Here is a 144179-nt window from a genome sequence, read left to right on the forward strand (position 1 = left end):
CACTGGAAACAGAGTAAATAATGAGAAACTGTCAAAACCACCCATGATTTTGAACACCTCTATTAAAAGACCCCTTAACTGTCTCTGTTCTAAGGCAAACAATTCCAGCTTCTCTAAACTCGCCAGATCACCAGAGTCCTTAAGTACGATTCTATCAAATAATTGGCACAAGAACAATGTTATGCAGATCTAAAATTCAAGTAATTTATTGTACAAAGAGCACATATTCCATAATACTAACTACAAGCAGAATACACAATCAAAAGAAAGGTTGGAATAGGTTCATGGTGCTAGTTATACTTACAAGGTGTTTAATAGTTTCCAATGTGGTTTTGCTAGAGTATATTGCAAGTGGTGTAGTGCCTCAAAGACCTTGACCCAAATGTAAAGCATTTATCACAAACACTGCCAGAAATAAATAGTATTTATATTTAGGTATTTCAAAAAGAATTGACTAATGATATTATCACAGTTCAATAAATGAACAGAATCAATTTCCTTCTTTAGTAAGGGCTGATTTTGTAACTGACTAAATCAAGTTTCTGAAGCTAGTTTGTTTGGAGCAATGGTTGGTTTAATCCACATTACTGAACTCCAGGCTCTTCTGCCATTGCTGTCTGTGTGTTGATCTCCCCAGTTTTCTCAATCTATTAAATAGACGAAGGCCGAACAGATTGTCTCTCTGTCCCCTGCCTCTCTTTTCTCGTCCCATCCTCATGCTGTTTGCGATTGATTGCCCTGGAGAGTTCTGCAGGCTCTGGAATACACTCTGCTGCCTCATGGGCCTCTCATTACAGTTGAAGGTCAATGCCACACCTTGGTTAGACTTCATGACTCTGGATACACTGTCTGAACTTCCATCAAAACATCTCCCCAGTGCTATTTCCTTGGCTGTCCTTGGATCCTGATCAGTTACTGTGTAGATTCCATAGTTGTGTCCAAGAGGATCGAGTGGAGCCAACATAGTAAACTCACTAGTGTCATTGTTGACAGCAAGAGGAAGATGGTTAACCAGATATTCCCGTAACATATTGTTTACACTTTCTCTGTAGCAGCCATCTTGGGGGATGACCTTCACTAATGTGCGGTCAATGCGTTCTTGATCAAAGAGCATTCCGCTGCACTTGAATTCCAAGCAAACAGCAGAGACACCCAGCTGGTCCTTATCACGGGTACTCCGCACATCACGAATGCCGTAAATCTCTCCAACTGTCCGAGGATGAGTCCCTCCCATGTTTCGAGATCGCACAGTGATCTCTTGAGGTCCACTGATTTTCACCTTTATATAACAAGCTCTGAATTCCAATGGTCTTGGCCACCAAGCAAGATAATCTTCTGTCCAACTCAGTGGGTCATCCTCATTGAAAGCTACAGTGTTATAATCATATCTGTCTCCTTCTACTCTGTAAAATCGGAAGTGGCCTGCATTAAATGAAGCCTCTTCACATTCTTTTAAGTTTTCATAAGAGTAAATAGGACCATTCATTTCATCTGGAGCATTGGGAATAGGTTTAACTACATTTATTTTAAAAGCTGTCTTCTTAGCTTTGGCATCTTCATGATCTGACCTTCTGTACTGCAGCTTATTTAAGTAAGACTGCTCAACACCTATTGCATAAGAATTCATTTTGGGGGAGGATGCCACTGCCTCAAGTTCTTCTCCTCCGAGAGTTGCCATTACATAGGCGGAGTAAGCATTCGGTTGCTGGTCGTCACAGAAAGCTGGCAAGCAAGCGCCGTTTGAACCAGTAATAGTGCTATCAAAACGACCCCAAGCCCTGGGATTAGAGGAAAAGCCTGGCATGGGCTCCAAGTTAATAAGAGATACAACAACTCCTTCTGTCTGATCACTTGGCATAAATCGGTCACCTCGAAAAGTTCTGACTTTCACATAGCATCTTCTGCTTTCAGGGACATCTAGGTTAAAAAGTCTTCTCTCTCGAATCTCCATGTTGCCCACCAGGAAGGTTCTCTCCTCCCGTTTACCTCGTTGGTTTCTAATAAAAGTAAAATCCCCTTCTTCTTCCCAGAAGCCCGTTTCAGGATTGAGTGACCACAGCTTCATTTTCTCCAAGTGTTCTGGCATTTTAACCTGGACTGAGTCCAGAAAAACCTTCACCTGTCCTGCATTGAGGCTTTCTTTTGCTGCTTCATCCATAAAATCAAGAGAAAACATGCCATATGTCCTCAAAGAAAGAACATCGCCTTCTTCATTAATGAAATTCAGATCACTCTGGGCTGCTGAAGCTGAAGAGATGTCCCTTGGATCCAAGAAAGTTACACTGGCTTTGACTAAACCCCTATAGATATCTCCATTCTGTCTGTAGAAAGAGTTGGGAGGAATCTCCAATTCCGCTATTGGATTTTGGTTTTCTGTTGCTCCCAGGGAGATGGTGTTGCTGACAGAACAGTCTAAAATGACTGCTGGTCTCTTCCTTACAAGTTTAATTTCATGAAACACAGAGCCTCCTTTTTTGTTGAAGGGCAGAATCTTTGTTGTATTTACAAACTTTTGATAACGATCCACAAAAGTGAGCACGAACCGATCTATGTCTGCAGGGACTTGAATGGAGAATGTTCCCCTGTACCCTGTCATACTGATCTTCTTTCCACTCATGAAAATCTGTCCAAACCGCATGGGTTCACCATTATCAGCAGCTACTGCACGGCCACGGACAATTGTCCTGGTTTCAACGCACTTCTGACAACCACAACTGCTGACCACCTTGATGGGAAGCACGTATTTGATGCAGGAGATCTTCCTTTCTTCTAGTTTCACTGCCCCACAGCAGTAAGCTATGGTATCTTTGCATCGTAACTCTGGTTTGTGCTCTCCAGCGCACGGTGCTACAGGACATTTGCCCACATTGTAATAAAAGGACTGAGTCAGATTCTGGTAACAGTCGTAAGGAAGTTGTATTAAGTGACTCTCAGGTTTGGGGTTGCAAGAGGGAGCACCCAGAGCTGTGAAAACAAGAACATTGCGAATAAACCATCACAAATTCTGCTTTTATTTTTTTCACACCTCTAAGAAGCACCTCAAAGCATTTCATATATGGTTACTTTTGTTATGGAGGAAAAAGTGAGGCAGGAATATTCTATAAAAGGCAAAAAGATAACTGCTTGGTTTTTGGTGGTATAATTTGAGGAAGGAATGCTGGTCACCTTTCTGCGAGAATTTACCACCTTCCTTCAAAAAGTGCTACAACATCTTCAAAATCCACCTGATAACGGGAGCAGTTATCTTTTATATCCAAACCCTGTCAGTACTGCAGTGGCGTGTCAGCCCAGGTTAGTGTGCACATCCTGGAACCCAACCTTATTACTCAGAGGTGACAGTGCTACCAACAGACCTAAGCTGACACAAATATAAATCAGAAAGGCCTTTAAATTTGGCAAAACAGAGCTCATTCTTTGGGTTGAATTGGCCTACTAAGCCTCAATATGGCAGTCAGGAAGTACAGGCACATTTCCATTGGAAGTGCACTCGCCATATGGAGAAAGAAAAAATACATTGAGGGCTGAAGCCTAAAGCAGACATCAAGTGCTTTGCACATGTAAGTAAGGAGCTTAATGCTTGTTTGAGGCTGCGCATTAGGATTGGTTTGTGCTTAGGCAGCTGACACCACCCATTGAAAACCCAAACCGGGGAAACACTTGGGGCAGTACTGATGGAGTGTGGTACCGTCAGTATGATAATATATTGAATATGGTCCTGGACCCCTAATCCAGAGATCTGGACTAATGATCTGGAGACAAGTTCAAATCCCAGCATTGGCAGCTGGGGTGTTTAAATTCAATTAATTAGATAAATTTGAATGAAAAAGCTGGTATCAGTAATGGTGATTATAAAACTACTAGATGGTTGTAAAAAAAATCTGGTTCACTAATGTCATTTAGAGAAGGAAATCTGTTGTCTTTACCCAGTCTGGCCTATGTGACTCCAGACCCACTGCCCTTTGAAATGGCCTAGCCAGACCACTATGAACTTCACCACACAGACTGCAGTAATTCAAGAATGCAGCTGACAGCCACATTCTTAAAGGCTAGTAGGGATGGGCAACAAAGGTTGGCATTGCAGCTGACTCCCATGTCTCGTGAATCAATAAAATAAAGTTGGAGGGATGGTACTGAGAGAGTCTTGCACCGTAGGTGGGGCAATACTAATAACATGCGAAATAGGAGCAGGAGTAGACCATTCGGCCCCTTGAGCCTGCTCCACCATTCAATACGATCATGGCTGATATGCCTCAACTCCACTTTGTGGCCCAATTCTCATATCCCTGGATTCCTTGAGACACCAACAATCTGTATCTCAGCCTTAAATATACTCAATGCTGGAGCATCCACAACCCTCTGGGGTAGAGAATTCCAGAGATTCACAGTTCTCTCAATGAAGAAATTTCTCCCCATCTCAGTCCGAAATGATCAAACCTTTATCTTGAAAATGTGCAACTGTGTTCTAGATTCCCAGCCAGGGGAAATAACCTCTCAGTGTCTACCATGTCAAACCCCTTCAGAACCTTGTACGTTTCAATGATATCACCTTTCATTCTTCTAAACTCTAGAGAATATAGGCCCAATTTACTCATTCTCTCATCAGAGGACAACCCTCTCATCCCAGCCACCAATCTAGTGACCCTTTGCTGTACTCCCTGCAATGCAAGTATATCCTTTCTTACAGATGGAGACCAAAATTGCACACAGTACTCCAGGTGTTGTCTCACCAAAGCCCTATACAATTGTAGGAAGACTTCCTTATTCTTCAACTCAACCCCCTTGCATTAAAGGTCAGCATGCCATTTGCTTACCCAATTGCTAGCTGTACCTGCTCACTAACTTTCTGTGTGCCTTGTACTAGTATACACAAGTCTCTGAACAACATTAAGAAGTTTCACACCTTTAAAAAATATTCTTTTACTTAAGAACATACGAATTTGGAACAGAAGTAGGCCATTCGGCCCCTCCAGCCTGCTCCGCAATTCCATAAGATCATGGATGATCTGTTTGTGTTTCGAATTCCAGACTCCCATCTACCCCCGATATCTCTTGATTCCTTTGCCTAACAAGAATCTATCTACCTCCACCTTAAAAATATTCAATGTTCCTGCCTCCACCAGCTTCTGAGGCAGAGTTCCAAAGCTGCACAACCCTCAGAAAAAAAATTCTCCTCATCTCTGTCCTAAAAGGGCATCCCCTAATTTTAAAACAGTGCCCCCTAGTTCTGGACTCAGCCACAAGAGGAAACATCCTCTCCACATCCACCCTGTCAAGACCGTTCAGGATCTTATAGACATCAATCAAGTCTCCCCTCACTCTTCTAAACTCCAGTGAAAACAAGCGCAGTCTGTCCAACCTTTCCTCATAAGACCACCTGCTCATTCCAGGTATCAATCTAGTAAACCTCCTCTGAACTGCTTCCAACGCAGTTACATTCTTCCCTAAATAAGGAGACCAAAACTGCACACAGTATTCGAGATGTGGTCTCACCAATGCCCTATATAACTGAAGGGTAACATCCTTACTTTAATTTTCAATTACTCTCGTAATAAAAGATAGCATTCCATTAGCCTTCTTTATTACTTGCATACTAAGGTCCCAATATAGACAATAGGAGAACTAAGTTCCAGAAGTTTCTCACAAAACAATCTCTAGCTGTGAATGAAATGTGTTTAGTTATTTAATTACCTATCACAGTAAGTGTCGCTGGCTGAGATTTAATAGAACCTGCAGTGTTGCTAGCTTGACACAAGTACTGCCCAGCATGTTGCGGCTGCAGCTGCCTTAACATAAGTGTACTGTCATATCCATATGTCTTCACATCTAGCAAAGAGCCATTATGATACCTGCAAAGATAGGAGTGCGAGACAATTTAAAGGAGAGAAACATACAGAATTTAGATGGAACAGAAAAGCACAATGGGCTTCCCCCTCTAATCTGGAGCAGGCAGGGCAGACATGAGCTTGGAGATCTGTTTCATCACACAACATACTTTTAAAACATTTGTTTGCAGTGTTTATTCAGTGTAGTTAGCAAACCGTTCCCACTGGTTTCCCTTTGCCAATCAGCCACCTTTTTTCCACATGTTTTAACCAATTCCCATGAGCAGTCACCATGACACCAGCCAGCTGTTTTAAATATATACAAATAAGGGACATTGGCACTGGCAGTATGGTGTTTCGTGGTTTTAATCAGGAGTAGGAAGAGGAGGAGGAAGAGGAGAGGCCAACAGTAGCCCTCACAGTCAGAGTTGACAGCGACATTGGGCAGAATTTTATCTAAACAGACCAGCATACAGTGCGGGGCAGTAGCGTCATAGAGTCAGTCGTATAGCATAGAAACAGGCCCTTCGGCCCACCGCGTCCATGCCGACCATAATGTCTATCTATACTAATCCCACCTGCCTGTATTAATTCCATATCCGTCTATGCCTTGCTCATTCAAGTACCTGTCCAGATGCCTCTTAAATGTCGCTACTGTTCCTGCCTCCACCATCTCCTCAGGCAGCTCATTCCAGATATCCACTATTCTTTGTGTGAAAAATTTACCCCTTTGATCCCCTTTAAACCTCCTCCTGCTCACCTTAAATCTTTGCCCTCTAGTTTTAGTCACCCCTACCATGGGAAACAGACTCTGGCTATCTACCCTATCTATGCCTCTCAATTTTATATACCTCTATCATGTCCCCTCTCAGCCTCCTTCGCTCCAGGGAAAACAGACCCAGCCTATCCAATCTCTCTTTATAACTCAAGCCCTCCAAACCAGGCAACATCCTTGTGAATCTTTTCTGCACCCTCTCCAGCTTAATCACATCTTTCCTGTAGTGCGGCGACCAGAACTGCACACAGTACTCCAAGTGCGGCCTAACCAACGTTATGTACAACTGTAACATGAACGTCCCAACTCTGTTACTCAATGCCTCGACCGATGAAGGCAAGCATGCCATACGCCTTCTTCACTACCCTGTCCACCTGTATTGCTACTTTCCGGGAACTATGTACTTGCACCCCAAGGTGTCTCTGCTCAACAACACTCCCTAGGGCCCTGCCATTCACTGTATATGTCCTGCCCTGGTTTAACTTCCCAAAATGCATCACTTTGCACTTGTCTGCGTTAAATTCCATTTGCAACTCCCTTGTCCACTTTCCCAGTTGATCTATATCCTGTTGTAACCTTAGACAAGTAGGTTGCGAACCTGTTTGTAATTGAAGTGGGCTTTGCCTTGGCTGTTTAACTGAACCACAGACTTAGCACCCCCTTCTGGGTTTCCCGACCAATGACAGTGTGGAGAGGATGACGCGCCAATCTGTCAAAGTAACGGACCCTGGCAGGAGTCAGGGACTGAACTGGACATTGATTCCTTAGGCTTCAGCAACCACAAAATGGAGTGGTGACCTGGGAAAGCTGCCTCCTGGCTCTTGGACTCTTACCTGGAGATCCTGCTGTAGGATCCAAGAGACCAAAGTGAGGTAATATTTCCTGCAGATTGGGAGGAAGAGGCCAGCCTCTCAAACTAAGCAGGTGTGGATGGAAGTGGCCAAGGAAGTCAGCAACAGTAGTGTGGTCCTTCCAACCTGGAGAAAGTGCCCCAAGAGGATCTAGGACCTCAGGAGGTCAGTAAGGGTGAGTGACATAACACTTTCAGGTGCCAAGCCCCACACTCTGACTTACCTAGCATTCTCTTGCATAGCAGTCCTCAGAACGACACACTTTGCAGCTTCACTTATTCTTCTCTCTCCAGGCACCTCACATTTCCATCTGATAAGCCAACACTCAACCACAGCCTATTGCCCTCTAGCACCATGCCTCACAGTCCCCCTCCACAAATGTTGTCTTTCCCTCCTCTCCACACAATCCATTTGTTGCACTCTGCTTTCTCTCCTTACAGAAGCAAACTCATAACTTCAGGGAGAGGCAGAGAATCAGGAGGTGGGGGGAGAGGGGGGAGCCGGCCAGCCATGGAAAGAAACCTTGATAGCCATTGGCAATGTGTGTTCACCTGGCCCACTGGGAATTAGGGGGCTGATGTCAGCCGGGACTTGCCTTGCAAGCCTGCGCCTCCTGAGGCATTGGTGTTCACACATGACAGCTGATCCTCTGCCAATACAGCCTATGTTGGGGCTCTCGCTTCCTTCAGCCTCCACTGGAGTACAGTCTTCAATTCTGGGCACCGCACATTTGGAATGATGTGAAGGTTTTAGAGAGGGTGCAGAAAAGATTTATGAGTGGTTCCAGAATGAGGGACTTCAGTTACATGGATAGATTAGAGAAACTGGGGTTCTTCTCTTTAGAGAAGTTTGAGAGGAGATTTAATAGAGGTTTTCAAAATCATGAGGGGCCTGAACAGAGTAGATAGAGAGAAACTGTTCCCATTGGCAGAAGTGTCAAGAACCAGAGGGTACTGATTTAAGGTGAATGGCAAAAGAACCAAAAGTGACATGAGGAAAAACTTTTTCTACATAGTGAGTGGTTAGGATCTGAAATGAGCTGCCTGAGTGTGGAGGAGACAGATTCAATCATGGCTCTCAAAAGGAGATTGGATTATTTGAAACAAAAAAAAAAATACAGGGCTACAGGGAAAGGGCATGGAGTGGGACTAACTGAATTGCTGCTGCAGAGAGCCAGGATGGGCACAGTGGGCCTCATAGCCACCTTTTATGCTGTAATCATTCTATGATTCTATTCTACGGACCTCTGTGTCCAGCCCATCTGGCATGTGGCTGAGGAGAAGGCAGCTGGTGTTGTTGTTGCTGCTCCTCTTGTTCCTTATCAGAGGTCCAAGGCAGAGCTGCCTCCAAGCTGCAATGAAGGCTGACCGCTGGGAAGTGCAGATCAAGGTGAGTGAAGACTAACGCAGGTGAAATGACTTCCAAGAAATAGGAAATCACACGTCCAGCAGTAAAAGCACACTCTCAGAAGAAGTGCTGTGAGCAGCAGCACCCAGGTATGCCTGCAGCTATTCAATTTCACTCTTTGAAGATATCCCAGTTGGTCAGTTTCACAGAACAATCACTTCCCATTGTGCTGTAGCCTGGTTGTCTTAAGTTCCACACAGCTCAGGCAACCCAATGCTAAAATGCTGGGTTAAATCCTGAGTTAATTGGGGATTTAAATATTTTAATTACTTACCCAAAAGCTCCATGGGAGGGTTAAACCTGTAACTGGGCAGGATCATGTCTGGCTACAGCCCTGATGCCACCTTTTGGGGCTTTAACTCCCCCCACCCCCCTGCCCACCCACGCCGACCCCCTGCCCCCTCCCCTTGGCAATTAAAATTCTGCCCAATGGAACAAGAGGAGTCTGTTCTGCCATTCAGTTAGATCATGGCTGATCTGAAACTTAACTTCATTTGCCTGCCTTGGTTCTGTAACCTGTCATACCTCTACCCAACAAAAACTTATCAATTTCAATTTTGGAATCTTCAATTAACGCCCAGCCTCAACAGCTTTTTGGAGGTAGAGAGTTCCAGATTTCCACTACCCTTTGTGTGAACAATTTCTTCCTGACATAACTCATCAACATCATTTATTTAATGCCTTTAACATAAAATGGCCCAAGACACTTCACAGAAGCAGTATAAAATAAAATATATGACACCGAACCACGTAAGGCGATATTAGGTTAAGATGACTAAAAGCTTGGTCAAAGAGGTAAGTTTATAAGGAGGGTCTTAAAAGAGGAGAGTGAGGTACAGAAGTGGAGAGGTTTAGGGAGGGAATTCGAGAGCTTAGGGTCCAGGCAGCGGACGGCACAGCCACCAATAGTGGAGCGATTAAAATCGGGGAATGCTAAAGAGGCCAGAATTAGATTAGAGATACAGCACTGAAACAGGCCCTTCGGCCCACCGAGTCTGTGCCGACCATCAACCACCCATTTATACTAATCCTACACTAATCCCATATTCCTACCAAACATCCCCACCTCTCCCTATATTTCCCTACCACCTACCTATACTAGTGACAATTTATAATGGCCAATTTACCTACCAACCTGCAAGTCTTTTGGCTTGTGGGAGGAAACCGGAGCACCCGGAGAAAACCCACGCAGACACAGGGAGAACTTGCAGAGGAGCGTAGATATCTTGGAGGGTTATGGGGCTGGAGGAGATTAAAAGATAGGGAGGGGTAAGGCCATGCAGGGATTTTGAAATCAAGGATGAAATGGGAGTCAATGTAGATCAACAAGCACCAGGGTGATAGGTGAATGGGATTTGGTGTGAGTTAGGAAACAGGCAGCCAAGTTTTGGTTGAGCTCAAGCTTGCGAAGAGTAGAATTTGGGAGGCTAGCCAGGAGTGCATCAGAATAGTTAAGTCTAGAGGTAACAAAGGCTTGGATGAGTGTTTCAGCAAAAGATGAACTGAGGCAGGGACGGAGTTGGGTGATGTTACAGAGGTGGAAATAAGCCTGAATCACCTACTCTAATTTCAATGTTATTCCCCCATGTTCTGGACTACCCCCACCAGAGGAAATAGTTTCTCTCTGTCTACTCTATAATAATCCTGTAACCATCTTAAACCCCTCAATTAGATCATCCTTTAATCTTCTATTTTCAAGGGATTATAAGCCTAGTCTATGCAACCCATTCATAACTTAACCCTTTAAACCCCCATTTTTGTGATTCTACATTGCACCCCCTCCAAGGCCAAATATAGAAACATAGAAAATAGGAGCAGGAGTAGGCCATTCTGCCCTTCGAGCCTGCACCGCCATTCAATACGATCATGGCTGATCGTCCAAACTCAGTACCCAGTTCCCGCTTTCTCCCCATATCCCTTGATTCCTTTAACCCTAAGAACTATATCGGACTCTTTCTTGAATATTTTTAATGATTTGGCCTCAACTGCTTTCTTTTTGTAGAGCATTCCACAGGTTCACCACTCTCTGGGTGAAGAAATCCCTCCTTATCTCAGCCCTAAATGGCTATCCCTTATCCTTAGATTGTGACCCCTGGTCCTGAACTGCCCCACCATCGAGAACATCCTTCCTGCATCTAGTCTGTCCAGTCATGTTAAAATTTTGTAGGTTTCTATGAGATCCCCTCTCATTCTTCTAAACTCTAGTGAAGACAAGCCTAATCGACCTAATCTCTCTTCAGTCCTGCCATCCCAGGAATCAGTCTGGTGAACCTTCGCTGCACTCCCTCCATAGTAAGAACATCCTTCCTCAGATAAGAAGATCAAAACTGCACACAATACTCAAGGTGTGAAGGCCTTGTATAATTGCAGCAAGACATCCTTGCTCCTGTACTCGAATCCTCTCTCTATGAAAGCCAACATACCATTTGCCTTCTTAACTGCCTGCTGCACCTGCATGCTTACTTTCAGCGACTGGTGCACAAGGACACCCAGGTCTCGCTGCACCTCCCCCTTTCCCAATCTATCACTGTTCAGATAATAATCTGCCTTGCTGTTTTTGCCACCAAAGTGGATAAGCTCACATTTATCTACATTATACTGCATCTGCCATGTATTTGCCCTCTCACTCAACCTGTCCAAATCACACTGGAGCTTCTTAGTTTTTAGTTTTAGAGATACAGCACTGAAACAGGCCCTTCGGTCCACCGAGTCTGTGCTGACCATCAACCTCCCATTTTATACTAATCCTACACTAATCCCATATTCCTACCACATCCCCACCTGTCCCTATATTTCCCTACCACCTACCTATACTAGGGGCAATTTATAATGGCCAATTTACCTATCAACCTGCAAGTCTTTTGGCATGTGGGAGGAAACCGGAGCACCCGGAGGAAACCCACGCAGACACAGGGAGAACATGCAAACTCCACACAGGCAGTACCCAGAATTGAACCCAGGTCGCTGGAGCTGTGAGGCTGCGGTGCTAACCACTGCACCACTGTGCCGCCCTCTGCATCCTCCTCACAGCTCACACTCCCACCCAGCTTTGTGTCATCTGCAAACTTGGATATGTTACATGTATTTCCCTCATCTATATTATTATATAGATCCCTGCAGTACCCCACAAGTCACTGCCTGCCACTTGGAAAAAGACCCGTTTATTCCTACTCTTTGTTTCCTCTCTGCCAACCAGTTCTCTATCCAGTTCAGTACCTTCTCCCCAATCCCATGTGCTTTAATTCTGCACGCTAATCTCTTATGTGGGACCTTATCAAAAGTCTTCTGAAAGTCCAAATACACCACATCCACTGGTTCTCCCTTATCTATTCTACTAGTTATATCCTCAAAAAAGTCCAGTAGATTTGTCAAGCATGATTTCACTTTTGTAAATCCATGTAGACTTTGTCCGAAACAAAAACAAGAAATGCTGGAATCACTCAGCAGGTCTGGCAGCATCTGTGGAAAGAGAAGCAGAGTTAACGTTTCGGGTCAGTGACCCTTCTTCGGAACTGACAAATATTAGAAAAGTCACAGATTATAAGCAAGTGAGGTGGGGGTGGGGCAAGAGATAACAAAGGAGAAGGTGCAGATTGGAGCCTGGTCCAATCTGCACCTTCTCCTTTGTTATCTCTTGCCCCACCCCCACCTCACTTGCTTATAATCTGTGACTTTTCTAATATTTGTCAGTTCCGAAGAAGGGTCACTGACCCGAAACGTTAACTCTACTTCTCTTTCCACAGATGCTGCCAGACCTGCTGAGTGATTCCAGCATTTCTTGTTTTTGTTTCAGATTTCCAGCATCCGCAGTATTTTGCTTTTATTTTAGACTTTGTCCGATCCTGTTATCGTTTTCCAAGTGCTCTGCTATTACATCTTTTATAATGGACTCTAGCATTTTCCCCACTACTGATGTCAGGCTTCTTCTTCTTTGGCCTCCTTGTCTCGGGAGACAATGGCTAAGCGCCTTGAGGTGGTCAGTAGTGTGTGGAGCAGCGCCTGGAGTGGTTGTAAAGGTCAATTCTAGAGTGACAGGCTCTTCCACAGGTGCTGCAGAAAAATTTGTTTGTCGGGGCTGTTACACAGTTGGCTCTCTCCTTGCACTTCTGTCTTTTTTCCTGCCAACTGCGAAGTCTCTTCGACTTGCCACACTTTAGCCCCGCCTTTTTGGCTGCCTGCCAGCTGTGGCGAACGCTGGCAACTGACTCCCACGACTTGTGATCAATGTCACAGGACTTCATGTCGCGTTTGCAGACGTCTTTAAAGCGGAGACATGGACGGCCGGTGGGTCTGATACCAGTGACGAGCTCGCTGTACAATGTGTCTTTGGGGATCCTGCCATCTTCCATGCGGCTCACATGGCCAAGCCATCTCAAGCGCCGCTGACTCAGTAGTGTGTATAAGCTGGGGACGTTGGCCGCCTCGAGGACTTCTGTGTTGGAGATACGGTCCTGCCACCTGATGCCAAGTATTCTCCGGAGGCAGCGAAGATGGAATGAATTGAGACGTCGCTCTTGGCTGACATACGTTGTCCAGGCCTCGCTGCCATAGAGCAAGGTACTGAGGACACAGGCTTGATACACTCGGACTTTTGTGTTCCGTGTCAGTGTGCCATTTTCCCACACTCTCTTGGCATTTTCTCCACTCTAGCATTTTCCCCACTACTGATGTCAGGCTAACCGATCTATAATTCCCTGTTTCCTCTCTACCTCCTTTTTAAAATAGTGGGGATACATTAGCTACCCTCCAATCTGTTGGAACTGTTTCAGAGTCCATAGAATTTTGAAAAATGACCAGCAATGCATCTACTATTTCAAAGGCCACTTCCTTAAGTGCTCTGGGATGTAGATTATGAGGCCCTGGGGATTTATCGGTCTTCAATCCCATCAATTTCCCCAACACCATTTCCCTACTAATACTGATTTCATACAGTTCCTCCTTCTCACTAGACCCTAGGTTCCCCAACATTTCTAGAAGGTAATTTCTGTCTTCCTTTGTGAAGACAGAACCAAAGTATGTATTTAATTGGTCTGCCATTTCTTTGTTCCCCATTATAAATTCCTCCATTTCTGACTGTAAGGGATCCACATTTGTCTTCACTAATCTTTTTTCTCTTCACATATCTATAGAAGCTTTTACTGTCAGTTTTTATGTTCTCTGCAAGCTTACTTTCATACTCTATTTTCCCCTTCTTAATCAATCCCTTTGTCCTCCTTTGCTGAATTCTAAACTGCTCCCAATCCTCAGGTTTGCTGCTTGTTCTGGCCATTTTATATTTCTCCTCCTTGGATCCAATGCTATCCCTAATTTCTTTTGTAAGTCGCGGTTGAGCCACCCTTCCTGTTTTATTTTTGCGCCAGACTGGAATGAACAATTGTTGTAATTCATCCATGCGCTCTTTAAATGCTAGCCATTGCCTGTCCACTGTCAACCCTTTTCGTAACGTTCCCCAATCTGTCATAGCCAACTCACGCCTCATACCTTCATAGTTTCCTTTATTTAGATTCAGGACCCTAGTCTCAGAATCAACTCTCTCACTCGCCATCTTAGTGAAAAATTCTATCATGTTATGGTCGCTCTTCCCCAAGGGACCCCACACAACAAGATTGTGAACTAATCTTTTCTCATTACACAATACCCAGTCTAGGATGCCCTGTTCTCTAGTTGGTTCCTCAACGTATTGATTCAAAAAACCATCATGTACGCACACTCCAGGAATTCCTCCTCTAGAGTATTATTGCTAATTTGGTTTGCCCATATGTAGATTAAAGTCACCCATAATTACAGTTGCACCCTTATTGCATGCGTCTCTAATTTCCTGTTTAATGCCATCCTTTACATCACCCCTGCTGTTTGGGGGTCTATATACAACATTTAAATTTATATATATTTATATATATAAAATATATCCTTCCTGAGGTGTAGTACCCAAAACTAAATACCGTACTAACCACAGCTTTATATAACTGTAACATAACTTCCATCCCTTTGTATTCCAAGACTCTTGAGATAAAGAACAACATTCCACTAGCTTTTTGATTTTTTTTTTTACCTGTCCTCTGGCTTTAGTGATTTCTGTACTTGGCCCCCCCCTAAATCTCTCAGTTCCTAGCTTCTCACCATTAATGATCTATCTTTTTTAGGTTCAAAGTGGATGACCTCACATTTCCCCACATTGAACTCCACCTGTCATAATTTTGCAAACTCACTTAATCTGTTAATGTCCCTTTGCAATTTTCAGTTCCCATCTACACTATTTACTCCAACATTTAGATTAATTTCGTCAGCAAACTTGGATATACAACTCTGTATTCATCTGTTCACATCACATTTGTTTACATGACTTCTACAAATGTTATCACATTTATTGTATAAAAATTGGGTCCCCTGTAGTTGATTATCTTTGCTCATGGTTTCACGCCAGCAGCTGTTGTACAACAAGTTAGCAGGAATCAGGAGACTGCCCAGGAGCGAGGGAGAAGGGTAAAGCAAGGAACTCCCCCATTTCAGAGACTCCCCCTCCCACCCACATGCTGAAACCTGTGATTCCTGACTCCTCCAATTCTCAGTTGTCTCGCCTCCTCCACGTGGTGCTGGCTCTCTATGCTGTTACAGAAGCCTCTGGCTTGGTGACATCAATCAGCCAGTGATGTTACGAAGTGGGGGTGGACAGACCTTGTGGTGGGAAATTTAAAATTGCTGAATCTCCCAGGCTATTGGAAACAGTGATTAGGGGAGGAACACCCCTAGTTCCAGGAAACTCCCAGCTATTCCAGGTGGGTCAGCATACCCTAGGGACACTACTAGTCACCAAGCTGCCAGTTGCAGTATATACCCATTATCCCAACTCTCTATATCCTACCACTTAATCAACTCAACTACTCACCTCAAATGTTGCCTCCCCTTACAAGCACACTCATATTTCATGACAGTCTTTTATCTGGAACCTTGTCGACCATGTTTGTTACCTCTTCAAAAAAATTCAATTTATTTCATTAGACATTACTTGACCTTTATAAATTAATGTTGGTTCTCTCTGATCAGCTCATGCTTGTTCACATGCTTAGTTACCCTGTTCCTAATAGCAGAAACCAATAACTGTCCCACAGCTAATGTTAGGCTGATAATTTCCTCTGGTACCTAAATAACGGAGTGACATTGGCAATTTTCCAAACCGGGGACATTTCCTGAATCAACAACGTTTTGGAAGATCATGACTAGGACATGTACAATCTCCTCATCTACTTATTTTAATATGCTGGAGATTTTTTGGTTTTCAGTGTCATTATTTTCTCATTTTTTAAAAAACTTTTATTCAATTTAATAAGACTTGTTCATTGAAGAATGCTTCACGTGAACACCTGCAATAAATACACCAACAGTCCCACATTCCTCACCAACACTTTCCATACAACCACCCTCTGATTGCCTTCCATCACTGCAGCCTAAGGGGTCTTCCCTCATTTCACTACACCAAATCCAGAACAAAAGACTAATTTATCAAATAAGTTCTGTCACAGTGTGTCAGCATTAACAAAATGATTCTGAATCACCATTGCACTGTTCCCTAATGCCTGTCCTGAGAGTTTCATTCCCTATCCTTGTACTTCGAACACTGTGTTTCCCCACTGGTTGCAGCTCAGAAGGTGGAAGGCTGTGATCTTTTATTGAGGACCCTTCAGATGGCCATGGTTGGCCACCTCAAACAGCTCTGGGCCTCAAGTCCCTGGCTCAAGATGGCAATCTCTTGGTCTGGGCTGTGGCAGCCTGGCCCAGTGCCGGACACTGGAAGAATGGGTGATGAGGGAGCAGGTATGCTGTGGTCCTGAGAAAGGAAAACAGGTACCTCTCCAATGAGGTCAAGGTCACTCTCCTGGGATCAGGCCTGGGCACTCCTGGGGCTCTGCTCATGAACAGAATACAGGAGCGAGGTGACACTCTGGAAACCCCCATCAACACAGGCCACCAAAGCCAAGATAGTAGCCGTTTGAGCTTCCATGGCAGCTATGTGATGTGTCAGGAGGCTCCATGACAGGGATGGTGGGAGGGAGGGTGGGCACTGGTATTGATGGAGCTTACCACTCACTATATGTTGGATAGAATGGTTTCCACGCACTGTGTGAAGCCCTGACAAGTTGGAACTGGACTCCTCTATGCTCTGTGATATTGTGGTTGACTCTTAAAATGCCCTCTGAAATGGCCTAGCAAGTCACTCTGTTTAAGGGCCATTAGGGATGGGCAACAAATGCTGGCCTAGCCAGCAATACCTACATCCCCCAAAAAGAAATTAATTTAAAAAAAAATTGTGCACAACTGACTGGTAGGCTGCCCAGTGGCCCAGCATTTTCCAGTATTTGCCCATCAACCTCTTTGGTAGACTGGGCCTTTCAGTCTGGGTCCTGCAGCGAGCTGACACCTATTCCCTGCCCTAGCACCTGCACACTTGTGCCCAGCAAGTAACCACATGTAGGCACCTCCTGTAACCTAGTCTCTAAAGTCTGCATGGTGCCAGTATCTCAGTACTTGCTGCAGCCATTTCTCTGTTCAGAAAAGCTCCCTTTGTTATGCTGCCATGGTGTGGTTCCCTTTAAGAGGTGTCAAAGGCATAACAGTTTTGCCCCCGGTTGCTGTGCAGCCAGTGGGTATTCCAGGCTTCACATCTGTGATTATAATCAGATGACATGTTGCTTAAGTCAACACCAACAGGTGCATACAGGGCACATCCCATCTGTGGCACCCTGACCCTAAATCCCATACCCTGCTCCCAGACTTCTGTGCTGCAGCCCCTGCACTTTGAAGACCACATACCTCTACCCCTTTAACATTGTTACGACCGGGAGGAGTGCACTGTTAATTCAGTCCCACTTCTCCACAGGTCACAGCATATAAATACATTTTCCCACTTACTGAAACAGCCAATTAAAAATTCTATTTGTCCCCAGAATAAAGCATGCAGAATCAGAGAATCATTACAGTGCAGAAGGAGACCATTCGGCCCACCCTGTCCGCACCAGCTCTCTGAAAGAGCAATTCCCTCAGTTCCATTCCCCTGCCTTCTCTCCTGCATATTCTTCCTTTTCATATAACTGTCTAAGTCCCTTTTGAATGCTCCAATTGAACCTGCCTCCACCATGTTCTCAGGCAGTGCATTCGAGACCTTAACCACTCGCTGTGTGAAAAAGTTTTTTCCTCATATCACTTTTGCTTCTCTCACCAAATACTTTAAATCTGTGCCCTTTCATTCTCGATCCTTTCACGAGTGGGAACAGTTTCTCTCTATCTACTCTGTCCAGACCACTCATGATTTTGAATACCTCTACCAAATCACCTCTCAGACTTCTCTTCTCCAAGGAAAACAGTCCCAACTTCTCCAATCTATCTTCATAACTGAAATTCCTCATCCTTGGAACCATTCTCATGAATCTTTTCTGTACTCTCTCCAATGCCCTCATATTTTTCCTCAAGTGCGGCACCCAGAGTTGGACGCAATACTCCAGCTGAGGCCCAACCAGTGTTTTATACAAGTTCAACGTAACTTCCTTGCTCTTGTACTCTATGCCCCTATTAATAAAGCCAAGGATACTGTGTGCTTTATTAACTGCTCTCTCAACCTGTCCTGCCACTTCAATGACTTATGCACATATACACCCAGGTCCCTCTGCTCCTGCACCACCTTTAGAATTGTACCCTTTATTCTATATTGTTTCTCCATGTTCTTCCTACAAAAATGAATCACTTCACATTCCTCTGCATTAAACTTCATCTGCCACCTGTCTGCCCATTCTACCAACTTGTCTATATCCTTTTGAAGTTCTACACTATCCTCCTCACAGTTCACAATGCTTCCAAGTTTTGTATCATCTGCAAACTTTGAAATTGTGCCCTGTACACCAAGGTCTAGGTCATTAGTATATATCAGGAAGAGCAAGGGTCCCAACACTGATCCCTGGGAAACTCCACTACAAACCTTCCTCTAGCCCGAAAAACATCCATTAACCACTACTCTTCGTTTCCTGTCACTCAGCCAATTTTGTATCCCTGTTGCTACTGTCCCTTTTATTCCATGAGCTGCAAGTTTGCTCACAAGTCTGTTGTGTAGCACTGTATCAAATGCCTTCTGGAAGTCCATGTACACCACATCAACAGCATTGCCCTCATCAACTCTCTCAATTACCTCTTCAAAGAAAACTCCAGCAAGTTAGTTAAAAATGATTCTCCCTTAAGAAATCCATGTTGGGGGTGAACAGCCAGAGGTCGTGGTCCGCATCGGTACCAATGACATAGGTAAGAAGGGGGATGAGGTCCTGAAAGCCAATTTTAGGGAGCTAGGAAGGAGATTAAAAAGCAGGACCTCAAAAGCAGTAATCTCAGGATTACTCCCAGTCCCAAGTGCAAGTGAGCAAAGGAAAAGGAGAATTGAGGGATTGAACACGTGGCTGGAGAACTGGTGTAGGAGGGAGGACATCAGATTTCTGAGACATTGGGACCGGTTCTGGGGCAGGTGGGACCTGTACAAGATGGACGGGTTGCATCTTAGCAGGACTGGGACTAATATCCTGGCAGGGAGATTTGCTAGTGCTGTTGGGAGGGTTTAAACTAAATTGTCAGGGGGATGGGAACCTGAGAGGGAGCTCAGATTGGAGGGAAGCAAAACTGGTAACTTGTCTGGGGTGTGGGAACCAGGAGCAAGTATCAGAGAGGAATACCAAGGTGCACAGAATACTGGGGGAGATAGATAGCATGAGAGTAGGGAATAGTACGTTATTAGGTGGGGTCAGAGTAAGGGAGAAAGTAATAAAGTCTGAATCAGGGTTAATGTGCATGTATGTGAATGCACGGAGTGTGGTTAATAAGATGATGAGGTACAGGCGCAGATTGCATGTGGAAATATGATGTTGTGGCTATAACAGAGACCTGGCTCAAAGGAGGGCAGGACTGGGTGTTAAATATTCCTGGATACAAGGTGTTCAGGAAAGATAGGAAGACTTTCTGGGCGAGGTCGATGAACAGTCTGTGATGTGTAGGCACTCAAAGAACTTCTACAGTAGAAGGCTTCACATAGATCTTCCATCAGGGGCATACCAACAGGTGTCAGTTCTCACATTCGATGCAAAAGTCTTTTTTTAATTAAAGATGCAAGATTTCTGCAAACTCAGGGTTTCTTCAAAGATGCAGGAGACAACAGTACCACTTCATACAAGCTTTTGCTTTTCAAGAGTAAGGATTCTTTACAGAGAGGTCATACTTTTCTGGTTCTTCTTCTGATCTCCAGGAAGGTCAAAATCAAATTCCAATTGCCTTCTTTTGTCCAAACCCACTGGCTTTTAAAGTTCAAAATGAAACCAAAGCCTTCCAGAAACAAGTCACATGCCAAGTCATAAGTTCTCTCTTGTCACAACAGAGGGTAGCTCTGAGGTCAAATCCCCTGCTGGTTTCCTTGAAATTACCTGCTTAGCAGTCCTTGTTTACCAGTTCAACTTTTGTTGAACTTCCTTTCAAAAAACATCCATAAAATTCAGTTATCTCCAGTTGTTTCAATGTCCATGAAATCCTTTTAAATTTTTACAAGTGTAGAATCCCGGGTTTTAATACAAAAAAAAAGGAAATCCTCCTAACAAAAACAGTAATGAAGAAAACAATGGCACTAAAAAGTGACAGTTTTTTTTATTATTTCATGGGATATGGGCATCATGACAGGTTTGCGGCTGCCTGCAACAAATTTGGCCTAACCATCAGCCTCAAGAAAACGAACATCATGGACCAGGACGTCAGAAATGCTCCATCCATCAATATCGGCGACCACGCTCTGGAAGTGGTTCAAGAGTTCACCTACCTAGGCTCAACTATCACCAGTAACCTGTCTCTCGATGCAGAAATCAACAAGCGCATGGGAAAGGCTTCCACTGCTATGTCCAGACTGGCCAAGAGAGTGTGGGAAAATGGCGCACTGACACGGAACACAAAAGTCCGAGTGTATCAAGCCTGTGTCCTCAGTACCTTGCTCCACAGCAGCGAGGCCTGGACAACGTACGTCAGCCAAGAGCAACGTCTCAATTCATTCCATCTTCGCTGCCTCCAGAGAATCCTTGGCATCAGGTGGCAGGACCGTATCTCCAACACAGAAGTCCTTGAGGCGGCCAACATCCCCAGCTTATACACACTACTGAGTCAGCGGCGCTTGAGATGGCTTGGCTATGTGACCCGCATGGCAGATAGCAGGATCCCCAAGGACACATTGTACAGTGAGCTCGCCACTGGAATCAGACCCACCGGCCGCCCATGTCTCCATTTTAAAGACGTCTGCAAACGTGACATGAAGTCCTGTGACATTGATCACAAGTCGTGGGAGTCAGTTGCCAGTGATCGCCAGAGCTGGTGGGCAGCCATAAAGGCGGGGCTAAAGTGTGGCGAGTCAAAGAGACTTAGCAGTTGGCAGGAAAAAAGACAGAAGCGCAAGGGGAGAGCCAACTGTGTAACAGCCCCTACAACCAATTTTTTCTGCAGCACCTGTGGAAGAGTCTCACTCTAGTATTGGCCTTTATAGCCACTCCAGGCGCTGCTCCACAAACCACTGACCACCTCCAGGCGCTTACCCATTGTCCCCCGAGACAAGGAGGCCAAAGAAGAAGAAGACAAGGCCAGCATTCGTTGCCCATCCCTTGAAGGTTATGGTGAGCCACCTGCTAGGCTATTTCAGAGGGATGTTAGGAGTCAACCACATTGCTGTGGATCTGGAGTCATATGGGTGCAGCTCCAACAACACTCAAGAAGCTCAACACCATCCAGGACAAAGCAGCCCGCTTGATTGGCACCCCATCTACAAACATTCACTCCCTCCACCACTGACGCACAGTGGCAGCAGTGTTTACCATCTACAAGTTGCACTGCAGCAACGCACCAAGGCTCCTTAGACAGCACCTTCCAAACCCGTGACCTCTACCAACTAGAAGGACAAGGGCAGCAAATACATGGGAACACCACCACCTGCAAGTTCCCCTTCAAATTACACACCATCCTGACTTGAAACGATATCGCCATTCCTTCACTGTCACTGGGTCAAAATCCTGGAACTCCCTTCCTAACAGCACTGTGGGTGTACCTACCTCACATGGACTGCAGCGGTTCCAGAAGGCACCACCACCACCTTCTCAAGGGCAATTAGGGATGGGCAATAAATGCTGGCATAGCCAGCGTCACCCACATCCCATGAATGAATAAAAAAAATGTAGGGCAGACCAGGTAAAGACGGCAGATTTCCTTCCCTAAAAGGACATTACTGAACCAGATGGGCTTTTACAACAATCAATAATCCCCAGGACCAAAGAACAAAGAACAGTACAGCACAGGAACAGGCCACTCGGCCCTCCAAGCCTGCGCCGATCCTGATGCCTGCCTAAACTAAAACCTTCTGCAACTCCAGGAGACCGTGTCCCTCTATTCCCATCTTATTCATGTATTTGTCAAGATGCCTCTTAAACGTCGCTTTTGTACCTGCTTCCACCACCTCCCCCAGCAGCAAGTTCCAGGCACTCACCACCCTCTGTGTAAAAAATGTGCCGTGCACATCCCCTCTAAACTTTGCCCCTCGAACCTTACACCTATGTCCCCTAATTACTGACTCTTCCACCCTGGGAAAAAGCTTCTGACTATCCACTCTGTCCATGCCGCTCATAACTTTGTAAACCTCTATCATGTCACCCCTCCACCTCCGTCGTTCCAGTGAAAACAATCCGAGTTTATCCAACCTCTCCTCATAGCTAATGCCCTCCAGACCAGGCAACATCCTGGTAAACCTCTTCTGTACCCTCTCCAAAGCCTCCACGCCCTTCTGGTGGTGTGGCAACCAGAATTGCACGCAATATTCAAGTGTGGTCGAACTAAAGTTCTGTACAGCTGCAGCATGACTTGCCAATTTTTATACTCTATGCCCCGACCTATGAAGGCAAGCATGCTGTATGCCTTCTTGACTACCTTATCCACCTGCGTTGCCACTTTCAGTGACCTGTGGATCTGTACGCCCAGATCTCTCTGCCTGTCAATACTCCCAAGGGTTCTGCCATTTACTGTATACTTCCCACCTGCATTAGACCTTCCAAAATGCATTACCTCACATTTGTCCGGATTAAACTCCATCTGCCATTTCTCCGCCCAAGTCTCCAACCGATCTATATCCTGCTGTATCCTCTGACAATCCTCATCACTATCCGCAACTCCACTAACCTTTGTGTCGTCCACAAACTTACTAATCAGACCAGCTACATTTTCCTCCAAATCATTTATATATATTACAAAGAGCAAAGGTCCCAGCACTGATCCCTGCGGAACACCACCAGTCACATCCCTCCATTCAGAAAAGCACCCTTCCACTGTTACCCTCTGTCTTCGATGACTGAGCCAGTTCTGTATCCATCTTGCCAGCTCACCTCTGATCCTGTGTGACTTCACCTTTTGTACCAGTCTGCCATGAGGGACCTTGTCAAAGGCTTTACTGAAGTCCATATAGATAACATCCACTGCCCTTCCTTCATCAATCATCTTTGTCACTTCCTCAAAAAACTCAATCAAATTAGTGAGACACGACCTCCCCTTCACAAAACCATGCTGCCTCTCGCTAATAAGTTTGTTTGTTTCCAAATGGGAGCAAATCCTGTCCCGAAGAATCCTCTCTAATAATTTCCCTACCACTGACATAAGGCTCACCAGCCAATAATTTCCTGGCTTATCCTTGCTACCCTTCTTAAATAAAGGATCAACATTAGCTATTCTCCAGTCCTCTGGAACCTCACCTGTAGCCAATGAGGATGCAAAGATTTCTGTCAAGGCCCCAGCAATTTCTTCCCTTACCTTCCTTAGTATTCTGAGGTAGATCCCATCAGGCCCTGAGGACTTATCTACCTTAATGCTTTGCAAGACACCCAACTCCTCCTCCTTTTTGATAATGAGATGACTGAGACTATCTGCACTCCCTTCCCTAGGCTCATCATCCACCAAGTCCTTCTCTTTGGTGAATACTGATGCAAAGTACTCATTTAGTACCTCGCCCATTTCCTCTGGCTCCACACATAGATTCCCTTCTCTGTCCTTGAGTGGGCCAACCCTTTCCCTAGTTACCCTCTTGTTCTTTATATACATATAAAAAGCCTTGGGATTCTCCTTAATCCTGTTTGCCAATGACTTTTCATGACCTCTTTTAGCCCTCCTGACTCCATGCTTAAGTTCCTTCCTACTGTCTTTATATTCCTCAAGGGATTCATCTGTTCCTAGCCTTCCAGCCCTTACGAATGCTTCGTTTTTCTTTTTGACTAGGCTCACAATATCCCGCGTTATCCAAGGTTCCCGAAACTTGCCAAACTTATCCTTCTTCCTCACAGGAACATGCTGGTCCTGGATTCTAATCAACTGACATTTGAAAGTCTCCCACATGTCAGATGTTGATTTACCCTCAAACAGCCGCCCCCAATCTAAATTCTTCAGTTCCTGCCTAATATTGTTATAATTAGCCTTTCCCCAATTTAGCACTTTCACCCGAGGACTACTCTTATCCTTATCCACAAGTACCTTAAAATTGATGGAATTATGGTCACTGTTCCCAAAATGCTCCCCTACTGAAACTTCGACCACCTGGCCGGGCTCATTCCCCAATACCAGGTCCAGTACGGCCCCATCCCTTGTTGGACTATCAACATATTGTTTCAAGAAGCCCTCCTGGATGCTCCTTACAAATTCTGCCCCATCCAAGCCCCTAGCACGAAGTGAGTCCCAGTCAATATAGGGGAAGTTAAAATCACCCACCACTACAACCCTCGCAGCCAGGATATTTGTGCCCCTCCAGTTTGAATGCAACCCGTCCTTCTTGTGCAGGTCCCATCTGTCCCTAAAGAGATCCCAATGATCCAGATATCTGAAACCCTCCCTCCTACACCAGCTGTTCAGACATATGTTTAGCTGCACTATCTTCCTATTTCTAGCCTCACTGGCACGTGGCACAGGGAGTAATCCCGAGATTACAACCCTAGAGGTCCTGTCTTTTAACTTTCTGTCTAACTCCCTAAACTCCCCCTGCATGACCTCGTCACTCTTCCTGCCTATGTCGTTGGTACTGATGTGTACCACAACCTCTGGCTGTTCACCCTCCCCCTTCAGAATGTCCTCTGTCCGTTCAGCGATATCCTTGACCCTGGCACCAGGGAGGCAATATACCATCCTGGAGTCTCTTTCACGTCCACAGAAGCGCCTATCTGTGCCCCTGACTATGGAGTCCCCTATAACTATTGCTGTTCTGTGCTTTGTCCCTCCCTGCTGAACAACAGTGCCAGCCGTGATGCCACTGCTCTGGCTGCTGCTGTTTTCCCCTGATAGGCCATCCCCCCCCAACAGTATCCAAAACGGTATACTTGTTAGAGAGGGGGATAGCCACAGGGGATTCCTGCACTGACTGCCTGCCCCTTCTAGCGGTCACCCATCTATCTGCCTGCACCTTGGGTGTAACCACTTCTCTAAAACTCCTGTCTATGACGCTTTCTGCCACCTGCATGCTCCTAAGTGCATCCAGTTGCCGCTCCAACCGATCCATGCGGTCTGTGAGGAGCTGCAACTGGGTACACTTCCTGCAAATGTAGTCGTCCGGAACGCTGGAAGTGTCACAGACCTCCTATATCGCACAGGTGAAGCACTTCACCCCTCCAACTGACATTTCTAGCACTAATTAATAAATTAATTTAAGATAAATAAATACTTATTAAATCCTTACTAAATTGTTATAACTATATGGTCCCTAGTGCTAGATTCCTACTATAAATATTAAATGCTAACTAAATACAGTAATCTCCTCCCTCTGGTTTAGTTACTCTACTTATTAATTAGTTAATTAGGGTTTTAATCAATTTTTATCAATGTTTTATATTCAAATTCAGTTTAAAAAAAATTCCCTACCAGCCAATCAGGTCACAACTTTCTGTGACGTCACTTTCAGTTTTTTTTTACCAGTGTTAAGTTTTTTATACTTACCGGTCCAGAACTCTGCCCTCCGAGTCTTCTCCCAGTCAGCTGTGCTCTTTGGAAGCTCTCGGCTCCCCTCACTCTGAGGACAGGGAGGAAATGAAAGGAGCTCCTCGCTCCCTCCTTACCGAACTTCCTCAGTTACCAAACTTCCACTGTAGCACTCTAATGTAACCCAAGTCAGCACCCCAATGCAAAGAAAGTCAGCACTGTAAGATGGCTCACTTTTATACTGACTGACTCTAGCCCCCTGAAAACTGGTTTAAGCCACTTCTCTAATTAACAAGGTGCAGCTGCAAGCAGAGCCTGAGTGAACCCTGTTTAAAGCTGGTCTAAAACTCACCTTCTCTAACCCTAACAGCAACTGTTAAGTTAATCTGCTAAATAAAAGACAGATTAGATTTAAGATAAAATTAACCCTTAATTATCCTCAGTTACCAAACTTCCACTGTGGCACTCTATTGCAACCCAAGTCAGCACTCCAGTGCAAACAAGATAGCTTCCATCCAGGGTTTTACAGGAAATAGGTGAGAACATTGTCGATGCCCTAACTATAATCTTCTAAAGTTTTCTTGATTCAGGAACTGTTCCTTTAGATTGGAAAATTGCTATTTAAGAAAGACGAGAATAAAACCAGGGACTTATTGACCAGTTAGCCTAACATCTGCTGTTGGGAAATTATTAGAATCTATAATAAAGGATAGGGTGGCTGTACACCTTGAAATTTTTCAGCTGATGAGGAAGAGCCAGCATGGACTTGTAAAGGCTAGGTCATGCTTGAAAAATCTGATTGAATCTTTTTGGAGAGGTGACTAAAGTAGTGGACTGTCTATGGATGTTATTTATACAGACTTCCAGAAGGTATATGATAAAGTCCCCAATAAAAGACTGTTAGCTAAAGTTGAAGCCCATGTAATTTGAACCCAAATTATCGACCTGGTTAGGAAATTGGCTGAGTAGCAGGAGACAGAGAGTAGGGATAATGGGCAGGTACTCTTAACTGGCAGGGTGTGACTAGTGGTATCCCACAAGGATCTGTGCGGGGGTCTCACCTATTCGCCGTATTTATTAGCAACTTAGGTAACAGGATAGAAAGCTCCATATCCAAGTTTGCTGATGACACAAAGATAGTTGGCATTGTAAGCAGTGTAGATGGAAGCATAAAATTACAAAGAGACATTGATAGATTTAGTGAATGGGCACAACTGTGGCAAATGGGTTTCAATGTAGGTAAATGCGAAATCATCCACTTTGGACCTCAAAAGGATAGAACAAATGGTGAAAAGCTAGAAACAGTGGTGATACAAAGTGAATTTGGGGTCCAGGTACACAGATCATTAAAATGTCAGGAACAGGTACAGAAAATAATCAAAAAAACTAATGGAATGCTGGTCTCTATATCTAGTGGACTAGAACACAAGGAGTTGGGAAGTTATGCTTCAGCTATACAAAGCCTGGATCACTGTGAGCAGTTCTGGACACCACACCTTAGGAAGGATATATTGGCGTTGGACAGAGTGCAGTGTAGATTTACCAGAATGATACCTGGACTCCAAGGGTTAAGGGAGATTGCACAAACAAGGTTTGTATTCCCTGGAATTTAGAAGTTTAAGGGGTGATTTGATTGAAGTTTTCAAGATATTAAGAGGAAAAGATAGGGTAGATGGAGAGAAACTATTTCTGCTGGTTGGGGAGTCTCAGACCAGGGGACATAGTCTAAAAATTGGAGCAAACCTTTCAGCAGTGAAATTAGGACCAGCGGACTGCCGGGTAAGGGAAAACTATTTATTTGGGCAGTTTTAAAATCATTTTCTTTTTGCGAGGAGCAGCTTTGACAGAACGAGGTGCGGAGCGAACTTACAGCTGAGCGGTCAATTTCAGTAAGTTACAAGTTAATCCCTTTTTTGTTTCGGAGGACCGGGGACTGCTGGGTAAGGGAAAACTATTTATTTGGGCAGTGGCAGTACCTGAGACACTACACGTGTAGTGTCTCCCACCCACCCTCCTCCTCGAACCAAAAAAAAAGGACTCTGGTGTGTTGATAAGGTAAGCTTTTTATTTAAAAAGTTCAGTCCGTCGGATTGCCAAGCGAACAAGTTTTGACTTTTTTTTTTCGTTTGGTTTTTCAGTAGATTTGTTGGGAATCTAGAATAGTGGGAATGGAGGTAAAGGCAGTTGTATGTTCCTCCTGCAGAATGTGGGAGGTAGGGGTCGCCAAGAGTGTCCCTGCTGACTGCATCTGCGGGAAGTGCACCCAACTCCAGCTCCTCGCAGACCGCGTTAGGGAACTGGAGCTGGAGCTGGATGAACTTCGGATCATTCGGGAGGCGGAGGGGATTATTGACAGGAGTTATAGGGAGGCAGTCACACCTCAGGTAAAAGAAGTAGGTAGATGGGTTACCGTCAGGGGAAGGAAAGGGAACCAGCAGGCAGTGCAGGGATCCCCTGTGGCCGTTTCCCTCAACAACAGGTATACCGTTTGGATACTGTTGAGGGGGAACGACTTACCAGGGATAAGCAATGGGGTGCAGGTCTCTGGCACAGAGTCTGTCCCTGTTGCTCAGAAGGGAAAAGGGAAGAGGAGCAGAGCATTAGTCATTGGGGACTCCATAGTTAGGGGAACAGATAGGAGGTTCTGTGGGAACGAGAGAGACTCACGGTTGGTGTGTTGCCTCCCAGGTGCCAGGGTATGTGATGTCTCCGATCGTGTTTTTGGGATCCTTAAGGGGGAGGGGGAGCACCCCCAAGTCGTGGTCCACATAGGCACCAACGACATAGGTAGGAAGAGAAATGGGGATTTAAGGCAGAAATTCAGGGAGCTAGGGTGGAAGCTTAGAGCGAGAACAACCAGAGTTGTTATCTCTGGGTTGTTGCCCGTGCCAGGTGCTAGCGAAGAGAGGAATAGGGAGAGAGAGGAGTTGAACACGTGGCTGCAGGGATGGTGTAGGAGGGAGGGTTTTGGTTTCCTGGATAATTGGGGCTCTTTCTGGGGTAGGTGGGACCTCTACAAACAGGATGGTCTTCACCTGAACCAGAGGGGTACCAATATCCTGGGGGGGGGGAGATTTGCTAGTGCTCTTCGGGGGGGTTTAAACTAAATCAGCAGGGGAATGGGAACCTAAATTGTAGTTCCAGTGTACAGGCTGTTGAGAGTAGTGAGGTAGGGGATAAGGTTACAGGGACGCAAGAGGGCACTGGCAAGCAAGAACTTGGTTTAAAGTGTGTCTACTTCAACGCCAGGAGCATCCGGAATAAGGTGGATGAGCTTGCAGCATGGGTTGGTACCTGGGATCCTGATGTTGTGGCCATTTCAGAGACATGGGTAGAGCAGGGGCAGGAATGGATGTTGCAGGTTCCGGGATTTAGATGTTTCAGTAAGAACAGAGAAGAGGGTAAAAGAGGGGGGGGTGTGGCATTGTTAATCAAGGAAAGTATTACAGCGGCAGAAAGGACGTTTGAGGACTCGTCTATTGAGGTAGTATGGGCCGAGGTTAGAAACAGGAGAGGAGAGGTCACCCTGTTGGGAGTTTTCTATAGACCTCCGAATAGTTCCAGAGATGTAGAGGAAAGGATAGCGAAGATGATTCTCGACAGGAGCGAGAGTAACAGGGTAGTGGTTATGGGGGACTTTAACTTTCAAAATATTGACTGGAAATACTATAGTTCGAGTACTTTAGATGGGTCTGTTTTTGTCCAGTGTGTGCAGGAGGGTTTTCTGACACAGTATGTGGACAGGCCAACCAGGGGTGATGCCACATTGGATTTGGTACTGGGTAATGAACCCGGCCAGGTGTTCGATTTAGATGCAGGTGAGCACTTTGGCGATAGTGATCACAATTCGGTTAGGTTTACCTTAGCGATGGCAGGGACAGGTATATACCGCAGGGCAAGAATTATAGCTGGGGGAAAGGAAATTATGACGCGATTAGGCAAGATTTAGGATGTGTAGGATGGGGAAGGAAACTGCAGGGGATGGGCACAAACGAAATGTGGAGCTTATTCAAGGAGCAGCTAATGCGTGTCCTTGATAAGTATGTACCTGTCAGGCAGGGAGGAAGTTGTCGAGCGAGGGAGCCGTGGTTTACTCAAGAAGTTGAAGCGCTTGTCAAGAGGAAGACGGCGGCTTATGTTAGGATGAGACGTGAAGGCTCAGTTAGGGCGCTTGAGAGTTACAAGCTAGCCAGGAAGGATCTAAAGGGAGGACTAAGAAGAGCAAGGAGAGGACACGAGAAGTCATTGGCGGATAGGATCAAAGAAAACCCTAAGGCTTTCTATAGGTATATCAGGAATAAAAGAATGATAAGAGTTAGAACAGGGCCAATCAAGGATAGTAGTGGGAAGTTGTGTGCGGAATCAGAGGAGATAGGGGAAGCGTTAAATGAATATTTTTCGTCAGTATTTACAGTAGAGAAAGAAAATGTTGTCGAGGAGATTACTGAGATACAGCCTACTAGGCTAGATGGGATTGAGATTCACAAGGAGGAGGTGTTAGCAATTTTGGAAAGAGTGAAAATAGATAAGTCCCCTGGGCCAGATGGGATTTATCCTAGGATTCTCTGGGAAGCTAGGGAGGAGATTGCAGAGCCGTTGTTGTTGATCTTTATGTCGTCATTGTCGACAGGAGTAGTGCCGGAAGACTGGAGGATAGCAAATGTTGTCCCCTTGTTCAAGAAGGGGAGTAGAGACAGCCCTGGTAATTATAGACCTGTGAGCCTTACTTCGGTTGTGGGTAAAATGTTGGAAAAGGTTATAAGAGATAGGATTTATAATCATCTTGAAAAGAATAAGTTCATTTGCGATCGTCAGCATGGTTTTGTGAAAGGTAGGTCGTGCCTCACAAACCTTATTGAGTTTTTCGAGAAGGTGACCAAACAGGTGGATGAGGGTAAAGCCGTGGATGTGGTGTATATGGATTTCAGTAAGGCGTTTGATAAGGTTCCCCACGGTAGGCTATTGCAGAAAATACGGAAGTGTGGGGTTGAAGGTGATTTAGAGCTTTGGATCAGAAATTGGCTAGCTGAAAGAAGACAGAGGGTGGTGGTTGATGGCAAATGTTCATCCTGGAGTTTAGTTACTAGTGGTGTACCGCAAGGTTCTGTTTTGGGGCCACTGCTGTTTGTCATTTTTATAAATGACTTGGATGAGGGTGTAAAAGGGTGGGTTAGTAAATTTGCGGATGACACGAAGGTCGGTGGAGTTGTGGATAGTGTCGAAGGGTGTTGTAGGGTACAGAGGGACATAGATAGGCTGCAGAGCTGGGCTGAGAGATGGCAAATGGAGTTTAATGCGGAGAAGTGTGAGGTGATTCACTTTGGAAGGAGTAACAGCAATGCAGAGTACTGGGCTAATGGGAAGATTCTTGGTAGTGTAATTGAGCAGAGAGATCTTGGTGTCCAGGTACATAAATCCCTGAAAGTTGCTACCCAGGTTAATAGGGCTGTTAAGAAGGCATATGGTGTGTTAGCTTTTATTAGTAGGGGGATCGAGTTTCGGAGCCACGAGGTCATGCTGCAGCTGTACAAAACTCTGATGAGGCCGCACCTTGAGTATTGCGTGCAGTTCTGGTCACCGCATTATAGGAAGGATGTGGAAGCTTTGGAAAGGGTGCAGAGGAGATTTACTAGGATGTTGCCTGGTATGGAGGGAAGGTCTTACGAGGAAAGGCTGAGGGACTTGGGGTTGTTTTCGTTAGAGAGAAGGAGGAGGAGAGGTGACTTAATAGAGACATACAAGATGATCAGAGGGTTAGATAGGGTGGATAGTGAGAGTCTTTTTCCTCGGATGATGATGGGAAACACGAGGGGACATAGCTTTAAGTTGAGGGGTGAAAGATATAGGACAGATGTCAGAGGTAGTTTCTTTGCGCAGAGAGTAGTAGGGGCGTGGAACGCCCTGCCTGCAACAGTAGTAGACTCGCCAACTTTAAGGGCATTTAAGTGGTCATTGGATAGACATATGGATGAAAATGGAATAGTGTAGGTCAGATGGTCGGCGCAACATCGAGGGCCGAAGGGCCTGTACTGCGCTGTAATGTTCTAAATTCTAAAGGATGGTTGAAGTTTGGAACTCTCTTCTGCAATGACAATCAATGCTCCATTAATTGTAAATTTTACAGTTGAGATTGATAGATTTTTGTTATCCAGAAGTATTAAAAGATATGGGGCAAAGACAGGTTTAGGGAGTGTTACGATTACCTGGTTCATGGTTTATATTAATATTTTTGAAGTCACTTTTAGTTTCGGGAAATTAAATGTGTAGCTGTAAGAATTTCAAAAGGTTGCAGACCACCCGAGATTTAAAGTTCAAAAATCTCTCCATTTGTGCTTACAGAGACAAAGGTATCGAGGTGAGAGCCATAAAACGGCAGATGGGCTTGTTTAGTTGGCAGTTAGAACCAGAAAGTTTGGAAGAAATTGCTCTGTCATTGTTAGCAATATCAATTATTCATGTGGATATCAGAAATCAAAGAAGTGCTTTGGGAGTTGGAGGTAATTTGCTTAAATTGCTATCTGGGACATCCTACGTGTACCACTGATGCATTCCACTGGTGTCCATCAGCTCCCACATGCTACAGCTGCAACACATGCCCTGCCATCTCTTATCTTTGGCCTCCTTATCTCGAGAGACAATGGGTAAGCGCCTGGAGGTGGTCAGTGGTGTGTGGAGCAGCGCCTGGAGTGGCTATAAAGGCCAATTCTAGAGTGACAGACTTCCACAGGTGCTGCAGAAAAATTTGTTTGTCGGGGCTGTTGCGCAGTTGGCTCTCCCCTTGTGCCTCTGTCTTTTTTCCTGCCAACTTTTGTGCAGGGAAGGTCATGTCTTACCAACTTAATAGAATTCTTTGAGGAAGTGACAAAGTTGATTGATGAGGGAAGGGCTGTCGATGTCATATACATGGACTTCAGTAAGGCGTTTGATAAGGTTCCCCATGGCAGGCTGATGGAAAAAGTGAAGGCGCTTGGGGTCCAAGGTGTACTAGCTAGATGGATAAAGAACTGGCTGGGCAACAGGAGACAGAGAGTAGCAGTAGAAGGGAGTTTCTCAAAATGGAGACGTGTGACCAGTGGTGTTCCACAGGGATCCGTGCTGGGACCACTGTTGTTTGTGATATACATTAATGATTTGGAGGAAAGTATAGGTGGACTGATTAGCAAGTTTGCAGACGACACTAAGATTGGTGGAGTAGCAGATAGTGAAGGGGACTGTCAGAGAATACAGCAGAATATAGATAGATTGGAGAGTTGGGCAGAGAAATGGCAGATGGAGTTCAATCAGGGCAAATGCGAGGTGATGCATTTTGGAAGATCCAATTCAAGAGTGAACTATACAGTAAATGGAAAAGTCCTGGGGAAAATTGATATCCAGAGAGATTTGGGTGTTCAGGTCCACTGTTCCCTGAAGGTGGCAACGCAGGTAAATAGAGTGGTCAAGAAGGCATACGGCATGCTTTCCTTCATCGGACGGGGCATTGAGTACAAGAGTTGGCAGGTCATGTTACAGTTGTATAGGACTTTGGTTCGGCCACATTTGGAATACTGCGTACAGTTCTGGTCGCCACATTATCAAAAGGATGTGGATGCTTTGGAGAGGGTGCAGAGGAGGTTCACCAGGATGTTGCCTGGTATGGAGGGCGCTAGCTATGAAGAGAGGTTGAGCAGATTAGGATTATTTTCATTAGAAAGACGGAGGTTGAGGGGGGACCTGATTGAGGTGTACAAAATCATGAGAGGTATAGACAGGGTGGATAGCAAGAGGCTTTTTCCCAGAGTGGGGGTTTCAATTACGAGAGGACACGAGTTCAAAGTGAAAGGGGAAAAGTTTAGGGGGGATATGCGTGGAAAGTTCTTTACGCAGAGGGTGGTGGGCACCTGGAACGCATTGCCAGCGGAGGTGGTAGATGCGGGCACGATGGAGTCTTTTAAGATGTATCTAGACAGATACATGAATGGGCAAGAAGAAAAGAGATACAGAACCTTAGAAAATAGGCGACATGTTTAGAGAGAGGATCTGGATCGGCGCAGGCTTGGAGGGCCGAAGGGCCTGTTCCTGTGCTGTAATTATCTTTGTTCTTTGTTCTTTGTTCTTACTAAGTCTCTTCGACTCGCCACACTTTAGCCCCACCTTTATGGCTGCCCGCCAGCTCTGGCGAATGCTGGCAATTGACTCCCACGACTTGTGATCAATGTCACAGGATTTCATGTCGCGTTTGCAGACGTCTTTAAAGCGGAGACATGGACGGCCGGTGGGTCTGATACCAGTGGCGAGCTCGCTGTACAATGTGTCTTTGGGAATCCTGCCATCTTCCATGCGGCTCACATGGCCAAGCCATCTCAAGCGCCGCTGACTCAGTAGTGTGTATAAGCTGGGGATGTTGGCCGCCTCGAGGACTTCTGTGTTGGAGATACGGTCCTGCCACCTGATGCCAAGGATTCTCCAGAGGCAGCGAAGATGGGATGAATTGAGACGCCGCTCTTGGCTGACATACGTTGTCCAGGCCTCGCTGCCATAGAGCAAGGTACTGAGGACACAGGCTTGATACACTCGGACTTTTGTGTACTATTGTACTTTATTTAATTAGTTAGGGTTTAATGTTTTGAAATGTTACTCAACAATTACTTGTAGCTATATTAAGTAGTTTAACTAGTTAAGCTATAAATTTAATATATTAATGATATCTCTTCGGTCCTAGTTTAAACTACTACCCTAGTTTAGAGGGAAAAAACCTGTAAAACTCACCAACCAATCACCAACCTGCTTACATAAATAATGCATCTAGACCTCAGCTTTCATCCCCTGTCTTGACTGCTCCATCTTCCCTCCACTGTGCCGAATTCCCCCTCTCACCAAATTCCCGAGTTAAGTACTCTGGAGATGCTTACTCCATTGAAGTAGACAGAATTCCGCGTGACTTCCAAATTTGATTACTTCAATCTCTCCTGGGCTTTCAATTCCCATCGCTACAAAGTTCAGTGCATCAAAACTCTGCTGCCTGTATCCTATTCCACAAAAGTTCATCTCTATCTTCTTCCCTTACATCGGCTCTTGGTGCCCTGATGTCTCATTTAAAATTCTTATCCTTGTTATAGTGTCATTACAGCACAGAAGGAGGGTATTCAGCCCATCGCGTTCATGCTGACTCTCTGTAGAGCTATCCCATCAGTCCCATTACCCCACTCTATCCCCATAATCCTTGACGTTTATTTCCCTCAAGCGCCCATCTTTTTAAATCATTCATTGTCTCCGCCTCCAAGACCCTCATAGGCAGCGAGTTCCAGGTCATTACCACTCGCTGTGTAAAAAGGTTCTTCCTCACATCCCCCTTGCATCTCCTGCACAAAATCTTAAATCTCTGTCCCCCTAGTCCTTATACCATCAGCTAATGAGAACAGCTTTTCTTGGTCTACCTTACCTAAATCTATCATAATTTTGTACACCTCTACCAAATCTTCCCCAATTCCATTTGCTCCAAGGAGAACAACCCCAGCTTCTCCAACCTAACTTTGTAGCTAAACTCCCTCATCCCTGGAATCATTCTGGTAAATCTCCTCTGCACCCTGTTTTCAAATCTCTCCAGGACCTAATCCCTCCCAATCTCTGAAACCTTCTCCATCTTAAAAAAATGACCCCCACCCACCCCCCCACCCCCTGGCTCCCCCATCCATCCCGAACTCTCCAATCTTCTAACTATCCTGTAGTGCATCCCCCTGTTCACTGCACCATTAGTGACTGCGCCCTCAGCTACTCAGACCCCGTGTCCTGAAGGGTATTAGCTATAAAGATTACATAGATAGGGAGGGAAGAGGCCCTGAAGGGATAAAAGAACAAATAAGACAATGTTAAGTTTAAATAAATAGGGGTTCTTACCAGAAGTACTTGTCAGGTGGTGGATTACATAGAACCTTGCAGCAGAAAGTTACACTTTGCCCTTCATGCCTGACTTTGCTTACCGGCTGTTTCCTGATATATGGCTTTTCTGCATTGGACAAAGATCAAGATTTAGCAAAATCAAACCATCCCAACAGGTTGCATATGCTCTTGGAGTGATTGTATCCTATGCTGCTGATTATATTAATTGTGTCCTGGTTATGTAGGTTACCCCAAGTGATCTTGCACTCATCGGAAACATTATGTTTCTTCCAGCCCCTCCCCTGGCCTCATTGCTGGAACCCTTGCAACATCTCACCTCAAAGGAGCAGCCCTCCTGTATGGGGCTAGATTGTGAGTGTTAAAAGGTTCTCAACAATATCTATTGGAAACCAATCAAGACAGCGAGGGGACAGGGAGGGAGGAGGCATGGGAGGAGAACTGAGGGGTAGATATGGAGAGAGTACTTGGGAGGGATGGGTGATGTGAGGAGTGGGGCCAGAGTGGGGAGGGGAGAGGGTGAAGTAGAGGCCTGTTACCTGACCCGAACCCGACAGGACCCAATGACATGTGTTGGGTTTGGCTCGGGTCGGGCCGAGTCCAGATCGAGTCAGGTCGGGTCAGGCCGGACACACACGGTAAGTGCTCTGTTGGTAAGTATTAAAAATAAAAAAAAACTTAGCTGAGCTGGGAGTCCGGGACGAAACGGAGTCGGTGCAGTGAACAAGTGACGGCACTATGACATCACCACTCATGCGCTGCAGTTTCCTGCAAGTTCAGTGTCAGGAAGGTAAGTAAAGGGATGGTTGGGTCAGGTTCGGGTCAGGTCAAGTAGTGGTGGGTTTGGGTTGGGCGGGTTCTGGGCAAAATTGGAGGGACTCGGGCCGGGTCGGGCTCAGGCCCGATGTGGTTCAGGGTGGGTTCGGGTTGGGTTCTTTGTCCTGACCTAAAGCAGGCCTCTAGGGTGAAAGTGTGTGGAAAGTGCAGGGAGGGGTCAGGGGGAGAGAGAATCCAGCAAATGAACAATGAAAGGACCTCACTGACATGTATTGTGTTGTCCCCTGGCAGCTGAACAGATGGACAGCTCACCAGTAGTCGGGAGGAAAGGCCAGCAGCAAGAGCCCCCCAACCAGGCCAGTGGACCCTCAAGAACAATCCTGGCCATTGGCCATTGGACAGGCTGTGATCAGGAGGGGGTCAAAAGGCTGCAAATGGGTCTGAGGGAGGTTGAATACTTCCTGGGGGCTGTGAGGGAGGGTCTGGTCGGGGTCAGGGGGGTCGGGGGGGGTGTGAGGGACAGTCTGGAGGGGTGTGAGGGAGGGCATGAGGGGGTGTATGGGAGGGTCTGGGGGGTGAGGGGGTGAGGGAGGGTCTGGGGAGGTATGAAGGAGGATGTTGGTGGGTGCGAGGGAGGGTCTGGGGGAGTGCGAGGGAGGGTGTGAGGGAGGGTGTGGTGGGGTGTGAGGGAGAGTGTGGTGGGGTGTGAGATCAGGAGGGCTGGGCGGTGGGTGACCAGCTACTAGCTCCCGCCTCCCTATCTCTGTCGGGTTTCCTGAGCTCTGCTTCCATTTTAGGAGCCTGATTTAAATTTGTTAATGAAACCTCCCACTCTCCACCTGAGATACTCAAATGCCCCGATATCCAATTTTGTAAAGAGGGCGAAGGGTATGGTGTGGTGTGTTGGGGTTGTGCGCCTCATATTTATCTCTTTAAATTTGTTTAATATCAGGGGCAATGTTTTAGGAAACTCTAGAAATTCATTGCTTTTACACCTTGAGCTGTCTTGCCTCTTTCAGTTTATGAGGAAAAACCCCTCTCCCTCTTTATTGGTTTAAAATCCTTTCTACGGCTGAATTTATCCTTTCCACTAGGAGTTTGGTTGCAGCTCAGTTCACATGCAGCCACTTCCAGCGGTACAGCTCCTTCCTGTCCCAGTACTGGTACCAGTTTCCTTTGAAGTGGAATGGCTCCTTCCCATCACCAATCTTTCAGCCACACGTTCACTTTACTGAATGTTTGTCCCTCTACCAATTACCATGTAGCTCTGGGAACACTATCACCTACAAGTTCCCTCCAAGTCACACACCATCCTGACTTGGAACTATATCGCTGTTCCTTCACTGTCACTGGGTCAAAATCCTGGAACTCCCTTCCTAACAGCACTGTGGGTGTACCTACGCCACATGGACTGCAGCGGTTCAAGAAGGCAGCTCACCACCACCTTCTCGAGGGCAATTAGGGATGGACAATAAATGCTCTCCTAGCCAGCGATACGCACATCCCATGAATGAATAAAAAAAGTCCTGGCACTAGGTCGGCAACACGCCCAACAGGACTCTTAATCATTGCTGCAGAGGATGCTGTCGATCCCCCTGATTATTGGCTCCCTGTAACAACCTTTCTACTCTTCTCCTCCTCTGCCAACCCCTTAAATTGCCTCCTGCTCCACATTGCCTTGATTTGCATTTTGGTTATCCAACCTACAGTCTTTTTCTTTATCCCCATAGATAGCAAATACATCCTACCCATTGGACTGGACCAGATTCTATAGTTCCTCCTTCCCTGCTGACTGTCAGTTACCATCCTCTTTCTGTACCTGCTTTTCTCTCTACATAGAGTGACTACAAAATTGAGGGCTATGTAATAATGTGGAGTTACAGTATTATTGGGTATGTATTGAAAGTGCATGTAATGTGACATGTGAAATGAGGAAGAGTATTAAAAAGGAGTATGTTACAATGAAGGGTTGTAATATGTGGAATGTATATTATTTTTGGGTATCTAATAATGAAGTTCAGTGTAATTTGTGAAACTTTTAATTTGAGTGATAATCATTACCAGATCTCTTAAGTTTCACTTCAATCGTAGACATTTTGCTGTTGTTTACACTCAGTGTGACAACTGCAGTTCCATAATAAGCCTTCTTAATTTTTAAAGCTGTTTTGCCATCAGGGCAAAGGCCAGGAATCCTGAACTTTCCCTTCGTATCACAGACTGTCAGGACTTTGTCTGAGTTTCCCCAAAGGTGGACAGTTGCCTTGGAGGCAGGAGCGCCATCTTGAAGATGTACAGAACCATAGAGTAGATGCTCTTCGCACATGCATCGACTACACTCCGCATTTACACGACCCATAGTGCATCTGAGTTCACAACCTGCAACACAGCATTCAAAGCTGGATATATTCAATTCACACACAGTTTAAATACAAAAGGATCAACATGTTCAAGAACAAAGAAAATACTATATTTTCTTCTGCCGACAGAAAAATATTGGGATGAATTTTGTTCTGTCCTAGGAGGCAGACATGGAGGCAGAGGGGCCCACCACCATGGGGGGACATCACCAGGTAAAACCTGGCAGCCTGCTAGTGGGGTCGGGGATTCTTCCTTTGGGGGCAATCCAGGGCCCCTGGAAAGCCTCCCCCAGTGGCAATTGTCGTCCCCCAGGATGACATCCCCATCCTTACTGACAATTCCCCCACCCCATCGCCAGGGCCTGTCTCAATGACCCCAGCAACCCGACCTGCTCACCTGTCCCGGGGTTTTCTCTCCTGTATACTGGCAGTGGCCACTGCTCCTGGTGGCTTTGCCAGCCTCCCAATTGGCCGACAGCTCTGGAGGTGGGAGCTCATCCCTAAAAGGACGGTGTCCCCAACACTGGGTAGTTAATGGGCGGCCTGCCGTTATATACCTATGGGGGTCCGGTAGAGGGGCAAGGCGGCTTCTAACCCGCCTCTAGCCCATTGCCGGGACCCCCATTGCCAAAATAAAATCTGGCACAATGATTTCAGCAAATTAAGATATCTGCTCATTTAGAATATTCAGCTCCTTTGAAGAGTTTATTTGTATGGAGATATTCATTGCACATTCATCCCTTCAAGAGGGAGTAGGTGAAACAGGTCAATGGCCTGCTGCAATAGAGAGGGATGAGTGTTTAATCTTTCCAGCTGAGTGTTAAGCTTTGCCAAAGCAGTGGGGAAATTGACACAAGGGCTCCTGTCAGATAATCTCAATGGAATGAAATCAGTGGCTGTAGGTGGGAAAGAGGGAAATCTGCCCCAGGTCAATGTTCCCTCTAAAGTGCGCAGATGCACGGCCACAAAGCAATCTGCAACATACTGCACAGTCAAACAAACAAGCCCCACACAACCAAAGTTCCGTTTAATATGTATGCAAGCGTGCATTGCAATCTTATAAGGGCCACACAGTACAACAAACAGGCTGTGCACTCTGGAGTCTGCACTCTCCAATACAGCAACATCTCACAGGCTTTCTCTTGCATGCGGGAACCTGTGCAGTGGGCCGACTGCTTCACTGGGATCTGCAGAAGATCCAGGGCCCAGTGCAATGGGGGAAATCTATCTGCCTGGCATGAACCCCATCCCCATCTCTCAGCCTCCTGACCTTCCCCCATCAGAGCACTGTGGAACATGGAAGTCACAAGGCTGCCAGGAACAAACTTATGAGGTGCAGAAAGCTGATGTTCTCTGCCAGTATTACCCTGCTGTCTCAGGCCCAGGAACCTTCTGCAGACTATGAACAGCCTCCATGGTACAGAGCCTCCAGTGCACTGAGCCTTCAATGTATAGACCCCCAGTGTGATGACCCCTGAGAGCCAATCAGAATTAAATGCAGGTCTTGGCAGAAAGAGAAATGCAAAATTAGAAGAACTCAAAGCATTTCCAAGCTCCAGAAATCACTAAAAACAATTCACATTTTTCTAGCTGCCAAACCCCTCACTTCACTTCGATCAGCTGTTCCTGCAGTTGGTGCAACTCATTGAACTTACCCAGCGTGTATTAGTTGTGCAAATCTAGGAAACTTGCACCTACTGTGTAATTCACCTCAATCTGAAATTCACACATGAACCAGAAAGGAATCGGTGGGCAGAATGTAGGAAGGTTGAAAAAAAAGGAGGAAACTTGGGTGAAGTTACTTAAAAGCTTCACAAGTGGCAGAAATGACTTCCATCCAAATTTCCATCCTAAAATAATTTCCTGCAGCTTTCTTGCAGGTTAATACATCTATAAGACAAGGAAATTCACCCCAACATGTTTTAAAACTGACAAATAAATACATGGGCAATGACAAATTTGATATGTTTTGACAATTTCCATGTGTTCTTAAGAGAATTAAGAGATGGGAGGGTAAGTTGAAAATTCAAACTGTTTTTCAGTGGAATTCTGGAATATAATGGAAAGAATTAATCTACCGTTTGACTTTGCAAACAAAATAATCTGATTGGAATTTCATCTCAAAATGATATTACAAGTTACTACTTTGGGAATGAGATTTATTTTTCATGCCTGCATTAGAGTAAAGATGAGTGAATCAGATATTACCAGCTTGCTGCTCCTCCTCGCTACTTTTCATTGGAATGTTGAGTGACCTGGTGGCAGTTGAAGGAGTAACTGTGATCAGAATACAAATAGGAAAATTATCAATCATCACAAAGTAATTAGTGGCCAATAAAGAAGCAAACTTGTGCAGTGTTAGGGATAGGTAATGCCCAGAGTGACAAGTATAGGCTCTGTGGGCCATCAGCAGCAGAAGAATTGTATTCAACCACAAGCTGTAACCTCAGGGCCCAGCATATCTCTCACTCTACCACTAATATCAAGCCAGGGGACCAACCTTGGTTCAATGAAGAGTGTAGGAGAGCATTCCAGGAGCAGCACCAGGCATACCTTAAAATGAGAGGCCAGCCTGGTGAAGTTACAACACAGACTACATGCATGCTATAGACAAAGCTAAGCAATCCCACAACCAACAGATCAGACTGAAACTCTGCAGTCCAGTCATATCCAGTCGTGAATGGTGGTGGACAATTAAACAACTAACTGGAGGAGGAGGATCCACAAACATCCCCATCCTCAATGACAGGGGAAGCCCAGCAGGTCAGTGCAAAAGACAAGGCTGAAGCATTTACATCCATCTTAGGCCGGAAGTGCTGAGTGGATGAACTATTTTGGCCTCCTCCTGAGGTCCGCAGCGTCAAAGAAACCAGTCTTCAGCCAATTTGATTCACTCCATGCGATATCAAGAAATAGCTGAATGCACTGCATACGGCAAAGCCTATGGGCCCTGACAACATCCTGACTGTAGTACTGAAGACTTGTGCTCCTGAACTACTTGGGCCGCTAATGAAGTTGTTCCAGTAGAGCTAGAACACAGGCATCCACCCGACAATGTGGAAAATTGCTCAGGTATGTTCTGTCCACAAAAAGCAGGACAAATCCAATCCGGCCAATTACCACCCCATCAGTCTACTCAATCATCAGCAAAGTAATGGAAGGCATCGTCAACAGTGCTATCAAGTGGCACTTGCCCAGTAATAACCTGCTCAGTGATGTTCAGTTTGGGTTCTGCCAGGGCCACTGAGCTCCAGACCTCATTACAGTCTTGGTCCAGAGTGGAGGTGAGAGTGGCTGACCTTGGCATCAAGGCAGCATTTAACCGAGCGTGGCATCAAGAAGCCCTAGTTAAATTGGAGTCAATGAGTATCGGGGGAAACGCTCCACTAATAAAAACAGCTGGTATTGCAGCATCTGTGGAGAGAAATACAGTGTTTAACATTTCAGGTCTGTGACCTTTCATCAGAACCGCTTGTGTACTGAGTTCTGATTAAAAGTCACAGACCTGAAATGTTAAACTCTTTTTCTCTCCACAGGGGCTGGATTTGAAGCAGCCCTCAACGTCGAAATCTGTGGCGGTGGGAGGAGGGGGGGGGCCTGAAGATGGCTCCAGATGAGGCCCACCAAAGACCTCAATGGCGGCAGGGCCTGGCCTGCTCCTCCAGACGGTGGCGAGGCTCCGTGGTGGCATCACCCCGGCCACTGGGCGACAGGACCACAATCAACACATGCAAATTAATTGAATTAATACATTTACATGTACTCTCCCGTTGTGGAGGGCCCGCCGTGTTGCTCGGCACAGTGGCCGGAACTCGCCTGCCTTCAGATCCTCGTCTGGGGAAACGAGGCATGATGCTGGTGGGAGGGGGCAGGAGGGAAGAGTATCACTGTGGGCGGGTGGGGGGGGAAATGGGGTCAAATAAACATCATGGGTGTAGGGGATGGTGGGAAGGGTTGTACATTAAACTTTGTGCAGTTTGGGGGGAAAGGTTAGATGTTAAAGGAGGTGAAGGGCAAATAGTTAATGTCATTGTTATTGTGGGGGTGGGGGAAGGGCATAATAAATGTTTTTATATAAGTGTATTTGTATAATACACTTGTATTATTTGTATTTGAAAGAAAAAGCTGAAGCATTTGCAACAATCTTCAGCCAGAAGTGCCGAGTTGATGATCCATCTCGGCCTCCTCCTGAAGTCCCCAGCATCACAGATGCCAGACTTCAGCCAATTCGATTCACTCCATGTGATATCAAGAAACGACTGAAGGCACTGGATACTGCAAATGCTATGGGCTCTGACAATATTCCGGCAATAGTACTGAAGGCCTGTGCTCCAGAACTTGCCGCACCCCTAGCCAAGCTGTTCCAGTACAGCTACAACACTGGCATCTACCGTGCAATGTGGAAAATTGCCCAGGTATGTCCTGTACACAAAAAGCAGGACAAGTCCAACCCGGCCAATTACCGCCCCATCAGTCTACTCTCAATCATCAGTAAAGTGATGGAAGGTGTCATCAACAGTGCCATCAAGCAGCACTTGCTTAGCAATAACCTGCTCAGTGATGCTCAGTTTGGGTTCCGCCAGGGCCACTCAGCTCCTGACCTAATTACAGCCTTGGTTCAAACACGGACAAAAGAGCTGAACTCAAGAGGTGAGGTGAGAGTGACTGCCCTTGACATCAAGGCAGCATTTGACCAAGTATGGCATCAAGGAGCCCTAGCAAAACTGAGGTCAATGGGAATCAGGGGGGAAAACCTCTGCTGGCTGGAGTCATACCTAGCGCAAAGAAAGATGGTTGTGGTTGTTGGAGGTCAATCATCTGAGCTCCAGGACATCACTGCAGGAGTTCCTCAGGGTAGTGTCCTAGGCCCAACCATCTTCAACTGCTTCATCAATGACCTTCCTTCAATCATAAGGTCAGAAGTGGGGATGTTCGCGGATGATTGCACAATGTTCAGCACCATTCGTGATTCCTCAGATACTGAAGCAGTCCGTGTAGAAATGCAGCAAGACCTGGACAATATCCAGGCTTGGGCTGATAAGTGGCAAGTAACATTCGCGCCACACAAGTGCCAGGCAATTACCATCTCCAACAAGAGAGAATCTAACCATCTCCCCTTGACATTAAATGGCATTACCATTGCTGAATCCCCCACTATCAACATCCTTGGGGCTACCATTGACCAGAAACTGAACTGGAGTAGCCATATAAATACCGTGGCTACAAGAGCAGGTCAGAGGCTAGGAATCCGGAGGCGGGTAACTCACCTCCTGACTCCCCAAAGCCTGTCCACCATCTACAAGGCACATGTCAGGAGTGTGATGGAATACTCTCCACTTGCCTGGATGGGTGTAGCTCCAACAACACTCAAGAAGCTCGACACCATCCAGGACAAAGCAGCCCACTTGATTGGCACCCCATCTACAAACATTCACTCCCTCCACCACCGACGCACAGTGGTAGCAGTGTGTACCATCTACAAGATGCACTGCAGCAATGCACCAAGGCTCCTTAGACAGCACCTTCCAAACCCGCGATCTCTACCAACTAGAAGGACAAGGGCAGAAAATACATGGGAACACCACCACCTGCAAGTTCCCCTCCAAGTCACACACCATCCTGACTTGGAACTATATCGCCATTCCTTCACTGTCACTGGGTCAAAATCCTGGAACTCCCTTCCTAACAGCACTGTGGATGTACCCACCCCAAATGGACTGCAGCAGTTCAAGAAGGCAGCTCACCACCACCTTCTCAAGGGCAATTAGGGATGGGCAATAAATGCTGGCCTGGCCAGTGATGCCCACATCCCATGAATGAATTAAAAAAAAAATGCCTTTAAAGCACACAGGCAGCTGACGCCATTGCCGAGAAAGGACAGCCCACCCCCTCCATGTGATTGGGGGGTGTGGGGGCGGGCGACGGCCCACTCCGACTATTTAAATGAGCCACCACACTTGAGATTGTGGTGGCTCTTTGGCGTGCAGCCCACACGGGTGGGCCGCCATTTTTGGAGCTCGCTGCTGACATCGGCGGCAAGCTCATAAAATCCAGCCCCAGATGCTGCCAGACTTGCTGATTATTTGCAGCATTTTCTGTTTTTATTTTGGATTTCCAGCATCCGCAGTATTTTGCTTTTGGAAAACTCCACTGATTGGAGTCATACCTTGACAAAAGGAAGACAGTTGTGGTTGTTGCAGACCAATCATCTCGGCTCCAGGATATTGCTGCAGGAGTTCCTTAGGGCAGTGTCTTATGCCCAACCATCTTTAACTTCTTCATCAATGGTCTTCCCTTCATTATAAAAATCAGAAGTAGGGATGTTTGTTGAGGATTGCACAATGTTCAGTACCACATACAGCTCCTCAGATAATGAAGCAGTCCATATCAGCAGGCAGCAAAACCTGAGCAACATTCAGGCTTGAGCTGATAAGTGGCAAGTAATATTCATGCCACACAAGTGCCAGCCAATTACCATCTCCAAGAGAGAAGCTAAGCATCTCTCCTTGAAATTCAATAACATTACCACTCCTGAATTCCCCACCAATAGCATACTGGGAGTTACTATTGACCAGGAACATAACAGGATCAGCCATATAACTACCGTGGCTACAAGAAAAGGTCAAAGACTGGGAATTATGCGGCGAGTAACTCACCTAACTCCCCAAATCCTGTCCACCATCAACAAGACACAAGTCAGGAGTACAATGGAATACTCTCCACTTCCCTGGATGAGGGCAGCTCCAACAACACTCAAGAAGCTCGGCTCCATCCAGGACAAAGCAGTCCGTTTGATCGGCACCCCATCCACCAGCTTAAACACTCACTCCCTCCACCAACAGCACACAGTGGCAGCAGTGTGTACCATCTACAAGATGCACTGCAGCAACCTGCCAAATCTCCTTTGACAGCACCTTCCAAACCCGCAACCTCTACCATCTAGAAGAAGAAAGTAAGCAGATGCATGGGAACACCATCACCTGCAATTTCCCCTCCAAGTCACACACCATCCTGACGTGGAACTATATTGCCATTCCTTCACTGTTGCTGTGTAAAATCATGGAACTCCCTTCCTAACAGCACTGTGGGTGTACCTGCACCAGATGAACTGCAGTGGTTCAAGATGGCAGTTCACCACCACTTTCTTAAGGGAATAAGGGATGGGGAATAAATGCTGGCCTCGCTAGCGATGCCCACATCCCGTGAACAAATAATAAAAAAGAGGGTAAAGACAGGAATGACCAGTGCAGAAAGTAGTCATTGGCATGACCTGTACCAACAATTAATGGTTAGAATGACCAGCTGGTTGAGTGCAGAGCCCAAGATGTTGGTAACTGTTTAGAGTGAAGGGCAGAGATTTAACTGCAGTGCTGATAGGCAGTGGCTACAATAGTTTTAGCTAATGAGTAGTCACTGAAGTGAGAAATGGTGGACATTGACTGACTGGAAGAAGTAGTGTCAGACAGCAGCTGGACCAATGGGGCATCAGTGTTCTTTGACTCCTATTCTAAACTATGTTTGCTATCAGGCTTGTTGTTCTATTTCACCTTCAGACTGTAATGTTCCTTAGAGTGGAAAGTGTCCAGTCATTGCCTGATACACAGACTGGTGAAACTTTTGCCACCAAACACTGAGTTGGATTATTTTGTTTGTTTGTTTCTAAAGACACTTCCTACTTTTCACTTAAATGATTCAATGTCAGGGTGAAGAATCCCTGACTTGTGTGTGTTTCCAGGCAGACACAATGCTGGACTATTCCATATCACACTGGGCTCTATGAAACACTCCTTGAATGAGACAGACACTATGCTGCGCCATTTTATACCTTGCAGCATTGAATTTCATTCCAACCAGAAACATGCACTAATATGCAATTTCCATTCACTTAGGTAGACTCAATAAAAATTTCCCAAAGCCAGATAATTCTGTGTGTGAATTCCTATTTGCTGTTATTGGAAACTTAGAACTCACTATCTACCTTACTCCAGTTAATGCCAGAAAGATGAACCTTCCATCTCCAAGGAATAGAACGCAGTGTTACAGAGCTGAAACAACAATGGTTAATAACAGCTTTTCTTAATTATTCTGTGTCTGCCTTTCCCTTCAACATGATTTCAATGCCTGGACTCCAAAATTGTTTTATTTTCAACTGAGTCATTAAGAACACAAAGGCAACAGTGACATTGTTTTGTCTTTGATTGGAGCTGTCAAATGACACTACTCCGTTTTAGATGCTACCAGCAAAATTCAAATGGAATTACTGTCTTGCTGGAGCATGTGCACGTTGTTGAATAAAATATATAGCAACAAGTCACATCGCATGTTCGAATGGTAAGGAAAGGGAGAGGTGCCATGAAAATTAATGTAAACCCGATTAGTGTCTTAGTTGGCTCCAGCATTGTAAAGGGAAGAGGTGACAAGCAAAATAATTAGAATCTACTGATTGAACATAAGAGCATAAGAAATAGGAGCAGGAGTAGGCCAAACAGCCCCTAGAACCTGCTTAATTGGCTTATTTGTCTTATTTAGGATAATTACTGTAATCTTCTATACCATTTCTGAAACAGATAAATATTTCTATTGTAGCTACTGTAACTGACGATCATTTCTCGGTCCTCACTGGATACAGGTGTGGTGCCACAGGATTGGAGAACTGCTAACGTTATACCTCTGTTTAAAAAGAGAGCGAGGGGATAGACGGAATAATTACAGGCCAGTCAGTCTAACTTCAGTAGTGGGCAAATCATTGGAATCTATTCTGAGAGACAGGATAAACCGTCACTTGGAAAGGCACAGATTAATCAAGGATAGTCAGCATGAATTTGTTAAGGGAAGATCTTGTTTGACCAACTTGATCAAAATCTTCGAAGAAGTAACATGGAAGATAGATGAGGGTAGTGCAGTGCTCAGTACTGAGTCCCCTGCTTTTTGTGGTATATATTAATGATTTGGACGTAAATGTAGGGGGCATGATCAAGAAGTTTGCAGATGACACTAAGATTGGCCGTGTGGTAGATAGCGAGGAGGATAGCTGTAGGCTGCAGGAAGATATTGATGGTCTGGTCAGATGGGCAGAAAAGTGGCAAATGGAATTAAACCTGGAGAAGTGTGAGGTGATGCATTTGGGGAGTTCAAACAAGGCAAAGGAATACACGATAAATGGGAAAATACTGAGAAGTGGAGTGAATGTCCACAGATCCCTGAAGATAGCAGGACAGGTCGATAAGGTGGTTAAGGAGGCATACGGAATCCTTTCCTTTATTAGCCGAGGTATAGAATATAAGAGCAGGGAGGTTGTGCTGGAACTGTATAACTCATTGGTTAGGCCACAACTTGAGTACTGTGTGCAGTTCTGGTCACCTCATTACAGAAAGGGTGTAATTGTACTAGAGAGGGTACAGAAGAGATTTATGAGGATGTTGCCAGGACTGGAAAAATGCAGCTTTGAGGAAAGATTGGATAGGCTGGGGTTATTCTCCTTGGAACAGAGAAGGTTGAGGGGAGATCTGATTGAAATGTACGAAACTTTGAAGGGCCTGTATATAGTGGAGGTGAAGGGTCCATTCAACTTAGCAGACAGGTCAGTGACGAGGGGGTATAGATTTAAAATGATTGATAGAAAAATTAGAGGTGAGATGAGGAAAACCTTTTTCACCCAGAGGGTGCCGATGGTCTGGAACTCACTGCCTGAAAGGGTAGTTGAGGCAGAAACCCTCAACTCATTCAAAAGGAGTCTGGATATGCACCGCAAGTGCTGTAATCTGCAGGGCTACGGACCAAATGCTGGAAGGTGGGATTAGAATAGGTGGATCATTTCTTGGCCGGCATAGACACGATGGGCCAAGTGGCCTCCTTCTGTGCCTTAAACTTTCTATGATTCTAATCAGACATTACTGCAACCCTCCATTGGGTGTCACATCTGGAAAATTAAAGATATTACTTGCACATACTTTCACAAGCTGGGCCTTTGCACATCCTCCCTTCCTCCAAAGGACCTGGACATTGCTGCTCTTGGTTCTGGTTGTGTATGGAGCAGGTCCGCCTGCGTATCTGCACTCCTGTCTGCTCACAGGCTGCTGTGCAGGGGCCCCAGACTGACCACTGGGACCAGGAACTCCAAGCTACAGCAGATATGGATCCTGAGGAAAAGATCAAGAATTTGTATCGTTTCTGAATTGTTGTCCTGGAATATTAAACGATATTGCTTCCCATTTTTAATTTATTTTCTTCAATTTTCTCCCTACTTCTGCTCACATCCTGAATCATTCTCCTGCCAATAGGTTGGGAAGTCAACCCGTCATTGTCAAATAAAGCAGATAAGCAGAAAGTCACGGATGAATAGGAACATAGGAAATAGGAGCAGGAGTAGGCCATTCGGCCCCTCAAGCCTGCTCCGTCATTCAACTAGGTCATGGTTGATCTACTACCTCAAAACCATTTTACTATCCCAATATCCCTTGATATCTTTAATATCTAGAAATCTATCAATCTCTGTCTTAACCATACTCAATGACTGAGTCTCAACAGCCCTCTGGGGTAGAGAATTCCAAAGATTCACCACCCTCTGAGTGAAGAAATTCCTCCTCATCTCAGTCCTAAATGACCTACCTCTTATTCTGAGACTGTGTCCCTGGTTTTAGACCCACCCACCATGGGAAATATCCTTCCTGCATCCACCCTGTCGAGTCCGGTAAGAATTTTGCATGCTTCAATGAGATCACCTCCTATTCTAAATTCTAGAGAATATAGGCCCAGTCTCCTCCATCTCTCCTCATAGGACAATCCTTCCATCCCAGGGATTAGTCTGGTGAACCTCTGTTGCACTCCCTCTATGGCAAGTATATCCTTCCTTAGAGAAGGAGACCAAAACTGTACACAATACTCCAGGTGCGGTCCTACTAAGGCTCTATACAATTGCAGCAAGACTTCTTTACTCCTGTACTCAAATCCTATTGCAATAAAGGCCAACATAGCATTTGCCTTCCTAATTGCTTGCTGCACCCGCATGTTAATTTTTCGTGACTCATGAACAAGAACACCCAGCTGTCCGTTTAAACTTATTGCAATAATCAGGATGGTGTGTTGCCTCCTTGATGCCAGGGTCAAGGCTGTCACTGAATGGTGCAGAGCAACATGAGGGGAGAGGGTGAACAGCCAGCAGTCGTACTCCACATTGGTACCAACAACAGAGGTAGGAAGAGAGTTGTTGTCCTGCAGAAAGAGTTTAGGGAGCTAGGTAAGAAATTAGCAATCAGGACCTCAAAAGTAGTAATCTCTGGATTACTCCCAGTGCCACGCGCAAGTGAGTGTAGAAAGATGGTGCAGGAGGGAGGGCTTTAGATTCCAGGGACACTGGGACCAGTTCTGGAGAAGATGGGACCTGTACAGGCTGCACCTGAACAGAGCTGGGACAAGATTCCTTGTGGGGTGATTTGCTAGTGCTTCTGGGGAGGGTTTAAACTAACTTGGCAGGGGTGTGATAACCAGGAGATAGTTCAAGACAGGAACACCAAGGTGCATAGAGAATTGGGAGAGACACACAGCACTAGAGTAGGAAATTGTAAAGTATCAGGTGCGGTCAGAGTGAGAATGTTAGACAGTACTAGAAAAGAGAGCAGTTCTGTATTAGATGGGAGTGGACTGATGAGGATTACAAGGAATGCAAAGACAGGATTACAACGCATGTGTCTAAACGCACAAACTGGTGAATAAGGTTGGTGAGCTACAAGCATAGATAGTAGTAAAAACAAGAAATGCTGGAGCCACTCAGCAGGTCTGGCAGCATCTGTGGAAAGAGAAGCAGAGTTAACGTTTCGGGTCAGTGACCCTTCTTCGGAGCTGACAAATATTAAAAATGTCACAGGTTATAAGCAAGTGAGGCGGGGGTGGGGCAAGAGATAACAAAGGAGAAGGTGCAGATTGGACAAGGCCACATAGCTGACCTAAAGGTCATGGAACAAAGGCAAACAATATGTTAATGGGGTGTTGAAAGCACAAATAGAAGTATGGGGATATGATGTAGTAGCAATAACGGAAACATGGCTTAAAAATGGTGAGGATTGGGTGCTTAACATACAAGAATATAAAGTATTCAGAAAATATAGGGAAAGGGGAGGTGGGGTGGCAGTACTGATTTGGGAAGACATTGCAGGCTGGAAAGGAAGGGTATCCTTGAAGGGGCAAAGACAGAATCCATTTGGTTAGAATTGAGGAGCAAAAGGTTATGATCACGTTACTAGGGGTATTCTGTGGGCCTCTAAATAGTGAGAGAGAGAGAGAGTGAGAGAGTAAGAGAGAGAGAGAGAGTGAGTGAGTGAGTGAGTGAGTGAGAGAGAGAAGCAAATTTTCAGGGAAATCACAGAGATGTGCGAGAATTATAGAGTATATTGGGCGACTTTAATTACCCAAATATCAATTGGGATAATTTTAGAGTCAAGGGAAAGGAGAGGAGGAGTTTCTAAGATGTGTTCAGGAGAACTTTCTTGATCAGTATGTTCTCAGCCCAACTAGAAAAGAGGCATTGCTGGATCTGGTGCTGGGAAATGAGGTGGACCAAGTGTCTGTCAGGGAGCAACTGGGTAAGAGTGATCATTGTATCATAAAGTTTACGCTAGTAATGCAGAAAAGCAAGGAACAAAAGAAGGTAGAATGTCCAGATTGGAAGAGGGCTAGTTTCAATGCAATGAGAAAGGATTTAGCCAGGGTAGAATGGAATCAAAGACTGGCAGGAAGAGCTGTATCAGAACATGGGTTATTTTTAAGAAAGAGATACTTCAGGTACAGGTAAATTGCAACAAGGACATAAGGCAGGGGAACCAAAAACAAGGCTCCTTGGATGACAAGGGAGATAGAGTTTATGAGGAATCAAAGGATTGTTCAGCGCAGAAGGAGGCCATTCGGCCCATCATGTCTACACTGGTTCTCCGAATGAGCAATTCACTTAATGCCATACCCCGCCTTCTCCCAAAAACTATCTAATGCCCTTTTTTATGCCTGGATTGAACCTGCCTCCACTGCATGCTCTGGCAGTGCATTCCAGATCCAAACCACTCGCTGCATAAATAAGTTTTTCCTCATGTTGCCATTGCTTCTTTTGCTAATTACCTTTGATCTATGCCCTCTCATTCTCGATCCTTTCATGAGTGGGAACAGTTTCTCCCTATCTACTCTGTCCAGACCCCTCATGATTTTGAATATCTCTATCAAATCTCCTTCCAGACTTCTCTTCAAGGGAAAAACAGCCCCAACTTCTCCAATCTGTCTTCGTAAATGAAGTTTCTCATCCTTGGAACCATTCTTGTGAATCTTTTCTGCACTCTCTCCAATGCCTTCACATCTTTTCTTAAATGTGGCACCCAGAACTGGTAGCGAACCTCCAGCTGAGGCCGAACTAGTTCAACATAACTTCCTTGCTCTTGTACTCTATGTCCCTATTAATAAAGCCCAGGATACTGTATGTTTTATTGACTGCTCTCTCAGCCTGACCTGCCACCTTCAATGACTTATGCATTTATGCACCCAGGTCCCTCTGCTCCTGCATTCCCTTTAGAGTTGAACTCTTTATTTTATATTATCGCTCCATGTTCTTCCTATCAAAATGAATCACTTCACATTTCTCCACATTGAAGTTCATCTTCCACTTGTCTACCCATTCCACCAACTTGGTTATGTCCTTTTGAAGTTCTACACTATCCTCCCCACAGTTCACAATGCTTCCATGTTTCGTATCATCCGCAAATTTTGAAATTGTGCCCTGTACACCAAGGTCTAAGTCATTAATATATATCAAGAAGAGCAAGGGTCCCAACACTGTGCCCTGGGGAACTCCAATACAAACCTTCCTCCAAGCTGTAAAACATCCAATAACCACTACGCTCCGTTTCCTGTCACTCAGCCAATTTCGTATCCGTGTTGCTACTGTCCCTTTTACTCCATGAGCTATAACTTTGGTCACAATTCTGTTGTGTGGTGCTGTATCAAGTGCCTTTTGGAAGTCCATGTACACTACATCAACAGCATTGCCCTCATCAACTCTCTCAATTACCCCTTCAAAAAACTACAGCAAGTTAGTTAAACACGCTTTTTCCTTAACAAATCAATGCTGGCTTTTCTTAATTAACCTGCATTTGCCCATGTGCCCATTCATTTTGTCCCAAATTATTGTTTGTAGAAGTTTCCCCACCACCGAAGTTGAAGTGGCTGGTTTGTAGTTGTTGGGCTTATCTTTACATCCTTTTTTGAACAAAGGTGTAACATTTGCAATTCTCACCCCCCTGCCCCCCCTCTGGGACCACTCTGAGCCTAAAGAAAACTGGAAAATTATGACCAGTGCCTCTGCAATTTTCACTCACTTCCCTCAGTATCCTTGGATGCATCTCATCCTGTCCTGGTGCTTTATCAGCGTTAAGTAAAGACAGCCTGTCTAATACCTCCTCCTTATCAATTTTAAACCCTTCTAGTTTATTAATTCCCTCCTCTTTCACTGTGACCTGGGTAGCATTTTCTTCCTTGGTAAAGACGGATGCAAAGTATTCATTTAATATCTCAGCTATTCCCCCTGCCTCCATGTGTAAATCCCCTTTTTGGTCCCTAATCGGCCCCACTCGACCTTTTACCATCCTTTTATGTTAACAGCCAGTCTGTTTTCATACTAACGCTTTGTTTCTCTTATTTTGTTTTTCACTTCTCCTTTGAACCTTTTATATTCAGTCTGGTTCTCCATTGTGTTATCTCCTGACATCTGTCATAAGCACACATTTTCTTCTTCATCTTCATCTCTAACTCTTCTGTCATCTAGGAGATCTGAATTTTTTTGCCCTACCTTTCCTCTTCAAGGGAACATACCTTGACTGTGTCTGAACTATCTCTTCGTTGAAAGTAGCCCATTGTTCAGTTTCTGTTTCCTGCCAATCTTTAATTCTAATTTATTCAGCCCAGATCCATTCTTACCACATTGGAGTTGGCTTTTCCCCAGTTAATTATTCTTACTCTAGATTGTTCTTCATCCTTTCCCATATGTTACAACAGAGGTTGGACAAATGCACTGTCTTTCTCTAGTTCCACCTCCCCATGGGTAACAACTTATATTTAAATGTTTTACCCAGGTACCAATACGACCAATTATATACGTTATCTATTTTACTTTCAGAATAAAAATTCGCCAACCAGGTTTCTTTAATAAACAACAAAGTTATTGATCTATTATGAAACAAGACTTATTCAATAAAGTTCCAAAGCTTATTAACACAGTTTGAAATATGAAAGTATAAATATATACCTTTCTAAAATAACCAACACACAGGTGCACACACACACAAACAACACACTAGTTAAAGAGAAAAAAAATAAAGAAAAATAAAAAAAATTGGCTCTGCAGAGAGCAACTTTAAGAAAAATACTTTGGCCAAGTTATTGTCAATTCTTGTAAAAAAAAAGGACGATATGGAATGCTCCAGATGGCCCTTTGGTCTGACATCCAGGTACACATAGATGGTTGTCACTGGGATCTTTCTGGAGCAGTTCTCTTCAGGTGGTGTCGAGGATTAGTCTTGCAGGCTTTTCTGGAGAATTACTGTATCAGGGGTTTCAGCTATCACACTGGCTTCTCAAAAGCTTTTCAAAAACAGGTGGTAAAGGATGAGTTGGGTGACTTTTGTCTTAGCAGGCTATACACCAGGGTGTCCAACATACAGCTCATGGGCCAGGATCCAGCCCACCAAAGATTTCATCCGGCCCGCGGATGTAAACTGTACCCAGACTGTTCCTCATCCTTACCAGGGGTCTGTGACTGGAGATGAGAAATTTCCTATTATCAGACCGGCTTTTAAAAAAGATCGCAAGTCAGTGTTACAGCTGACAGATCCTGATATCGGGAACAGCAGTTTCTGAACTTCGGACAGAGTTGGGGTTTTTTAAAAGCCCGCCGGAAAACTCCAAATCTGTCCGAAGTTCAGAAACTGCTGTTCCCAATATCAGGATCTGTCAGCTGTGAAACTGACTTGAGATTATTAAAAAAACTGATCAACCATCTGCTGAGCGTTCCCGCTCTCTGCAAGTGCTGGAGAGAGGGACAGAGAGAGGGGAGAACAGAGAGAGAGAGAGAGAGAGAGAGAGAGAGAGAGGGGGGTGGGGAGACAAAGAAAGAGAGAGAGAGAGGGAGGGAGGGGGTGGGGGGGGAGAAACAGAGAGAAACGGGGACAGACAGAGGGAGAGAAAGAGAAAGGGAGACAGAGAGGAGGCAGAGAGAGAAAGGGACGGGGGGTACAGAGAGGGGGGCAGAGAGAGAGGACAGAGATAGAGAGGGGGCAGAGAGAGAGGGACAGGCAGAGAGGGGACAGAGAGTGATCAAGATCATGCCTGACAGAATGACATCTATCCAGAACACTCCACATCACTACAAGTGTGCAGGCAAGCATCGACTACTTGTGCAAGCAAAAAAAAGCCAGGTATCTCACTAAATCAGTGTCCAACATATTGACCAGAAAGTAAGTCAATAAATTAATCTTCTCACTTAAACCTTCTTCACAAAAATGCACCTTTGTTGTTTCGGTTAATTAACATTTTAATGCCTTTATCTTTCCAAAATTGTCTCACCAGCCCCCTATTTAAGACAAAATTTGTAATGTGGCCCCTGACATGAAAAGGTTGGATAACCTCGCTATACACCAACTGAGCATCCAAACAGTCCACACCCCAATCTGAAAACCAAAATTCCTGACCACTATAAACCTAGACAAGTGACATCTATGTAAACAACTCCAACAAGCCAGCAAGGTTCCTTCTGTTTATTTAGCACTTCATGGTCTCTTCCAGTAAGTGTTTTTTAAAAAAAAAATCCGAAGTATCCTTCCAGTGACCCATTAAAAAAAAACATATCCATGGAATCTCTTCAGTCTTTCAAATGAACCAATTTCCACAATCTTTTCAATACAAATCCTCAAAAAATATTAAGAATAAACGCACCTTCATGACACCTCCACCCATGGAGGTATGAAACTCCATTTTAAATTGCATTTCATTATGAAGAGTGGACAAAAAAAACTAAATTAAAACACATTTACACACTCATTTTCATTCACTTTTTATCTGTAACTACTACAGCTATGCCCTGTACCAAATTTGTGCTCAGATAATTCAAAGCAAAGTTAAATTCTAGACAAAGCATCAGCAATTACATTGTGTTTCCCCACAATGTGAATAATCTTGACGTGAAAGGGCTGCAATAGTAAACTCCATCATAGTCTAGCATTCTGGTTTTTGAATTTTTTCACAAAGACTGGGGTGAGGTTGGGGTATGATCAGTATATACCAGTGTCTCCCTGTAGCCGCGGCAGACGTATACTTCAAAATGTTTAAGAGCTAGTAGTAAGCCCAGTGTAGGATATTTCTTTTATGTTGATTTGGCCTTTTGGAAAAGTATCCCACTGGCCTTTCTATGCCCGATTCTTCATCTTGTAACAGAACTGCACCTAACCCCAGCTCACGAGCATCAATTGCTACCTTGAAAGGCTCAATGAAATTTGGGGCAGGCAACACTGGTCCATTGATCAAGATTGCTTTCAGCCTCTCAAAAGATGTTTGGCACTCCCCTGACCACATTACCTTGGATTTCTTTGTAGCAAACCCATCAGTGGAGTAGCTATAATGCTGAAATTTGGTACAAACTTGCAGTAGAAACCACACATCCCTAAAAACCTCATGATTTCTCATTTAGTCTTAGGGGCAGGGAACTCCACCAATGCTTTCACTTTCGCTGTTCTTGGCAACACCTGTCCTTGCCCTACTATATGCCCTAGGTAGGTTACCCATGCTTTTGCAAATTCACTTTTGGCAAGGTTCATCACCAAATCAGCTGACTGTAATTTTCTAAACACGGCTTTTAGTTGTTCCAAATGGTCCTTCCAAGTGTCACTGTATACGAGCATATCATCAAGGTAAACCACACAGTTAAGAACACTAGCTACTACTTGGCTCATTAGTCTCTGGAAAGTTGCTGGGGCATTTTTAGCCCAAATGGCATCACTCGGCATTGGAAGAGACTGTCTGGTGTGACAAAGGCTGATACTTGGGCGGCGCAGTGGTTCGCACTGCAGCCTCACAGCTCCAGAGACCCGGGTTCGATTCCGGGTACTGCCTGTGTGGAGTTTGCAAGTTCTCCCTGTGTCTGCGTGGGTTTTCTCCGGGTGCTCCGGTTTCCTCCCACAAGCCAAAAGACTTTCAGGTTGATAGGTAAATTGGCCATTATAAATTGTCACTCGTATAGGTAGGTGGTAGGGAAATATAGGGACAGGTGGGGATGTTTGGTAGGAATATGGGATTAGTGTAGGATTAGTATATATGGGTGGTTGATGTTCGGCACAGACTCGGTGGGCCGAAGGGCCTGTTTCAGTGCTGTACCTCTAATCTAATCTTATCTAAAACTTCTTTAGCTCGGGGTAGTGAAGAAACATGCCAGTATCCCTTTAACAAATCTATTTTGGTAAGAAATGTGGCACTGCCAACTCTGTCAATACAGTCTTCCAAGCGAGGAATTGGGTAGGAATCTGCTTTTGTTACTGCATTAACCTTTCTGTAGCCTGTGCAAAATCTAGTTGAACCATCAGGCTTAGGCGTGAACACAACTGGGGAATTCCAGCTGCTTTGACGAGGTTCAATGAGGTGGTTTTCCAACATGTAATGAATTTCTGCTTCCACCTTGGCCTGTTTCTCAGGACCCAAGTGATAAGGATGCTGTTTTATAGGAGAGGATTCTCCTACATCCATATTATGTGTGGCTAAGCTTGTACATCCTGGTTTGTCCCTACAGACTCCTTTAAATGCTGTGAGTAGCCTTGTTAGGTCTTCTCGTTGTTCTGCATCTAAATATGAAAGCATAGTGTCTAATCTTCCTAACAATTCAGTGTTAGCTAACTGGATAGTAGGAGGTTCAATTTGAGAATTGACTAGGCCTCCTTCTGCCTCATCCTTACTATCCCTTTCATCCTTCATTGTCCTTACTACCGAACATACTTGTGCTTGCTTATCCTCCTCCCAGCAATGATAATGTTTCAACATACTGATGTGATACAGCCAATTCTTTTTCCAGTGATCTGGGGTGTCAATCAAATAATTTACTTTACGGCACAGTGGTGCAGTGGTTAGCACCGCAGCCTCACAGCTCCAGCAACCCGGGTTCAATTCTGGGTACTGCCTGTGTGGAGTTTGCAAGTTCTCCCTGTGTCTGCGTGGGTTTCCTCCGGGTGCTCCGGTTTCCTCCCACATGCCAAAGATTTGCAGGTTGATAGGTAAATTGGCCATTAGCAATTGCCCCTAGTATAGGTAGCTGGTAGGGAAATATAGGGACAGGTGGGGATGTGGTAGGAATATGGAATTAGTGTAGGATTAGTATAAATGGGTAGTTGATGGTCGGCACAGACTCGGTGGGCCGAAGGGCCTGTTTCAGTGCTGTATCTCTAAACTAAACTAAACTAAACTAAACTAATCCTTTTGAATATTTTATATGGACCACTGAACTGTGCTTTCAGCAGTTCACCCTGTAAAGGCAGTAATACTAACACATATCCCCTGGTTGAAATGTTCAGGTCTTGGCCAGTTCTTCATGGTTGTTTGCTTTAAGATGTGCCTGAGCTACTTTGCAGGCTCCCGTGAGCCAATCCCAGAACTTGGATACAAAATCTAACATGGAAGATTTATCCCTCTGTTCTAACAACTTTTCTTTGCTTAGTTTTAGAGGACTTCTTACCTCAAGTCCATAAACTAATACAAAAGGACTAAAACCTGTAGACTCATTAGGTGAATCCCCGGTGGCAAACAAAAGAAATTCTAGCCCTTTGTCCTAATCATAGGGATATTCATGACAGTTTGCCCTGATCATCGTTTTGAGGGTCTGATGATACCTTTCTAAAGCCCCTTGTGTCTGTGGGTGGTATGCTGAGGATTTTAACTGTGTTACACCCAGATTACTCATAACTTCCTGAAAGATTTTAGACATAAAATTGGAACCTTGATCTGACTGGATCTCAATCAGTAATCCATACCGAGTGAAGAACTGGTTAATTTCTCTACCGCTACCTCAGTGGAAATTGTTCTCAAGGGAATGGCCTCTGGGAACTGAGTAGCCATATGCATAATAGTGTGTATATATTGATGTCCCTCTTTTATTTTTGCTAAAGGTCCCACACAGTCTACCAATACCCTACTAAATGGTTCCCCAAAAACTGGTATGGGAATTAGAGATGCCGGTTTTGTGGCAGGTTGTGGTTTTCCACAATCTGGCACATATGGCACGTTTTACATAACTGCACCACATCCTTGTGAAGAACTGACCAGTAAAAATACCAACTTATACAGGCTTGGGTCTTCCAGATCCCTCCATGACCCACCGTAGGAATTTCATAGGCTATCCTGAATATTTCCTGGCGATACTTGGCAGTACCGCTATCTGGTGAACAACCGTCCATTCTTCGTCTGTACGTCCTCATCAGAGTCCCATTTTCAATACTAATAGAATTCTGGAACTCCATCTGTTTCAGCTTCAGTTTGAGCCGATTGTGCCACTTTACTTAACTCTGGATCAGCTTGCTTAGCCTTGATCAGGGAAGGCTTACTGAACATTTCCTTCGGGTTATCCAGATCGCCCAAAAAAGTTTCAGATAGCCAAATATCTGTCTGTGGTGCCAATTTGACCTCTGATGATGGAACTTGTTTAGCTATTGCTCGGGCCACTGCACATGAAGGAAAAATTCCTGGAACCTTGTCCTGCAACTGCTCTGTCTCCTTGACTTCTCTTGGTATTTCTGTGACTACTGGAGAAGCTACTACCTTCGCTCCGGCCAAATCATTCCCCAGGAGTAGGTCAACTCCATCTATACGCAAACTATGGATAACTCCTCCAGTTATTGTTCCAGACATTAGGTCACACTCGAGCTGCACCTGATACAAAGGTACGGGTATATACTCCCTGCCGAAACCATTCACTAAAACCTTCAATGCGCTCTCTGGTGGAAAAGTCATGCCTTTCCCCAGCAAAAGAGTTTGGGTGGCTCCTGTATCCCTAAGTATAACTATGGGTTTACCTGTCTCACTTGAGGGATAGGGATTTACTTTGCCTTTTGACGAGAATTCCCTATAGCTATCAGGAATCTTGTTCACCTTCCGCGTACTCACTGCCTGATCTGTCGCACTCTCGGTCAGGGCCCCTTTCTCTACATTGGGCTTGTGCACCCCAATAAGTCCCATGGATTTACCCTGCAACTTCCAGCATTCTGCACGAAGGTGTCCCACCTTGTGGTAATGGAAACACTTAGGCTTCCAGTCCTCACTCGCACCCTCAGCACTTTCCTTTCTTAGCTGAGGAAGAGGTCCTGGTACGTTCCCAGCTGTCCCTTCTCATCCCTGCTTATTTGCCTTCCTTTCACCCTCCCACCTCTATCCTTCTCAGGTTTGTGGGGGGTGACAGAAAAAATGTTTGGGATTGTGGACAAGCTCGTAATCATCAGTGATCTCAGCTGCCTGTTTGGCTGTTGAAACCTTCTGGTTCTCTACATGGGTTCTTACTAATGGTGGGAGTGAGCTTTTAAATTGTTCCAGGAGAATTATTTACTTAAGGTTCTCATATATGAGACCTATCTTTAGTGCCTGAATCTAATGATCAAAGTTAATTTGCTTTACTGTCTCAAATTCTATATAAGTCTGTCCGGGCTGTTTCTGGAGGTTCTGAAATTTCTGCCTGTAAGCTTCAGGGACCAGCTCATAAGCAGAAACGATAGCCTTTTTTGCCATCTCATAATCTGCAGAAGCCTCTTCAGAAAGCATGGCATAAACATCATGAGCTCTGCTTATCAACTCGCTGTGCATGAGCAGTGTCCAGTTTTCTTTCGGCTTTTAAAGAATCATAATCTATTCCAGATTGCTGCACAAACAGACTTGCCATTCCGGTAGTGTAAGCTTTACTCTAATGTAAAATAAACCTGGTGTTTGCCTTTTGCCCTTTTCAATTATTATTACTTCACTTACAGTTGCATATCATCAGCTTTGGTTATCCCGGACAAGCCCCCAGTTATATGTTACAACCAAGCTTGGAGAATTGCACCGTCTTTCTCTACTTCCACTTCCCCATGGGTCACAATATATTTAAATGTTTTACCCAGTTACCGATACGGCCAATTACATACTTTATCTAAAATAAAAACAAGAAATGCTGGAACCACTCAGCAGGTCTGGCAGCATCTGTGAAAAGAGAAGCAGAGTTAACGTTTCGGGTCAGTGACCCTTCTTCGAAGGTGGCCTATAGACTACATTGAGCAATGTAATTGCACCTTTTTTGTTTCTTAGCCCTAGCCAAATAGATTCTGTCCTTGACCCCTCTGTTATATCCTTTCTCTCGAGCACTGTAATGCTATTCTTAATCAATACTGTCATTCCTCTTCCTTTTCTTCCTTTCCTATTTTTTCCTGAACACCTTGTATCCAGGAATATTTAACACCCAGTCCAGCCCTTTTGAACCAGATCTCTGTTATAGCCACATCATATTCCCACCTGTCAATCGGAAACTGTAACTCACCAATCTTAATTACACTCTGTGCATTCACAGACATGCACACTAATCTTGATTTAGACTTTATTACTTCCTCCCTTACTCTGCCTTCATCTTCTTCTTCTTTCTTCTTCTTCTTTGGCCTCCTTGTCTCGGGAGACAATGGGTAAGCGCCTGCAGGTGGTCAGTGGTTTGCGAAGCAGCGCCTGGAGTGGCTATAAAGGCCAATTCTAGAGTGACAGGCTCTTCCACAGGTGCTGCAGAAAAATTTGTTTGTCGGGGCTGTTACACAGTTGGCTCTCCCCTTGCGCTTCTGTCTTTTTTCCTGCCAACTGCTAAGTTTCTTTGACTCACCACACTTTAGCCCCGCCTTTATGGCTGCCCGCCAGCTCTGGCCATCACTGGCAACTGACTCCCACGACTTGTGATCAATGTCACAGGACTTCATTTCGCGTTTGCAGACGTCTTTAAAGCGGAGACACGGACGGCCGGTGGGTCTGATACCAGTGACGAGCTCGCTATACAATGTGTCCTTGGGGATCCTGCCATCTTCCATGCGGCTCACATGGCCAAGCCATCTCAAGCGCCGCTGGCTTAGTAGGGTGTATATGGCTGGGGATGTTGGCTGCCTCGAGGACTTCTGTGTTGGAGATACGGTCCTGCCACCTGATGCCAAGGATCCTCCGGAGGCAGCGAAGACGGAATGAATTGAGACGTCGCTCTTGGCTGACGTACGTTGTCCAGGCCTCGCTGCCATAGAGCAAGGTACTGAGGACACAGGCTTGATACACTCGGACTTTTGTGTTCCGTGTCAGTGCGCCATTTTCCCACACTCTCTTGGCCAGTCTGGACATAGCAGTGGAAGCCTTTCCCATGTGCTTGTTGATTTCTGCATCGAGAGACAGGTTACTGGTGATAGTTGAGCCTAGGTAGGTGAACTCTTGAACCACTTCCAGAGCGTGGTCGCCGATTTCGATGGATGGAGCATTTCTGACGTCCTGCCCCATGATGTTCGTTTTCTTGAGGCTGATGGTTAGGCCAAATTCGTTGACAAATGCCTTCACCTAATAACTTACTATTCCCTACTCAATTGCTATCTATCTCACAGTACTCTGTGCACCTTGGTAGTACTGTCTAACACTTTCACCTTATGCACATCATTCCTCTTTTCTACTTCTATATGCTGGTGCCCACCCCCCTGCCAATTTAGTTTAAACCCTCCCCAACCATCCTTGTGAATTTCCCTGCAAGGATATTGATCCCGGTCCTGTTGAGGTGCTACCCGTCCCTTTTGAATAGGTTCCTCCTGCCCCAGAACTGGTCCCGATGCCCCAAAAATCTGAAGCCCTCCCTCCTGCACCATGCTTTAAGCTACACATTGATCCTCCCTATCTTCCTATTTCTACTCTCGCTAGCACGTGGCACTGGGAGTAATCCAGAGATTACTGTCCTCGAGGTCCTACTCTTTAACTTCCTCCCTAGTTCCTGAAAATCTGACCATAGGACCTCAAAACCTGCCCTTGTTATGTCGTTGGTACCAACGTGTACCACACCTTCTGGCTCACTCCCTTCCCCGTGCAAAATATTCTGCACCCTCTCAGTGATGTCTGTTACCCTGGCACCAGGGAGGCAACACAACATGCAGGGCTCACAGTAATGGTTACAGAAATGCCTCTCTGTACCCCTGACTACAGAATCACCTACAACAACTGCTTTGCTGCACTTTGAAAACAAAAAAATAGAGGGCGTATGATGCATGTCAGGTGAACTCATGAAGTGAGAACCAGGCCATATACAATAAGTTGAGAGGGGAGGTGAAGATGAAAATAAGACCAACAAAGAGAGAACATGAAACTAGAATGGCTGTCAACATAAAAGGGAACCCAAAGATCTTTTACCGGTATGTAAATAGTAAGCGAGTAGCAAGAGGTGGAGTGGGGCCTATTAGGGACAAAGAAGGTGATATATGCTTGCAGACACAGGGCAATGAGTACTTTGTATCAGTGTTCACTAAGGAATTGGAATCTGACAAAATATCAATAGAAGTGGAGAGAATAAAGGCAATGGATAGGATAAATGGATAGGTCAATCATCTCAGTCCCAGGACATCACTGCAGGAGTTCCTCAGGGTAGTGTCTTAGGCTCAACCATCTTCAGCTGCTTCTCCAAGGACCTTCCCTCCATCATAAGGTCAGAAGTGGGGATATTCGCTGACGATTGCACAATGTTCAACACCATTTGCGACTCCTCCGATACTGAGACAGTCCATGTCCATATGCAGTAAGGCCTGGACAATATCAAGGCTTGGACTGATAAGTGGCAAGTAATATTCACGTCACACAAGGGCCAGGCAATGACCCATCTCCAACAAGAGAGAATCTAACAATCTCCCCTTGACACTCAATGGCATTACAAACGCTGAATCTCCCACTATCAACATCCTGGGGGTTACCATTGACCAGAAACAGAACTGGACCAGCCATATAAGTACTGTGCCTACAAGAGCAGGTCAGAGACTAGGAATTCTGCGGCGAGTAACTCACCTCCTGACTCCCCAAATCCCGTCCACCATCTACAAGGCACAAGTCAGGAGTGTGCTGGAATACTCTCCATATGCCTAGATGGGTGCAACTCCAAGACTCAAGAAGCTTGACTCTATCCAGGACAAAGCATCCCACTTGATTGGCACCCCATCACCACTTTCAACATTCAATCCCTCCACCACCGACGCACAGTGGCAGCAGTGTGTACCGTCCCACAAGATGCACTGCAGCAACTCACCAAGGCTCCTTCGACAGCACCTTCCAAACCCGCGACATCTACCACCTAAAAGGACAAGGGCAGCAGATGCATGGGAACACCATCACCTGCAAGTTCCCCTAAGTCACACACCATCCTGACTTGGAACAAATTGCCATTCCTTTACTGTCACTGGGTCAAAATCCTGGAACTCCCTTCCTAACAGCACTGTTGGTGTACCTATACCACATGGACTGCAGGGGTTCAAGAAGGCAGCTCACCACCACCTTCTCAAAGGCAATTAGTGATGAGTCAGCGATGCTCACAGTCTGTGAAAGAATAATAAAAACAATCGAGAGGGTGGAGGTACTAAAAAGGCTGGCTATTTTAGGGTAGATAAGTCACTTGGTATGGATGCCTTGCATCCTAGGTTGCTAAAGAAAGTGGGGATGGAGATAGCAAAAGGGCTTGCCATAATCTTCTAATCTTCCATGGATATGGGATGAGGTGCCAGAGGATTGGAGGGTAGCAAATGTACTCCCTTATTCAAGAAAAGGTGTAAGGACAGTCCTAGCAACTACAGGCCTGTTAATTTAACATCAGTGATGGGTAAGATTTTAGACACAATAATCAGCGAAAATATCAACAGACACTTAGAGAGGTTCCATTTAATTCAGGATAGACAGCATGGACTTGTAAAAGGCACATCATGCTTGACTAATTGAATTTTTTGATCAAGTAACAGAGAAGGTTGATGAAGGGAATGCAGTATTCATACGGACTTTAAGCGTTTGATAAGGTACCACATAAAAGGCTGGTTGACAAAATTGAGGCTCATGGAATAAGAGGGTCAGTGTCCAATTGGATAAAAAAATTTGGCTTAAGGAGAGAAAACAGTGAGTCAGTAAATGGTTCCTTTTCAGACTGGAGGATGGGAGACAGTGGTGTTCCCCAAGGGTCAGTGCTGGGACCACTGCTTTTTTTGCTATATATAAATGACTTGGATCTTGGAATACAGAGTAATATCTCAAAATTTGCCGATCGCTTCTTGACCTTTTGGCTAAGATCAAGTGTAGTATCTGTTCTTATCAGTTTAATATCTGATACGTCTCCTATCTGGGGACCAAATATTAAATTGATTTTTGGGACAGGGAGATGGAACAGGGGCTTGCTCCGTCCATTCCATGCATCGACCTGGTATTGCAGTGTCTCCAGGAACAGTGCAGCTTCTACCCTCCATGGAGGTGGGATGCCCATTGAAAAACAGAAATTGGAAAAAAAACATAAGGGCGGCACAGTGGCTAGCACCGCAGCCTCACAGCTCCAGGGACCCGGGTTCAGTTCTGGGTACAGCCTGTGCAGAGTTTGCAAGTTCTCCCTGTGACTGCATGGGTTTCCTCCGGGTGCTCCGGTTTCCTCCCATATGTCAAAGACTTGTGGGTTGATAGGTAAATTGGCCATTGTAAAAAAAATTGCCCCTAGTGTAGGTAGGTTGTAGGAGAAAGGTGGGGATGTGAGAGGGAAAATGGGATTAATGCAGGATTAGTATAAATGGGTGGTTGATGGTCGGTGCGGACTCGTTGGGCCAAAGGGCCTGTTTCAGTGCTATGTGACTCTATGACATGAAAGTTGGAGGTGTGGCAAACAGTGAGGATGATATGAACTAGGACATACCTAGGCTAGCAGAATTGGCAGACAAATGGCAGATGGAAGTTAATACAGTGAGGTGATGCATTTTGGCCGAAGGGATAGGGTTGAGGCAATATATATTTAATGGCATAGTTCTAAAGACTGTACAGGAACAGAGGGACCCCAGGGTGCATCTGTATTGATCTTTGAAGTTGGCAGGACATATTGAGAGAGTGGTTAGTAAAGCATATGGGATCTTGGGCTTCATAAATAAGAGGCATTGAGTACAAAAGCAAGGAAGTTATGCTGAACTTTTATAAAACTCTGGTTAGGCCCCAACTGGAGTACTGCATCCAGTTCTGGACACCACACTTCAGGAAGGATGTGAGGGCCCTTGAGAGGGTGCAGAGGAGATTTACAAGAATGGATTAGGGATTTTGATTTGATTTCATTTAGAGATACAGCACTGAAACAGGCCCTTTGGCCCACTGAGTCTGTGCCGACCATTAACCACCCATTTATACTAATCCTACACTAATCCCATATTCCTACCACATCCTCACCTGTCCCTATGTTCCCCTACCACCTACCTATACTAGGGGCAATTTATAATGGCCAATTTACCTATCAACCTGCAAGTCTTTTAGCTGTGGGAGGAAACCGGAGCACCCGGAGGAAACCCACGCAGACACAGGGAGAACTTGCAAACTCCACACAGGCAGTACCCAGAATTGAACCCGGGTCGCTGCAGCTGTGAGGCTGCGGTGCTAACCACTGCGCTACCCCGGCTACAAGGTTATGTTGGAGAAGCTGGAGTTGTTCTCCTTAGAGCAAAGGAGATTGAGGGGAGATTTGATCGAGGTGTACAAGATTATGACAGTTTTAGATAGGGAGGGAAAGAAAAGCTGTTCCCATTAGCTGATGGTACAAGAACAGAGATTTAAGGTTTTGGGCAAGACATGCAGGGGGATGTGAAGAAGGACATTTTTTATGCAGTGAGTGGTAATGACCTGGAACTCGCTGCCTATGCGGGTGGTGGAAGTGGAGACGGTGAATGATTTCACAAGGAAATTGGATGAGCAGTTGAGGAAAATAAACTTGCAGGGCTACGGGGATAGAGTGGGGTAATGGGATTGACTGGATTGCTCTACAGAGAGCCATCACAGACTCGATGGACCAAATGGCCTCCTTCTGTGCCGTTATGTGACTTATTCAGGCAACCACCTTCTGTTGATTGACAATTCACTGCCACTGCCAAACAGTTTCTGTTAACTAGGTATCTTAACTAGCTTGCAGTTTCTTTTGAAGTTCTAAGTCAAATTCTAACTCTTCATTTAAATTACAGCATAAGAAATACTTATCAAAGAGAGAGAACCCACTTGCACCAAGTTCCTGACATAACACTTGGTTTATGAAGCAGTCTGTACATCTCTACCCCTTTCCATCTCCCCTTCATTAATATTTACTTACTCCCTTCCCATTTCCCTCATCTGGCGAATTTCACCAGTGCAGTGATTGGACACTCAATAAATCCAGTTAATGCAATCACACCAACATTTTTAAAAATCTCATTCAGAAGTGGCTGCTCCTGGTGTCATTTAGAGAGTCCTGAAGAAAATAAACCTTTATATAAAATAACTGCCAGACATGCCTCATAAAGTTCTTTTGAGGAAAATTAAAAAGACTTTAAAAGCTGCACTTCAGTGATTCCTTAGTTTAACATCTACAGTAACACTGGCAGTAAAAACTGCGCTTGTCAAAAACCATCAACACCCCTTAAAATCTTTCTGTCTCAAATTTTTTACACAATCAATAGTGGGAAAAAAAATTTTAAAATAGATTTTAATTTTCTTTCTAGTTGATCTGATTGGTTCTGATTATGTCCAGTTGTACTTAAATTGACCAGAAGCATTGGGCTGAAATTTAACTCCCCGCCATTCCACCGCCCCCCCCCCCCCCCCAACCCACAAAGATGGGTGGGTTGGGGTTGGATCAGAAATAAAAATATTTTAAATCTCAAACCCGGCCCTAACCCGTCTCCAAGACCTCCTAATTAAACTTTTGGGTTTAACAGAGGCAGGACAAGGGGCAGGCACTTCCAGGCGCTGAGTTGACAACTTAAATATTTTAAATGAGGCTGGCAACCTCTATTTTAACCCTATCCAACTGGGTTTTGTAGTCCTCGGGTACCCTGGCAACTTCAGTGAGAATTTAAGTGCCTTTATAGCACTGCTTGTGGGCCAAGAGGAGCAGGACTCCTTTCCCCTAGCCACCCCAAGGACCCCCTCATCAGACTACTCCTACAAAGACCCCAGATTGGGATTGGACCCTCATCCCACACTAGGAATCAGGTCTACCTGGTCCTGTGGCCTGATCCAGAGAGTTCTCAAGCCGACTGGAAACCAAGCCTGTCAATCAAGTTGACTTTAGGCAGGGAACCTGTCAAGGACAAAATCTGCAACATGCAGGGAACTCAGACTTCTGGATTTCCCATCCAAAACTCGGCCCACCCCCCCTCCCCTTCTCTCCCACATAACCCATCCCTGTTAATATCCAGGCCATCAACTCTGTTTCTCTCTGCACAGATACTGCCTGACCTGCTGAGTATTTCCACCATTTCCTGTTTACATTTCAAATTTCCAGCATCTGCAGCATTTTGCTTTCCATATTGACCTGATTGGTTCATATTGACAATTTCCAATTGCATTGAAATATGCTGATTTTTCTCTTGAAAAACTGGCAAGTTGACACATGGGTTAAAAAATTGGCATGTATGTTGTAAATATATGAATTATTTAATATATATACTTGATCAAAATATAAAAACGTAACTACCGATGAATCTAGTACAAACCATCTCTTCAAATATTTTGCTAATTAATTTTCTGCCTAACCTGAGTGTCTGCTTACGTTTGGGACATCTGAATCGGACAGCATAATTTGAACAGTGTTTCCCTGAAAGTTGCTCCTTGTTGAGACACCAGAAGCCAAGGCGAGGACTGAGGTGTACGGCTTCTCCGGTGTGTGTGGCAGGGACTCCATGTATGGTACGGGCCTCAACAGCAGCTGGTCTTGGACATATTCTTTCCCGGTAATAATGTTGGATTGCATCAAGCCGCTCATAGTCTCCACTCCCACCAGGATGATCGACATTAAACCAAGATGTCCATGCCCAATGACCTGAAAAAGAGAAGTTATTGCTGAAGCAATAGAGAACTGACTGACTGATTTTTCATAACTAGTCTCATGAATACAGGCACAGACTACCAAGTCACTAGACGTCAGGACATTCCAGATAAATAAATCTGTCTATGAACCATCAAGACAATACAATCTTAATGTATTAGGAAAACAAAAAGAGATTTCAACTCTTGCTCGGGGGTCGTGGCGGGGGTGGGGGTGGGACAGGAAAGTACCTCCGGGAGAGGCCTGCCACAGGCCTCGTGACAGATCCCCCACCGCTCAGCGACGGGGACCTAATTTAAATACGTTAATTAATTTAAATTAGATGAATAAACACTTTTTCACGACGGCTGTGTCATTCTGCTCTTCTGGCTGTTTTGAGGGCGGAGTGAAGTGGGGAAAATTCTTTATTGGCTGAAGGGATGGTGGGAAGGGGTTGAAGGTCAAAGTTATTAAAGTTCAGCGGGGGGAAGTTCGGGATTGGATGAAACGATTTTTTGGTGGTGGAGGGGGACGAGGGCGATCAATAAATTGTGTGGCCATTGGGGGGGGGGGGGTGGGAGAGGGGTATCGATCTTTTATTAAATTGTTGAAACTAAATATAACATGAATTTCTCTTTAAAAATTAAAAATGACTTGTAAGGGCTTGAAGCCCTTTAAAAATGGTGACGGCAGCTCCGTGGTGGCACCGGACGTTGCTGCTGGGGATAAAGCGCCCGCCCCCTGTACGTCATCAGGGGCAGGCGGTCCGCCCCCTCCATGTAAATGAGCCGCTGCACGAAATATCATGGCGGCTCCACAGCGCACATCTCGTGCGTGTGCTGTGCCTTTTTTTGAAGCTTGCGGTTGAGAATGGCAACGAGCAGGTAAAAATCCAGCCCAATGTTTTATCTTGAGATATGGACATCAATGGCAAAGCTGCCATCTATTGCCCAACCCTAGTTGGCTTTGAGAAAATGGTAGTGAGCCTTTTTCTGGAGCTACTGAAGAGCAAGCAAATGGACCGCTGGGTGGAGCACTACCTAGAACTGTTCTCCAGGGAAAATGTTGTCACTGAGACTGCCCTCAATGCAGCCCAGTCTCTGCCAGTCATGGATGAGCTGGACGTACAGCCAACAAAATTGGAACTCAGTGATGCCATTGATTCCCTAGCCTGCGGAAAAGCCCCTGGGATGGACGGCATTACCCCTGAAATCAAGAGTGCCAAGCCTGCTATACTTTCAGCACTGTACGAACTGCTTTGCCTGAGCTGGGACGAGGGAGCGGTACCACAGGACATGCACGATGCCAATGTCATCACCCTCTATAAGAACAAGGGTGACTGCGGTGACTGCAACAACTACCGTGGAATCTCCCTGCTCAGCATAGTGGGGAAAGTCTTCACTCGAGTCGCTTTAAACAGACTCCAGAAGCTGGCCGAGCGTGTCTACCCTGAGGCACAGTGTGGCTTTCGAGCAGAGAGATCCACCATTGACATGCTGTTCTCCCTTCGCCAGCTACAGGAGAAATGCCGTGAACAACAAATGCCCCTCTACGTTGCTTTCATTGATCTCACCAAAGCCTTTGACCTCGTCAGCAGACGTGGTCTCTTCAGACTACTAGAAAAGATTGGATGCCCACCAAAGCTACTAAGTATCATCACCTCATTCCATGACAATATGAAAGGCACAATTCAACATGGTGGCTCCTCATCAGACCCCTTTCCTATCCTGAGTGGCGTAAAACAGGGCTGTGTTCTGGCACCGACACGGTTTGGGATCTTCTTCTCCCTGCTGCTCTCACATGTGTTCAAGTCTTCAGAAGAAGGAATTTTCCTCCACACAAGATCAGGTGGCAGGTTGTTCAACCTTGCCCATCTAAGAGCGAAAACCAAAGTATGGAAAGTCCTCATCAGGGAACTCCTCTTTGCTGACGATGCTGCTTTAACATCCCACACTGAAGAGTGTCTGCAGAGACTCATCGACAGGTTTGCGGCTGCCTACACTGAATTTGGCCTAACCATCAGCCTCAAGAAAACGAACATCATGAGACATGGAACTTGCTGCCGGGGGAGGTGGTGGAAGCAGGGACAATAGCGACGTTTAAGAGGCATCTTGACAAATACATGAATAGGATGGGAATAGAGAGATACGGTCTCCGGAAGTGCAGAAGGTTTTAGTTTAGGCAGGCATCAAGATCGGCGCAGGCTTGGAGGGCCGAATGGCCTGTTCCTGTGCTGTACTGTTCTTTGTTCTTTGTTACAAATGCCCCATCCATAAATATCGGCGACCACACTCTGGAAGTGGTTCAAGAGTTCACCTAACTAGGCTCAACTATCACCAGTAACCTATCTCTTGATGCAGAAATCAACAAGCGCATGGGAAAGGCTTCCACTGCTATGTCCAGACTGGCCAAGAGAGTGTGGGAAAATGGCGCACTGACACAGAACACAAAAGTCCGAGTGTATCAAGCCTGTGTCCTCAGTACCTTGCTCTACGGCAGCGAGGCCTGGACAACGTATGTCAGCCAAGAGCGACGTCTCAGTGCATTCCATCTTCGCTGCCTCCGGAGGATCCTTGGCATCAGGTGGCAGGACCGTATCTCCAACACAGAAGTCCTCGAGGCAGCCAACATCGCCAGCATATACATCCTACTAAGCCAGCGGCGCTTGAGATGGCTTGGCCATGTGAGCCGCATGTAAGATGGCAGGATCCCCAAGGACACATTGTACAGCGAGCTCGTCACTGGTATCAGACCCACCGGCCGTCCATGTCTCCGCTTTAAAGACGTCTGCAAACGCAACATGAAATCCTGTGACATTGATCACAAGTCGTGGGAGTCAGTTGCCAGCGATCGCCAGAGCTGGTGGACAACCATAAAGGCGGGGCTAAAACGTGGCGAGTCGAAGAGACTTGACAGTTGGCAGGAAAAAAGTCAGAAGCGCAAGGGGAGAGCCAACTGTGTAACAGCCCCAATAACCAATTTTATCTGCAGCACCTGTGGAAGTCTGTCACTCCAGAATTGGCCTTTATAGCCACTCCAGGCGCTGCTTCACAAACCACTGACCACCTCCAGGTGCTTACCCATTGTCTCTCGAGACAAGGAGGCCAAAGAAGAAGAAGAAGACTGTAGTTCATTGTGTGACGGTGCTTCCATAGTGCTGTCAGGGAGGGAAGTTCCAGAATTTTGACCCAGCACCGATGAAGGAACGGCGATATATTTCTAAGTCAGGGTCGTGTGATGTGATGTGATGGTGTTCCCATGTACCTGTTGCTCTTGTTTTCCTCAGCAGTGGAGGTCACGGGTTTGGAAGGTGCCGTCAAAGGAGCCTTGGCAAATTGCTGCACTGCACCTTGTGTACAGTACACACGACAGTCACAGTGCGCCAGTGGTGCAGGGAGTGAATGTTTAAGGTGGTGGATATGTGACTATTTCTGGTGCACAGATCTTCAGCACTGCAGCTGGAATGTTATAAGGATCCATAGCCTTTGTGTAGCCAGTGAACTTAGTTGTTTCTTGATATCACGAAAATTAATTCGAATTGGCTGAAGACTGGTTTCTGTGATGCTGTGGATATGTAGTTAAAAAAACACAGAAGTTGTACAAAAGCTGTGATATTGGCTCCAGGCAGGCTGGATTGAAAGGACTGCTGACTCATCTTCATGGGTGAAACAAAGGACGAATCATTGTAAAAACTTGCATAACTCAGCTACTTTTAAAATAATGGGATTGTCAATCAGTTCACAAGCTGTATTTGAAGAAGCCTATTGTTGGCAAACAACCTCTCGAAAGGTTTGGTCCCAATCAAGGTGATTATAAAAATGTCCATGGGAAGGAAGCTCTCACTCTCCCTCACGGCTTCTTCCAGATTACGGCCTTTAATGCTTCCTTGTTCCTGAGAGGAGAACATGTGCAAAAAGTCTATAGGCTGAATTTTGTGCCGACAGCAAGATTCCTGGTGCTGGGCCGAGAAAGCGGGGGCAGCCCTAACTCGGCCATTCAGAGACCACCCTGTGCGAGATTCTACAGTGCCAGGCCAATTAACAGTCTGGTGCCGGGATCCCTGTCCCTTTAAAGATGGAGATCTGGCCTCCAACAGCTGGCAATCAATCAGCTCAGCAGTATAGGCAACGCCACTGGGAGCAGTGGCCACTGCTGTTACTGCAGAGGCCTTGGACCCAGGCCCAGTGCTGGAGCCTGGACCTCAGGGAAGTGAGGTGGGGTTGCTGTGGTCAGTCCAGCAGGCCCCAGCGAGTGGGGTGGGGTGGAGGGTGGTTGTTGAGTACAGGCGGAGGCACACCACCCCCCACCCCAACTTTGGCTCAATGTCAGCGGCAGGTGGAAGAGGCTCTTATATGGCTGTTAACAGGCCTCTTCTGGGCCTCCTGTGACATTTGGGCGGGAAGGCCATCTTCAGCCTATCCTACCCCCAACAAAATTGCATTGCGACGGGGAAGCGATGGGCTCGCCATCCTCCCACCTCCTGTCACAACTCCATGGGCCCCTTCCTGCCTCCTAGCCAGTCTCCAGAGGGCCCATAAAATTCAGCCCTATTTGTGGGCTTCGAGACACTCACAAGACCTCAACAAACCTCAAAGTCTGAGCCAAACCCAAGTATATGTAAAACTTTCTTTTACTATAATATAAGCTTTATTGATTGATTGATTCCTGGGATGACATGATTGTTCCATGAGAAGAAATTGAGTAGAATGGGCCGATACTCTCTGTCGTTTAGAAGAATGAGAGGTGATCTCATTGAAATGTATGAGATTCTAAGAGGACTTGACAGGGTAGATTCTGAGAAGATGTAACCCCTGGCTGGTGAGTCTAGGACCCGGGGACATAGTCTCAGGATAAGGTGACAACCATTTCAGACTGAGATGAGGAGAAATTTCGTAACTCATGGATGTGATTGGAATTCTCAACCCAAGAGGGCCGTAGATGCTGAGTTGTTTAGTATTTTTAAAAAACAGAGATCATAATCCTTCTTTGATATGGAAGTGGTGGCAGATGACAGGAGAATTGCAAATGGTACTGCCTTGTTCAAAACGGCTGCAGGGCATCCCCCAGAGCATCCTGAAGGGTGATAAGGCAGAGGTCATGGTACATGTTGGTACCAATAACATAGGTAGAAAGAGGGATGAGGTCTTGTATCAAGAATTCAGGGAGGTAGGCAGTAGACTAAAAAGCAGGATCTCTCAGGTTGTAATCTCTGGATTACTCCCAGTGCCACGTGCTAGCGAGTATAGAAATAGGAGAATAGCACAGATGAATGCGTGGCTTCAGAGCTGGTGCAGGAGGGAGGGTTTTAGATTCCTGGACCATTGGGACCATTTGTGGGGAAGGTGGGACCTGTACAAGCGGGATGGTCTACATCTGAACCAGAGGGGGAACTAACATCCTTTCTGGCAGGTTTGCTAGTGCTGTTGGGAAGAGTTTAAACTAATTTGGCAGGGGGAGGGGATGCAGACTCCGAGCAGAATAGGGACACAGCTAAACACAGGAAAGCAAACAAGTCAGAGGGAATACAACGGAAGTAAGTTTCAAGGGAGTAAGACCAGGATGGAAGGCCTCTACTTTAATGCCAGGAGTATTGCAGGTAAAATGGATGAGTTAAGGGCAATGATTGACACGTGGAATTGTGATACAGTAGCCATCACGGAGACATGGTTGAGGGAGGGGCAGGATTGGCAGCTCAATATCCCAGGATATAGAATCTTCAGGCGAGACAGAGGAGGGGGTAAAAGAGGAAGGGGCATTGCAATATTAGTTAAGGAGTCAGCTACTGCAGTAAGGAGAGATGATATCTTGGAGGGGGCATCAAATGAAGCTTTATGGGAGAGTTTAGGAATAAAAAATGGACAGCCACATTGCTCGGTGTTTATTATAGACCCCCAGATAGTCAGCGGGAAATTGAGGAGCAAATATGTGCGCAATTTGCAGAGGTGTGTAAAAATAATAGGGTAATTATATTAGGTGATTTCAACTTTCCCAACATTAATTGGGATAGTCATCGTGTTAAGGGCTTAGACGGAGTGGAGTTCTTAAAATGTATACAGGAGAACTTTTTAGCTCAATATGTAGAGAATCCAACAAGGGAGGGTGCAGTGCTGGACCTAATTCTTGGGAATAAAGCCAGACAGCTGGTTGATGTGTTGGTGGGGGAGCATTTTGGTGATAGTGACCATAACATGGTACAATTTAAGCTTGTTATGGAGAAAGAAATAGACAAGTTGCAAAAAAAGGTTTTGGATTGGGGGAGAGCGAGTTTTAGTAAAATAAGGCAGGATCTGGCCAAGGTAGACTGGAAAGAGTTACTTATCAGGAAATGTACAGAAGAGCAGTGGGGGCATTCAAAAAGGAAATTGGGAGGGTACAGGCCCAACATGTTCCCTCGAGGGTAATAGGTAGGAGCAACAAGCCCAGAGAACCATGGATGACCAGAAACATTCAGGGTATGATGATAAGGAAAAGAGAGGCTTTTAGCAAATACAAGGAGAGCAAATCAATGGAAGCATTAGTGGAGTATAGAAAGTGTAGGATGGAGCTTAAGAAAGCAATTAGGAGAACAAAGAGGAGATCTGAGAAAGCTCTGGCTGGTAAAAGTAGGGAAAATCCCAAGATATTCTATAAGTATATCAATGGGAAGAGGATAACCAGGGAAAGAGTAGGACCCATTAGGGACCAAGGGGGAAATTTGTGGGTGGAGCCAGAGGATATTGGTAGGGTGTTGAATGAATATTTCACATCTGTCTTCATCCAAGAGAATGAGGATGTAGATATGGAACTCAGAGAGAGACTGTGAGGTTCTTGAGCAAAATGTCATAGGGAGTGACAAGGTATTGGAGGTTTAGGAAGGCTTAAAAGTGGACAAATCTCCAGGTCCGGACGATTTGTGTCCCAGGATGCTGTGGGAGGCGAGGGTGGAGATTGCAGGGGCTCTGACTCCAATTTTTAATTCCTCTCTGGCCACGGGGGAGGTGCCGGAGGACTGGAGAACAGCTAATGTGGTCCCACTATTTAAGAAAGGTTGCAGAGATAAGCCAGGGAACTACAGAGCAGTGAGTCTCATGTCAGTGGTAGGGAAACTATTGGAGAAAATTCTGAAGGAGAGAATCTATCTCCACTTGGAGAGGCAAAATTTGATTAGGAATAGTCAGCATGGCTTTGTCAGAGGGAGGTCATGCCTAACAAATTTGATTGAATTTTTTGAGCATGTGACCAGGTGTGTCAATGAGGGTAGTGCAGTTGATGTAGTTTACATGGATTTCAGCAAAGCCTTTGACAAGGTCCCACATGGGAGACTTATCAAGAAAGCAAATGCACATGGGATACAAGGTAACTTGATAAGGTGGATTCAAAATTGGCTTAGCTGTAGGAGACTGAGTGATGACAGACGGCTGTTTTAGTGACTGGAAGCCAGTGTCCAGTGGAGTACCACAGGGATCTGTGCTGGGTCCCCTATTGTTTGTCATTTATATCAACGACATAGATGACTATGTGGGGGGTAGGATCAGTAAGTTTGCGGATGACACAAAGATTAGCCGAGTGGTTAACAGTGAGGTCTTGGGTTACAGGAAGATATAGACGGGATGGTCAAATGGGCAGAAAAGTGGCAGATGGAATTTAACGCTGAATACACTTTGGAAGGAGTAATGTGACACGGAAGTATTCAATGAATGGCCTGACACTGGGAAGTTCCGAGGAACAAAGGGACCTTGGCGTGTTTGTCCATAGATCTCTGAAGGCAGAAGGGCAGGTTAATAGGGTGGTGAAAAAGGCAGATGGTAAGGCCACAGCTGGAGTACTGTGTGCAATTCTGGTCGCCACATTATAGGAAGGATGTGATTACATTGGAGGGGGTGCAGAGACGATTCACCAGGATGTTGCCTGGAATGGAACATTTAAGCTATGAAGAGAGGTTGGATAGGCTTGGGTTGTTTTCACTGGAGCAGAGAAGACTGAGGGGTGACCTGATCGAGGTGTACAAGATTATGAGGGGCATGGACAGGGTGGATAGGGAGCAGCTGTTCCCCTTAGTTGAAGGGTCAGTTATGAGGGGTCACAAGTTTAAGGTGAGGGGTGGGAGGTTTAAGGGGGATTTGAGGAAGAACTTTTTTTACCCAGAGGGTGGTGACGGTCTGGAATGCCCTGCCTGGGAGGGTGGTAGAGGCGGGTTGCCTCACATCCTTTAAAAAGTACCTGGATGAGCACTTGGCACGTCATAACATTCAAGGCTATGGGCCAAGTGCTGGCAAATGGGATTAGGTAGACAGGTCAGGTGTTTTAATGCATCGGTGCAGACTCGATGGGCCGAAGGGCCTTTTCTGCACTGTATTGTTCTGTGATTCTGTGAAAAAAAGAGTGAAAGGATAAAGCCAATAACTACAGGCTGTCAGTTTAACCTCCTGGTGGGAATGCTTTTAGAAATGATAATCTGGGACAAAATTGTCATTGGGGTAAGTGTGGATTAATTAAGGAAAGTCAGCACGGATTTTTTTTTTAAACGGCAAATCGTGTTTAACTAACTTGAATGAGTTTTTTGATGAGGAAGCGAAGAGGGTTAATGAGGATTGATAAGGTTGTTGTGGTGTAAATGGACTTCCAAAAGGTGTACCACGTAACAGGGGCCTGGATTTTACGTCTGCCACTGAGATAGGCGGCAGATATAAACTGTGGCGATTCATTTAAATGGCTGGGGCAGACTGGCGCCCCACCCCCTGATGATGTGAAGCGGGCAGGCCGTCCGTTCCCCGGCAACAGCATCCGGCGGCACAGCGCAGGCATTGACGCCATTTTTAAAGGGCTTCAAGCCCTTACATTTAATTTGAATGTTTGAAGTTATATGAATTTTAAATTTATTTAAAGCACATCGATAAATGTTTCAAGACCCTCTCCCACGCCCCCAGTACCCAGACAGCTCATTCCTTGCCCTCTCCCCGCCCAAAATACTTACCTTTTATCTGGGGGGGATGCCACGAGGTCTTGCCGCTGTCAGCAATATGGGGCTGGGTCTTCCTGGTGTTGAGGCCCATGGCGGGCCTCTCTTGGAGGCATTTTCCAGGCCCCCCCCCCCCCCACCATGACCCCCGATGTCGGGGGGCTTGGTAAAATTCAGCCCAGGCGTGTCAGCAAAGTTGAAGCCCATGGAATAAAAGGGACAATGGCAGCATGGATATGAAATTGGCTGAGTGACCGAAAACAGAGAGTCGTGGTAAACGGTTGTTTCTCAGACTGGGAGAAGGTATACACTGGGGTTCTCCAGGGGTCAGTACTAGGCTTTTCATGATATATATTAACAACTTGGACTTGGATGTACAAGGCACAATTTCCAAATTTGCAAATGATATATTTGAGCTGCCTTTATGACAGAAAACAAGCAAATTCCAGGAGGATACCCTGATATTTAGCCAGCTGTGTGTTTAAGGTTGTATTTATTAACCTACATCAATTTGAAACTTTTACATGCTTCATGGTGTAAGATGTGAGCTTCTGCCTTAAAGTCTAAGAATAGAGAGAAGCTGAGTGCTGAGGAGAAGAATGAAGTGTAAGACACTCTGTCTAATTCTGTTAACACTTCATTTACCTACTTTATTTAAATAATTTATCTGTTGGTTTCGAGTCTGAGTCCCAGCCTGATAGAGTGTCTGCAGGCCAGTTTTTGGGGAGAATCATGGCAGCACATGATGGATCCAGTAGCTTGTGTTCAAGGGAAAGATTTTGTGTTATAATCCTGAGTTATCACGATTGTTTACCTTGATATTGCAGCAAAAAGATATGATTGCAGACCAGATCTGTTGTAGGGGGAACTGATAACACTGAATCCCAGAAAAACCTCACTTAAATAAAACTGGAATTGTGAAAATGAGATTGAACTTTTATTTAGTTTTGTGAAACTGTTAAATTACTGAATGGTCGTTGAGCTATTTGATGACATTTACAGTGTCAATTTCACTTAGTTGCTTAAATAACAAAACAAACAAAGAACAGTACAGCACAGGAACAGGCCATTCGGCCCTCCAAGCCTGCGCCGATCTTGATGCCTGCCTAAACTAAAACCTTCTGCACTTCCGGGGACCGTATCCCTCTATTCCCATCCTATTCATGTATTTGTCAAGATGTCTCTTAAACGTCGCTATCGTACCTGCTTCCACCACCTCCCCCGGCATCAAGTTCCAGGCACTCACCACCCTCTGTGTAAAGAACTTGCCTCGCACATCCCCTCTAAACTTTGCCCCTCTCACCTTAAACCTACGTCCCCTAGTAACTGACTCTTCCACCCTGGGAAAAGATTCTGACTATCCACTCTGTCCATGCCACTTATAACTTTGTAAACCTCTATCATGTCGCCCCTCCACCTCTGTCGTTCCAGTGAAAACAATCTGAGTTTTTCCAACCTCTCCTCATAGCTAGTGCCCTCCAGACCAGGCAACATCCTGGTAAACCTCTTCTGTACCCTCTCCAAAGCCTCCACGTCCTTCTGGTAGTGTGGCGACCAGAATTGCACGCAATATTCTAAGTGCGGCCTAACTAAAGTTCTGTACGGCTATCCTACAAATATGCTGAAAGCCTGAGGTTGTCTTTCTCAAACATAATCCTCAATTTCTTATCTAAGCGGAATAAAACCTGTGCTCAATAAACATTTAGAGGGATTAAGAAGAAACTGTCTCTGATGTTGCATATTGAGCTCATCTGCAAAATAAATTCATTGGTAACCCTGTCAAAGACTGATTAAAAATGCACAATCCCAAAATGCTAGTTACATTCCCAGAACTGAGTGTTCACAAGCGGAAGGATGTGTGGAAAGGCAGATCCCACAAGCTGTCGTAATGGCATTTAGAAGGATAGCTTGTTCGAACATTCTTACTGTACCTCAAGGGAAACAAAGATCTGCCAAAGAGCTATATTCCTCACTGATAAATTGTAGGTTATTTATAATGGATGAAACAGATGGGAGGAAAATTTAAAAAAAGTCAGTTCTGCTGAAACAAATCCCCAAGAAAGTGAAGATTTCTGCTGTTACATGAGGTTTATACCAACAGACGAATTAGGAGAAGAAGTAGGCCATTCGGCCCCTTGAGCCTGTTCCACCATTCAATAAGATCATGGCTGATCTGTTTGCGTTTCGAATTCCACACTCCCATCTACCCCCGATAACCTTTGATTCCCTTGCCTAACAAGAATCTATCTACCAACGTCTTAAAATTATTCAATGACCCCGCCTCCATCACCTTCTGAGGCAAAGTTCCAAAGTCGCACAACCCTCAGAGAAAAAAAATTCTCCTCATCTCTGTCCTAAAAGGGCGACACCTAATTTTAAAACAGTCCTCCTAGTTCTGGACTCATCCACAAGAGGAAATATGCTTTCCACATCCACCTTGTCAAGACCGTTTAGGATCTTATAAACTTCAATCAAGTCTCCCCTCATTCTTCTAAACTGCAGTGAAAATGAACCCAGTCTGTCCAGACTTTCCTCATAAGACAACACGTTCATTCCAGGTATCAATCTAGTAAACCTTCTCCAATGCATTTACATCATTCCTTAAATAAGGAGACGAAAACTACACACAGCATTCGGGATGTGGTCTCACCAATGCCCTGTATAACTGAAGCATAACATCCTTCCTTTTATATTCAGTTCCTCTCGTAAGTAAAACATTCCATTAGCCCTCTTTATTTCTTGCTGTACCTGTATACTAACTTTTTGTGACTCATGCGCTAGAACACCTAGATCCCTCTATACCTCGGAATTCTGCAGTCGTTCTCTGTTTAAGTAATACTCTGCTTTTTTATTCTTCCTATCAAAGTGAACAACTTCACATTTTCCCACATTATACTTTTTTCTCACTCACACAACCTATCTCTATCGGTCTGCAACCTCCTTATGTCCTCTTCACAACATACTTTCCTACCTATCTTTGTGTCATCTGCAAATTTAGCTACCATGCCATCGCTCCCCTCATCCAGGTCATTGATATAAACTGTAAAAAGTAGAGGCCCCAGCACAAACCCCTGCGGGAATCCATTCGTCACATTCTGCCAATCAAAAAAGGACCCTTTTATGCATACTCTGTTTTCTGCCAGCCAGCCAATTGTCTATCCATGCTAATATGTTACCCCCCTACACCATAAGCCCCTACTTTGCGCATAACCTTTTATGTGGCACCTTGTCAAATGCCTTCTGGAAATCCAAGTACACTATGTCAACGGGCTTCCCTTTATCCACAGCACATGCCACTCCTTCAAAGAACTCCAACAAAGTGGCTAAACATGATTTCCCTTTCACAAAACCATGCTGACTATTCCTGATTACCTTGAGTTTTTTTTAAGTGTCCAGCTATAACCTCCTTAATGATCGAATCTAACACCTTCCCCATGACAGACGTCAAGCTAACTGGCCTCTCGATACCAGTTTTCTGCCTTCCCGCCTTCTTGAATAGAGGGGTTATATTTGCTTTTTCCAGTCTGATGGAACTTTTCCAGAATCTAGCAAATTTTGAAAAATTAACACCAATGCATCTACTACCTCATTAGCCACCTCTTTTAAGACCTTAGGATGAAGTCCATCAGGACCTGGGGACTTGTCAGTCCGCAGCTCCATCAGTTTGCTCAGTACAGCTTCCCTGGTGATTGTAATTTCACCAAGTTCCTCTCTTCCTTCCACCTCCTGATTTACAGCTATTACTGAATGTTTTTTGTATCCTCTATAGTGAAGACAGAAGCAAAATTTGTTCATTGCATCTGCCATTTCCTTATTATCTACTATTAACTCCCCATTCTCACACTCTAGAGAACCAACACTCACTTTACTTACTCTTTTCATTTTTAAATACCTGTAGAAACTCTTCCTATCCGTTTTTACATTTCTAGCTAGCTCCCTCTCATACTCTAATTTCTTTCTCCTGATTAACCTTTTAGCCATTCTCTGCCATTCTTGATATTCTGATCAATCATCTGAACTGCCACTCATTTTTGCACAATAATATGCCTTTTCCTTAAGTTTGTTGCTTTACTTAACTTTAGTTAACCACGAATGGTGGGTCCTTCCCTTAGAATTTTTCTTTATAGTAGGAATATACTTTGTGATGAAACCACACCTGCCAATGGAAACATATCAATTTTGTCATATGGAACACTATTTGAACTTTTACTGAACATTGAAGATAACTTGTTTAAAATGACCACAGAGCTGAATGGCTGAAAACATGGCTGCATATTTGCATTCTAAGAGACAGCTGAATATAGAGACAATGGAAGTGCTTCCTGATTCAATGAGCAAGATTGGGCTGGGCAACAGTAATGATCCACATCTTGAGAGACCAAGGCGGACCTGTGAGGAGACAAGCACTGGCGAGCGGGAGTTCCAGCAGCTTAAAAGAGGCATACAGCACCGAAACAGGCCCTTCGGCCCACCAGGTCCGTGCCAACCATCAACCACCCATTTATACTAATCCTACATTAATCCCATTTTCGCTCTTACATCCCCGCCTTCCCTCAATTCTCCTACCACCTAACTACACTAGGGGCAATTTTTTTTACAATGGCCAATTTACCTATCAACCCGCAAGTCTTTGACATGTGGGAGGAAACCGGAGCACCTGGAGGAAACCCACGCGGTCACAGGGAGAACTTGCAAACTCCACACAGGCAGTACCCAGAATTGAACCCGGGTCGCTGGAGCTGTGAGGCTGCGGTGCCACCCTTTCACACACTCTCACAGGTACAGCGAGAGAGTTTCACGACTGACGTCACAGTTCAGAAAGTGACGCGTTGCAAGGGGAGGCAGCTGATTGGTAAGTAGGAACACATGGGTATTTCCACTCTTTTTTACTACTTTCAATAGCTGAAGTAAAAGTAAAGGTAGGGAATTTAGATTGTAGTAGTGGTCTTTGGAGTGGAATAAGGTCCATAGCGTAATCAGTACTCTAAATTAAAGGGTGTAACTAAGGAGCTTAATCTAAGGCTAAGTCATGGCAGGAGAGCTCAGCCCCTTGGCATGCTCCTCCTGCACTATGTGGGAAATCAGGGACACTTCCAGTGCAGGAAGTGTATCCATCTGCAGCTACTAGCTGACCGCATTGCGCAGCTGGAGCCATGGATGGATTCACTGTGGAGTATCCGCGATGCTGAGGACGTTTAGATAGCACGTTTAGGTTCGGTGCTGGGTCCCTTGCTGTTTGTAGTGTACATTAATGATTTAGATGTGAATACAGGAGGTATGATCAGTAAGTTCGCAGATGACATGAAAATTGGTGGTGTCGTAAATAGTGAGGAGGAAAGCCTTAGATTACAGGATGATATAGATGGGCAGAGCAGTGACAAATGGAATTTAATCCTGAGAAGTGTGAGGTGATGCATTTTGGGAGGACTAACAAGGCAAGGGAATATACAATGGTAGGGCCCGAGGAAGTACAGAGGGTCAGAGGGACCTTGGTGTACTTGCTCATAGATCACTGAAGGCAGCAGCATAGGTAGATAAGGTGGTTAGGAAGGCATATGGGATACTTGCCTTTATTAGCTGAGGCATAGAATATAAGAGCAGGGAGGTTATGATGGAACAAAAACAAGAAATGCTGGATTCACTCAGCAGGTCTGGCAGCATCTGTGGAAAGAGAAGCAGAGTTAACGTTTCGGGTCAGTGACCCTTCTTCGGAACGAAGAAGGGTCACTGACCCGAAACGTTAACTCTGCTTCTCTTTCCACAGATGCTGCCAGACCTGCTGAGTGAATCCAGCATTTCTTGTTTTTGTTTCAGATTTCCAGCATCCGCAGTATTTTGCTTTTATTTTAGAGGTTATGATGGAGCTGTGTAAAACACTGGTTAGACCATAGCTGGAGTACTGTGTACAGTTCTGGGCACCACACTATAGGAAGGATGTGATTGCACTGGAGAGGGTGCAGAGGGGATTCACCAGGATGTTGCCTGGGCTGGAGCATTTCAGCTATGAAGAGACACTGGATAGGCTGGGGTTGTTTTCCTTCGAGCAGAGGAGGCTGAGGGGAGATAGGATTGAGGTATACAAAATTATGAGGGGCATTGATAGGTTCGATAGGAAGAAATTTTTTTCCCTTAGCAGAGGGGTCAATAACCAGGGGGCATAGATGTAAGGTAAGGGGCAGGAGGTTTAGAGGGGATTTGAGGAAAACACTTTTCACCCAGAGGGTGGTTGGAATCTGGAACGCACTGCTTGAAGGGGTGGTAGAGGCAGGAACCCTCAAAACATTTAAGCAGTTTTTAGATGAGCACTTGAAATACCATAGCGTACAAGGCTACGGGCCAAGTGCTGGAAAATGGGATTAGAATAATTAGGTGCTTGATGGCCGGCACAGACACGATGGGCCGAAGGGCCTGTTTCTGTGCTGTATAACTTTATGACTCTATGACTATATTGTCTGTGTAAGAGCCGGCACTCCACCCCATCCCCACCCCCCCGAGTGTGTCAATTGAACATAACTTGTTTAAAAAGACCATAGAGCTGAATGGCTGAAAACATGGCTGCACATTTGCATTCTGAGAGACAATTGAATAGAAAGACAATGGAAATGTTCCCTGATTCAATGAGAAAGATTGGGCTCGGCAACAATGATGATCCACATCTTGTCTGTGTAAGACCCAGCACTCCACCCCCCACCGAGCATGTCTAGTAAGCTTTGAAAAATCAACAACCCTCACAGGTGATGCTGTTTCAAACAAAGAGCTGGTCACATGACTAACCTGCTGGCCAACCTGGGAATTGATTGAATTGTGCCTCACTGAAAGGTTTGGGGAAACTACAATTGAACTCTCTCCAGCAAGGTTCTAGGGACCCATGGAAGCAGCTTAAGAGAACTTCTTCAGTCTCTGGTACCAGCAAAACACATTTGAAAGTTTGCACTGGGCCCCAGCAAGAACTGCAAGACTTAACTCCAATCAAGGTCTTTACATCCAAACAAAAACAGTAACAGAATGCCATCTATTACTCCAAATCCTCCCCCTTTAATTCTTTCTCCTCCTCTGTATCTATTTGTGTGTGTGTTTATCTCGTATGCATGCGAGCATGGTTGTGTCACATATTTTTAGTAATTTTTATCTGAGTTAGAGTGTTAAGGTTAATAAACTTATCTCCTGTTTAAGCCCACGAAAGCCTGTCTGATTGCTCTCTGATTATAATTGTATACGAGCCAATGAGCAAAGACTCACTGAGGTGAAGCGAAAAACATTGGGTTTTTAAAAGTTAAGCCCTGTTACGGCCAAAACAGGAAAGGGGCAGGAGGGGAGCCTGAGGCCCCTTCCTCACCCAGACATAACAACCTATTCTGAGCATTCTGAAATATCCCCTTAAATGTCTGCCACTGCTTCTCTATTAATCTAACTCCTAGCCTAGTAACCCAGTTCACTTCAGCTAGCTCAGCTTTCATGCCCACATAGTTGCCCTTATTCAAGTTTAAAATATTAGTCTTAGAGTCACTCTTCTCTCTTTCAAACTGGATGTAAAATTCAATCGTATTGTGATTGTTGCTATCTAGAGGTGCCTTTACTCTGAGGTCATTAATTAATCCTGTCACATTACACAATACCAAATCCCAAAGCCATCTCTCACTGGGATTAACTTCCCTTTTAGTTAAAAAAGAACAAATGTCTGCATTACTCTATAAATTAACAACTCACCAAAAGCAAGATTTGATATGAAGTTTGAGCAGATTTTGGTTCAATACTCTAACACTCACAGCCCCTTCCCCCAGTCTCTACATTCGTCCCCCACAACCCCTGCCGACCCCCTCCCCAGGTCTCTATACCCACCCACATTGACCACTATCTTTACCTGCTCTCCTCCGCCCAGCCTCTACACTCGCCCTCTCCGCCTGGTCTCTACAGTTGCCCAGTCTCTGCATTCACTCCCTCATCAGGTTTCTACACTTGCCCCATCACCTGGCCTTAACACACACACACTCACCTGTTCTCTGCAAAAGGTAAGTAACTTACCCGAATGCAGAGGCAGGTGGAGCAAGAATCCCAACCCCAAAATAAAGGACCTCATCGATGCTCCTGCTCCCACAATTACTTTCAACCCCCCCAAAGGTCTCAAACCCCCTCATCATTCCCAATCCCCTGCTCCCTCTCCTCTCCTATCTTTGACCACTCTCCCTGCTCCCCAAACTCCTCCCCATCTCTGTGTGCTCACCCCTCCCTCTCTCCACCTCCTTCTCTGATTCCCTTCACCACCATAAAACTCAGCCTGTTAACTAGGCCTTCGGTTGTCCTTTTCTTAGTCTCCTTCAGTTCCATCCATTTATTCTTCTACCTTTGTGAAGAATTGGGGACATTTTTCTATGTTAAAGGAGCTTTATAAATGCAAGTTTCTTGTTCTTTTGGTCAGTTCGGGTACTTCATTACAGGAAGGATGTGATCATACTAGAGAGGGTACAGCGGAGATTTACGAGGATGTTATCAGGACTGGAAAATTGTAGCTACAAGGATAGGCTGGGGGCTGTTTCTTTGGAACAGAGGAAGCTGAGGGAGATTTAATTGAGGTGTATAAAATTATAAGGGAAGGACCTATTTTCTTTAGCAGGGAGGTAAATAACTGAGGGGGCATAAATTTAATGTAATTGGTAGAAGGATTAGAGGGGAGTTGAGGAGACATTTTTTCACCCAGAGGGTGGTGGAAATCTGGAACTCACTGCCTGAAAGGGTGGTAGATGCAGAAACCCTCATTGCATTTAAAAATTACTTGGATATGCACACTTGAAGTGCTGTAACTTACAGGGCTACGGACCAAGGGCTGGAAAGTGATATTAGGCTGGTTTTCTCTTTTTCAGATGGCACAGACACAACACTGAATGGCCTCCTTTTGAGCAGTAAATGTTCTATGTCTCTGTATTTCACACACCTTGGAGCGAAGGTATGAAAATAGCAGCAACAGTATTCAAGCCCTGGATTCTTTTCAGTTTAAATTTCTTACTTAGGCTTTGAATGGTTAGGGAAATACTGACAGTTCTTCTAAAATGTTTACACAAATCTGCAGCTCATTTGTAATTCTCATCATTATGGTGTTTATTTGTTTAAAAATGCCTGGAAATCTTTGCTGCCTGTGTGAGAGGGATTATATTTTAAACATCAGTTTAGTATAAGTTTCTATTGAGAAATAATTTAAAATAAAATGATGCGCAGACTAGAAGTTGGATCTTCATAAGGATGGTGTTGGGTTGTCGATTGTGTCGCTGCTCAGATAAAATCCTTGCTGAGATTAAAGGGCAAGTAAGAAGAGAAAATAACAAGTGAACTGTGAAAAAAAAAACATGAATATTTTCTGGATTATGAACTTTTGGAACTGCAAATATCGCTATATTACAGGAAAACTTTAAAAACTTGGTTAATAGGGAATACATATAATAGTTATTTGAAAGGTAAGATATTTAACTGTCAGGTGATGGCTGAAATGCATCCAAGGATTTAAGTTTTGTATGAAAAACATAGTCACGTTCCTGAAATGAAAAGGTCGCAAAAGAGCAAGAAAGATCAGTGACAACTTGATACTGACCTTGTGATAAACTGAAAACCATCCCAAATAAGAGAAGGATTGTGGCCCAATTTGAGTGCATTTCTTTATCTCTGATCTTACAATAGGTGCAGGTTAAACGTATCTTGTAGATTGTGGATCGTTAGACAGCACCGAATAAATGCAGTCAGCAGCAATTCCCTAATAAAAAAAAACAAAATATTGAGGATGGTGGAAATCTGAAATAAGAACAGAAAATGCTGGAAACACTCAGCAGCTCAGGCAGCATCTGTGGAAAGAGAAACAGTTAATGGCCTAACTACATATGAACATACAAATTAGGAGCAGGAGTAGGCCATTCGGCCCCTCGAGCCTGCTCCACCATTTGATAAGGTCATGGCTGACCTGATTGCAGCCTCAATCCGACTTTCCTGTCTATCTGTTATAACATTTGACTCCCTTGTCAATCAAGAATCTATCTAACGTAGCCTTAAAAATATTCAAAGACCCTGCTTACACTGCTCTCTGGGGAAGAGAATTCCACAGACAAATGACCTCTGAGAGAAAAAAAAATCTCCTCATCTCTGTCTTAAATGGGAGACCCCTAATTTTTAAACTGTGTCCCCTAGTTCTAGTCTCTCCCATAAGGGGAAAACATCCTCTCTGCATCCACCCTGTCAAGTCCCCTCAGGATCTTTATATGTTTCAATAAAATCACCTTTCATTCTTCTAAACTCCAATGGATACAGGCCCAACCTGTCCAATCTTTTCTCAAGATAAGCCCATCATTCCAGGAATCAATCAAATGACCCTTCTCTGAACTGCTTCTAATACAATTATATCCTTTCTTAAGTAAGGAGACCAAAACTGTGTCCAGTACTCCAAATGTGGTCTCACCAATGCCCTTTATAACTGTAGCAAAACTTTATTTTGCCTTCCTAATCACTTGCTGTACCTACATACTAACTTTTTGTGAATCATGTTGCAGGACACTCAGCTCCCTCTGTACCATAGAGTTCTGCAATCTCTCTCCATTTAAATATATACTGCTTTTCTTTTCTTCCTGCCAAAGTGGACAATCTCACATTTTCCCACATTATACTCCAGCTGCCAAATATTTGCCCACTCACTTAATCTATCTTTATCTCTTTGCAGACTCTATGTCCTCTTCACAGCTTACTGTTACAATTTACCTACCTTTGTGTCATCAGCAAATTTAGCAACCATATATTTGGTTCTTTCATCCAAGTTATTGATATAAATTGTAAATAGTTGAAGCCTCAGCACTGATCCCTGTAGCACTCCACTAGTTACAGCTTGCCAACCTGAAATTGCCCCAGTTAACCCTACTCTCTGCTTCCTGATAGCTAACCAATCCTCTATCCATGATAATATGTTACCCCCTACACCGTGAGCTCTTATTTTGTTTTGTAACCTTTGATGTGGCACTTTATCAAATGCCTTTTGGAAATCCAAGTACACCACATCTACAGTTCCCCTTTATCTGCCTTGCTTGTTGTTTCCCCAAAGAACTCTATTTCCCTTTCACAAAACCATGTTGACTCCGCCTGATCATATTAAAAGTTTCTAAATGCACTTTAATAACAGATTCTAGCATTTTCCCTATGACAGATGCTAACTGGCCTACGTTTTCTGTTTTCCTCCTTTCTTGTATAGAGGAATTACATTTGCTATTTTCCAATCTGGTGGGACCTTCCCAGAATTTAGGGAAAATTAGAACCAATGCATCTACTACCTTAGCAGCTACTTCTTTTAAGACCCTAGGATACAGGCCATCAGGTCAAAGAACAAAGAACAGTACAGCACAGGAACAGGCCATTCGGCCCTCCAAGCCTGCGCCGATCTTGATGCCTGCCTAAACTAAAACCTTCTGCACTTCCGGGGACCATATCTCTCTATTCCCATCCTATTCATGTATTTGTCAAGACGCCTCTTAAATGTCGCTATCGTACCTGCTTCCACCACCTCCCCCGGCAGCAAGTTCCAGGCACTCACCACCCTCTGTGTAAAGAACTTGCCTCGCACATCTCCTCCAAACTTTGCCGCTCTCAGCTTAAACCTATGTCCCCTAGTAACTGACTCTTCCACCCTGGGAAAAAGCTTCTGACTATCCATTCTGTCCATGCCACTCATAACTTTGTAAACCTCTATCATGTCGCCCCTCCACCTCCGTCGTTCCAGTGAAAACAATCCGAGTTTATCCAACCTCTCCTGGGGACTTGTCTGCCTTTAGTTCTAATAGTATTCTCAGTACCCTTTCCCTGGTGATTGTAATTATTTTCAGGTTCCTCCGTCCCTTTCAGCTCTTGATTTACAAGTATTTCTGGGATGTTACTTGTGTCTTCTACAGTAAAGGCAGACACAAAATATCTGTTTAACACTTCTGCCATTTCTTTAATTCCCCAGACTCACCGTCAAGAAGACCAATGTTCACTTTAGTTACTCTTTCTTTTTAAATACTTAGATAAGATAGGTGCTTAATGGCTGGCATAGATACAATGGGCCGAAGGGCCTGTTTCTGTGCTGTATAACTCTATGACACTTAATAACTGTTTTTATATTTTTAGCTGGCTTTTTATCATACTATAATTTCTCCCTTTTTTGTCAATCTTTGCTGGCCTTTAAATTCTGTCCAATCTTCTGATCTACCACTGATCTTCACAGAGTTGTATGTTTTTTCTTTATATTTGATACTATCCTTAACGTCCTTAGTTAGTCACAGATGGTGCATCCTTCTCCTAGTGTTGTTCTTTCTCACTGGAATACATCCTTGCAGAGTGTTAGGAAATATCACCTTACATGTCTGCTACTGCATCTCTACTGACCTTCCCTTTAACCTAATTTCCCATTTCATTTTAGCCAGCACTGTCTTCGTACCCTTGAAACAGAGGGGATAGATGAGTGGGGAGGGGGGGGTGCAGTGATGGGGGAAGGGACCACAGGGGTGGAGAGTGATGGGGGAAGAGATCGTGGGGACGGTGAGATGGTAGTTAGAGATCGGGGATGCTGGTAATGATTCTGCTGTTGCCATTTACAACTCCTCGGGACCCATCTTCCGTTTTTTTTTTGACCCATTACCATTTCTTTTTGCAGTACACCATCATCACCCGCTTTGCCATTTCATCTCTCCTCCCTTCCACCCTATCCCCTGTGGGAAAAAGGCATTGAAGTGGATGATCAGCCATGATGGTATTGAATGGCAGAGCAGGCTCGATGGGCTGAATGGCCTTTTCCTGCTCCTATGTTCCTCCCTTCCACCCTATCACAGACCTTCCCGTTTTGTTCTTTCCTCCATATTTTCCGGCTTCTGTACTTCTTTAAAACCTGTTACTTCTTTAACCTTTTCCAGTTCTGATGAAAGGTCATTGAGTTGAAACACTAACTTTATTTTTCTCTCCACAGATGCAGCCAGAGCTGCTGAGTATTTCCTTCTTAATAAACCTATGGTTACAATCCGGCCTTAACTCCTTTTACACAAGAACAGCGGACGACTGGAAATTTCTCAATGTTTAATTTTATAAAGGGTCTGAACTTCATGTTGTGACACATTCAGCACTGGTACAATTCTGTGATTCAACACTTGGGACAAGGTTGCTCTGAAGATATCGCAGCAGTTTCTGTTTCCGAAGACCGAAGCCGGTCGCATCCCGTTTAAAGCGGCAAGTCTCTAAAAGTGAATACAGAATTCCCGGTTCCCCAATCTCAGGCTGATATTCAGCTCACAACTCCAGACTATTCTTCCGGAATCCTGTTCTAGTTTTAGCTAAAAGTAGAAACTAAAAGTTGTAATAGTAGAAAGGAACAGCAAAGCTCACCTTTAAAGTCAGATATCCAACATCCCGTTGCAACAATCCTGTAGATTTGCAATTATATAGGGTTTGGGATCTCGGGTCACGCCCAGGAGAAATAACACCTGCCGTGAACGAAAACAGGAGGACCGCCTCCAAAAATAAAGTCATTATTTTTGATCAAAGAGTGAGCCTTGCCGAACAGTTGTGGGAAACTGCTGCATCATAAAAAACCTCGAACAAAGACTGTTAGGAGCTTATAAATCAACAAATCAAGAGAGACTGCAGCAATGGGTTCAGAATCAAAAACAGTGCGGAAACAGAGAGAGACTGCGGATACAGAGGGTTGATGTGATGTACGTAGACTTCAAAAAGGCGTTTGATAAAGTGTGTACGGGACCCTGAGCTTGATAAATAGAGGCATAGAGTACAAAAGCAAGGCGGTTATGGTAAATCTTTATAAAACATTGGTTCAGCCTCAATGGTATTGTGTCCAATTCTAGGCACCACACTTTAAGAAGGAAGTGAAGACATCAGAGAGGATGCAGGAAAGATTGAATAGAATGGTTCCAGGGATGAAGGACTGAAGCTACATGAATAGATTACAGAAGCTAGTGCTGTTCTCTTTTAAAGAAGAGAAAGTTTAGAGGACATTTGGTCGAGATGTTCAATGGCAGGGTCAAGAACCAGAGGACACCGATTTGGAATCAAGAGAAATCTTACACTTTAGGGACATTTTAACCATAGCCAGACTCATCATAGAATTAGTTACAAACACTTGTTTGTAACACTACACTACTGTACTCTTAAACAATACATTACTGTACCCTAAACACTACACTACTGTACTCTTAAACACTACGTTACTGTACCCCTAAACACTACACTACTGTACTCTTAAATACTTAATTACTGTACCCTAAACACTACACTACTGTACACTTAAACAATAAATTACTGTACCCTAAACACTACACTACTGTACACTTAAACAATAAATTACTGTACCCTAAACACTACACTACTGTACACTTAAATACTTAATTACTGTACCCTAAACACTACACTACTGTACTCTTAAACAATAAATTACTGAACCCTAAACACTACACTACTGTACACTTAAACAATACATTACTGTACCCTAAACACTACACTACTGTACACTTAAATACTTAATTACTGTACCCCTTAAACACTACACTATTCTATCCCTAAACACTACACTACTGTACTCTTAAACACTACGTTACTGTACCCTAAACACTACACTACTGTACTCTTAAACACTACGTTACTGTACCCTAAACACTACACTACTGTACTCTTAAACAATAAATTACTGAACCCTAAACACTACACTACTGTACACTTAAACACTAAATTACTGTACCCTAAACACTACACTACTGTACACTGAAATATTTAATTACTGAACCCCTTAAACACTACACTACTCTGTCCCTAAACACTACATTACTGTACTCTTAAATACTTAATTACTGAACCCCTTAAACACTACACTACTCTTAAGTACTTAATTACTGAACCCCTTAAACACTACACTATTCTATCACTAAACACTACATTAGTGTACACTTAAATACTTAATTACTGAACCCCTTAAACACTACACTACTCTATCCCTAAACACTACATTAGTGTACACTTAAATACTTAATTACTGAACCCCTTAAACACTACACTACTCTATCCCTAAACACTACATTACTGTACCCCTAAACACTACACTACTGTACTCTTAAATACTTAATTACTGTACCCCTAAACACTACACTATTCTATCCCTAAACAGTACACTACTGTACCCTTAAACACTACATTACTGTACCCCTAAACACTACACTATTCTATCCCTAAACACTACACGACTGTACCCTTAAACACTACATTACTGTACCCCTAAACACTACATTACTGTACACTTAAATACTTAATTACTGAACCCCTTAAACACACTACTGTACTCTTAAACACGACATTACTGTACTCTTAAATACTACATTACTGTACCCCTAAACACTACACTACTGTACTCTTAAATACTTAATTACTGAACCCCTTAAACACACTACTGTACTCTTAAACACGACATTACTGTACTCTTAAATACTACATTACTGTACCCCTAAACACTACATTACTGTACACTTAAATACTTAATTACTGAACCCCTTAAACACACTACTGTACTCTTAAACACGACATTACTGTACTCTTAAATACTACATGACTGTACCCCTAAACACTACATTACTGTACACTTAAATACTTAATTACTGAACCCCTTAAACACACTACTGTACTCTTAAACACGACATTACTGTACTCTTAAATACTACATTACTGTACCCCTAAACACTACATTACTGTACCCCTAAACACGACAATACTGTACACTTAAATACTTAATTACTGAACCCCTTAAACACTACGCTACTGTACTCTTAAACACTACATTACTGTACCCCTAAACACTACACTACTGTACTCTTAAATACTTAATTACTGTACCCCTAAACACTACACTACTGTACTCTTAAACACTACACTACTGTACCCCTAAACACTACACTACTGTACTCTTAAATACTGAATTACTGTACCCCTTAAACACTACATTATTCTATCCCTAAACACTACATTACTGTACCCCTAAACACTACACTACTGTACTCTTAAACACTACATTATTCTATCCCTAAACACTACACTACTGTACTCTTAAATACTTAATTACTGTACCCCTTAAACACTACATTATTCTATCCCTAAACACTACACTACTGTACCCTTAAACACTACATTACTGTACCCCTAAACACTGCATTACTGTACCCCTAAACACTACACTACTGTACACTTAAACACTACATTACTGTACCCCTAAACACTACACTACTGTACTCTTAAACACTACGTTACTGTACCCCTAAACACTACACTACTGTACTCTTAAATACTTAATTATTGTACCCCTTAAACACTACACTATTCTATCCCGAAACACTACACTACTGTACTCTTGTGTGTGTGGAATCAGAGGAGATAGGGGAAGTGTTAAATGAATATTTTGCGTCAGTATTTACAGTAGAGAAAGAAAATGTTGTTGAGGAGAATACTGAGATACAGACTACTAGGCTAGATGGGATTGAGGTTTACAAGGAGGAGGTGTTATCAATTTTGGAAAGTGTGAAAATAGATAAGTCCCCTGGGCCAGATGGGATTTATCCTAGGATTCTCTGGGAAGCTAGGGAGGAGATTGCAGAGCCTTTGTCCTTGATCTTTATGTCGTCATTGTCGACAGGAATAGTGCCGGAAGACTGGAGGATAGCAAATGTTGTCCCCTTGTTCAAGAAGGGGAGTAGAGACAGCCCTGGTAATTATAGACCTGTGAGCCTTACTTTGGTTGTGGGTAAAATGTTGGAAAAGGTTATAAGAGATAGGATTTATAATCATCTTGAAAAGAATAAGTACATTAGAGATAGTCAGCACGGTTTTGTGACGGGCAGGTCGTGCCCCACAAACCTTATTGAGTTTTTCGAGAAGGTGACCAAACAGGTGGATGAGGGTAAAGCAGTGGATGTGGTGTATATGGATTTCAGTAAGGCATTTGATAAGGTTCCCCACGGTAGGCTATTGCAGAAAATACGGAAGTATGGGGTTGAAGGTGATTTAGAGCTTTGGATCAGAAATTGGCTAGCTGAAAGAAGACAGAGGGTGGTGGTTGATGGCAAATGTTCATCCTGGAGTTTAGTTACTAGTGGTGTACTGCAAGGATCTGTTTTGGGGCCACTGCTGTTTGTCATTTTTATAAATGACCTGGAAGAGGGTGTAGAAGGGTGGGTTAGTAAATTTGCAGATGACACTAAGGTCGGTGGAGTTGTGGATAGTGCCGAAGGATGTTGTAGGGTACAGAGGGACATAGATAGGCTGCAGAGCTGGGCTGAGAGATGGCAAATGGAGTTTAATGCGGAAAAGTGCGAGGTGATTCACTTTGGAAGGAGTAACAGGAATGAAGAGTACTGGGCTAATGGGAAGATTCTTGGTAGTGTAGATGAGCAGAGAGATCTTGGTGTCCAGGTACATAAATCCCTGAAGGTTGCTACCCAGGTTAATAGGGCTGTTAAGAAGGCATATGGTGTGTTAGCTTTTATTAGTAGGGGGATCGAGTTTCGGAGCCACGAGGTCATGCTGCAGCTGTACAAAACTCTGGTGAGACCGCACCTGGAGTATTGCGTGCAGTTCTGGTCACCGCATTATAGGAAGGATGCGGAAGCTATGGAAAGGGTGCAGAGGAGATTTACTAGGATGTTGCCTGGTATGGAGGGAAGGTCTTACGAGGAAAGGCTGAGGGACTTGAGGTTGTTTTCGTTGGAGAGAAGGAGGAGGAGAGGTGACTTAATAGAGACATATAAGATAATCAGAGGGTTAGATAGGGTGGATAGTGAGCGTCTTTTTCCTCGGATGGTGATGGCAAACACGAGGGGACATAGCTTCAAGTTGAGGGGTGATAGATATAGGACAGATGTGAGAGGTAGTTTCTTTACTCAGAGAGTAGTAGGGGCGTGGAACGCCCTGCCTGCAGCAGTAGTAGATTCGCCAACTTTAAGGGCATTTAAGTGGTCATTGGATAGACATGTGGATGAAAATGGAATAGTGTAGGTCAGATGGTTTCACAGGTCGGCGCAACATCGAGGGCCGAAGGGCCTGTACTGCGCTGTAATGTTCTAATTCTAATTCTGATTCTAACTCTTAAATACTACATTACTGTACCCCTAAACACTACACTACTGTACTCTTAAACACTACATTACTGTTCCCCTAAACACTACACTACTGTACTCTGAAACACTACATTACTGTACCCCTAAACACGACACTACTGTACTCTTAAACACTACATTACTGTACCCCGAAACACTACACTACTGTACTCTTAAATACTTAATTACTGTACCCCTAAACACTACACTATTCTATCCCTAAACAGTACACTACTGTACCCCTAAACACTACACTACTGTACTCTTAAACACTACATTACTGTACCCCTAAACACTACACTACTGCACTCTTAAATACTTAATTACTGTACCCCTTAAACACGACACTATTCTATCCCTAAACACTACACTACTGTACTCTTAAACACTACATTACTGTACCCCTAAACACAACACTACTGTACTCTTAAACACTACATTACTGTACCCCTAAACACAACACTACTGTACTCTTAAACACTACATTACTGTTCCCCTAAACACTACACTACTGTACTCTTAAACACTACACTACTGTACTCTTAAACACTACATTACTGTACCCCTAAACACTACACTACTGTACTCTTAAACACTACATTACTGTACCCCTAAACACTACACTACTGTACTCTTAAACACTACACTACTGTACTCTTAAACACTACATTACTGTACCCCTAAACACTACACTACTGTACTCTTAAATACTTAATTACTGTACCCCTAAACACTACACTACTGTACACTTAAACACTACACTACTGTACCCCTAAACACTACGCTACTGTATACTTAAACACTACATTACTGTTCCCCTAAACACTACACTACTGTACACTTAAGAGACTACATTACTGTATCCTTAAACACTACATTACTGTACCCCTAAACACTACACTACTGTACTCTTAAACACTACATTACTGTACCCCTAAACACTACACTACTGTACTCTGAAACACTACATTACTGTACCCCTAAACACTACACTACTGTACACCTAAGAGACTACATTACTGTATCCTTAAACACTACATTACTGTACCCCTAAACACTACACTACTGTACTCTTAAACACTACATTACTGTACCCCTAAACACTACACTACTGTACTCTTAAACACTACATTACTGTACCCCTAAACACTACACTACTGTACTCTTAAACACTACATTACTGTACCCCTAAACACTACACTACTGTACTCTTAAATACTTAATTACTGTACCCCTAAACACTACACTACTGTACTCTTAAACACTACACTACTGTACCCCTAAACACTACATTACTGTACTCTTAAACACTACATTACTGTACCCCTAAACACTACACTACTGTACTCTGAAACACTACATTACTGTACCCCTAAACACTACACTACTGTACACTTAAGAGACTACATTACTGTATCCTTAAACACTACATTACTGTACTCCTAAACACTACACTACTGTACTCTTAAACACTACATTACTGTACCCCTAAACACTACACTACTGTACTCTTAAACACTACATTACTGTACCCCTAAACACTACACTACTGTACTCTTAAACACTACATTACTGTACCCCTAAACACTACACTGCTGTACACTTAAACACTACATTATGGTTCCCCTAAACACTAAACTACTGTACTCTTAAACACTACACTACTGTACCCCTAAACACTACATTACTGTACTCTTAAACACTACATTACTGTACCCCTAAACACTACACTACTGTACTCTGAAACACTACATTACTGTACCCCTAAACACTACACTACTGTACTCTTAAATACTTAATTACTGTACCCCTTAAACACTACACTATTCTATCCCTAAACACTACACTACTGTACTCTTAAACACTACACTACTATACTCTTAAACACTACATTACTGTACCCCTAAACACGACACTACTGTACTCTTAAAGACTACAATACTGTACCCCTAAACACTACACTACTGTACTCTTAAACACTACATTACTGTACCCCTTAAACACTACACTATTCTATCCCTAAACACTACACTACTGTACCCTTAAACACGACATTACTGTACCCCTAAACACTACATTACTGTACCCCTAAACACTACACTACTGTACTCTTAAACACTACGTTACTGTACCCCTAAACACTACACTACTGTACTCTTAAATACTTAATTACTGTACCCCCAAACACTACACTACTGTGCTCTTAAACACTACATTACTGTACCCCTAAACACTGCACTACTGTACTCTTAAACACTACAGTACTGTACTCCTAAACACTACACTACTGTACACTTAAGAGACTACATTACTGTACCCCTAAACACTACACTACTGTACACTTAAACACTACATTACTGTACCCCCAAACACTACACTACTGTACTCTTAAACACTACATTACTGTACCCCTAAACACTACACTACTGTACTCTTAAACACTACATTACTGTACCCCTAAACACTACACTACTGTACTCTTAAACACTACATTACTGTACCCCTAAACACAACACTACTGTACTCTTAAACACTACATTACTGTTCCCCTAAACACTACACTACTGTACTCTTAAACACTACATTACTGTACCCCTAAACACTACACTACTGTACTCTTAAACACTACATTACTGTACTCCTAAACACTACACTACTGTACACTTAAGAGACTACATTACTGTACCCCTAAACACTACACTACTGTACACTTAAACACTACATTACTGTACCCCCAAACACTACACTACTGTACTCTTAAACACTACATTACTGTACCCCTAAACACTACACTACTGTACTCTTAAACACTACATTACTGTACCCCTAAACACTACACTACTGTACTCTTAAACACTACATTACTGTACCCCTAAACACAACACTACTGTACTCTTAAACACTACATTACTGTTCCCCTAAACACTACACTACTGTACTCTTAAACACTACATTACTGTACCCCTAAACACTACACTACTGTACTCTTAAACACTACATTACTGTACCCCTAAACACTACACTACTGTACTCTTAAACACTACACTACTGTACTCTTAAACACTACATTACTGTACCCCTAAACACTACACTACTGTACTCTTAAATACTTAATTACTGTACCCCTAAACACTACACTACTGTACTCTTAAACATTACATTACTGTACCCCTAAACACTACACTACTGTACCCCTAAACACTACACTACTGTACTCTTAAACACTACATTACTGTACCCCTAAACACTACACTACTGTACTCTTAAAGACTTAATTACTGTACCCCTAAACACTACACTACTGTACTCTTAAACACTACATTACTGTACCCCTAAACACTACACTACTGTACTCTTAAACACTACATTACTGTACCCCTAAACACTACACTACTGTACTCTTAAATACTTAATTACTGTACCCCTAAACACTACACTACTGTACTCTTAAACACTACATTACTGTACCCCTAAACACTACACTACTGTACTCTTAAACACTACATTACTGTACCCCTAAACACTACACTACTGTACTCTTAAACACTACATTACTGTACCCCTAAACACTACACTACTGTACTCTTAAACACTACATTACTGTACCCCTTAAACACTACACTATTCTATCCCTAAACACTACACTACTGTACCCTTAAACACCACATTACTGTACCCCTAAACACTACACTACTGTACTCTTAAACACTACGTTACTGTACCCCTAAACACTACACTACTGTACTCTTAAATACTTAATTACTGTACTCCTAAACACTACACTACTGTACTCTTAAACACTACATTACTGTACCCCTTAAACACTACACTATTCTATCCCTAAACACTACACTACTGTACCCTTAAACACTACATTACTGAACCCCTAAACACTACACTACTGTACTCTTAAACACTACATTACTGTACCCCTTAAACACTACACTATTCTATCCCTAAACACTACACTACTGTACCCTTAAACACTACATTACTGTACCCCTAAACACTACACTACTGTACTCTTAAACACTACATTACTGTACCCCTAAACACTACACTACTGTACTCTTAAATACTTAATTACTGTACCCCTAAACACTACACTACTGTACTCTTAAACACTACATTACTGTACCCCTAAACACTACACTACTGTACTCTTAAACACTACATTACTGTACCCCTAAACACTACACTACTGTACTCTTAAACACTACATTACTGTACCCCTAAACACTACACTACTGTACTCTTAAACACTACATTACTGTACCCCTTAAACACTACACTATTCTATCCCTAAACACTACACTACTGTACCCTTAAACACCACATTACTGTACCCCTAAACACTACACTACTGTACTCTTAAACACTACGTTACTGTACCCCTAAACACTACACTACTGTACTCTTAAATACTTAATTACTGTACCCCTTAAACACTACACTATTCTATCCCTAAACACTACATTACTGTACTCTTAAACACTACATTACTGTACCCCTAAACACTACACTACTGTACTCTTAAACACTACATTACTGTACCCCTAAACACTACACTACTGTACTCTTAAACACTACATTACTGTACCCCTAAACACTACACTACTGTACTCTTAAACATTACATTACTGTACCCCTAAACACTACACTACTGTACTCTTAAACACTACATTACTGTACCCCTAAACACTACACTACTGTACTCTTAAACACTACATTACTGTACCCCTAAACACTACACTACTGTACTCTTAAACACTACATTACTGTACCCCTTAAACACTACACTATTCTATCCCTAAACACTACACTACTGTACCCTTAAACACCACATTACTGTACCCCTAAACACTACACTACTGTACTCTTAAACACTACGTTACTGTACCCCTAAACACTACACTACTGTACTCTTAAATACTTAATTACTGTACTCCTAAACACTACACTACTGTACTCTTAAACACTACATTACTGTACCCCTTAAACACTACACTATTCTATCCCTAAACACTACACTACTGTACCCTTAAACACTACATTACTGTACCCCTAAACACTACACTACTGTACTCTTAAACACTACATTACTGTACCCCTTAAACACTACACTATTCTATCCCTAAACACTACACTACTGTACCCTTAAACACTACATTACTGTACCCCTAAACACTACACTACTGTACTCTTAAACACTACATTACTGTACCCCTAAACACTACACTACTGTACTCTTAAATACTTAATTACTGTACCCCTAAACACTACACTACTGTACTCTTAAACACTACATTACTGTACCCCTAAACACTACACTACTGTACTCTTAAACACTACATTACTGTACCCCTAAACACTACACTACTGTACTCTTAAACACTACATTACTGTACCCCTAAACACTACACTACTGTACTCTTAAACACTACATTACTGTACCCCTTAAACACTACACTATTCTATCCCTAAACACTACACTACTGTACCCTTAAACACCACATTACTGTACCCCTAAACTATACACTACTGTACTCTTAAACACTACGTTACTGTACCCCTGAACACTACACTACTGTACTCTTAAATACTTAATTACTGTACCCCTTAAACACTACACTATTCTATCCCTAAACACTACATTACTGTACTCTTAAACACTACATTACTGTACCCCTAAACACTACACTACTGTACTCTTAAACACTACATTACTGTACCCCTAAACACTACACTACTGTACTCTTAAACACTACATTACTGTACCCCTAAACACTACACTACTGTACTCTTAAACATTACATTACTGTACCCCTAAACACTACACTACTGTACCCCTAAACACTACACTACTGTACTCTTAAACACTACATTACTGTACCCCTAAACACTACACTACTGTACTCTTAAACACTACATTACTGTACCCCTAAACACTACACTACTGTACTCTTAAACACTACATTACTGTACCCCTAAACACTACACTACTGTACTCTTAAATACTTAATTACTGTACCCCTTAAACACTACACTATTCTATCCCTAAACACTACACTACTGTACTCTTAAACACTACAGTACTGTACTCCTAAACACTACACTACTGTACACTTAAACACTACATTACTGTTCCCCTAAACACTACACTACTGTGCACTTAAGAGACTACATTACTGTACCCCTAAACACTACACTACTGTACTCTTAAACACTACATTACTCTACCCCTAAACACTACACTACTGTACTCTTAAATACTTAATTACTGTACTCCTAAACACTACACTACTGTACACTTAAATACTTAAGTACTGTACCCCTTAAACACTACATTACTCTACCCCTAAACACTACACTACTGTACTCTTAAATACTTAATTACTGTACTCCTAAACACTACACTACTGTACACTTAAATACTTAATTACTGTACCCCTTAAACACTACATTACTCTACCCCTAAACACTACACTACTGTACTCTTAAACACTACAGTACTGTACTCCTAAACACTACACTACTGTACACTTAAACACTACATTACTGTTCCCCTAAACACTACACTACTGTACTCTTAAATACTTAATTACTGTACTCCTAAACACTACACTACTGTACACTTAAATACTTAATTACTGTACCCCTTAAACACTACATTACTCTACCCCTAAACACTACACTACTGTACTCTTAAACACTACAGTACTGTACTCCTAAACACTACACTACTGTACACTTAAACACTACATTACTCTACCCCTAAACACTACATTACTGTACTCTTAAATACTTAATTACTGTACCCCTTAAACACTACACTATTCTATCCCTAAACACTACACTACTGTACTCTTAAACACTACAGTACTGTACTCCTAAACACTACACTACTGTACACTTAAACACTACACTACTGTACCCCCAAACACTACACTACTGTATACTTAAACACTACACTACTGTACTCCTAAACACTACACTACTGTACTCTTAAACACTACATTACTGTACCCCTAAACACTACACTACTGTACTCTTAAACACTACATTACTGTACCCCTAAACACTACACTACTGTACTCTTAAACACTACATTACTGTACCCCTAAACACAACACTACTGTACTCTTAAACACTACATTACTGTTCCCCTAAACACTACACTACTGTACTCTTAAACACTACATTACTGTACCCCTAAACACTACACTACTGTACTCTTAAACACTACATTACTGTACTCCTAAACACTACACTACTGTACACTTAAGAGACTACATTACTGTACCCCTAAACACTACACTACTGTACACTTAAACACTACATTACTGTACCCCCAAACACTACACTACTGTACTCTTAAACACTACATTACTGTACCCCTAAACACTACACTACTGTACTCTTAAACACTACATTACTGTACCCCTAAACACTACACTACTGTACTCTTAAACACTACATTACTGTACCCCTAAACACAACACTACTGTACTCTTAAACACTACATTACTGTTCCCCTAAACACTACACTACTGTACTCTTAAACACTACATTACTGTACCCCTAAACACTACACTACTGTACTCTTAAACACTACACTACTGTACTCTTAAACACTACATTACTGTACCCCTAAACACTACACTACTGTACTCTTAAATACTTAATTACTGTACCCCTAAACACTACACTACTGTACTCTTAAACATTACATTACTGTACCCCTAAACACTACACTACTGTACCCCTAAACACTACACTACTGTACTCTTAAACACTACATTACTGTACCCCTAAACACTACACTACTGTACTCTTAAAGACTTAATTACTGTACCCCTAAACACTACACTACTGTACTCTTAAACACTACATTACTGTACCCCTAAACACTACACTACTGTACTCTTAAACACTACATTACTGTACCCCTAAACACTACACTACTGTACTCTTAAATACTTAATTACTGTACCCCTAAACACTACACTACTGTACTCTTAAACACTACATTACTGTACCCCTAAACACTACACTACTGTACTCTTAAACACTACATTACTGTACCCCTAAACACTACACTACTGTACTCTTAAACACTACATTACTGTACCCCTAAACACTACACTACTGTACTCTTAAACACTACATTACTGTACCCCTTAAACACTACACTATTCTATCCCTAAACACTACACTACTGTACCCTTAAACACCACATTACTGTACCCCTAAACACTACACTACTGTACTCTTAAACACTACGTTACTGTACCCCTAAACACTACACTACTGTACTCTTAAATACTTAATTACTGTACTCCTAAACACTACACTACTGTACTCTTAAACACTACATTACTGTACCCCTTAAACACTACACTATTCTATCCCTAAACACTACACTACTGTACCCTTAAACACTACATTACTGTACCCCTAAACACTACACTACTGTACTCTTAAACACTACATTACTGTACCCCTTAAACACTACACTATTCTATCCCTAAACACTACACTACTGTACCCTTAAACACTACATTACTGTACCCCTAAACACTACACTACTGTACTCTTAAACACTACATTACTGTACCCCTAAACACTACACTACTGTACTCTTAAATACTTAATTACTGTACCCCTAAACACTACACTACTGTACTCTTAAACACTACATTACTGTACCCCTAAACACTACACTACTGTACTCTTAAACACTACATTACTGTACCCCTAAACACTACACTACTGTACTCTTAAACACTACATTACTGTACCCCTAAACACTACACTACTGTACTCTTAAACACTACATTACTGTACCCCTTAAACACTACACTATTCTATCCCTAAACACTACACTACTGTACCCTTAAACACCACATTACTGTACCCCTAAACACTACACTACTGTACTCTTAAACACTACGTTACTGTACCCCTAAACACTACACTACTGTACTCTTAAATACTTAATTACTGTACCCCTTAAACACTACACTATTCTATCCCTAAACACTACATTACTGTACTCTTAAACACTACATTACTGTACCCCTAAACACTACACTACTGTACTCTTAAACACTACATTACTGTACCCCTAAACACTACACTACTGTACTCTTAAACACTACATTACTGTACCCCTAAACACTACACTACTGTACTCTTAAACATTACATTACTGTACCCCTAAACACTACACTACTGTACTCTTAAACACTACATTACTGTACCCCTAAACACTACACTACTGTACTCTTAAACACTACATTACTGTACCCCTAAACACTACACTACTGTACTCTTAAACACTACATTACTGTACCCCTAAACACTACACTACTGTACTCTTAAACACTACATTACTGTACCCCTAAACACTACACTACTGTACTCTTAAACACTACGTTACTGTACCCCTAAACACTACACTACTGTACACTTAAATACTTAATTACTGTACCCCTTAAACACTACACTATTCTATCCCTAAACACTACATTACTGTACTCTTCAACACTACATTACTGTACCCCTAAACACTACACTACTGTACTCTTAAACACTACATTACTGTACCCCTAAACACTACACTACTGTACTCTTAAACACTACATTACTGTACCCCTAAACACTACACTACTGTACTCTTAAACATTACATTACTGTACCCCTAAACACTACACTACTGTACTCTTAAACACTACATTACTGTACCCCTAAACACTACACTACTGTACTCTTAAACACTACATTACTGTACCCCTAAACACTACACTACTGTACTCTTAAACACTACATTACTGTACCCCTAAACACTACACTACTGTACTCTTAAACACTACATTACTGTACCCCTAAACACTACACTACTGTACTCTTAAATACTTAATTACTGTACCCCTAAACACTACACTACTGTACTCTTAAACACTACATTACTGTACCCCTAAACACTACACTACTGTACTCTTAAACACTACATTACTGTACCCCTAAACACTACACTACTGTACTCTTAAACACTACATTACTGTACCCCTAAACACTACACTACTGTACTCTTAAACACTACATTACTGTACCCCTTAAACACTACACTATTCTATCCCTAAACACTACACTACTGTACCCTTAAACACCACATTACTGTACCCCTAAACACTACACTACTGTACTCTTAAACACTACGTTACTGTACCCCTAAACACTACACTACTGTACTCTTAAATACTTAATTACTGTACTCCTAAACACTACACTACTGTACTCTTAAACACTACATTACTGTACCCCTTAAACACTACACTATTCTATCCCTAAACACTACACTACTGTACCCTTAAACACTACATTACTGAACCCCTAAACACTACACTACTGTACTCTTAAACACTACATTACTGTACCCCTTAAACACTACACTATTCTATCCCTAAACACTACACTACTGTACCCTTAAACACTACATTACTGTACCCCTAAACACTACACTACTGTACTCTTAAACACTACATTACTGTACCCCTAAACACTACACTACTGTACTCTTAAATACTTAATTACTGTACCCCTAAACACTACACTACTGTACTCTTAAACACTACATTACTGTACCCCTAAACACTACACTACTGTACTCTTAAACACTACATTACTGTACCCCTAAACACTACACTACTGTACTCTTAAACACTACATTACTGTACCCCTAAACACTACACTACTGTACTCTTAAACACTACATTACTGTACCCCTTAAACACTACACTATTCTATCCCTAAACACTACACTACTGTACCCTTAAACACCACATTACTGTACCCCTAAACACTACACTACTGTACTCTTAAACACTACGTTACTGTACCCCTAAACACTACACTACTGTACTCTTAAATACTTAATTACTGTACCCCTTAAACACTACACTATTCTATCCCTAAACACTACATTACTGTACTCTTAAACACTACATTACTGTACCCCTAAACACTACACTACTGTACTCTTAAACACTACATTACTGTACCCCTAAACACTACACTACTGTACTCTTAAACACTACATTACTGTACCCCTAAACACTACACTACTGTACTCTTAAACATTACATTACTGTACCCCTAAACACTACACTACTGTACTCTTAAACACTACATTACTGTACCCCTAAACACTACACTACTGTACTCTTAAACACTACATTACTGTACCCCTAAACACTACACTACTGTACTCTTAAACACTACATTACTGTACCCCTTAAACACTACACTATTCTATCCCTAAACACTACACTACTGTACCCTTAAACACCACATTACTGTACCCCTAAACACTACACTACTGTACTCTTAAACACTACGTTACTGTACCCCTAAACACTACACTACTGTACTCTTAAATACTTAATTACTGTACTCCTAAACACTACACTACTGTACTCTTAAACACTACATTACTGTACCCCTTAAACACTACACTATTCTATCCCTAAACACTACACTACTGTACCCTTAAACACTACATTACTGTACCCCTAAACACTACACTACTGTACTCTTAAACACTACATTACTGTACCCCTTAAACACTACACTATTCTATCCCTAAACACTACACTACTGTACCCTTAAACACTACATTACTGTACCCCTAAACACTACACTACTGTACTCTTAAACACTACATTACTGTACCCCTAAACACTACACTACTGTACTCTTAAATACTTAATTACTGTACCCCTAAACACTACACTACTGTACTCTTAAACACTACATTACTGTACCCCTAAACACTACACTACTGTACTCTTAAACACTACATTACTGTACCCCTAAACACTACACTACTGTACTCTTAAACACTACATTACTGTACCCCTAAACACTACACTACTGTACTCTTAAACACTACATTACTGTACCCCTTAAACACTACACTATTCTATCCCTAAACACTACACTACTGTACCCTTAAACACCACATTACTGTACCCCTAAACACTACACTACTGTACTCTTAAACACTACGTTACTGTACCCCTGAACACTACACTACTGTACTCTTAAATACTTAATTACTGTACCCCTTAAACACTACACTATTCTATCCCTAAACACTACATTACTGTACTCTTAAACACTACATTACTGTACCCCTAAACACTACACTACTGTACTCTTAAACACTACATTACTGTACCCCTAAACACTACACTACTGTACTCTTAAACACTACATTACTGTACCCCTAAACACTACACTACTGTACTCTTAAACATTACATTACTGTACCCCTAAACACTACACTACTGTACCCCTAAACACTACACTACTGTACTCTTAAACACTACATTACTGTACCCCTAAACACTACACTACTGTACTCTTAAACACTACATTACTGTACCCCTAAACACTACACTACTGTACTCTTAAACACTACATTACTGTACCCCTAAACACTACACTACTGTACTCTTAAATACTTAATTACTGTACCCCTTAAACACTACACTATTCTATCCCTAAACACTACACTACTGTACTCTTAAACACTACAGTACTGTACTCCTAAACACTACACTACTGTACACTTAAACACTACATTACTGTTCCCCTAAACACTACACTACTGTGCACTTAAGAGACTACATTACTGTACCCCTAAACACTACACTACTGTACTCTTAAACACTACATTACTCTACCCCTAAACACTACACTACTGTACTCTTAAATACTTAATTACTGTACTCCTAAACACTACACTACTGTACACTTAAATACTTAAGTACTGTACCCCTTAAACACTACATTACTCTACCCCTAAACACTACACTACTGTACTCTTAAATACTTAATTACTGTACTCCTAAACACTACACTACTGTACACTTAAATACTTAATTACTGTACCCCTTAAACACTACATTACTCTACCCCTAAACACTACACTACTGTACTCTTAAACACTACAGTACTGTACTCCTAAACACTACACTACTGTACACTTAAACACTACATTACTGTTCCCCTAAACACTACACTACTGTACTCTTAAATACTTAATTACTGTACTCCTAAACACTACACTACTGTACACTTAAATACTTAATTACTGTACCCCTTAAACACTACATTACTCTACCCCTAAACACTACACTACTGTACTCTTAAACACTACAGTACTGTACTCCTAAACACTACACTACTGTACACTTAAACACTACATTACTCTACCCCTAAACACTACATTACTGTACTCTTAAATACTTAATTACTGTACCCCTTAAACACTACACTATTCTATCCCTAAACACTACACTACTGTACTCTTAAACACTACAGTACTGTACTCCTAAACACTACACTACTGTACACTTAAACACTACACTACTGTACCCCCAAACACTACACTACTGTATACTTAAACACTACACTACTGTACTCCTAAACACTACACTACTGTACTCCTAAACACTACACTACTGTACTCTTAAACACTACATTACTGTACCCCTAAACACTACACTACTGTACTCTTAAACACTACATTACTGTACCCCTAAACACTACACTACTGTACTCTTAAACACTACATTACTGTACCCCTAAACACAACACTACTGTACTCTTAAACACTACATTACTGTTCCCCTAAACACTACACTACTGTACTCTTAAACACTACATTACTGTACCCCTAAACACTACACTACTGTACTCTTAAACACTACATTACTGTACTCCTAAACACTACACTACTGTACACTTAAGAGACTACATTACTGTACCCCTAAACACTACACTACTGTACACTTAAACACTACATTACTGTACCCCCAAACACTACACTACTGTACTCTTAAACACTACATTACTGTACCCCTAAACACTACACTACTGTACTCTTAAACACTACATTACTGTACCCCTAAACACTACACTACTGTACTCTTAAACACTACATTACTGTACCCCTAAACACAACACTACTGTACTCTTAAACACTACATTACTGTTCCCCTAAACACTACACTACTGTACTCTTAAACACTACATTACTGTACCCCTAAACACTACACTACTGTACTCTTAAACACTACACTACTGTACTCTTAAACACTACATTACTGTACCCCTAAACACTACACTACTGTACTCTTAAATACTTAATTACTGTACCCCTAAACACTACACTACTGTACTCTTAAACATTACATTACTGTACCCCTAAACACTACACTACTGTACCCCTAAACACTACACTACTGTACTCTTAAACACTACATTACTGTACCCCTAAACACTACACTACTGTACTCTTAAAGACTTAATTACTGTACCCCTAAACACTACACTACTGTACTCTTAAACACTACATTACTGTACCCCTAAACACTACACTACTGTACTCTTAAACACTACATTACTGTACCCCTAAACACTACACTACTGTACTCTTAAATACTTAATTACTGTACCCCTAAACACTACACTACTGTACTCTTAAACACTACATTACTGTACCCCTAAACACTACACTACTGTACTCTTAAACACTACATTACTGTACCCCTAAACACTACACTACTGTACTCTTAAACACTACATTACTGTACCCCTAAACACTACACTACTGTACTCTTAAACACTACATTACTGTACCCCTTAAACACTACACTATTCTATCCCTAAACACTACACTACTGTACCCTTAAACACCACATTACTGTACCCCTAAACACTACACTACTGTACTCTTAAACACTACGTTACTGTACCCCTAAACACTACACTACTGTACTCTTAAATACTTAATTACTGTACTCCTAAACACTACACTACTGTACTCTTAAACACTACATTACTGTACCCCTTAAACACTACACTATTCTATCCCTAAACACTACACTACTGTACCCTTAAACACTACATTACTGTACCCCTAAACACTACACTACTGTACTCTTAAACACTACATTACTGTACCCCTTAAACACTACACTATTCTATCCCTAAACACTACACTACTGTACCCTTAAACACTACATTACTGTACCCCTAAACACTACACTACTGTACTCTTAAACACTACATTACTGTACCCCTAAACACTACACTACTGTACTCTTAAATACTTAATTACTGTACCCCTAAACACTACACTACTGTACTCTTAAACACTACATTACTGTACCCCTAAACACTACACTACTGTACTCTTAAACACTACATTACTGTACCCCTAAACACTACACTACTGTACTCTTAAACACTACATTACTGTACCCCTAAACACTACACTACTGTACTCTTAAACACTACATTACTGTACCCCTTAAACACTACACTATTCTATCCCTAAACACTACACTACTGTACCCTTAAACACCACATTACTGTACCCCTAAACACTACACTACTGTACTCTTAAACACTACGTTACTGTACCCCTAAACACTACACTACTGTACTCTTAAATACTTAATTACTGTACCCCTTAAACACTACACTATTCTATCCCTAAACACTACATTACTGTACTCTTAAACACTACATTACTGTACCCCTAAACACTACACTACTGTACTCTTAAACACTACATTACTGTACCCCTAAACACTACACTACTGTACTCTTAAACACTACATTACTGTACCCCTAAACACTACACTACTGTACTCTTAAACATTACATTACTGTACCCCTAAACACTACACTACTGTACTCTTAAACACTACATTACTGTACCCCTAAACACTACACTACTGTACTCTTAAACACTACATTACTGTACCCCTAAACACTACACTACTGTACTCTTAAACACTACATTACTGTACCCCTAAACACTACACTACTGTACTCTTAAACACTACATTACTGTACCCCTTAAACACTACACTATTCTATCCCTAAACACTACACTACTGTACCCTTAAACACCACATTACTGTACCCCTAAACACTACACTACTGTACTCTTAAACACTACGTTACTGTACCCCTGAACACTACACTACTGTACTCTTAAATACTTAATTACTGTACCCCTTAAACACTACACTATTCTATCCCTAAACACTACATTACTGTACTCTTAAACACTACATTACTGTACCCCTAAACACTACACTACTGTACTCTTAAACACTACATTACTGTACCCCTAAACACTACACTACTGTACTCTTAAACACTACATTACTGTACCCCTAAACACTACACTACTGTACTCTTAAACATTACATTACTGTACCCCTAAACACTACACTACTGTACCCCTAAACACTACACTACTGTACTCTTAAACACTACATTACTGTACCCCTAAACACTACACTACTGTACTCTTAAACACTACATTACTGTACCCCTAAACACTACACTACTGTACTCTTAAACACTACATTACTGTACCCCTAAACACTACACTACTGTACTCTTAAATACTTAATTACTGTACCCCTTAAACACTACACTATTCTATCCCTAAACACTACACTACTGTACTCTTAAACACTACAGTACTGTACTCCTAAACACTACACTACTGTACACTTAAACACTACATTACTGTTCCCCTAAACACTACACTACTGTACTCTTAAATACTACATTACTCTACCCCTAAACACTACACTACTGTACTCTTAAATACTTAATTACTGTACTCCTAAACACTACACTACTGTACACTTAAATACTTAAGTACTGTACCCCTTAAACACTACATTACTCTACCCCTAAACACTACACTACTGTACTCTTAAATACTTAATTACTGTACTCCTAAACACTACACTACTGTACACTTAAATACTTAATTACTGTACCCCTTAAACACTACATTACTCTACCCCTAAACACTACACTACTGTACTCTTAAACACTACAGTACTGTACTCCTAAACACTACACTACTGTACACTTAAACACTACATTACTGTTCCCCTAAACACTACACTACTGTACTCTTAAATACTTAATTACTGTACTCCTAAACACTACACTACTGTACACTTAAATACTTAATTACTGTACCCCTTAAACACTACATTACTCTACCCCTAAACACTACACTACTGTACTCTTAAACACTACAGTACTGTACTCCTAAACACTACACTACTGTACACTTAAACACTACATTACTCTACCCCTAAACACTACATTACTGTACTCTTAAATACTTAATTACTGTACCCCTTAAACACTACACTATTCTATCCCTAAACACTACACTACTGTACTCTTAAACACTACAGTACTGTACTCCTAAACACTACACTACTGTACACTTAAACACTACACTACTGTACCCCCAAACACTACACTACTGTATACTTAAACACTACACTACTGTACTCCTAAACACTACACTACTGTACTCCTAAACACTACACTACTGTACTCTTAAACACTACATTACTGTACCCCTAAACACTACACTACTGTACTCTTAAACACTACATTACTGTACCCCTAAACACTACACTACTGTACTCTTAAACACTACATTACTGTACCCCTAAACACAACACTACTGTACTCTTAAACACTACATTACTGTTCCCCTAAACACTACACTACTGTACTCTTAAACACTACATTACTGTACCCCTAAACACTACACTACTGTACTCTTAAACACTACATTACTGTACTCCTAAACACTACACTACTGTACACTTAAGAGACTACATTACTGTACCCCTAAACACTACACTACTGTACACTTAAACACTACATTACTGTACCCCCAAACACTACACTACTGTACTCTTAAACACTACATTACTGTACCCCTAAACACTACACTACTGTACTCTTAAACACTACATTACTGTACCCCTAAACACTACACTACTGTACTCTTAAACACTACATTACTGTACCCCTAAACACAACACTACTGTACTCTTAAACACTACATTACTGTTCCCCTAAACACTACACTACTGTACTCTTAAACACTACATTACTGTACCCCTAAACACTACACTACTGTACTCTTAAACACTACACTACTGTACTCTTAAACACTACATTACTGTACCCCTAAACACTACACTACTGTACTCTTAAATACTTAATTACTGTACCCCTAAACACTACACTACTGTACTCTTAAACATTACATTACTGTACCCCTAAACACTACACTACTGTACCCCTAAACACTACACTACTGTACTCTTAAACACTACATTACTGTACCCCTAAACACTACACTACTGTACTCTTAAAGACTTAATTACTGTACCCCTAAACACTACACTACTGTACTCTTAAACACTACATTACTGTACCCCTAAACACTACACTACTGTACTCTTAAACACTACATTACTGTACCCCTAAACACTACACTACTGTACTCTTAAATACTTAATTACTGTACCCCTAAACACTACACTACTGTACTCTTAAACACTACATTACTGTACCCCTAAACACTACACTACTGTACTCTTAAACACTACATTACTGTACCCCTAAACACTACACTACTGTACTCTTAAACACTACATTACTGTACCCCTAAACACTACACTACTGTACTCTTAAACACTACATTACTGTACCCCTTAAACACTACACTATTCTATCCCTAAACACTACACTACTGTACCCTTAAACACCACATTACTGTACCCCTAAACACTACACTACTGTACTCTTAAACACTACGTTACTGTACCCCTAAACACTACACTACTGTACTCTTAAATACTTAATTACTGTACTCCTAAACACTACACTACTGTACTCTTAAACACTACATTACTGTACCCCTTAAACACTACACTATTCTATCCCTAAACACTACACTACTGTACCCTTAAACACTACATTACTGTACCCCTAAACACTACACTACTGTACTCTTAAACACTACATTACTGTACCCCTTAAACACTACACTATTCTATCCCTAAACACTACACTACTGTACCCTTAAACACTACATTACTGTACCCCTAAACACTACACTACTGTACTCTTAAACACTACATTACTGTACCCCTAAACACTACACTACTGTACTCTTAAATACTTAATTACTGTACCCCTAAACACTACACTACTGTACTCTTAAACACTACATTACTGTACCCCTAAACACTACACTACTGTACTCTTAAACACTACATTACTGTACCCCTAAACACTACACTACTGTACTCTTAAACACTACATTACTGTACCCCTAAACACTACACTACTGTACTCTTAAACACTACATTACTGTACCCCTTAAACACTACACTATTCTATCCCTAAACACTACACTACTGTACCCTTAAACACCACATTACTGTACCCCTAAACACTACACTACTGTACTCTTAAACACTACGTTACTGTACCCCTAAACACTACACTACTGTACTCTTAAATACTTAATTACTGTACCCCTTAAACACTACACTATTCTATCCCTAAACACTACATTACTGTACTCTTAAACACTACATTACTGTACCCCTAAACACTACACTACTGTACTCTTAAACACTACATTACTGTACCCCTAAACACTACACTACTGTACTCTTAAACACTACATTACTGTACCCCTAAACACTACACTACTGTACTCTTAAACATTACATTACTGTACCCCTAAACACTACACTACTGTACTCTTAAACACTACATTACTGTACCCCTAAACACTACACTACTGTACTCTTAAACACTACATTACTGTACCCCTAAACACTACACTACTGTACTCTTAAACCATACATTACTGTACCCCTTAAACACTACACTATTCTATCCCTAAACACTACACTACTGTACCCTTAAACACCACATTACTGTACCCCTAAACACTACACTACTGTACTCTTAAACACTACGTTACTGTACCCCTAAACACTACACTACTGTACTCTTAAATACTTAATTACTGTACTCCTAAACACTACACTACTGTACTCTTAAACACTACATTACTGTACCCCTTAAACACTACACTATTCTATCCCTAAACACTACACTACTGTACCCTTAAACACTACATTACTGTACCCCTAAACACTACACTACTGTACTCTTAAACACTACATTACTGTACCCCTTAAACACTACACTATTCTATCCCTAAACACTACACTACTGTACCCTTAAACACTACATTACTGTACCCCTAAACACTACACTACTGTACTCTTAAACACTACATTACTGTACCCCTAAACACTACACTACTGTACTCTTAAATACTTAATTACTGTACCCCTAAACACTACACTACTGTACTCTTAAACACTACATTACTGTACCCCTAAACACTACACTACTGTACTCTTAAACACTACATTACTGTACCCCTAAACACTACACTACTGTACTCTTAAACACTACATTACTGTACCCCTAAACACTACACTACTGTACTCTTAAACACTACATTACTGTACCCCTTAAACACTACACTATTCTATCCCTAAACACTACACTACTGTACCCTTAAACACCACATTACTGTACCCCTAAACACTACACTACTGTACTCTTAAACACTACGTTACTGTACCCCTAAACACTACACTACTGTACTCTTAAATACTTAATTACTGTACCCCTTAAACACTACACTATTCTATCCCTAAACACTACATTACTGTACTCTTAAACACTACATTACTGTACCCCTAAACACTACACTACTGTACTCTTAAACACTACATTACTGTACCCCTAAACACTACACTACTGTACTCTTAAACACTACATTACTGTACCCCTAAACACTACACTACTGTACTCTTAAACATTACATTACTGTACCCCTAAACACTACACTACTGTACCCCTAAACACTACACTACTGTACTCTTAAACACTACATTACTGTACCCCTAAACACTACACTACTGTACTCTTAAACACTACATTACTGTACCCCTAAACACTACACTACTGTACTCTTAAATACTTAATTACTGTACCCCTTAAACACTACACTATTCTATCCCTAAACACTACACTACTGTACTCTTAAACACTACAGTACTGTACTCCTAAACACTACACTACTGTACACTGAAACACTACATTACTGTTCCCCTAAACACTACACTACTGTGCACTTAAGAGACTACATTACTGTACCCCTAAACACTACACTACTGTACTCTTAAACACTACATTACTCTACCCCTAAACACTACACTACTGTACTCTTAAATACTTAATTACTGTACTCCTAAACACTACACTACTGTACACTTAAATACTTAAGTACTGTACCCCTTAAACACTACATTACTCTACCCCTAAACACTACACTACTGTACTCTTAAATACTTAATTACTGTACTCCTAAACACTACACTACTGTACACTTAAATACTTAATTACTGTACCCCTTAAACACTACATTACTCTACCCCTAAACACTACACTACTGTACTCTTAAACACTACATTACTGTTCCCCTAAACACTACACTACTGTACTCTTAAATACTTAATTACTGTACTCCTAAACACTACACTACTGTACACTTAAACACTACATTACTGTTCCCCTAAACACTACACTACTGTACTCTTAAATACTTAATTACTGTACTCCTAAACACTACACTACTGTACACTTAAATACTTAATTACTGTACCCCTTAAACACTACATTACTCTACCCCTAAACACTACACTACTGTACTCTTAAACACTACAGTACTGTACTCCTAAACACTACACTACTGTACACTTAAACACTACATTACTCTACCCCTAAACACTACATTACTGTACTCTTAAATACTTAATTACTGTACCCCTTAAACACTACACTATTCTATCCCTAAACACTACACTACTGTACTCTTAAACACTACAGTACTGTACTCCTAAACACTACACTACTGTACACTTAAACACTACACTACTGTACCCCCAAACACTACACTACTGTATACTTAAACACTACACTACTGTACTCCTAAACACTACACTACTGTACTCCTAAACACTACACTACTGTACTCTTAAACACTACATTACTGTACCCCTAAACACTACACTACTGTACTCTTAAATACTTAATTACTGTACTCCTAAACACTACACTACTCTATCCCTAAACACTACACTACTGTACACTTAAACACTACACTACTGTACCCCCAAACACTACACTACTGTATACTTAAACACTACACTACTGTACACTTAAACACTACACTACTGTACCCCTAAACACTACGCTACTGTACTCTTAAAGACTACATTACTGTTCCCCTAAACACTACACTACTGTACTCTTAAACACTACATTACTGTACCCCTAAACACTACACTACTGTACTCTTAAATACTTAATTACTGTACCCCTTAAACACTACACTACTGTACTCCTAAACACTACACTACTGTACTCTTAAACACTACATTACTGTACCCCTAAACACTACACTACTGTACTCTTAAACACTACATTACTGTACCCCTAAACACTACACTACTGTACTCTTAAACACTACATTACTGTACCCCTAAACACTACACTACTGTACTCTTAAATACTTAATTACTGTACTCCTAAACACTACACTACTGTGCACTTAAACACTACATTACTGTACCCCTAAACACTACACTACTGTACTCTTAAACACTACATTACTGTACTCCTAAACACTACACTACTGTACTCTTAAATACTTAATTACTGTACTCCTAAACACTACACTACTGTGCACTTAAACACTACATTACTGTACCCCTAAACACTACACTACTGTACACTTAAACACTACACTACTGTACACTTAAACACTACATTACTGTACTCCTAAACACTACACTACTGTACACTTAAACACTACACTACTGTACCCCTAAACACTACGCTACTGTACTCTTAAAGACTACATTACTGTTCCCCTAAACACTACACTACTGTACACTTAAACACTACATTACTGTACCCCTAAACACTACACTACTGTACACTTAAATACTTAATTACTGTACCCCTAAACACTACGCTACTGTACTCTTAAAGACTACATTACTGTTCCCCTAAACACTACACTACTGTACACTGAAATACTTAATTACTGTACCCCTAAACACTACGCTACTGTACTCTTAAACACTACACTACTGTACCCCTAAACACTGCATGACTGTATTCTTAAACACTACATTACTGTACCCCTAAACACTACACTACTGTACTCTTAAACACTACATTACTGTACTCCTAAACACTACACTACTGTACACTTAAACACTACACTACTGTACCCCTAAACACTACGCTACTGTACTCTTAAAGACTACATTACTGTTCCCCTAAACACTACACTACTGTACACTTAAACACTACATTACTGTACCCCTAAACACTACACTACTGTACACTTAAATACTTAATTACTGTACCCCTAAACACTACGCTACTGTACTCTTAAAGACTACATTACTGTTCCCCTAAACACTACACTACTGTACACTGAAATACTTAATTACTGTACCCCTAAACACTACGCTACTGTACTCTTAAACACTACACTACTGTACCCCTAAACACTGCATGACTGTATTCTTAAACACTACATTACTGTACCCCTAAACACTACACTACTGTACTCTTAAACACTACATTACTGTACCCATACTGTACTCTTAAATAATTAATTATTATACCCACTAAACACTACATTACTCGATCCCTAAATGCCACATTACTCCTAAATACTAAATTACTGTACACCTTAAACACTCCACTACTGTACCCCTAAACACTATATTACTCTACCCCTAACCACTACATTACTCTACCCTTATACACTACACTACTGTACCCCTAAACACGACATTACTCTACCCCCCACCACTACACTACTGTACCCCTAGACAGTCCACTGCTATATTACTGACCACTACACTACTGTACCTCTAAACACTACATTACTCTACCCTTAAACGCTATGCTACTGTACCCCTAAACATTACACTACTGTACCCCTAGACAGTCCACTGCTATATTACTGACCACTGCACTACTGTACCTCTAAACACTATACTACTGTACCCCTAAACACTACATTACTATAGCCCTAACCACTATACTACTGTACCCCTAAACACTACATTACTATAGCCCTAACCACTATACTACTGTACCCCTAAACACTACATTTCTTCTTCTTTGGCCTACTTGTCTCGAGAGACAATGGGTAAGCGCCTGGAGGTGGTCAGTGGTTTGTGAAGCAGCGCCTGGAGTGGCTATAAAGGCCAATTCTAGAGTAACAGACTTCCACAGGTGCTGCAGATAAAATTGGTTGTCGTTGCTGTTACACAGTTCACTCTCCCCTTGTGCTTCTGTCTTTTTCCCTGCCAACTGCTACGTCTCTTCGACCTGCCACACTTTAGCCCGCCTTTATGGTTGCCCGCCAGCTCTGGCGATCGCTGGCAACTGATTCCCACGACTTGTGATCAATGTCACAGGATTTCATGTCGCGTTTGCAGACGTCTTTAAAGCGGAGACATGGAAGCCTGGTGGGTCTGATACCAGTGACGAGCTCGCTGTACATGTGTCTTTGGGGATCCTGCCATCTTCCATGCGGCTCACATGGCCAAGCCATCTCAAGCGCCGCTGGCTTAGTAGGATGTATATGCTGGGGATGTTGGCTGCCTCGAGGACTTCTGTGTTGGAGATACGGTCCTGCCACCTGATGCCAAGGATTCTCCGGAGGCAGCGAAGATGGAATGAATTGAGACGTCGCTCTTGGCTGACATACGTTGTCCAGGCCTCGCTGCCGTAGAGCAAGGTACTGAGGACACAGGTTTGATACACGAACTTTTGTGTTCCGTATCAGTGCGCCATTTTCCCACACTCTCTTGGCCAGTCTGGACATAGCAGTGGATGCCTTTCCCATGCACTTGTTGATTTCTGCATCGAGAGACAGGTTACTGGTGATAGTTGAGCCTAGGTAAGTGAACTCTTGAACCACTTCCAGAGTGTGGTCACCGATATTGATGGATGGAGCATTTCTGATGTCCTGTCCCATGATGTCCATTTTCTTGAGGCTGATGGTTAGGCCAAATTCGTTGCAGGCAGCCGCAATCCTGTCGATGAGTCTCTTCAGTGTGAGATGTTAATGCAGCATCGTCAGCAAAGAGGAGTTCCCTGATGAGGACTTTCCGTACTTTGGTCTTTGCTCTGAGACGGGCAAGGTTGAACAACCTGCCCCCTGATCTTGCGTGGAGGAAAATTCCTTCTTCTGAAGACTTGAACACGTGTGAGAGCAGCAGTGAGAATAAGATCCCAGACAGTGTAGGTGCGAGAACACAGCCCTGTTTCACGCCACTCAGGATAGGAAAGGGGTCTGATGAGGTGCCGCTATGCTGTATTGTACCTTTCATATTGTCATGGAATGAGGTGATGATACTTCGTAGCTTTGGTAGACATCCAATATTTTCTAGTAGTCTGAAGAGACCACATCTGCTGACAAGGTCAAAGGCTTTGGTGAGATCAATGAAAGCAACATAGAGGGACACCTGTTGTTCGCGGCATTTCTCCTGTAGCTGGCGAAGGGAGAACAGCATGTCAATGGTGGATCCCTCTGCTCGAAAACCACACTGTGCCTCAGGGTAGACACACTCAGCCAGCTTCTGGAGCCTGTTTAAAGCGACTCGAGCGAAGACTTTCCTCATTATGCTGAGCAGGGAGATTCCACGGTAGTTGTTGCAGTCACCACGGTCACCCTTGTTCTTATAGAGGGTGATGATATCGGCATTGCGCATGTCCTGTGGTACTGCCTCCTCATCCCAGCACAGGCAAAACAGTGCATGGAGTGCTGAGAGTATAGCAGGCATGGCACTCTTGATTATTTCAGGGGTAATGCTGTCCATCCCAGGGGCTTTTCCACTGGCTCGAGATTCAGTGGCATCACTGAGTTCCGATTTTGTTGGCTGTTCGTCCAGCTCATCCATGACTGGCAGAGACTGGGTTGCATTGAGGGCAGTCTCAGTGACAACATTTTCCCTGGAGAACAGTTCTGGGTAGTGCTCCACCCAGCGGTCCATTTGCTTGCATTGGTCAGTGATTATGTCCCCTGATTTAGATTTGAGGGGGGCGATCTTCTTGATGGTTGGCCCAAAAGCTCTCTTGATGCCATCATACATTCCTCTGATGTTTCCGGTGTCGGAGGCCAGCTGAATATGACTGCATAGGTGGTGCCAGTAGTCATTTGCACAGCGCCTGGCTGTTCTTTGTGCAGCGCTTCTGGCTGCTTTAAGTGCTACGGATGTTAACTCGCTGGGGGCTTTCTTGTAGTTCAGCAGTGCAATGCGCTTAGCGGCTACGACAGGTTCCAGCTCTTCAAAGTGAGATTGAAACCAGTCTGCATTCTGCTTCACACGTTTGCCATAAGTGGTCATTGCTGAGTCACAGATGGCGTCTCTGATATGGGCCCATTTGGTCTCTGCATCCCCTGCAGGAGTGTTTTGAAGGGATTTTTCAAGTGAATTTAGAAACTTATGTAACAGCTGTGGATAGGAAATTCTGTTAGTGTTGATGTGCGGGTGGCCCTTCTGCTTGGAGTGATGCAGCTTCTTTGGTTTGAGGCTAACCTTGCTGCACACCAGGGAGTGATCAATGTCGCAGTCCGCACTGTGGAAGCTGCATGTGATGTGAACGCTGTTTAAAGCCAACATACCATTTGCCTTCCTAATTGCTTGCTGCATCTGAATGCTTGCTTTCAGCGACTGGTGTACAAGGACACCCTAGTCTCATTGCATCTGCCCCTTTCCCTATCTATCACCATTCAGATAATAATCTTGCCTTTCTGTTTTTACAACCAAAGTGGATAACCTCACATTTATCCACATTATACTGCATCTGCCATGCATTTGCCCACTCACCCAACTTGTTCAAATCACTTTGGAGCCTCTCTGCATCCTCCTCACAGCTAACTTTCCTCCCCAGCTTTGTATCGTCTGCAAACTTGGAAATGTTACATTTAGTTCCCCCACCCAAGTCATTAATATATATTGTGAATAGCTGGGGCCCAAGCACTGATCCCTGCGGTACCCCACTAGTCACTGCCTGCCACCCAGAAAAAAACCTGTTTATTCCTATTCTTTGTTTCCTGTCTGTCAACCAGTTCTCAATCTATGCCAGTATATTACCCCCAATCCCATGTGCTTTAATTTTGCACGCTAACCTCTTACGTGGGACCTTATCAAAAGCCTTCTGAAAATCCAAATACACCACATCCACTCGTTCTCCCTTATCTATTCTACTAGTTACATCCTCAAAAAACTCCAGTTGATTTGTTAAGCATGATTTCCCTTTCGTAAATCCATGCTGACTTTGCCCAATCACGTTTATGCCTTTCCAGGTGTTCTGCTATCACATCCTTTATAATAGACTCTAGCATTTTCCCCACTACTGATGTAAGGCTAACTGGTCTGTAATTCCCTGTTTTTTCTCTCCCTCCTTTTTTAAATAGTGGGATTACATTCGACACCCTCCAATCTGTAGGAACTGCTCCAGAGTCTATAGAATTTTGGAAGATGACCACCAATACATCCACTATTTCCAGGGCCACTTCCTTTAGTACTTTGGGATGTAGATTATCAGGCCCTGGGGATTTGTCAGCCTTTAACCCCATTAATTTCCCTAGCACTATTTTTTTACTAATACTGATTTCTTTCAGTTCCTCCCTCTCATTAGACCCTTGGTTCCCTGACATTTCTGGGAGGTTATTTGTGTCCTCGTTTGTGAAGACAAAACCAAAGTATGTATTTAATTGTTCTGCCATTTCTTTATTCCCCATTATAATTCCCCCGTTTTTGATTGTAAGGGACCTACATTTGTCTTCACTAATCTTTTTCTCTTCACATATTTAGAGAAACTTTTGCAGTCAGTTTTTATGTTCCCTGCAAGTTTACTCTCATACTCTATTTTCCCCTGCTTAATCATCCTCTTTGTCCTCCTTTGCTGAATTCTAAATCCTCAGACATGCTGCTTTTTCTGGCAATTTTATATGCCTCCTCTTTGGATCTAATACTATCTCTAATTTCTTTTGTAAGCCATGGTTGAGCCAACTTTCCGGTTTTATTTTTGCCAGACAGGAATGAATAATTGTTGTAATTCATGTACACGTTCTTTAAATATTATCCATTGCCTAGCCACCGTCAACCCTTTTAGTAAAGTTCCCCGATCTACCATAGTCAACTTGCACCTCATACCTTCGTAGTTTCCTTTATTTAGATTCAGGACCCTAGTTTCGGATTCAACCTCTTCACTCTCCACCTTACTGAAGAATTCTATCATGTCGCTCCTCCCCAAGGGACCCCGCGCAACTAGATTGTTAATTAATCCTTTCTCATGACACAAAACCGAGTCTAGGATAACATAGAAACATAGAAAATAGGAGCAGGAGTAGGCCATTCAGCCCTTCGCGCCTGCTCCGCCATTTATTATGATCATGGCTGATTATCCAACTCAGTAACCAGTTCCCGCTTTTGCCCCATACCCTTTGATCCCTTTAGACCCAAGTGCTATATCTAACTTCTTCTTGAAAACATGTAATGTTTTGGCCTCAACTGCTTTCTGTGGTAGCGAATTCCACAGGCTCACCACTCTCTGGGTGAAGAAATTTCTCCTTATCTCAGTCCTGAAAGGTTTACCCCGTATCCTTAGACTATGACCCCTGGTTCTGGACTCCCCCACCATCAGGAACATCCTTCCTGCATCTACCTTGTCAAGTCCTGTTAGAATTTTATCGGTTTCTATGAGATCCCCCCTCACTCTTCTGAACTTCAGTAAATATAATCCTAATCAACTCAATCTCTCCTCCAACGTCAGTCCCACCATCCCTGATCTCAGGAATCAGTAAACCTTCGCTGCACTCCCTCTATAGCAAGAACATCCTTCCTCAGATAAGGAGACCAAAACTGCACACAATATTCCAGGTGTGGCCTCACCAAGGCCCTGTATAATTGCAGTAAGACATCCCTGCTCCTGTACTCGAATCCTCTCGCTATGAAGGCCAACATATCATTTGCCTTTTTTACCACTTGTTGCACCTGCATGCTTACCTTCAGCGACTGGTGTAGGAGAACACCCAGTTCTCGTTGCATATTCCTCTCTCTCAGTTTATAGCCATTCAGATAATAATCTGCCTTCCTGTTTTTGCTGCCAAAGTGGATTACCTCACATTTATCCACATTATACTGCATCTGCCATGCATTAGCCCACTCACACAACTTGTCCAAATCATCCTGAAGCCTCTCTGCGTCCTCCTCAGAACTCACCCTCCCACCCAGTTTTGTGTCATCTACAAATTTGGAGATATTACATTTAGTTCCCTCATCTAAACATAGAGGAGCATCTTACACTACCCCCAATCCCATGCTCTTTAATTTTACATGCTAATCTCTTATGTGGGACTTTGTCGAAAGCCTTCTGAAAGTCCAAATAAACCACATCCACTGGCTCCCTCTCATCAACTCTACTAGTTACATCCTCGAAGAATTCTAGTAGATTTGTCAAGCATGATTTCCCTTTTGTAAATCCATGCTGACTCTTCCCGATTTTACCACTGTTCTCTAAGTGCTCTGCTATCAAATCTTTGATAATGGACTCTAGAATTTTTCCCACTACCGACGTCAGGCTGACTGGTCTATAATTCCCTGCTTTCTCTCTACCTCCCTTTTTAAATAGTGGGGTTACATTAGCTACCCTGCAATCTGTAGGAACTGTTCCAGAGTCTATAGAATCTTGGAAGATGACCACCAATTCATCCAATATTTCTAGGGCCACTTCCTTAAGTACTCTGGGATGCATACCATCAGGCCCTGGGGATTTAATGGCCTTCAATCCCATCAATTTCCCCAACACCATTTCTCTACTAATACTGATTTCTTTCAGTTCCTCTCTCTCACTAAGCCCTGTGTTCCCCAACATTTCTGGTTTGATATTTGTGTCCTCCTTTGTGAAAACAGAACCAAAGTATGCATTTAATTGGTCAGCCATTTCTTTGTTCCCCATAATAAATTGCCCTGTTTCTGACTGTAAGGGACCTACATTTGTCTTCACCATTCTTTTTCTCTTCACATACCTATAGAAACTTTTACAGTTCCCCGCAAGCTTACTTTCGTACTCTATTTTCCCCTTCTTAATCAATCCCTTGGCCCTCCTTTGCTGAATTCTAAACTGCTCCCAATCCTCAGGTCTGTTGTTTTTTCTGGCAAATTTATATGCCTCTTCCTTGGATCTAATGCGATCTCTAATTTCCCTTGTAAGCCACCATTTGGCTACCTTTCCTGTTTTACTTTTGCGCCAGACAGGTATAAACAATTGTTGCAGTTCATCCATGCGCTCTTTAAATGTTTGCCATTGCCTATCCACCGTCATCCCTTTAAGTAACATTTCCCAATCCGTCATGGCCAACTGGTGCATCGTACCTTCGTAGTTTCCTTTACTAAGATTCAGGACCGTTGTCTCAGAATCAACTATGTCACTCTCCATCTTGATGAAGAATTCTATCATATTATGGTCGCTCCTCCCCAAGGGGTCTCACACCACTAGATTGTCAATTATTCCTCTCTCATTACACAATACCCAGTCTAGGATGGCCTGTTCTCTAGTTGGTTCCTCAACATATGGTCCAGAAAATCATCCCGTATACACTCCAAGAATTCCTCCTCTATGGTATTGTGACTAATTTGATTTGCCCAATCTATATGCAGATTAAAGTCACACATAATTACAGATGTTCCTTTATCGCATGCATCTCTAATGCATGCATCTCTAATTTCCTGTTTAATGCCATTCCCAACATCACCACTACAGTTTGGGGGTCTATATACAACCCCCACTAACATTTTTTGCCCCTTAGTGTTTCTCAGTTCTACCCATACAGATTCCACATCATCAGAGCTAATATCTTTCCTCACTATTGTGTTAATTTCCTCTTTAACCAGCAGTGCAACTCCACCGCCTTTTGCTTTTTGTCTGTCCTTCCTAAATACTGAATATCCCTGGATGTTCATTTCCCATCCCTGGTCACCTTGCAGCCATGTCTCTGTAATCCCGACTATATCATACCCGTTTACATCTATTTGCGCGATTAATTCATCCACTTTATTGCGAATGCTCTGCGCATTAAGGCACAAAGCCTTAAGGCTTGTCTTTTAAAACATTATTCGTCCCCTTCCCACTATTTTTCACTGTGTCCCTGTTTGATTCTGACCCTTGATTTCTCTGCCTATCACTTTTCTTATTCCTCTTACTGTCTTTTGTTCTTGTCTTTGATCCCCCCTCCTCTGACTCCTTGCAAAGGTTCCCATCCCCCTGCCATTTTAGTTTAAACCCTCCCCAACCATTTTAGCAAATACTCCCCCTAGGACATCAGTCCCGGTCCTGCCCAGGTGTAGTCCATCCAGTTTGTACTGGTCCCACCTCCCCAGAACTGGTCCCAATGCCCCAGGAATCTAAAACCCTCCCCCTCACACCATCTCTTCAGCCACGTATTCATTTGATATATCCTGCTATATATCCTGACTAGCACATGGCACTGGTAGTAATCCTGAGATCACTACCTTTGAGGTCCTACTTTTCAACTTACTTCCTCGCTCCCTATATTCTGCTTTTAGGACCTCATCCTTTTTTCTACCTATGTCATTTGTACCAATGTGTACCATGACCACTGGCTGTCACCCTCCCCCTTCAGAATGTCCAGAATAACATGTTCTCTAGTTGGTTCCTCAATATATTGGTCTAAAAAATCATCACATACACACTCCAAGAAATCCTCCTCCACAGTATTATTGCTAATTTGGTTTGACCAATCTATATGTAGATTAAAGTCACCCATGATTACAGTTGTACCCTTATTGCATGCGTCTCTAATTTCCTGTTTAATGCCATCCGTTACATCACCACTGCTGTTTGGGGGCCTATAGACAACCCCCACCAACATTTTCTGCCCCTTGGTGTTTCTTAGCTCCACCCATACAGATTCCACATCATGATTTTCCGAGCCAATACCCTTCCTCAATATTGTATTGCTTTCCTCTTTTACTAACAACGCTATCCCACCTCCTTTCCCTTTTTTCCTGCCCTTCCTAAATATTGAATACCCCTGGATGTACACTTCCCATCCTTGTTCACCCTGCAGCCATGTCACGGTAATCGCAAGAATATCATAACCGTTTATATCTATTTGTGCTGTTAATTCATCTACCTTATTGCACTAAGACACAATGTCTTTAGACTTGTCTTTTTAACATTATTAGTCATCTTAGCTTTATTTTGCACGATGGCCCCATTTGTTTCTCGCCCTTGTTTTCTCTGCCTTCCACTTTTGCTTCTTACCTTTCTGTCTTTCATTTCTAGCCTCCTTTCCCCCTCCTCTGTCTCCCTGCTCAGATTCCCACCCCCCTGCCATTCTAGTTTAAACCCTGCCCGACAGCATTAGCAAACCCACCTCCCCCCCCACCCCCTGAGGAAATTTGTCCTGGTTTTCTAAACACTACAGTACTGTATCCCCTAACCACTACACTACTGTACAAGAGGGACGGGTTGCATCTGAACTGGAAGGGGACCAATATCCTTGCGGGGAGGTTTTCTAGCACTATTCGGGAGAGTTTAAACTAGTCTTGCAGAGAGGGAGGGGGCGGGTGGGACCCAAAATAGTAGTCTCCCCGATGAGATTCTTTTGGGCCTCCTTATCTCGAGAGACAATGGATACGCACCTGGAGGTGGTCAGTGGTTTGTGAAGCAGCGCCTGGAGTGGCTATAAAGGCCAATTCTGGAGTGACAGGCTCTTCCACAGGTGCTGCAGAGAAATTTGTTTGTTGGGGCTGTTGCACAGTTGGCTCTCCCCTTGCGCCTCTGTCTTTTTTCCTGCCAACTACTAAGTCTCTTCGACTCGCCACAATTTAGCCCTGTCTTTATGGCTGCCCGCCAGCTCTGGCGAATGCTGGCAACTGACTCCCACGACTTGTGATCAATGTCACACGATTTCATGTCGCGTTTGCAGACGTCTTTATAACGGAGACATGGACGGCCGGTGGGTCTGATACCAGTGGCGAGCTCGCTGTACAATGTGTCTTTGGGGATCCTGCCATCTTCCATGCGGCTCACATGGCCAAGCCATCTCAAGCGCCGCTGACTCAGTAGTGTGTATAAGCTGGGGATGTTGGCCGCTTCAAGGACTTCTGTGTTGGAGATATAGTCCTGCCACCTGATGCCAAGTATTCTCCGAAGGCAGCGAAGATGGAATGAATTGAGACGTCGCTCTTGGCTGGCATACGTTGTCCAGGCCTCGCTGCCGTAGAGCAAGGTACTGAGGACACAGGCCTGATACACTCGGACTTTTGTGTTCCGTGTCAGTGCGCCATTTTCCCACACTCTCTTGGCCAGTCTGAACATAGCAGTGGAAGCCTTACCCATGCGCTTGTTGATTTCTGCATCTAGAGACAGGTTACTGGTGATAGTTGAGCCTAGGTAGGTGAACTCTTGAACCACTTCCAGAGCGTGGTCGCCAATATTGATGGATGGAGCATTTCTGACATCCTGCCCCATGATGTTCGTTTTCTTGAGGCTGATGGTTAGGCCAAATTCATTGCAGGCAGACGCAAACCTGTCGATGAGACTCTGCAGGCATTCTTCAGTGTGAGATGTTAAAGCAGCATCGTCAGCAAAGAGGAGTTCTCTGATGAGGACTTTCCGTACTTTGGACTTCGCTCTTAGACGGGCAAGGTTGAACAACCTGCCCCCTGATCTTGTGTGGAGGAAAATTCCTTCTTCAGAGGATTTGAACGCATGTGAAAGCAGCAGGGAGAAGAAAATCCCAAAAAGTGTGGGTGCGAGAACACAGCCCTGTTTCACACCACTCAGGATAGGAAAGGGCTCTGATGAGGAGCCACCATGTTGAATTGTGCCTTTCATATTGTCATGGAATGAGGTGATGATACTTAGTAGCTTTGGTGGACATCCGATCTTTTCTAGTAGTCTGAAGAGACCACATCTGCTGACGAGGTCAAAGGCTTTGGTGAGATCAATGAAAGCAATGTAGAGGGGCATCTGTTGTTCACGGCATTTCTCCTGTATCTGACGAAGGGAGAACAGCATGTCAATAGTCGATCTCTCTGCACGAAAGCCACACTGTGTCTCAGGGTAGACGCGCTCGGCCAGCTTCTGGAGCCTGTTCAGAGCGACTCGAGCAAAGACTTTCCCCACTATGCTGAGCAGGGAGATTCCACGGTAGTTGTTGCAGTCACCGCGGTCACCTTTGTTTTTATAGAGGGTGATGATGTTGGCATCGCGCATGTCCTGGGGTACTGCTCCCTCGTCCCAGCACAGGCATAGCAGTTCATGTAGTGCTGAGAGTATAGCAGGCTTGGCACTCTTGATTATTTCAGGGGTAATGCTGTCCTTCCCAGGGGCTTTTCCGCTGGCTAGGGAATCAATGGCATCACTGAGTTCCGATTTGGTTGGCTGTATGTCCAGCTCATCCATGACTGGTAGAGGCTGGGCTGCATTGAGGGCAGTCTCAGTGACAGCATTCTCCCTGGAGTACAGTTCTAGGTAGTGCTCAACCCAGCGGTCCATCTGTTTGCGTTGGTCAGTGATTATGTCCCCCGATTTAGATTTGAGGGGGGTGATCTTCTTGATGGTTGGCCCAAGAGCTCTCTTCATGCCATCATACATTCCTCTGATGTTTCCGGTGTCTGAGGCCAGCTGAATATGACTGCATAGGTGTTGCCAGTAGTCGTTTGCGCAACGCCTAGCTGTTCTTTGTGCAGTACTTCTGGCTGCTTTAAGTGCTGCGGATGTTAAAGATAGTTGAGGCAAATGCAAGCAAGTCCAGTAGGCAGGCCGGGCAGGGGCAGGACAAGGAGCGTGGAAGTTCTGGTAGGTTAAACTGCATTTACTTTAATGCAAGAAGCCTCACAGGTAAGGCAGATGAACTCAGAGCATGGATTGGTACATGGGATTGTGATATTATAGCTATTACAGAAACGTGGTTGACGGATGGGCAGGACTGGCAGCTCAATGTTCCAAGGTACTGATGCTTCCAGCGTGACAGAGGTGGAGGTAAGAGAGGAGGAGTTGCACTATTTCTTTTTTTAAATTCTTTCATGGGACATGGGCGTCGCAGGCCAGGCCAGCATTTATTGCCCATCCCTTATTACCCTTGAACTGAGTGGCTTGCTAGGCCATTTCAGAGGGCATGTAAGAGTCAACCACATTGCTGTGGATCTGGAGTAACATGTAGGCCAGACCAGGTAAGTACAGCAGATTTCCTTCCCTAAAGGACATTAGTGAACCAGATGGGTTTTTACAACAATCAACAATGGTTTCATGGCCATCATTAGACAGGCTTTAAATTCCAGATTTATTAATTGAATTCAAATTCCACCTTCTGCTGTGGTGGGATTTGATCCCATGTCCCCAGAGCAATACCTGGGTCTCTGGGTTACTAGTCCAGTGATAATACCACTACGCCACCACATCCCCCGTTAATTGATTAGGGAGGACATCACGGCAGTACTTAGAGAGGATATCCCAGGGAGAACATCCAGCGAGGCCATATGGGTAGAACTTAGAAATAAGAAAGGGGTGATCACTTTGATGGGATTATACTAGACAGAGAGAATTGGAGGAGCATATATGTAGGGAAATCACAGATAAGTGTAGGAATTATAGGGTTGTAATAGTAGGTGATTTTAGCTTCCCTAATATTGACTGGGACTGCCTTAGTGCTAAAGGGTCAGATGGGGAAGAATTTGTGAAGTGTGTCCAGGATAGTTTTCTGAAGCAGTATGTGGATGGCCCTACTAGAGAAGGGGCTACACTCGACCTCCTCTTGGGAAATGAGGCTGGGCAGGTGGTTGATGTGTCAGTGGGGGAGCACTTTGGGACCAGTGACCATAACTCTATAAGTTTCAAGATAGTTATGGAAAAGGATAGGACTGGTCCTCAGGTTGAAGTCCTAAATTGGGGGAAGGCTAATTTCGATGGCATCAGACAGGAACTCTCAAAAGTTGAATGGGAGAGGCTGTTTACAGGTAAAGGAACGTCTGGCAAGTGGGAGGCTTTTAAAAGTGAGATAGGAAGGGTTCAGGGCCAGCATGTTCCTGTTAGATGGAAGGGCAAGGTTGGTATGTTTAGGGAACCTTGGTTGACGAGGGATATTGAGGGTCTGGTCAGGACAATAAAAGGAGGCATATGACATGTATAGGCAACTGGGATCAAGCGAGTCCCTCGAGGAGTATAGGGGATGTAGGACTACACTTAAGAAGGAAATTAGGAGGGTGAAAAGGGGCCATGAGATTTCCCTGGCAGATAAGATAAAGGAGAATCCTAAATGATTCTATAAGTATTTTCAGAGTAAGAGGGTAGCTAGGGAGAGAGTAGGTCCCCTTAAGGATCAGTGTGGTAATCTATGTGTGGAGCCACGGGAAATGGGCGAGGTCTTAAATGAATACTTCTCGTCCGTATTTACTGTGGAGAAGGTCATGGAAGCTAGGGAGTTCAAGGGAGGGGACAGCGATATCCTGGAGCATATCAACATTACAAAGGAGGATGTGTTGGAGGTTTTGAAGCACATTAAGGTGGATAAATCCCCAGGGCCTGACCAGGTGTATCCTAGGATGCTATGGGAAGCAAGGGAGGAGATTGCTGGGGCCCTGGCAGAGATTTTTGTATCATCGTTAGCCACGGGTGAAGTACTGGAAGACTGGAGGATGGCGAATGCTGTGCCTTTATTTAAGAAGGGCAGCAGGGATAAGTCAGGGATCTACAGAGGTACAGTAGTCATAAAGTCATAGAGTCGTACAGCATAGAAACAGGCCCTTCGGCCCACTGTGTCCATGCCGACCATAATGCCTATTTATACTAATCCCACCTGCCTGCATTAAATCCATATTCCTCCACGCCTTGCTCATTCAAGTACCTGTCCAGATGACTCTTAAAATGTCGCTACTGTTCCTGCCTCCACCACCTCCTCAGGCAGCTCATTCCAGATACCCACTATTCTTTGTGTGAAAAATTTACCCTTTGATCCCCTATAAACCTCCTCCCTCTCACCTTAAATCTATGCCCTCCAGTTTTAGTCACCTCTACCACGGGAAACAGACTCTGGCTATCTACCCTATCTGTGCCTCTCATAATTTTATATACCTCTATCATGTCCCCTCTCAGCCTCCTTCGCTCCAGGGAAAACAGACCCAGCCTATCCAATATCTCTTTATAACTCAAGGCCTCCAAACCAGGCAACATCCTTGTGAATCTTTTCTGTACCCTCTCTAGCTTAATCACATCTTTCCTGTAGTGCGGCGACCAGAACTGCACACGGTACTCCAAATGTGGCATAACCAACGTTATGTACAACTGTAACATGACGTCCCAACTCTTGTACTCAATGCCTCGGCCAATGAAGGCAAGCATGCCTTACGCCTTCTTCACCACCCTGTCTACCTTTGTTACCAATTTCAGGGAACTATGTACTTGCACCCCAAGGTCTCTCTGCTCAAGAACACTCCCCAGGGCCCTACCATTCACTGTATATGTCCTGCCCTGGTTCAACTTCCCAAAATGCATTACTTCGCACTTGTCTGCATTAAATTCCATTTGCTTACTTTCCCAGTTGATCTATATCCTGTTGTAACCTTACACAACCTTCTTCGCTGTCCACTGTCCCATCAATTTTGGTGCCATCTGCAGACTTACTAATCATGTCCCCTACATTCACATCCAAGTCATTAATATATATGACAAACAACAGAGGGCCCAGCACTGATCCCTGCGGCACACCACTGGTCACCGGCCTCCAATCTGAAAAACAACCCTCCACTACCACCCTCTGCCTCCTATCACCAAGCCAATTTTGTATCCAATTTGCTAGCTCACCCTGGATCCCATGTGTTCAAACCTTCTGGACCAGCCTACCATGCGGGACCTTGTCAAAGGCCTTGCTAAAGTCCATGTAGACAACGTCCATCGCCCTGCCCTTGTCAATCCTCTTGGTCACCTCCTCGAAAAACTCAATCAAATTCTTGAGACATGATTTCCCACGCACAAAGCATTGCTGACTACTGTAATTACACTACTGTATGACTAAACACTACACTACTGTACCCCTGAACATTACACTACTGTACTTCTGTCAGTGAGAGAGTATGAGAGTAGGGTAGGCACAATGGCGCAGTGGTTAGCACTGCAGCCTTACAGCTCCAACGACCCGGGTTCAGTAATGGGTACTGCCTGTGTGGCGTTTGCAAGTTGTCCCTGTGGCTGTGTGGGTTTCCACCGGGTGCTCTGGTTTCCTCCCACAGCCAAAGACTTGCAGGTTGATAGATAAATTGGCCATTGTAAATTGCCCCTAGTGTAGGTAGGTGGTAGGAGAATTGAGGGGATGTGGTAGGGAATATGGGATTAATGGAGGATTAGTATAAATGAGTGGTTGATGGTTGGCACAGACTTGATGGGCCAAAGGGCCTGTTTTAATGCTGTATCACTCTATGACTCTAACTGCGGATCAGGAATGTGCATGTTTCAGAATTGCTCATCGCTGTTTTTTTATCTTAGCCATTGTATTTGCATCTCACTTACTAGTTTCCCAACCAGTGGAGCCTGATGTTGACCCACTGAAGTCTGTTTCAGCTGTGCTATTTATAGGGGCCCTGTGAGGGTCTGAATGAAGGCCATCCAGAAGTGCCAGAATTGAGCCAGCAACTGGTCAAATGGAGGGTCGCAGATGCACTCCTGGACATCATGCTCTGGGCTGTAAGGGCTCACATGGAGGTTCTGTTCCTCACCAACAGGAGGAAGAAGGGAGCGGCATAGAACAAGCAGATGTGGCTGGAAGTGACAAAGGATGTCAAGAGCAGGAGCGTAATTCCTCGCTCCTGCATACAGTACTAGACGAGGTTTCGTGACCTGATCAAAGCAGAGTGAGTGAGTCAATTCCTCATTTAAGTACAAACCCCCTCACTCTGCCTTCCCCAGCCTTATACTGCAGACCACTCCTCAGACCAACACACCCTGCAGGTGAACTGATTCCTCTATCTTGAGGCACCTCCTCACATACCCATCTGTCCAGCCACCACTGACACTCACCCTCATCTTATTGCAATGTCACACCCATCCTTCACAATGACCCTGTACAAATGTCCTTTCATCCTTTCAAAACATTCCACTGCTCAGACTGATAGGTCTCTTCTTCCTCTCCTTGCATAGAACACCAGGGAGAGGCAGAGAACTGGAGGCAGGGCCATGGCCCTCCAGTCTTGACCACCCTTACAGCAGTGCAGGAGGATGCACTGGAGGTAAGCTGGATCTCCACAAGCCTGGCCAGTGGCAATAGTGAAACGAGGTGTCCCAGCTACATGGTGACAGAATTAATTACCACACAGCTACATGGCGTACAACACTCACTCATGTTGACTTATGTCAGCAGCCAGTGAAATAGGATGATCTGCACAAGGATGACTTAGAACCCTCTCACCTTTCCAGTTCTGGCTAATGACTTCCATCTCTCACAGGTTTCACAAGTGTCCCTCAGGAACTAGTGCTGGAGGAGGAGGAAAAATCCTCAGAGGAGGTCATTCACTTTGAGGAAGCACAGTCAAACAACTCATGAGCACCCTCCACCAGCTCAGATACACACATTTTGGTGGGGCCTCCAAGAGAGGTAGTAGGGTTGTCACATGGTGAAACACACTTCACAATGAGCAGGAGCAGGTGGTGGAGACAGAGATAGCAGTGGAGAGTCCCCATCAGAGGGTGCAGGACCCTTCAAGCTCTGCTCAGCTGGATGCAAATGTTGAGTCTTGGGGGTCATCCAGGAAGAGGACTATTCTGGAGCAGCCGCAGCAGAAATGAGTGGGGTTCTGTCAGTCTTTCCAGGGGCAACTTTGCATGATTGGAGAGCGAGATTAGAAGAGTCCTTCTCTAGCATGAGTGCCATGATGTCTTGGGCCTTTGCACTGATACTTACATTCATGGAAAGAGTAGCCATCTGTAGGGACCATCAGACAACTAAGTGCATCCTGGTCCTGACCAATGATTTTCACACTAAGTCTGCCAACTTAAACAGGATGGAGGAAAGCCTCACCTTGGCCATTCAGCACCTCACTGAAGTACAGCAAGCACTTTCCAGATTTTGGCTAGCAGGGAAGTGCAGGTGGGCCATGAGAAAGGATACATGGAAATGGGGACTCTGCTCAAAGTGCTTCCATTCCTGACCCCTCGAACGGTCAAAGCCCCACATACTGACTCCTGTCCCAGTGGCCACTTCTGCTTCTGCACAGGTATAGGTGGGGGAGTCTTTGGCAGGGGCCTCATGGGCTCCAAAACCGAGAGGACATTGGCCACGAGTGTCTGAGCAGTGAGAGAAGGGAATGAGCAGCTGGCTGTACTCTGCTGAAGCCACAGGTGTTGCACTGCATAGGATTAATAGGAAAAGGATGTAAAAGGATTTGTACTTGCACGAGGGTGTTCACTTGGCTGTTTAACACTGTGTTAAATTGTCACTTTTATGGTTAATGTTTATCGAAGATAATCTTTATTTCAAATCTTCAATGTCCAGTTTCCCTCATTGTTTCCTGTCAACTGCCAAATGGCCTTTTGCCTTCTAAAAAATTGCAAGAGTTAAAGATGAGCAGTGGGTGTCTATGAGAGCGATGGATAGATGGTTGTTGGATTGCTGGGTGGTGCACATAGGTTCAGAATCGGTATGCCAGATGGCTGCACTACCTGAGATTAGCTGAAGTGTGCCTGAATCAGACATCCCAGGCAGCTAAGTGAGCAGCTACAGGTGCCCTCCCCCACCAACATCAGGCTCGTCCTTCTGCTGCTCCTCCTCCTCCTGCCAGGATGCAAAGCAGTCATCACCTTTCTCCTCTTGCAGCTCCAGTCCTCTCTGCTGCACTATGTTTTGCAAGGTGTCGCTCATCACTACCACTCTGGAAACCCTTGCTAGTGCATACTGAAGCATGCCACATTTTCACATTCTTATGCTCAATTGTACCTGTCCTGGGCGTCGATGGTTGGGCTTCTCACAGGTATCATCAGCCACGTCCTTAGCGGGAAGTACTTACCTTTAAGGAGCCATCCACTGACTCTGGAGGTGCAAAGATCTGTGAAAGATTTCACTAAAGCAGGACGAAGGCATCATGGCAGCTTCCTGGGTATCTTGTATAGACATGCATGATGATCTTTCGGTGGTCATGTACCAGCTGAACATTAATGGGGTGGAATCCCTTTCAGTTGATGCATGCTGCTGGGTGGTCTGATGGAGGCCTTGATCGCCACAAATCTGCAATTTATGACTCCCTGTACCTGTGGGATTCCAGCCAAAGCAGCAAATCTGAGGGCCCTTTCATTCTGACTGGAATCATCTGTAGCAAAATGGAGATAGGTGGTAGCCTTGGCAAATGTGGCTTCCATCACCTGGGAAAGACATTTGGTTGTGAGATTCTGCCAATATCACCAGCAGATCCCTTGAAGCAGTTGGAGGCAAAGAAATTCAGGATTGTGGTGACTTTGACAGCCACTGGCAATGCATACCCACCTGGTCCACCGGGAAGGAGGTCTCCTTCCAGGAGGCTGCAGCTGGCAGTGATCACCTGACAGGAAAATCTGAGCCTCCTGAGGCACTGGTGATCTGTCATGTACAGGAAGCTGATCCTCTGCCTTTATACCTTGTGCTGGGGGTAACGTCTCCTACGAGCTGCAGCTCTGTGCTTATTCCCCCAGTCCTGAGGTGTGGCAGGAGCAGGCTACTGCTGTTGGTGTAGCCCCTCTTGGTCATCATCAAAGGTCCAAGATCCAACTGCATAAACAGCTCCCATGCAGCTGAGACGGCTGACAGCTGGGAAATGCAGATCAAAGGCAAAAAAAAACACCAATGTAGCAGAAATAACCTCCAAAGTATTGGAAATCACCTCCATGGCAGTGGAAGCACACTCTCAGATTTGAAGGCGAGCCCTGTCAAATCCCATGATCCTCTCACTTTCTTTTATCGAGTGGGTTCCAGGAAAGTTCTGGAACCCCGTGTGCCAAGAGTTAAAGACTGAATCCAGCGTTCAAAGTCCAATCAATTGACTTTAAACATATACAAATGTCAAACTCGCCTGTCCCATGGCGATTTCCTGTACATTAACGAATGCTCTTGAGTTAAATGTGGAAGTAAACGGGATCCTGCTGGCTTCCTAACATGCCAGCAGTTTTTGCTCAGACACCCGCCCACCGTGGCAGATAAGAAATTCCCCCGTGAGTGTGAGTAGCCGAGACTATTTCCTGTTCTTTAGACAGTTCCAGATGTTGCAACTCTTGCTAGATTCATCTGGGTTCTCAAGTGTAAGGTCTATTTCAAAGCGCCAAGATTTCCATCACGGCAGCAGAGCAGCCAGTTGTGGAATTTTATTTGGGGAGATAATTATTTCCATCTGGGTTTCATTTTGTTTTTGTTAAAGTTTGACTTGCGCTTTGATGCAGCATTACATTATGTGGAATAATAAAAAGTCAACTTAAAATAGAAACAAAGGTACTGATTTTAACTTGCGGCAATTGACATTCTTGTTGCCACTTTGACAAGATGTCCCACTGGGGTGGGAAGGGCAAATTGCCTGCCTGTATCAGTCAATAGGCCCCTTTAAATCAGTGTCCTATAGCATACATAGGAGCTCGATTGCTATTTTAGATAGAACTGGTCCGACTGCGATCGTCACAGTTTCACAAACAATAGAGGCCCTGAGAAGCTCAATTTTATGTTATTTTTGTGGAACTAGGAGAAGCCGAAATGGTGGAAAGTTCCAAAATAATTTTGCCACTGTCATCCTGGGCTCCCCCTCCCTCTGCGCCCAACCTCCACCACTCCCCCCTCCCTCTGCATCTCCTTCCCTCCCTCTGCACCCCCTCCCTCCCTCTGCACTCCCCTCCCTCCCTCTGCACCCTTCTCCCTCCCTCTGCACTCTCCTCCCTCCCTCTGCACCCCCTCCCTCCCACCCTCTGCACTCCCTCCCACCCTCTGCACTCCCTCCCACTGCACTCTCCCCCTCCCTCCCACTGCACTCTCCTCCCTCCCTCTGCAGCCCCTCCCTCCCTCTCCACCGTTCTCCCTCCCTCTGCACCCCTCTCCCTCCCTCTGCACTCCTCTCCCTCCCTCTGCACTCCTCTCCCTCCCTCTGCACTCTCCTCCCTCCCACTGCACTCCCTCCCTCCCTCCCACTGCACTCCCTCCCTCCCTCCCACTGCACTCTCCCCCTCCCTCCCACTGCACTCTCCCCCTCCCTCCCACTGCACTCTCCCCCTCCCTCCCACTGCACTCTCCCCCTCCCTCCCACTGCACTCTCCCCCTCCCTCCCACTGCACTCTCCCCCTCCCTCCCACTGCACTCTCCCCCTCCCTCCCACTGCACTCTCCCCCTCCCTCCCACTGCACTCTCCCCCTCCCTCCCACTGCACTCTCCCCCTCCCTCCCACTGCACTCTCCCCCTCCCTCCCACTGCACTCTCCCCCTCCCTCCCACTGCACTCTCCTCCTCCCTCCCACTGCACTCTCCTCCTCCCTCCCACTGCACTCTCCTCCTCCCTCCCACTGCACTCTCCTCCTCCCTCCCACTGCACTCCCCTCCCTCCCTCCCTCTCCACCCCCTCCCTCCCTCTCCACCGTTCTCCCTGCCTCTGCACCCCTCTCCCTCCCTCTGCACCCCTCTCCCTCCCTCTGCACCCCTTCCCTCCCACTGCACTCCTTCCCTCCCACTGCACTCCTTCCCTCCCACTGCACTCCTTCCCTCCCTCCCACTGCACTCTCCCCCTCCCTCCCACTGCACTCTCCCCCTCCCTCCCACTGCACTCTCCTCCCTCCCTCCCTCCCTCTGCAGCCCCTCCCTCCCTCTCCACCGTTCTCCCTGCCTCTGCACCCCCTCCCTCCCTCTGCACTCCTCCCTCCCTCTGCACCCCCTCCCTCCCTCCCACTGCACTCCCTCCCTCCCTCCCACTGCACTCCCTCCCTCCCTCCCACTGCACTCTCCCCCTCCCTCCCTCCCACTGCACTCTCCTCCCTCCCTCTGCAGCCCCTCCCTCCCTCTCCACCCCCTCCCTCCCTCTCCACCGTTCTCCCTCCCTCTGCACCCCCCTCCCTCCCTCCCTCCCTCCGCACCCCCCTCCCTCCCTCTGCACCCCCCTCCCTCCCTCCCTCCCTCCCTCTCTCTGCACCCCCCTCCCTCCCTCCCTCTGCACCCCCCTCCCTCCCTCCCTCCGCACCCCCTCCCTCCCTCCCTCCGCACCCCCTCCCTCCCCCCCTCCCTCTGCACCCCCTCCCTCCCTCCCTCCCTCCCTCCCTCCGCACCCCCTCCCTCCCTCCCTCCCTCTGCACCCCCCTCCCTCCCTCTGCACCCCCCTCCCTCCCTCTGCACCCCCCTCCCTCCCTCTGCACCCCTCTCCCTCCCTCTGCACCCCTCTCCCTCCCTCTGCACCCCTCTCCCTCCCTCTGCACCCCTCTCCCTCCCTCTGCACTCCTCTCCCTCCCTCTGCACTCTCCTCCCTCCCTCTGCATCCCCCTCCCCCCCTCTGCATCCCCCTCCCCCCCTCTGCATCCCCCTCCCCCTTGCTGCTGCCAGGAAGCTGTGGGCTACTTGATAGTGCACTGACCTCACTCCAGCCAGCTGGGGATACGAACATATGAATTAAGAGCATGAGGATGTGTGCCTATCCATTGGTGGACAGGAAACGGGAACAGTGGAATGAAAAGTAAATAATTGAAATCCTCGTCTCCTTGGACGCTACTGGGGTATTTTTTGAAGGTAATTGATCCCCTCTTGAATCAATTCACTTTGGCTGCTGAAGACAGCAGTGCAAAGTCTTTGAGTAATTTGCTTGTCCCATACGCTGTTTTCTTATAATATTCTTGCTGAATGGAATATGAAGAAACAAGGGCAACAAAAATATCTTACAGTTATTTCTATCCTTTTAATAAAGAAGCAGAGCATTGAGGCATTTTTAACCTGATTTCACGTTCACTCACCTGTCAGCTGGCAATACATTAGATACAGTGGATCAGAATATTCAAGGTCAGACAGTGAGCAGTGAAAATCTATCTCAGGTACTTTACAATCAACATCCAAGTTAGCATCTACAGACACATAGATATGTGAGAGGTTTCTATAGCAACGATTTCTGATGTCCCAACAACAGCTGTTACTACTTCGTGTGGGCTAATAGACAGGTGGGCAGTGTCCTTGGAAAAGAGACAGAAACCTCATTGTTTTGGGGCCTAATAAATCTGACACTTTGTCTGAGAAACAATGTCCTGCTCCCATTGCTTCAGTCCTCTGCACACCCACATCACTCCCAGACTGGTTGTTTGAAGCTGGACCAGCCATAGTCTTCCTACAGCTGCAGATGTTTATCACAGTGTAATTCTCCTAATGCATATAACAGCTGTTTATTAATCACACTGCAGCTACACGGGGATTTGTGAAGTTATCAATGTGCTGTAGAAATAACTGCAATCAAGTCAAATCTGAAAAGATTGGGCCAAGTTATGGTGACAAGGCCCAGGTTCTCTTCCTGCTTCAGGATCGCACTCAGTGTATGAATGCACCCCCCCCCCCCCTACACCACCCCCCCTAAAATCAGGGGCTCGGTGTTTACCTCCCAACAATCTTACTTCATCTGACTTGAAAGGACATAATTTCAAATTTTGCAGATGATAAAAACTCAGAATGTATTTAACAATGAGATGGTTAGCAACAGACTTCAGGAGCACATAGACAGACTAGTGAAATGGACAGACAATTGGCAGATAAAATTTAATGCAGAGAAGTGTGAAGTGATAATAGAGGTGTTCAAAATCATGAAGTGTTTTGATAGAGGAAATTAGGTGAACCTGTTTCCATGGTAACAATAGAACACAGATTTAAGATAATTGGAAAAAGTACCAGAGGTGAGATGCGGAGCTTTATTTAACTGAAGCATAAATTCTACCACTTTGTATTCTGAAATGAAGGTTAGCATTACATGAGCTTTTTAATTAGTTTTTGTACCTGACGGCTGACTTTTAGTTATTTTTGTACTTTGACTCCCTAACTCTCTCTGTTGCTCCACAGTTCCCAGCTTCTGAACATTTTGAAAATACTCTGATTTGTCTTTTCTTGATCCAAAGTGGTTGACCCCATATTTTCCTACATTGGCCTCCATCTGCCAAAGTTTTACCCACTCACTTAATCTATAAGTGTCCCTTTATAATTTTCTGTTCTGCTGCCATCTTCACTGCTCACCGTGATGGTTGTATAAAAGAAAATTCAGAAAATACAGCAATTTTTTTAAAATTCCAATGAACAGAAAAGTTACTTATGATTTCAACAGAAAGGACATTACAAAATGGCTACATCTGGGCTGCAATTTGTAGAACTTTATCTCTTGAAAAGAGGCTGGGAATCCTGCGACAAGTGACCCACCTCCTGTCTTCCCCAAGCCTGTCCACCATCTACAAGGCAAAAGTCAGAGTGTGATGAAATACTCTACATTTGCCTGGATAAATGCAGTTCCAACAACACTCAGGAAGCTTGATACCATCCAGGACAAAACACCCTGCTTGATCTGTACCCCATTCACCACATTCACGATTCACTCTCTCCACCATTAGCACACAGTGGCAGCAGTGTGTACCATCTACAAGATGTACTGCAACAACTTGCCAAACTTCCTTCGACAGCATCTTCCAAACCCACGACCTTTACCACCGAGAAGGACAAAGCCAGCAGATGCATGGGAACCCCACCACCTGCAAATTCCTCTCCAAGTCACACACAATCCTGACTTGGAACTATATCACCGTTCCTTCATTGACACTGGGTCAAAATCCTGGAACTCCCATTCTAACAGCACTGTGGGTGTACCTACAGCACACAGACTGCCTGCAGCGGTTCAAGGCAGTGTCTCACCATCATTATCTCAAGGGCTATCAGGGATGGGCAATAAATGCTGGCCTTGCCAAACTCACTCACACCCTATGAGCGAATCAAAAAAATACTTGAATTAATATAGCTCCCTAAACACCCTTACGAGGTCCAATGTGCAACACAGACAATGAATATCCTTTTAAACTCTAGGTTGCTAAATTTGCTGATGACACAAAGATAGGCAGGAAAGGAACTTGTGAAGAGGACATAGGAGGCTACAAAGGGATATCGATAGGTTAAGTGAGTGGGCAAAGACCTGGCAAGTGCAGTATAATATGGGAAAGTGTGAAATTGTCCACTCTGGCCGAAAGAATAAAAAAGAAGCATATTATCTAAATGGTGAGAGGTTGCAGAGCTCTGAGATGCAGAGGGATCTGGGTGTCCTAGTGCATGAATCGCAAAAGGTTAGTATGCAGGTACAGCACATAAGGGTAGGCGGTGGCGTAGTGGTATTATCACTGGACGAATAACCCAGAGACCCAGGGTATTTCTCTGGAGACATGGGTTCGAATCCCACCACAGCAGAAGATGAAATTTGAATTTAATTAATAAATCTGGAATTTAAAGCTAGTCTAATGATGGCCATGAAACCATTGTCGATTGTTGTAAAAACCCATCTGGTTCACTAATGTCCTTCAGGGAAGGAAATCTGCTGTCCTTACCTGGTCTGGCCTACATGTGACTTCAGACCCACAGCAATGTGGTTAACTCTTACATGCCCTCTGAAATGGCCTAGCAAGCCACTCAGTTGTACCTAACCGCTACAAAGTCGAAAAAAGGGAATGAAACCAGATGGACCACCCGGCATCGACCTAGGCACCGGAAACGACAACGGCAAACCCAGCCCTGTCGACCCTGCAAAGTCCTGCTTACTAACATCCGGGGGCTTGTGCCAAAGTTGGGAGAGCTGTCCCACAGACTAGTCAAGCAACAGCCTGACGTAGTCATACTCACAGAATCAAACCTTATGGACAATGTCCCAGACACTGCCATCACCATCCCCGGGTATGTCCTGTCCCACCGGCAGGACAGATCCACCACAGGTGATGGCACAGTGGTATACAGTAGGGAGGGAGTTGCCCTGGGAGTCCTCAACATTGACTCTGGACCCCATGAAGTCTCATGGCATCAGGTCAAACATGGGCAAGGTAACCTCCTACTGATGACCACCTACTGCCCTCC

At 43.9% G+C, this 144179-nt stretch overlaps 1 protein-coding gene and 1 non-coding gene across 2 annotated transcripts; one reads left to right on the forward strand and one right to left on the reverse strand.

Moving 5' to 3' along the window:
• Nucleotides 1-544: 544 nt before the first annotated feature.
• cilp (cartilage intermediate layer protein, nucleotide pyrophosphohydrolase) lies at nt 545-91502 on the reverse strand. Its single transcript, XM_068017651.1, has 9 exons — nt 91231-91502; nt 87437-87595; nt 68664-68933; nt 48802-48990; nt 41060-41128; nt 38556-38870; nt 35718-35826; nt 5689-5846; nt 545-2964 (listed from the first exon to the last, which is right to left on the reverse strand). The coding sequence occupies exons 2-9, from the start codon at nt 87495-87497 to the stop codon at nt 575-577; spliced, it is 3561 nt and encodes a 1186-aa protein (XP_067873752.1). The 5' UTR covers nt 87498-87595; nt 91231-91502; the 3' UTR covers nt 545-574.
• LOC137352649 (U2 spliceosomal RNA) lies at nt 65165-65355 on the forward strand. The gene has a single exon (XR_010969751.1). It is a non-coding gene; the product is annotated as a U2 spliceosomal RNA (small nuclear RNA).
• Nucleotides 91503-144179: the final 52677 nt, after the last annotated feature.

This window comes from Heterodontus francisci, chromosome 38 (assembly GCF_036365525.1).
Source record: "Heterodontus francisci isolate sHetFra1 chromosome 38, sHetFra1.hap1, whole genome shotgun sequence".
Lineage (NCBI taxonomy): Eukaryota > Metazoa > Chordata > Chondrichthyes > Heterodontiformes > Heterodontidae > Heterodontus > Heterodontus francisci.

Bases quoted from the DNA above. Each gene is read 5' to 3' on its own strand.
- cilp (XM_068017651.1), bottom strand. From the start codon at position 87,497: ATGCACTCAAATTGGGCCACAATCCTTCTCTTATTTGGGATGGTTTTC. The intron at 38,871-41,059 runs GTAATATCTGAT...GCTGTGTTGCAG, and splicing joins CGAGGAGGAGCAGCAAGCTG to GTTGTGAACTCAGATGCACT. The intron at 5,847-35,717 runs GTAAGAACCCCT...CTATCTTTGCAG, and splicing joins CCACCTGACAAGTACTTCTG to GTATCATAATGGCTCTTTGC.